This window comes from Osmerus mordax, chromosome 14 (genome assembly GCF_038355195.1).
Source record: "Osmerus mordax isolate fOsmMor3 chromosome 14, fOsmMor3.pri, whole genome shotgun sequence".
Lineage (NCBI taxonomy): Eukaryota > Metazoa > Chordata > Actinopteri > Osmeriformes > Osmeridae > Osmerus > Osmerus mordax.
This window is the reverse complement of record NC_090063.1, coordinates 140,026-284,204: the sequence shown is the minus strand read 5'-3', so window position 1 is coordinate 284,204 and position 144,179 is coordinate 140,026. Positions and strand designations below refer to the sequence as shown.

Here is a 144,179-nt window from a genome sequence, read left to right as displayed (position 1 = left end):
CCTGCTGGGTAACTATGTGGACCTGGCTGACCTTCTCCTCCCCTCGCAGGTTTCCGCCCCCCGTACCATTGACGGGGCCTGCGGCCCCGTCTTGCTTCGTCACCCCGACCCCGCCCGGCGCCGGGAGCTCACTCCTGCGGAGTTCGCCTACGCCTTCTCCCTGTACCGGGACGTCATCTGCTCCTCCTTTCCCGGGCGCCGTGCGGAGCTGGACGACTACCTCACCTTGGTCCTGCAGCTCGCCCTGCGGTTTGGGGGCTCCGGCTTCTACACCTACCACGTCCGGTTTGCCTCCGAGGCCGCAGGGCGGCTGCAGCAGTTTAATGAGTCCACCTACTGGGGCGTGCTGGACAGCGAGGCCTACTGCCGGGTCTTCGCCGCCCGGTCCGCCCTGCCCTGTTCCCTGTGCGGCGCCCCCTCTCATCCGTCGCTGGAGTGCACGGTTGCGGCCCCCCCGGCTCCTGCCCGCGGCCCCCCGCCCGGCCTGCCTTCTCCTCCTCTGCCCCTCCCCACCCCCTCACCCCGCGGCCCCTCATGTCCGGCCCTGCGGGCACCGACCGCCGGGGCCGCCCCATCCTGATGCAAAAGGGGCGCATGATCTGCAACAACTTCAACGCCGGGTCTTGCTCCTTGTCATCCTGCCGGAGCCTCCACGTCTGCTCCTTCTGCGGTGGGGCCCACTCCCGCTCCTCCTGCTCCCTTGACCCCCCCGGCCGGCCGGCCCCCTGACTGTCTGCCCATTTGTCCACCCCCATCGTCGTCCCTGCCCTGGCTGCGGCCCTCCGCCGCCACCCCGACCCCGCTGCTGTGCGGTTCCTCCTGGACGGCTTGGTCCTTGGCTTCTCCCCCGGCCTGGTGTCCTTGCCCGCTTGCTCTTTTGCCTGCCCAAACCTCCGCTCGGCGCTCGAGGCCCCCGCCGTGGTCTCTGCCCTGTTGGCCAAGGAGGTGTCTCAGGGCTTCATGATTGGCCCGTTCGCCTCTCCCTTGTTCCCTGTCTACCGGGTGAGCCCCATCGGCGTCGCCACCCGGAAGTACTCGGGCAAGCAGAGGCTCATGATCGACCTCTCTGCTCCCCGTCGCGGACCCGTCCCCAGCATTAACAGCTTGATCCCCAGCCCGGACTACTCCCTGGCTTACACCACCATCGACCACGCCATCTCCCTCATCCGCCTGGCCGGCCGCGGCGCCTGGCTGGCGAAGGCCGACATCACGACCGCCTTCAAGGTCCTTCCCATCCACCCAGACTACTGGGCTTTCTTTGGGGTCTGCTGGGAGGATTCCTACTACTTTGCCGTCCGACTGGCATTCGGCTGCAAAAGCAGCCCACGCTTATTCGACTGCCTCTCCGAAGCACTCTGCTGGATCCTCCTCAACGAGTCCAAGGTTCCCTTCTTAGTCCATCTCCTGGACGACTTCCTCACCATCGCCCCCCCTTCATCCCCACCGGCGCAAGGCCTCCATGCTCTCACCACGGTGTTCTCACAACTGGGTGTCCCCCTCTCCCTGGAAAAGACAGAAGGGCCAGCTACAACACTGGAGTTCCTCGGTATCACACTGGACTCCGTGGCTTTCAAAGCTTCACTCCCCACCGACAAACTGGACCGCATCACCCTCCTTTCCAATTACCTGATCACCCCCACCTGCATAAGCGCCAACTCCTCTCCCTTCTCGGCCATCTGAACTACGCCCTCCGCATCATCCCCCAAGGCCGCTCCTTCATTTCCCACCTCCTCCTCCTGGCTTCATCCGTACAGTCGCTCCACCACACCATCACACTGGACGCTTCCTGTCTCATGGAGTTGGAGCTCTAGCATCATCTCCTTTCCCACTAGAACGGCATCACTTTCTTTTATAACGATCTCGTATCCAACCCCAACGACATGCAGCTCTTCTCCGACGCCGCCCCCTCTTCTGGTTTCGGCTGCTATTATAACGGCCGCTGGTTCTCCTCCCCATGGCCTTCCGAGTTCCCTTCCTGCCCTTCTCCCTCACTGGCCCCCTCATCTGCACTTCACGAGGTCTACCCCATCATCATCGCCGCCCTCCTCTGGGGCCATGAATGGTCACGCCAATCCATCCTCATCCACTCCGACAACACTGCCGTCGTCTCCTGGATCAACAAAGGCCGATCAGACTCCATCACCGCCATGCCCTTCATCCGTCGCCTCACCTGGCTTTCAGTCACACATCAGTTCATAATCAGAGCCGCTCACATCCCCGGTCACCACAACACCATTGCCGACTCTCTCTCTCGTCTCTCCCTGCAGAAATTCAGGCGCTTGGCCCCAGAGGCGAACCCCCTTCCCACTCCGGTCCCTCCGTATTCCTCTACGATCTTCCCGTAACGGCACCCCTCCACGACCTCCACCTCCATACCCAGGAAGTCATCCTCCAAGGTCTGTCACCCCGTACACTCTCCACCTACTGGACAGCCTGGAAAAGCTTCAGGTCCTTCCACAACATTCACCACCTCACATTCCCCTCATTCAACCTACTTTCCATCACCAGCTTCATCTCATACGCTCACGCGCACCTCTCTATCCGCACTTCCACCATCCACACATACCTCATAGTGGTGGGGGGAAAAATCGATTCTGTTCAGTATCGCGATATTTTGCGCACGCAATTATATCGATACAGTAGCGCAAAGTATTGCAATATTTAATTATATAATTATGTGTTTTACTTTCGGGTTTTCTCCATTGGTTTTCTCGGAGTTTACTCTGATAATATTACATTTGCATATTAAATCCACAACGTGGCGCTTGTTGCGGTGCTTTGTTGACGTGCATTCAACAGCAATTCAATTGAAAATGGCTTCATCATCTCAACCGGTTGTTTACGACGCTCCGTCTTCTTTTAAATCGAAAGTGTGGGTACATTTCGGTTTTTATAAAACATGTAATAGCAAAGACCTTGACATGCAGTATGCCATCTGCAAAGAATGCCAAATGAAAGTTAAGTACAGTGGGAATACAACCAATTTGAGAGCCCATCTCACAAGGTACCATTTGGCGTTAGCGACCCCTGAGGAGGTGAAACGACCCAAAGTTGTTGTCCTACCCCCAAATCAACGAACCTTGGAACAAACACAAATGATTAAGTTACCTCCAAACTCCGAAAGAGCTAAAAAAATAACTGAGGCAATAGCCTACTTCATCCCCAAAGATTTACAGCCGTACAGTGTGGTGGAGAATGAAGGTTTCCAGAATCTTCTTAGCATACTGGAGCCCAGGTATGTGATCCCGTCACGTAAATATTTTACCGACACTGCCATCCCCAAACTCTACAGCGAAGTGAAAGAGGAGGTAAAGGAAACTCTGAGTTTAGCCGAAGGGGTAACTATAACATGTGACGGTTGGTCTTCAAGAGCTACGGAGTCCTACATGACCATAACTGCGCATCACATCACAGATGAATGGCAGCTTTTAGCTCATGTTTTACAAACTAGGGCGATGCATGAGAGTCATACCGGGGCCAATGTGGCTGAGGTGCTGAAAACGGCAACCGAAGAGTGGGGCATCGCTAAGAAACATATTGTTTTGGTTACGGACAATGCGTCCAACATGGTTGTGGCTGCTCAGGTGGGGGGCTACCTTCACGTGAAATGTTTTGCCCATACCCTCAACCTCGCCTCACAGCGCGCACTTAAAGTGCCTGCTGTCGCTAGGTTACTAGGAAGAGTCCGGCGCATAACCACTTTTTTCCACCGCAGTACAATCGCCAACTCCATTTTGGAGCAAAAACAAAAGCTTCTGGACCTCCCCACTCACAAGCTCAAGACCGATGTTGTGACCCGTTGGAACAGTGGCTACGAAATGCTTGAACGTTTCTTGGAACAACAACCAGCGATCTGTGCTGCTCTGTTGTCCTCTGAGGTCAGGCGGTCAGGCAGTGATATCTGCACCCTCAACGAAAATGACATTACAGACGCAGAGGACATAATGCAGGCACTTCGTCCGATGTTTGTAGCCACAAAAATTGTTTCAGAGGAGAAGAATCCCACTTTGTCTATCATTGCTCCAGTGCAGGCAAAGCTGCTAAATGACACAAATGAGGCAATGGGGGACAAACCGATTGTGAGGGACATCAAACAGGCAATAAGTCAAGATCTGCAGAAGAGATATAGCACTGTTGAAGAAAAGAACACCCTCCACACAGCATCGGCCCTGGATCCACGATTTAAGTCACTGCCTTTCCTGACCACAGATGACATCAGTGACACTTTTTCCAGACTGGTTGTGGAGGCAGCTAGCCTTCAGGTAGGCTTTATTGAACTAGTTTATTACATTGTTTAAATAGTTATTATTTTAAAATGTCAGAAAGTATTTTACAAATGCTATATTATTTATAAGATTTATTTAAACCAAGCCTATGTTCATCTGGTTAGCATTATTTTATTATATCTGTTTAAATTGCATTGTGCATTCCACAGCTATTTCAAACCTGAGATATGTTTTTTTCTTTTAACATCTATCTAATGTTTCTCTACAGCCCACTATTAGGCAAGAGGAGACCAGCAGTGCCTCTGGAGTAGAAATGGATGGACAGGATATTGAGGTCCTTGAAGAGCCACAACCAAAAAGAAGATCTGGGCTAGCTGATTTACTGGGAGAAACATTTTCTACCACAGCCCCACACAAGTCAGCATTTTCCCAAGCTGAAGAGGAAGTGAAGAGATACCAGGAGGCTTCTCCACTGCCACTAGAAGAAAACCCCCTCAACTGGTGGAAAGATCATGAGGCAGTGTATCCTTTCCTAGCCAAACTGGCTAAAAGATACCTAAGCATCCCAGGCACTAGTGTGTCTGCAGAAAGGGTGTTCTCCACTGCAGGGGATATAGTTACGGCCCAGAGGAGCACTCTAACATCTGAGCATGTGGACCAACTGCTTTTTCTGAGCAAAAATGCCAACATTCCAAAATGAATGTAACATTTTTGTTCATGACCATGCAGCCGACTGGACAGTACACATTTTTGTTTATTTTCTCAATTTGATTGAAGCTCTAAGTTACTTATTTATATGATTATTCTCAGGTTTATGTTACTTTATTATGTCTGCTTTATGTTACTCTATTGCATTTTAATAGTTTTAAGTTATGTGCTGGGAGCTCAGCGTTCTCCTTTTCAGAAAATAATTACAAAGGTCCTGTTTTCTGAATGTTCAGGACAAAGTTTTTGCACTACTCTCCTAAGTTCTTGCACTGTTGTTCACAGAATTAAATGTGACATTTGAAGTGAGTTGAGCAGTCTGATTTTCCTTATTTTTTGTAATGTCTTTAAATAATATGGAGGACATTAATCGCCATATATATCGCAGAATCGAATCGCAATACTTGCTGTATCGCAATATGTTAAGAATCGCAATAATATTGAATCGTGGCACCAAATATCGCAATACTATCGAATCGTCAAATTTTTGCCAATTCCCACCCCTAATACCTCAGCGGCATCAACTTCTTCTGCAAGTTGCTCTCCGGTTCCCCCTGCACAGCCATCTCCAACAGCCAGACCTCCCTTCTCATGAAGGGTCTGAAGCGCCTTGAACCCCGCTCTCCCTCTGCACGACTCCCCCTCACCGCCGACCTACTAGCCGCCTGCATCACCACACTGCGGTCTGGCTACTCCTCCCCTTCCACTGACTCCACCCTGGAGGCTATGTTCCTCCTGGCTTTCTGAGGTGCTCCGAATTCACGTCCACCTCCTCCACTTTCGACCCTTCTGCTCACCCATGCGTCTCTGACATCACCCTACACTCCCCCGACACACTCATTTTCTCTCTGAAACGCAGCAAGACCAATCAGAGCGGGCCCGCAGTCCCCATCTTCCTATTCCGCCTCAATTCTCCTCTCAGCCCCTTCGAGTCTCTACAGAAACTCATTCACTCCAAATCCGGCAGCCACGCCCTCCCATCCAGCCCACTATTCATCACGGAATCAGGACTCGTTGCCTCCCGGTTCTGGTTCCACCATCATCTCCGCCTCATCCTCACCAAATCAGGCATAGACCCCACACACTATTCCGCACATTCCTTCAGAATCGGCGCCGCCTCCTCTGCTTCTAGCCAGGGCGTCGCTGACCACACTATCCAGCTTCTGGGTCGCTGGTCCTCTCAGGCATACCGCCTATACGTCAGGACCAACCTCCCCGATCTCCACCAAACTCAAGCGCTCATCAGCCTCGCAGCAGCCCGTAGGTGAGTGTTCCTTTGGGGATCCGGTTGAGCCGCTGCTCGGCCGTGACCCATAAGGACTCTCCGCCACACCCCGAGTCCATACCCGGTACCTATTCACGAACCATCCACATCACCTCCCTGGTAACTATACATGCACCATCCACATCACTTCCACCATCTCTGCATCCCCTAATCACACTCTCATCCTCCCAGGAACCCAGGCCCGGCTCTGCTACCGGCCTCCATCAGCACCAGGCTCGGCCCTGCTACCAGCCTCCACCAACCGCCTCAGGCTCGGCTCTGCTACCAGCCTCCACCAACCACTCAAGGCTCGGCTTGGCTACCAGGCTCGGCTCTGCTACCAGCCTGCGACACCCTGCATTAGGCTTGGCTCTGCTACCAGCCTCAGGCTTGGCTCTGCTACTAGCCTGTACCACAACGCATTAGGCTTGGCTTTGCTACCAGCCCAAGTTCAATAAAAGCTATCTATTCAATCGATGGTGTGATTACTGAACTCGTGAACTGGATGTTGTAAGTGTTCAAGCTTCCCACAGTCAAAGTGATAATAAATACGGTTCTTTCTCCAATAATCGCCTGTGCACTTGTAATGCGCTAACATTTCTTGTCGATCACTTTGAGAATGAGCATCTGCAAGGACCGGACCTTGATGATATATTAAAGAAAGGTGACGCCATGTACAGAGAGGTTAAGAAAAAGCTGATGAAAGAGGGAAAACTTGTATCTAATTATTTGGCATTTGATGAACTTCCATGCAGAGTAACGACTGATAGACATCGGTACATTGTATTAAAATCACCTGTTATGAATGGTTACATGAGAGCTTCTGCCCCGAGTAAAGAGATGGAGGAGTGGTACCTTAATCTTTCAACAAGACTTGAGTCTTTGGCATCAGGTGCTAACTATGCATTGCTCACACTGGCTTCAAACACCATTGCTCTGTTCAGAGACAGCTCTGGAAGGTATGGAATCTTTGATCCTCACTCAAGAACGCCAGAGGGGTTTGCATGTCTGAATGGTACGGCCATAATGCTCACTTTCAAACATTTAGGTGAAATGATCGATAGGATCCACACAATGTTTTCAGATGTGTCTGACTGTACATTCTTAACCGGTACAGAAAAGACACACATTTCAAACACAATCACGTTAAACGTTGCACACTTCGTTCAAATTACAGATATGTTAATGAACCATTTTATAGAATGTTGCACAAAATGAGGTGTGCGGTACACCTACGAAGAAAATACCAAAGGCACGTACACATCAACCCACAACTGACAAATGAAAATCAAACCCCAGTGGTTCAAGTGGAAGATTAAGGTTAATGCAACAAGCTATATCCTCCTTCAAGTTAAAGACACAAAATGGGCCCACTTATGTTTGCACAGTTTTTCACAGAGCCTTGTTTCCAGATCAAGTAAGGGTATGCAAACGTGAAAGCTATCAAAAGAATCCAGACATGGTATCAGTTTGCTTGACTGGTAAATATTTTCATGTTTGCACTGAAACATGCGCTGATCTTGAGCAATGTACTGTTCCTGAGAGGAGAGAAGAATGGGTCTGTCATAGCTGTCATTAAAATTTTAAGGTGGGAAACATGCCGGTCATAGCTGTGGTGAACAAGTTAGAGCTGTCACCCATTCCCTCTGAACTCTTTGATCTAAACATACTTGAGAGACACATTATAGCCAAGCACATCCCATTTGCTAAAATCATCACCCTTCCCAAAGGACAACAGAGAGCAATTCATGGTGCTGTGGTTTGTGTACCTTCAGAGGTGGAAACGACTGTAAACTGTTTACCAAGACCAAATAGCCAAAGTCAGCTGATGAAAGTGAAGTTAAAAAGACGCCTGAGCTATAAAGGTCATTATCAGTTCCAGACACTGAACATGAAGAAAGTTTTGACAGCCATTTTGAAGCTTAAAGACATTCATTCCGAGTACAAGGACATATCTGTTAGAGATGATGCCGCCTCTTGTGATCCAACCATTGACAGCATGGCACAAGGTAATTTTGTCAATGACACAAGCGATCTGATGGACACTCACAGCAGGGATGAAACAAGTAACACAGAAGAACATGGACAAGATGATCTGGAACTTAACTCAGACAAAGAAGGGAATAACCAGACAACTGGTGTTGTATTAGACACATGTTTGCAACCAGCTGACATTGGACAAGAGATATTAAGTTACGGTGACGGTGTATTTTGTGTTGCCCCTGCCGAAGGAAATAGCCCTGTAAGCTTTTTCAGAGTTCCAAAATTGGAGGTTATGGCTTTCCCAGTTCAGTTCCCTACTGGAGAGAACACATTAGATGAGCTCAACCGAATGAAAAAATTATCACCGAGCAGATATTTCAACTCTAGGCTCTTCTGTGTTGACAATCGTTTTGCCAGGGACACAAATTACATTTTCCTTGCACAGTTTGTGACAGAGATTCACATGGCTTCTTCCAGTATGAGCATACAGCTCCGCAAAGGGAAAGTAAGAACCAGAGATGGACGCAGAATATGCAACAGATTGCTGCAAGACAAACGTGAGGTTCAAAGATTGGTGCAAAACAAAGATGCAACCAGATTCATGATGCCACTGAGAGGGACTCCAGCCTATTGGGATAAAACCCTGAACGATCTTTTTGCTATGCTCAGGCAACTGGGAACTCCGACCTTTTTCTGTACGTTAAGTGCAGCAGAAATGAGATGGCCAGAAGTGATAACAGCAATAAAGGCACAGCAAGGTGAACAAGTTAACTTTTCAGAACTAGACTGGTCCACAAAATGCGACATACTGAGAAGCAACCCAGTGACAACCATACGCATTTTTGAAAAACGCGTTGAGGCTTTAATGAGAGACCTGCTCGTGTCACCTGCACAGCCCCTGGGACACTTGGTTGACTATTTTTACCGTATTGAGTACCAAGCAAGAGGGAGCCCTCATATTCATATATGTTGGTATGGATTCAAAATGCACCGGTATTCGAGGAGAACTCTGATCAGGAGGTTTGTGAATTTGTCGATAGGCACATAACATGTCAGCTGCCGAACCCCAACACTGATCCAGAACTTTACAGAATTGTAATGGAAGTACAGACTCACAGCAAAAATCACTCAAAGTCTTGTAAAAAATGTAATAAACACTGTAGGTTCGGATTTCCTAAACCTCCTGTGAAGAAAACCATGATCACCCGACCGTTGTTAGCGGATGTCAGAGAAGCAAGTGGCGAGGCTGAATCGAGTGCTGAATCGATCATGACCCCAGACAATGCCAAAATGAAGTTAAATCCAGTGTGGGATTTGCTGACTGACTCTAACCAATCCTTTGAAAACACTGCACAGCTGCTTGCACAGTGCAACTTGAGATATGACGAATACGAACAATGTGTAGAGTCTCTGACCAACTCCAGCGTGGTTGTCATGAAGCGTGATCCAAAGGACTGTTGGGTGAATGGATATAATCCACACTTGCTAAGAGCATGGAATGCCAACATGGACATCCAATATATATTGAATCCCTACTGCTGTGTCATGTACATTCTATCCTACATTTCAAAGGCTGAACATGAGATGAGTGAATACCTCAAAACAATAATGAAAGACACGAGTCAAGCCGACACAACTGACCGTGAAGAAATGAAACAGATCATGCAGGCATACTCTAAAAAAGATGTGTACACGAAGTGTTGTGTTCATACCGACGGATGACAATGCGCTAAAAATGAGTCTTCCGATGAGCAGTCTACATAACAAAACACCTGATTCTGAGGATGTGTGGATGTCGGGGTTGACAGATAAATACAAAGCCAGGCCAGAAGGCATTGAATTTGAAACCATGTGCATGGCAGAGTTTGCTTCAACCTACAGGATTATCTACTCAAGACAAAGGAACGGTAAAAATGTATTGTCCCTTCTAAATGACATGGGAGCCATTCAAAAACGAACACACGGGAAAACCGCAATCATCAGATATGCACGTTTTTCACAGCAAAAGCACCCAGAGAAGTTTTACGGCACGTTACTAAAACTGTACCTTCCCTATCGCTCAGACTTGCAGCTGAAAACGGAACGTTTCCCAACGTATGAATCATTTTTAACTGGCGCCTCTGTGCAGCTTCCAGGAACAGAGTACCTGCAGTCTGTGTTTGATATAGTCAACATGAACAGGGCCGAGTACGAAAGGCACAGCAAGGCAGTAGACAAGGCCATTGAGGAGTTTGAACAAAATGGACCCATTGAGGATGCGTGGACAACACTGGCTCCAGCAACAGAGTTGGTTCGGTTGGAAAGCATTGCAGAACGGGAGGAAGTACACCCTGACGAACATAACGAACAAGATGATGTTCCCGAATATAGCGCTAATGCCACAGATAGAGGAAGTAGTACCGCAGCAATGGAAGTTCCTTAAATAAACCCAGCAATAATGCGAAAGATGTACCAAAGCCTGAACCAGACACAAGCCAGTGTATTCTATACAGTCCGAGACTGTTGCACAAAACGCGTTTGTGGTCAAAATCCTGATCAGTTTTTCAACTTTGTAATGGGTGGCGCTGGCACTGGCAAATCACACCTTATCAAGTGCATCCACACAGAGGCATCAAAGATACTCTGCAAACTCCCCCGAGTCCATGAGGAAAGTGACATGTCTATGCCCACTGTTCTGTTGACTGCTTTTACTGGCACCTTCAACATTTCAGGCAAAACTCTGCATTCCATCCTTAAACTACCTCGATCTTTAAAGCCTCCATACCAAGGACTTTGCTTAGATGAAGTGAGGGCAACACTGTCAAATGCAGAGATAATCATCATTGATGAGGTGTCAATGGTTTCAAAACCTCTTTTTGCATATGTGAATTGGAGGCTACAGCAAATCAAAGGGAGCAAGAAGCCTTTTGGAGGTATTTCTGTACTAGCAGTGGGAGACTTCTATCAGCTGCCACCTCTTGGAAAGGCTAAACCTTTGTGTGTAAAATGACTAAATGACTAAATGTGTATTTGAGGAGCACATCCTTGACTTCTGGCAAGACCACTTTCAGATGATCACTCTTTCAGAAATTATGCGACAGAGAGAGGATGTTGCTTTTGCAGAACTGTTGAACAGAATCCGTACTAAACAAAAGAAGGATGCTTTATCAGTGACAGACAAAGAACTAATTTGCCAGGCTGTGATTGACTCAACAGATTTATCAAAGGATGTACTGCATATTTTTCCTACCAACAAGGAGGTGGGCCAACACAATTCAGCCATCCTTTCTGCTCTATATACTGAAATTGTAAACATTGACGCAGAGGATTACAAAAAGGATCCACAAACAGGCCAGATGCAGAGACAAGCTTCACCATTTAAAGGTCACAAAGGAGATCTCCCTGACACACTACAAACTGCAATTGGTGTTCGTGTAATGCTCACCAGAAACATAGATGTGGAGGATGGATTGGTGAACGGCTCATTTGGCAAGATATGTAGAATAGTTACCCGTGTCCAAGATGGCAAGACTGTTGTACAAATGATTGGTTTAGAACTTGACCATTCGGGCGCTGGGCAGAGACACCGCAATAAAATACCTGGGGAACCTGAGAACTTGGTGTACATTGAAAGAACAGAGGAAAGATTGAGAAGAAATGGTGTGGTTCGTCGTCAGTTCTCCATGAAACTAGCAGGTTCAAGGGATGACAACCATGTCTGCAGTTGTGTCATGTAAGCGTATTTTTGAACCTGGTATGGCATATGTAGCACTCAGCCGAACAACCTCACTTGGTGGATTGCGCATCACTCATTTTGATGAAAAGAAAATATATGCCGATCCTGACATCTCAACCACTTTGGAGAGCATGAGAAGAGCCAGATGGACAACGTTATGCCACTTTTAAAGGATGCAAAAAAAAACAGCCAGACACCAAAGCTAACCGTCATTCACCACAATACAGAGGGACTCCAATCTCATATCAATGATGTCAAGAGTCATCATGAACTGCTCCTTGCCGACGTTTTGTGTTTCACAGAAACTCACTTGTCAGGATCTGTTGTTGCTGAGAATCTCCAACTAGATGGCTATATGATGTTTAAGCGCAACAGGTATTTGTTTTACACAAACTATCAGCATTTGTCCAACAGAAATGGTGGCGGAGTAGCTATGTATGTTAAAAACCACCTCAAAGCACATGTCGTGCAATACATGCAGAGTGTAACCGACCTAGAGTTTCTTGTCCTTAAAGTGGAATCCCCTGTAAGGGCATTAATTGCAACCGTTTACAGACCCCCAGATTACAGCCTGACTCAATTCTTGCCAAACCTGCGTAACCTCTTGGACTCTATGGAGATTTTGGATCACCACCCAGTCATTGTCTGTGGAGACTTCAACGAGGACCTGTTGGCAAACACAAGCAAGCCCATCTCAGACTTGTTACATAGTAGAGGGTTCACACAGCTGATCCAATCTGCCACCACTGAGAAAAATACTCTGCTCGATCACATTTTTATTTCCAGACCACAGCATTTGGTCCATTCAGGTGTTTTGCAGACCTACTACAGTTATCACAACCCTGTCTACTGTGTCATGTCCTCTAACAGTTCATAAAGGTATCAGCTGAGTTTATAGAAAAATGTAAAGTACACTCTTGCACTTTTGAGGTTGATGTTGTTTAATTGTAATTGGTACAAAAGTACAAGATACAAATGTGTAAAGTAGTACAAATTACAATGTCTCTCATTCTGGTACACTAAAAGAATATCACTTGCCACAATCATGTTTTCTGTCTACATTCCTCCAACAGGTCTTAGAATTGTCAGGTAAGACCAACATCCACTGAGAATCATGTATTTTTGAACAATATCACATTGTTGTTAATCTGGGATCATGTAGCTGCTGATGTAAAGAAAACCTAATCATCTGGTTAAAATGCACTGTATCCATTTTTCAATATATATATTGTTGCACAATATCCATTTTCAATCCTTTTTTAGGGTCATTTTAAGAGTTCACAGTATTGGATAATATTATGGGTCATATAGTTTTCCAGGTAACCATGTTCTGTTTAGCAATATTTTAACACATTTTGGCCTGTGCATTTATCAGGGTGGGTTTGGGTCAGGGTTGATAAATGCACAGGCCAAAACTCTGTCAGCAGCTGTGTACATTGTACACAGCTGCTGACAGAGTTTTGGCAGCTGCAGACGTTTAGTGTAGCAGACATACATCAGAAAGTATGTGTTCTAGATGTCATACTTTCTGATGTACGGATATAACTACCAGCTGAAACCCCACACTTCCATCCCCATTCATTTCATTTTAATTCTCCTGTGTCCTCTGTAATGTTAAGTTTCCTTTCTGATGGACAGGAGACACAGTCCTCCTGTGTCCTCTAATGTTAAGTTTCCTTTCGGATGGACAGAAGACACAGTTCTCCTGTGAGTAATATGTAAGGACCCGTGCTGGTCTTGGCCTGGAGCACTATCTTAACTGTTCATCAACAGTGGACACATCACTGCTGGATCACAGAGACACATGTTCTCCTTGCCAGTGTCGAGGTTTCTTCACGACAGATAATAAGGTATTGTTTTCTTATTTCATTTTATATGTGATTCCCAATGTTTTGTTTTAATTATGTTTTCATTCATGTATTAATGTTGTATCAATGCAATCATTTTAATAACACTAATTGTACATCTAATATAACATTGTAATATTAACTTGTTCCTTCAGGTCTTCCTCCTCTGTGATCCCTCCACTTCACAGTGAAGACACTCAGGACTGCAGAGGGCTAAACACATAAAAGAAGCAGAACATCATGCAGCCGTATTCAGTTGTACTGGACATACATGTTGATCTGCCCTGCAGCAGAAAAGAAGGTATTTCATTATTGTGAATTATAAACCTTTTTAGCAAGTTTAGTTTCAGACTTTAGTTTATAACAATAACTTCCTGTTTTCTCTTGTCAGGACCAGCTCTGTCCTCCTACCCTCCATCTCCATTTGTGCATCCATTGCTGTGCACTGTTCAGTTCAGTAGAGACTAACTAAAGTTGGTTCTTAAGCGAGAGATCAGGGGGGTGTTCCATCAACGTCGATTAAGGAAAAGATAGACTTATCTCGCCAAGTCTCACTTACTTTAGCGAGAGTTCCGTTCCATTAAGGTGTCTTATTTTAGTTCTAGCTACGTAACCAAGGTTACTTATACTTCGGAACTAGCCTGATCCGTGTCAGGCTAAAAGTCAAGCTAAACTAAAATGTGTTGCAAATAATTTCAAACAGGCGGAAACAGAATCTCAAAAGACAGTTCCGTCGAGTAAATTCCTGCGCGCAAACCACTTTAGTCCGTGTTCGGAAACGTAAATTCAGACTTTTTGAAGTGCAGACATTAATCATTTAGCTACATGTTTACTTCATCTCCAAAAAATATATTAATTTAAATAAACAAGTTAAGAAATAATGTCACTTTTGTTTTCAAAAGCCATTGGTTAATTGACATAAAATAAGGACTTAGAAACTAAGCAGAGCGTCTAGACAAGTTACAATCAATTATGGCGTATCCGTTCTTTGACAACCCTGTGGTGGATGAAGGTGCTCAGATTATACAAAGAGCGTTTATCCCACCAGCCCCAAGGGTCTTCAGAGACAGAAGTAATGGTTCCCTGACCAGTATCTGTGGAAGAAGTATAGGTTCAGCAGGCCCAGCATAGTTTATCTAGATAAATGTAATTGTCATTCTTAAAAAAAATAAAATACATAAATATATATATATGAAATAACACTTTAGCAACTCTTAAGGATGGCAATGAACACATAAGAGCAGCCTACCATCCTTTGTAAAAAGTAATAGAAAGGAGAGTAGACTATAATAGTAGAAAGGAGGGTAGTAGACTGCAGTCTATGTAGGTAGGCCTAGACTATGTAGTCTGCTGGAATCACAAACAAGGAAGCAAACCCACTGTAGCCAAGCCTTGACACTGTTCAGTCTGTCTGCATCTGTCTATGTCTTTGCATGTGGGACATTCTTGAACGGGCAACTATGCCAGGAAATATGAAGGGTATACCTTGCTTCAAAGCAGTACCTGAATATTATCATCAGTTTTTCAGGTAATCTTGAAACACAAAGAATCAAGGAGGACTTTTTATTCAATTGTATAAAGTATTTTCATTGTTTAAAGTAGCCTATATGTTTACAAGCCTGTATATTACCTCTCCTCTGGCTTCCCCAATATTATAGGTGCAATATACTGTCCCCATGGGTATATCCAGGCCCATTGGAAGACTCAGGGGGTGACTGCCTGGTGCCCCCATGGTTGAAAGCGTTTCTAAAATTCCCAGAGTGGCAAAAATTAGACCAAGTGCCCTACTGTCTGCCATTAACATTGTGAAATATGCTTGAGTGCACAGGATGCCCCATGCAATAAATGACAGTGTGCCCTCTATAAATGTAAAAAGAGTTCCTTTATAGTATAGAAAATGTGATGCAGTACCCTATAAGGTGCCCTTACAATGGCCTAAATGGACTGTTCCCATGCCCTTACTTCCAATGGAAAAAGCTGCTGTTATGAAGTGCCCTTTATGCTGCCCCTACATGACAGTGTCCCAAATGTTGCCCTTTCCAAAGAAGACAATTAGATTCTGTGCCCAACAGTCTCCCCTAATGTTCCCAGTAGGGCATGCTTTCCCAAAGTGAGGCTGTGACAACACTTGGCACAGCCACAGTCTGTCACTGTCCAAGCCCCCTCTGGATCTGTGGAGGCAGACTATGTTAATTGGAAATACTCGTAATATAATAATGATAGTCATGCTGAGCAATTTTAAATGACTGTTCTGCCAAACAAAGTGTGCAGTTTGGGTCACCTTCTGATCTAAAAAGTCAGTGCTGGATCTGTGCAATACTAGTCATTTCAGTGAATCCCCATTTAAGTCTTGGTTATCTTTCCCTTTTATCTTAAAGCTCAGCATTTAGCCTATCAGTTAACAAATGTGTGTGGCAAAGTTATTTTGAAGTAATTTTTGATTTTGTTCAAGATGTGACGACAAAAACATTATTAGCCCACATCAAGTGCAATTAACCATGGCCTTCTTCAGTGTTTTGAATTTTATCCTACAATTTTCAATTGCTGCAACGTTCTTTTTTGGGCTATTATTCTCAATCTCCTGTTGAGAATATCGACCATAGGCTAGCCTGCCAGAACGGTTTCAGACAGCTCATCAAATTACGCTAATTATCAGTAGGCCTAAATGCATATATATATATATATATATGTTAAGTAGATTTGGTAGGTCTACAATTTACGCATTTTAACGGTCGTAATGGTTTGACAAGTTGTCTCCCTTGCCATGTTAATTGCGGCAACATTGCCCTTTTAGGGAACAAAAAAACTCAAAAAATCAATTTACGCTGCTGAAACAACACACCTCTGCTGCTTTACGCTATACTTTTTGCGACATAACTCCTCTTTTCAACGATCGCCTGATCTGGGCTGCACAGTCTAAGCTTATTGAGGTCTAGCTTGAATTAGCGTTGCCTGTTAGTGGAACGGAATGTTAGTGGAACGGCTTGAGGCTTAAGTCTAAGTTGACGTTTACCCAAGTGAGACTTATTCGTGTTAGCGCGACTTGCGTTAGCGACGTTGATGGAACACCCCCCAGGTGTACGACTGGAAGGAAACAAATTGCTGCAGATCAGTCATCAGTCAGTCATCACTGTCACAGTGACAGCCCCACCTTTGTGCAGCATCAAGCTCCTCCCTAAACCAGCTGTAAAGGTAACAATTGTTATCACGTCCTTTGTAAAATATCTCTCTTTGACCACAACAAAAACATCACTGTTGGTCTTACTACTTGTATTTATTATTCATGTCATCCTGCCCTTTTCAGTCAGTTTTTTTAACAGAAATATGAAAGATGAAGGATGGAAATGTGTTTTTGTTGTTGTTGTTGAAATGTGTTTTTGTTGTTGAAATGTGTTTTTGTTGTTTTTGTTTGTCAATTGTTTAATTGTTACATGCATATGAACTAATTAACCTTGAAGAAATTACATATTTGTATCATAATGAGTCATTAGTATGGGGTTTCAGGTGGTAGGTATATTCAAGGTTTTTCACATGTGTATACCTATTCTTGGGGTAACCCAAACTCTAATGAAAAGACAAATATTCAAGTGTTAAATTGTAAATTGACTGTGTAATCCAAGATAAATGTATTATCTTCAGATTGGCTAAAAAATGACTTGGTTCATAGAGCCTTGTCAAAAGATTTAATTTGAAAACAGATTCTCCCAAGCTCGTCTTCTAATCTTGAGTCAACTAGTGATTCTAACCCAATGTTCCATCAAAGTAAGGAAAACCCAGTGTTTCAGTGAGCCTCAGTAAACTGAGCTTAATGCTGGTATAGTTTATCAGAATCAGAATCAGAAAGGGATTTATTCGCCATGAAAGTTTGCACAGACAAGGAATTTGCTTTGGCAGGAAGGTGCATACAATAAACATATACCTAAAATTTAAATATGTGGACTAACTATACTAAGGGTACATAAACTAGCAGTACTAAGTGGGATAAATATAAGTTGCCGTAAATTACAATATAAAAATACAAAAATACAAATATTACAAAAAATACAAATGTACAAGATACCATGTTGTGGTGCAGTGCAAAAGCAGTGTGTTTTAAGCAATAAGTCATTTGAGTCAGTGTGGTCCCTTGGCCTTGTTGAAGAGGCCAACAGCGGAAGGGAAGAAACTGTTTTTGTGGCGTGAGGTATTGGTCCTGATAGACCGCAGCCTTCTGCCGGAGGGGAGTGACTGAAACAGGGAGTGTCCAGGGTGGGAGGAGTCGGCCACAATCTTCCTCGCTCGCCTCAGGGTCCTCGAGGTGTGCAGGTCCTCGAGGGTAGGCAGATTGCAGCCAATCACCTTCTCAGCAGTACGGATGATACACTGCAGTCTGCTCTTGTCCTTGGCAGTGGCAGCAGCGTACCAGACGGTGATGGAGGAGGTGAGGATGGACTCAATGATGGCTGAGTAGAAGTGCACCATCATTGTCTTTGGCAGGTTGAACTTCTTAAGCTGCCGAAGGAAGTACATCCTCTGTTGTGCTTTCTTGATGAGGGAGCTGATGTTCAGTTCCCACTTGAGGTCCTGGGAGAGGATAGTGCCCAGGAAGCGGAAGGACTCCACAGTGTTGACTGGGGAGTCACACAGGGTGATGGGGGTGAGTGGGGCTGTGTTCCTCCTGAAGTCCACAACCATCTCCACTGTCTTAAGAGCATTGAGCTCTAAGTTGTTCTGGCTGCACCAGGTCACCAGGTTGGCCGCTTCCCACCTATAATCAGACTCGTCTCCACCAGAGATGAGCCCAATAAGGGTGGTGTCGTCCGCAAACTTCAGGAGTTTGACGGACGGATGACTGGAGGTGCAGCTGTTGGTGTACAGGGAGAAGAGTAGAGGAGAAAGGACGCAGCCCTGAGGTGATCCGGTGCTGATGGACCGGGAGTCAGAGACTTGTGTTCCCAGCTTAACGCACTGCTTCCTGTCAGACAGGAAGTCTGTGATCCACCTGCAGGTGGAATCAGGCACGTTCAGCTGGGAGAGCTTGTCCTGAAGCAGGGCGGGGATGATGGTGTTGAAGGCAGAGCTGAAGTCCACAAACAGGATCCTGGCATAGGATGCTGGGGAGTCCAGGTGCTGTAGGGTGAAGTGGAGGGCCATGTTAACTGCATCGTCCACAGACCTGTTGGCTCTGTAGGCAAACTGCAGGGGGTCCAGTAGAGGGTCAGTGATGGATTTAAGGTGTGCCAGCACCAGGCGCTCGAAAGACTTCATTACCACAGAGGTCAGGGCGACGGGTCTGTAGTCATTATGTCCTGTTGGCCTTGGCTTTTTGGGCACAGGGATGATGGTGGAGGACTTGAGACAGGCTGGCACATGGCATGTCTCAAGGGAGGTGTTAAAGATGTGGGTAAACACCGGAGACAGCTGGTCAGCGCAGTGCTTGAGGGTGGCTGGAGAGACAGAGTCCGGCCCAGCTGCTTTGCGGGGGTTCTGCCTCTTGAAAAGTCTGTTAACTTCACCCTCCTGAATGGAGAGAGTCGTCACTGTAGAGGGGGGGAGGTGGGAGGCCTCCTGGGTGGGAAGGGGTAGTTCAAGACTGTCCAATTGTCTTTCAAATCTGCAGTAGAACTCATTCAGGTCGTTGGCCAGGCGGGAGTCGTTAGTGGAGTGGGGGGCTCTGGGCTTGTAGTTGATAATTTGCCTGAGCCCTCTCCAGACAGAAGCAGAGTCGTTTGCAGAGAATTGGTGTTTTAGCCTCTCTGAGTACAGTCGTTTAGCCTCCCTCACCGCCTTGCTAAACCTGTTCTTTGACTCCTTGAAACTGTCTTTGTCCCCACTCCTAAACGCGGCCTCTTTCTCTGACCTCAACCTTCTGAGTTTAGCTGTAAACCAGGGTTTGTCGTTGTTGTAGCTTACCCTGGTGCGTGTTGGTATACAGCAGTCCTCACAGAAGCTGATGTATGATGTCACAGCCTCTGTGAGCTCATCCAGACTATTGGTAGCAGTCGTGAACATGTCCCAGTCAGTGCAGTCCAAGCACGCCCGCAGATCCTCCATAGCTTCACTGGTCCACTGTTTTGATGTCCTCACAGCAGGCTTACAGCGCTTTAGCTTCTGCCTGTATGCAGGAATCAGGTGGACCATGGCGTGGTCAGAGTGACCCAGTGCTGCTCGGGGGACCGCATGGTATGCTTTGCTGATTGTAGAGTAGCAGTGATCCAGGGTGTTTCCTTCTCTGGTAGGGCATTTGATGAATTGTCTATATTTTGGGAGTTCTTGAGTGAGATTGCCTTTGTTAAAGTCGCCTAGCACAATAACCAAGGAATCCGGATTTTCATGCTCCACACTCAGTATCTGGCTGGCGAGCACACGTTGAGCCTCGTTAACGCTAGCCTGCGGAGGCATGTAGACGCCAACCAGAATGAATGATGCAAACTCTCGTGGCGAGTAAAAAGATCTACAGTTAATAAAAAATGATTCCAGATCAGGAGAACAGTGCTGCAGAATCACTGTCACATCTTCACACCAGCCACTGTTAATGTAAAAACAAATACCACCGCCTTTCGTTTTGCCAGAGAGCACAGGGTTACGATCCGCTCTCAGCAGTTTGAAACCTGCTAGCTGTAGCGCAGAGTCTGGGATCAGTTCACTCAGCCATGTCTCCGTAAAGCACAAAACGGAAGATGAATGAAAGTCTCTGTTTTTCCACACCAGTAGCTGAAGTTCATCCAGTTTGTTGCTCAGTGAACGCACGTTGGAGAGAAATATCCCCGGTAACGCTGTGCGTGCCCCACGCCGACGGAGTCGCACCAGAGCACCGGCTCGTTTGCCTCTCCTACGGCGCTTCGCTGCTAGGACAAAGCCGAGGGTGGCTTTGACTATAATTCCCACTAATTCCGCCGCTGGAAGCAGAAAAGTGGGAAATAAATCCACAGGAGTTGTAGTCCTGATGTTTAGAAGTACTTCTCTAGTTAGAGAACCCCGGAAATCTTGGCAGAACACTGAATTAACAGACAAAACAAGACAAAAAAGGGCGCACCTAACGACCGAGGCAGCCATCGTCGGCGCCATCTTGGATCTCTTTAAATGACAATGTTGATAAGACTGTAAGTCCAGGGCTACTGGTCCTTGAAGTCTTGAACTTCTGTGAGTATTAACCTAGGTCTGGAAACAATGTGAAAAGCCTTTGATTGTAGGAAATGAACAATATTGTAAACTATTGAAATTCACATATATTTATTCATAAATATCAAACAAAGGGCCCAATGTTCAGAAAACTCTGTGTTGATAAATTTGTCACTCTGGCAAAAATGAGTTTTTTAGCCACGAAATACATACAATTGTGTCATTTATTTACAAATATTTACTATTGTGTTTTCTCATGGAGAGATGGTGATGATTTTTTGTTTGTATGTGCAATATATGAGGCTTGTCTGCATGTTAGTTTTGACATGCTGATACTTACTACTGCTACTAATTATTTCAAAATTGTCGATTCACAAAATGTTTTCTAAATGTAAACAAATAAAACCTGTTTTTGATGAGGTCACCGTCTGCTTTATACTTTTAACATCACTATATTTGCTTGAATACTTTTAACGCTTTTAAACTGATGAAAGTAAATTAGATACTCTTTTCATCACTCCTTTTTCAACAGTAAGAAAATATTGAAATGCATATGTAAATATGTTTCTATCGTGATGGCATTAAATGTTTTTTCTCACCTATACTTTCACAACATACTCTCACATTGTTTATTGCACATACCTCTTTTAAAAACTTTTAAAAACCTTCTTCACTATTCAACTTTTCAACAGCAAACACACACATTTTCTTCAGGAAATGTACCTTTCTAGTAAGTGTGTTTGCTGCAGCAAAAACACTATTGTTATTCTGCATACTTATTGGGTGTGCTTTGCCTTCGGCAAGGGCCCAACCTTTGTTCTCTCACATATATATTATTATTATTATTCTTTTTGCCCCCCTAAAACTCAGTCAATATTTGGCCTACATAGACAAAGTACAAAAGTTTCGTCTTGGTAGCGATTGAGTTGCTTCTATTGGAATTTACGTTCCGTTGCATGGTTTAGGCTGAAGTTAAGTTTTTGTGGCGAAAAGTGAAGCTAACGGTGGCTAATTTGCTAGCCACAGTCACTGACGTTACTAACGTCACGAAAACGCGTGACTACCTTTGGCAGAACATTCGTTTCGCATCTGTTAACTTGGGGGATAGCTAGGCTAACTATAGCTTTACTGCAAGGCAGCTGCAGAAACGCCACAAGAAAAGAGGCCAGGGTGATAACTATTTACTCATTTTACTTTGTGATATGACACACAATTGTGATGTGTAATGTACAATATAAGCTGATATTATTAAGGAAGTACATCTACTTTCGGAAACAGTAGTCTACTATTTCACTGAAGTATTAGCATCATGACATTAGCCTGTGTTGCCCGGGCAACACATACTACAGTGGTCTATGATGTAGCGTTATCTGTTTTCAATCGTTAAAATAAACATTCCTCACATATACATTTTCGTTGTAGGATTTATTATGACATTAGTAAACGATTTGTTGGTGAAATTACCATTACCTGTGGTTTCAAACCAGGGTAGCTCACTACAACGCTGTAGCTTACGCGAGACACACTACAAAAACATCTACACTACACAGCTGTTTAGGAAGTCAAACAGCGACAGAACATGTTCGGCACTCTCCTTACTTAAATCAAAAGTCTATCTAACTACTAACCTGAACTTCATTGCCACAGCCTAAACGTCAATCTGTTCATGAAAATAATTAATTTCAGCCTAAACCGTACAACGGAACGTTAAATCCAATTCAACCAACGCAATCGCTACCAAGACGAACACAGCAGTAGTCTAGTACTGTACCGTAGTAGTACAATTTACCGGGGCAGCTTCTCCACACTGGGCTATATCGCATTTTGCGTTGTTACTGACAATGGTCGTTACCAGTGAGCTTTTTATGAATGAGCGATTTTCCACTAAATAAATGTCAAGCTTATTTACGTTTTGGGGGGCATATTTTCAGTTAGCAGATGGTACTGTTTGAATCGCGATTCAATCTTCTACTGCTGGTAACGTCGTAGGATAATCTTCAAAGGGGGTTCTTTATTCATGAATGAATGCAATATGAGTAGGCTAAATGCTTGAAAATATCACGAGAAGGGAAAAACTTAAAAGGACGTTTAAGTCATAGAGATTAGGTCAATTTTTACACCAGTCTGCCAAATTTATTCGTTTTGATTCAACGATGAGGCTGCCTCTTGCAGGGGAAATGAGAAGACATCTATTTCATTCTACACTTCACTCGTATTTTCAGTTGTAAATGAGCAGCAAAAAAAATATGCTTTTAAATCTATGTAATCTTTATAAATAATAAGTATGCATTTTTATATAACATATACAGAAATATCAGTTGTAAAAATGTCATTCAAAAACGGACCCCTGTGCAAACGACGCAAGCAAGCACACCCTACAATTTCCCCAGAAATTGTACCCTCTCTAGTTGGGTGTGCTTTGCCTTCGGCAAGGGCACAACCTTTGTTCTCTCACATATATATTATTATTGTTATTATTCTTTTTGCCCCCCTAAAACTCAGTCAATATTTGGCCTACATACACAACGTAGGTGTCAAAAGTTTCGTCTTGGTAGCGATTGAGTTGCTTCTATTGGAATTTACGTTCCGTTGCATGGTTTAGGCGTCAGTTAAGTTTTTGTGGCGAAAAGTGAAGCTAATGGTGGCTAATTTGCTAGCCACAGTCACTGACGTTACTAACGTCACTACGTCACGAAAACACGCGTGACTACCTTAGGCAGTACATTCGTTTCGCATCTGTTAACTTGGGGGATAGCTAGGCTAACTATAGCTTTACTGCAAGGCAGCTGCAGAAACGCCACAAGCAAAGAGGCCAGGGTGATAACTATTTACTCATTTTACTTTGTGATATGACACACAATTGTTATGTGTAATGTACAATATAAGCTGATATTATTAAGGAAGTACATCTACTTTCGGAAACAGTAGTCTACTATTTCACTGAAGTATTAGCATCATGACATTAGCCTGTTTTGCCCGGGCAACACATACTACAGTGGTCTATGATGTATCTGTTTTCAATCGTTAAAATAAACATTCCTCACATATACATTTTCGTTGTAGGATTTATTATGACATTAGTAAACGATTTGTTGGTGAAATTACCATTACCTGTGGTTTCAAACCAGGGTAGCTCACTACAACGCTGTAGCTTACGCGAGACACACTACAAAAACATCTACAGTACACAGCTGTTTAGGAAGTTAAACGGCGACAGAACATGTTCAACACTCCCCTTACTTAAATCAAAAGTCTATCTAACTACTAACCTGAACTTCATTGCCACAGCCTAAACGTTGTCAATCTGTTCATGAAAATAATTAATTTCAGCCTAAACCGTTGTACGGAACGTTGTACGGTTTAGGCAGGGCTATATCGCAAAATGCGATATAGCCCTGTGTGGAGAAGCTAAATTCTACTACTACAGACAGTACAGTACTAGACTACTGCTGTGTTCGTCTTGGTAGCGATTGCGTTGGTTGAATTGGATTTAACGTTCCGTTGTACGGTTTAGGCTGAAATTAATTATTTTCATGAACAGATTGAAAAAGTTTAGGCTGTGGCAATGAAGTTCAGGTTAGTAGTTAGATACACTTTTGATTTAAGTAAGGGGAGTGCCGAACATGTTGTGTCACCGTTTGACTTCCTAAACAGCTGTGTAGATGTTTTTGTAGTGTGTCTCGCGTAGGCTACAGCGTTGCAGTGAGCAACACTGGAGGAGTCAGGTGGCTGAGCGGTTAGGGAAGCGGGCTAGTAATCCGAAGGTTGCCAGTTCGATTCCCGGTCATGCCAACTGACGTTGTGTCCTTGGGCAAGGCACTTCACCCTACTTGCCTCGGGGAGAATGTCCCTGTACTTACTGTAAGTCGCTCTGGATAAGAGCGTGAGCTAAATGACTAAATGTAAATGTAACACTGGTTTGAAACCACAGGTAATGATAATTTCACCCACAAATCGTTTACTTGTAATGTAATGTCATAATAAATCCTACAACGAAAATGTATTTGTGAGGAATGTTTATTTTAAAGATTGAAAACAGATGCATCATAGACCACTGTGGTATGTGTTGCCCGGGCAACAGAGGCTAATGTCATGCTAATGCTTCAGTGAAATAGTAGACTACCGTTTCCGAAAGTAGATGTGGGCCTACTTCCTTAATAATATCAGCTAATATTGTACATTACATTTCATAATTGTGTTTCACATCACAAAGTAAAATGAGTAAATAGTTATCACCCTGGCCTCTTTGCTTGTGGCGTTCCTGCAGCTGCCTTGCAGTAAAGCTATAGTTAGCCTAGCTATCCCCCAAGTTAACAGATGTGAAACGAATGTTCTGCTACAGGTAGTCACGCGTGTTTTCGTGACGTAGTGACGTTAGTAACGTCAGTGACTGTGGCTAGCAAATTAGCCACCGTTAGCTTCACTCTTCACCACAAAAACGCAATTTCTACTTAAACCATGCAACGGAACGTAAATAAAAATACAACCAACGCAATCGCTACCAAGACAAACCTTTTGACACCGCCGTTGTGTATGTAGTCCAAATATTGACTGATCCTTAGGGGGGCGAAAATAAATAATAATAAATAAATAAACTAGAGAGGGTACAATTTCTGGGGAAATTGTAGGGTGTGCTTGCTTGCGTCGGTTGCACAGGGGTCCGTTTTTGGATGACATTTTTACAACTGATATTTCTGTATATTTTATATAAAAATGCATACTTGTTATTTATAAAGATTACATAGATTTAAAAGATTTTTTTTGCTGCTCATTTACAACTGAAAATACGAGTGAAGTGTAGAATGAAATAGATGTCTTCTCATTTCCCCTGCAAGAGGCAGCCTCATCGTTGAATCAAAACGAATAAATTTGGCAGACCGGTGTAAAATTGACCTAATCTCTATGACTTAAACGTCCTTTTAAGTTTTTCCCTTCTCGTGATATTTTAAGGCATTTAGCCTACTCATATTTCATTCATTCATGAATAAAGAACCCCCTTTGAAGATTATTCTACGACGTTACCGGCAATAGAATATGGAATCGCGATTCAAAAAGTACCATCTGCTAACTGAAAATATGCCCCCAAAAACGTAAATAAGCTTGACATTTATTTAGTGGAAAATCGCTAATTCATAAAAAGCTCACTGGTAGCGATCATTGTCAGTAACAACGCAAAATGCGATATAGCCCTGTGTGGAGAAGCTGCCCCGGTAAATTGTACTACTACGGTACAGTAGTAGACTACTGCTGTGTTCGTCTTGGTAGCGATTGCGTTGGTTGAATTGGATTTAACGTTCCGTTGTACGGTTTAGGCTGAAATTAATTATTTTCATGAACAGATTGGCAACGTTTAGGCTGTGGCAATGAAGTTCAAGTTAGTAGTTAGATAGACTTTTGATTAAGTAAGGGGAGTGCCGAACATGTTCTGTCGCCGTTTGACTTCCTACAGCTGTGTAGATGTTTTTGTAGTGTCTCGCGTAGGCTACAGCATTGCAGTGAGCAACACTGGTTTGAAACCACAGGTAATGATAATTTCACCCACAAATCGTTTACTTGTAATGTAATGTCATAATAAATCCTACAACGAAAATGTATTTGTGAGGAATGTTTATTTTAAAGATTGAAAACAGATGCATCATAGACAACTGTAGTATGTGTTGACCAGGCAACAGAGGCTAATGTCATGATGCTAATGCTTCAGTGAAATAGTAGACTACCGTTTCCAAAAGTAGATGTGGGCCTACTTCCTTAATAATATCAGCTAATATTGTACATTACATTTCATAATTGTGTTTCACATCACAAAGTAAAATGAGTAAATAGTTATCACCCTGGCCTCTTTGCTTGTGGCGTTTCTGCAGCTGCCTTGCAGTAAAGCTATAGTTAGCCTAGCTATCCCCCAAGTTAACAGATGTGAAACGAATGTTCTGCTACAGGTAGTCACGCGTGTTTTCGTGACGTTAGTGACGCAGTGACGTTAGTAACGTCAGTGACTGTGGCTAGCAAATTAGCCACCGTTAGCTTCACTTTTCGCCACAAAAACTTAACTGAAGCCTAAACCATGCAACGGAACGTAAATTCCAATAGAAGCAACTCAATCGCTACCAAGACGAAACTTTTGACACCGCCGTTGTGTATGTAGTCCAAATATTGACTGAGTTTTAGGGGGGCGAAAATAAATAATAAATAAATAAATATATATGTGAGAGAACAAAGGTTGTGCTCTCGCCGAAGGCTTGAGCACACCCAATAAATAAATATATATGTGAGAGAACAAAGGTTGTGCTCTCACCGAAGGCTTGAGCACACCCAATAATATATATGTGAGAGAACAAAGGTTGTGCCCTTGCCAAAGCACACCCAATAAAACTAACAATAAGAATAGGTTTCCTCCTTACGGAGGAATCCTAATAATAAACATAGCTGCAAGCAGCAATGAAGGGGCCAAGCAGCATTCGATATGGAAATTCAGTAGCTAAAGAAGCACAGCAAAACTTTTAATAAAAATTATTCGCTTTTTTTAAATCGCATATATTTACTTTTCGGCAACGCGGTGGCGCTACCCCGAAACTTTTGATTACCTTCACGGCGTTGCACAAAAGACGTATACCGAGTTTTGTAACGATAAGCCGATGCGTTAGGTAAATATGTCATTTTGAGACAAAATGCGCTGGCTAGATGTAGCAGCGTTATATCTACAAAGCACAATGAATCCGCTTCTTCTTGACTATAAATCCCCTGACAATGAAATGTTATCGTTACCTTTGTGATTATACTGCTAGACAGCTACTGTGGTGTACATGGCTTCGCTAAACAGATGATCCTGTATCAAGACTTGCTTGATGACTGTGGCTGGATTCGATTCTACGACCTTGCGTTTCAAAGGAACCCATATTATCCCAGTGAGCTATTCTCGCTGCTGGGAAATGCTGTGTTCGGTTACTTTATAAAAAAAAGGAAGCCGTTTCTCCCGTGGCGAGCTTTGTCAGATTTGACCCAAGTATAAACAGCTGTAATTCAGTCATATTTTGACATGTCAAGGTGATTGTGGTAGGAAGATGATTAAACTTTATCGTTACCATTATACTGCCAGACAGCTACTGTGGTGTACCTGGGGCCTGTATTACGAAGATTTGCCGTTAGCGAGGTAACTTCAGGTTCAACCCAGGGTTTTCTGTACTACGACGGTGGATCACTTGTTACCGGGGTAGGTCGCCATGGTAACACATGCTGAACTGCTAACCTGGTCGGCAGCAGGTTAAGTTGGAGATCAGAGATCAACCGGTATAGAAGTCCCGCCCACTAACTCATTCTTGAGGATAATGCCGTCACTGTTCATAGAAGATCCTGTGGAGCTTGGTGCGCGGATAGTGAGAGGTGCGCTCAGAAGAGCAAGAACATTTAGAGACCAACAAAACCCTTTCGCATTCCCTCATGAGTATCTTTATGAAAGATATAGATTCTCAGCAGAGGGAATTACATTTAGTCATTTAGCAGACGCTCTTATCCAGAGCGACTTACAGTAAGTACAGGGACATTCTCCCCGAGGCAAGTAGGGTGAAGTGCCTTGCCCAAGGACACAACGTCATTTTTTCACAGCCAGGAATCGAACTGGCAACCTTCATATTACTAGCCCGATTTCCTAACCGCTCAGCCACCTGATTCCCCCGAATTACGTATCTTTGCCAGCTTCTTGAGCCCTATGTTGCCAATGCGACACATCGAAGCCGTGCGCTCACAGTCCCACTATATATAGCGTTTCGTTATTTCGCTACCTACTTTTATAGTGTGGGTGATGCGGAGAACCTGAGCAAGAACACGGTCTGCCGCGCAATTTGCAAAGGATTTTCTTCAATGGCTGTTGCCACCATATTCTGATTAATGGAGTGATGAAAAAGAGATATCCAAAGTGCCCTTTGTAAAAACTTTGGACTCTAATATCTTGACAAAATGAAACAAGGATTTTCATTCTGTCTTCATGCAATGTTCTGATTTCCGTTCTGGAAATGTATGCAAATATATATTTTACAACTTAATGCATCATTTGCTCATTTAAACATACATTTACAGTTAACTAGTAATGAAAACAATATTTGACCTAATATTAGTTATCAACTGGGGAGGTTTCATGTTGATATGTTATCCCTATTCACTGGGGTGTCTCACCTTAACCCATTCTGTTGTCCTTGGGTTGCTTTGACCCATTTTCTAATCATTTCCATATCAGAAATGTGTGTTTCTTTCAACCAAAACATTTCAAACCAAAAAGAACAATGTGTATGGTACCATACAATGCTCTTCAGAAGTTAAATAAATGATAATTTCACTACTTTCATTGAATTTGGATGTTTCATTCACTTTTATAGCATTTTTCAAAAAGAATAAATAGGACATTGAAAGAAAGAAATGGTGAAAACCCCCACAAAAGACTCAAAATGCACAACAAAAAGGTATAAAAAGACCAAAACGTAGAACAAAGTTTAACAAATACATCATTATGTGTTCTCCCTTCCCTAGGAACACAGAAACGCCAGCCTTGTTTTTTTTATTTATTAAAAGCCTCTTATACTCTATATCGAGCTCCAGGGTTCTTTTATACAGGGCCCTCACATTGTCTGCTCCAACCTGAAACAAAGAACATTGTCCCTTTGCAAGGCACACTTGGAGAAAGTTGAAGGTGTCCATTTGACTACTGTGTTTCAAGGTTTATTAATATAATTTGTGTCTTTGTCTTGACCTTAAAGTGGAGGCCTATAGGCTCAGGGGGAGGAAGACGTTCCTTTAACACCGCAATTTAATCAATTGAGTCATATTTGAAATGAGCACTGTAAGGACTTGTGTCTCATGTTCAGACCACCACCATTAGCAAGTCATTACAGACACTTCAATCACAGCCACACGTTCACACACTTTCACCATCTGTGTTGCAAGTGGTAAATAAAACTCAAAAGTGTACCCCCAAAATGCTCTCTGAGCAGGCAGACACAGTTTCCTGATCATCTAGGACCTCCACTTGAGAAAGTAAATGGCATATTTGATCAATATTCAGCAACCACATATGGCATACATACTGGCGTATGACTATTAGTTTCACTGTTACCTCTGTATGGCACAGTGGGACAACAATGGGTGGTGGCAGCAACACCACTGTATTTCCCGTCACTGCAGAGAACAGTAATACATTTCACTCCTACAATATTCATAAATAATTGTTGAATGAACATGGTCACATAGACCACATAGATAGTCACATACTTGAAACATACATATGCTTGGGATTCCGAGCTGCTGCCACCAGGGTCTGAAGAAATGCCCCCTTCCACTCCTTCCATCATGGGGCGACCCTGATAGCTAGAGAGGGCCAGCTCCTCAGCAGGAGTGAAGTACTGTGGAGGAGGGCCCCCCCAGTTTTCATGCCTTATTTTTCTTCCTGTTGGCTGCAAGCAATTTCATTGTTCTATAGGCCCTTTGTAGCTATACCAATATCCTACAAAAGGGACTGACTCAGGCAATTCAGCCTTGTACTTGTTAGCCTTAAAATATATGCAAGTAGGTATTGCCTACTGCTACTTACCGTTTTGAATTATGGTTTTATATTTATTTTTCATTTGCTCCCACGATCGTTTGCCACTGCCAGGGTTGCAACTAAAATAATACAGAAACAAAAGTTTAACGTTATGGAATGCACACGTGTAATTATGGTCACATCTTGTGCCTGGGGCACAAGATATCAATAAGTCATGTAGCTTACGCATTTACAGCGTCTGCTATTTTCTGCCAGCTTGGCAGCAGCGACTTTGTTGATTTTTGTCTGTATTATATGTCTGTATTCCTGATATGTTTGTATTACAATATTTCACGCAGGAGGAGTAGACAAAGTTAGAAAGATTATTGTCGGCTCCTCCTGCGTGAAATGTGCTGCTCTTGTTTTGTCCATGTTTGCGATTGGACATACGGTGCAAACACCGCCCCTTTATGTGAACGCGCACGTCTCTAGATTGGAAAGATCTGGGTTGAGTTAGAGAGTTGATAACCGCCTTCGTGATACCCCTTATCGTGATTGCGATTGTTACGCTTCGCGTAGCCGGGTAACTGAAAGTGATCCAGAGCATCTTGATCTTGATTCGTAGTACAGGTTCCCAGGTCTGCGTTTGGGTTCAATCACTGGGAACTGTGACACATACACTTATAAACTGGTTGGCTATTGAATGTTTGTTGGTATTGACCATCAAAACTCTAAATCGTATCACCTTTGGTTGTTTTTTGACTGATTGTGAATGAAGTAATGCCATGTGTCCCAAGTTTCTGATCAACCCTTTAAAATAATCTGCAAAATTAAATATTGACTATGGTCTTCTTTGCAATAAAGTGAGGGATGACCTAGGCTTAAAATGTAAAAAACGACAATATCCATGTATAGTTTCCCATTAAATATTTAATTGGTGAGTTGATTTAGTCACAAATTCAGCAGTCCAAGTATAGTACCAAAAAGTACTTTGGATTTTGAGCTCCACATCATGGCCAACACATATAATTGTGTGTAGTCTAGCCTTCAAGACATGGACAATACACATCATTGGGTGTAGGCTAGCTTTTTGGATTTAAAAACGAAAACTGCTTTAGAACCAACAATTTTATGTTGCTGTTGCAGGAAGGGAAACAAGGTAGGCCTGAACTATGAGACCTGGCTTTATTTAAGTTGTTGTTTCAGAGGACAGTAAGAATCTAGAGGAGCTCATTGCTTTCGGAAGAGGTCCTTGATCTTTTCGTCAGCGGCTGACTGCTCAGCCATCATGCCCATTGGTTTGTTCTTCAGCGCCGCATCTCTCATGGTCTGGTACATATACTCATTCTGCTTGAACATCCTCAGCTCCATCTCCGTCTGTCTACGCATAGACTAAAGAAAAACGATAAGAGTCAGGAGTTAGAACAGGTCTAAGTTTAAGTTTGTCTTTGCACACCGGACATTTTGAAAGAGATACACGATGGTTTTAAATACTGTTGTAAGCAATACTGTAAAGTTAATGTGCATGATTGTATTATTACTGTTTATACTTGTATATCACTGTTTATACTTTTATCATTACTGTGCAATCTTTCTATGTATACTTGTATTATTTTGTGTATACTTATTTTTACTCTTTTTACATTAATCATTTTGCTGTACATTTTATTGGGCCTGATGTGACATCTGGATTTTCCTTTGGGGATGGACAAATCTCAATTTAATCTACTCTTCTAAATCAACCCCTGAAGTGATTCCTGATATGCATTAGGGAGATCTAATGGAAGGACACAGTTATTTAACACTAGTCCATGAATGAAGTTACAACCAGAGACCATGAACAGCCTTATATTCTGAATTACAATGCCATACTGTAGATTGTCATACAAAATGAACCACCAAACAGGGTCCTTTCAAGCAGCACACTTTCTTTTTCTATGATCCTAGTGGGACTATAACAGTTCATGACAGTCTTAAAGTAGATTACAGACTGACAACACATATCCAATATCCTATTCTGATAGCACTTTAGGTAGCAAATGTATTTTGTCAATTCAAGCAACCAATTAAAAGCTAAATCAACCTCATGCAGGCTGTGCAGACTACTGTAGGGTACCTCCAGGTCTTTGGTGATGGGGTGGCTGGGCCCATGGGTCACCATGAGGATAGCATAAGCCTTGCAGATCATGCCATGGCCCACCTCGATGAGCCCTGCATGCCAGTGGGTCACCCCAGCCCGCATGGTGGCCATGCCCAGGTGGGCATTGTTGGGATGGTATAACTTCCTAAAGAGAGAGAAGGAATTAAGGAGGTGGAGGAAAAAGAACAGAGAGAAATTATAAAAGAGACCAAGTAGGGCAACAGAATAAAAAATGCAATTCAACTTTCTCTAATATAAATAAGTCAGTATACAGTAAATCAAATTAGGAAACCACCTTTAAACCATTTGTCAACAACTTTCCACTAAGGCAGGGTGGAAGAGGCTTCCTGAGGCATAGTGATAGGGATGAGAAATTGGGTTTTAAAGATCCTGTAAAGCAAATTCCATGATTTGCTTCTCAGTACATTATATACGTGTGAAATGAGTTTGTGCAAAGCGCGAAAACTTTGATATGAACTGAAATATGGAGTTAGACCAGTTTCTATTTCGTTTTCAGATCAGGTTTTAATGGGCGGAGCCAAAAAATGACCGATCTACGTCACTTTGACCGATGTACGTCAGATCACTGAATGGGTCCTCCTGCTGTACTGTTATTGTAGCCTACATCAGCTAGCTAGCTAGCTTCAGGATGTCTCCCTCCACCCGCAACTGCATCTTCCCTGGATGCAAGAACTTCAGCTGCGCTGCAACGCTATTTAATTTCCCTATTGATGAGGAAAGGACAAATAGGTGGATTGATTTTGTGAAGAGCCACGCTCATGGAAAGCTTCGGATAAACTCCAGAAGCCGCCTCTGCAGTGACCATTTCACGGCGGATAGTTTTAACATGGACCAGAGAGACGGGGTTCACGGACACACGGCTTCTCTTGCAGCGCGGAGCCGTACCGAGCATCGCCCTCCCGGCCGTTCCTCCTCCGGTCGCACCTGGACCCTCCACTGCCGTCAACTCAGTTCTGTGTGCTTGTTATAATTATAATAGATAACTTTTCCAGAGGTATCTCTGCTATGAGTTAGTGCAAACCGCTAACTTGATATTAGGCTACTCGGTGTAGAATGATGGTATTTTGGTGAAATGGTAGCTAATGTACTAGAAGTAGTTGGAGAGCTCACTGACTGCTGTCTCTGGTGTCCATTTTTACTCCTGTGTTACAGCTCAGGGGAACCAGCTTCATTTATATGCATCTGTATGTTTCACTCATTGAACAAATACATTCTAATCCTATACTGTTTTGTTCGGCTTGACGTAGCGTCCATTATCTGGGTCGTAGGTACTAGAGGCGGTGCCTTCCAGCGACACGCCCCCCCCAGTCTCAAGCAGAGAAGACCGCTGATTTTCTCACGATATCAAAGCCTAATTTAACATACCTGTCTGGTTTTTTTGGATGGGTAGTTAATAACACATTCTTCTGTGGTGTGGTGAACTTAAAACTTGTTTTTAATTCCACGTTACAGGATCTTTAAGGAATTGCATATTGGCACGTTCTAAATGTGCTTATACTGTATCCCTCGACCACCCACCTAGTTGGTCCTGATCACTACTCACATGTATCCCTCCACCATCCTGCGGGCAAAGTCTGCTGCCTCAGTGAAATACTGCAGGTAGGAGAGAACCTCACTGGCTGTGCTTAGCATACGTAGGTGGAAGAGGTGTGTGTCAGCTAGCACATTCACCTGCTTCTCCAAACACTCACGACACAGCTTCACAACCTGTGGGACAGATAGAGGAACATAGAGAGATGCAGGAGAGATGTAAGGAGTGAGAGTTGAAAGAGAGAAAAGGACAGGGAGCAATGAAGAGAACGAGGAGAAAAGAGTGAGGAGAGCAGGGAGGAGAAAGCAGAAGACCAGATAAAAAGGCAGAAGAGCAATGAAAGGGAGAAGTGGAAGTAGATGGCATGGGTACTTATTTTTAAGGACAGTAATTATCCATAATGAAAATCTTGTTGCTTAAATCTAAAGCTGCAACATTCATCGTAACAAATTTAAGATGGCAGCTTTTTTGGTGTTGCTTTGGTGTTGCTTTTGTTGCACAATAGCCTACCTCATGGTAGTCACCGTTGGTTCGAGCCATCTCAATCTTTACAAGACACTCTTTACTGAAGTCGGTCACCTCCTTTACTTTTTCAGCAGAGGGCTTAGAGAGAAAGTAGAGGGTGAACCGTCATGTTCATTCATAGTCACGTTTTATCTATACTGAATTGTATTTAGCAAAAAAAAAGACCAATTGGACAGAGGAGTCAGATGGCTGAGCGGTGAGGGAGTCGGGCTAGTAATCTGAAGGTTGCCAGTTCGATTCCCGGTCATGCCAACTGACATTGTGTCCTTGGGCAAGGCACTTAACCCTACTTGCCTCGGGGGAATGTCCCTGTACTTACTGTAAGTCGCTCTGGATAAGAGCGTCTGCTAAATGACTAAATGTAAATGTAGGAATCAGTAGCATTAGTGTGCCCATCCATCCTCATGCATCGTCACACTGTATGCATTACCTTAGACAACCATAAGGGGAGAGAGGTGGGACACCAATGCAAAGTAATTTACTCATACATTACGCATTCCTCAAAAAAAGGGGTGTAATTGTTGATGACTTGCAGAAACAAGGCCCACGTATGAACAAACCATCCAAGCAAATGTTCAATTTCATACAAGTTTAACATCCAGAGATTGATAAAATGATTATTAAGCCATGACATAACCGTGTCAAAATGTTAACTCATGCTATTAGTGTTGTACTGCTTGTACTTTCAAGTTATAATTTATAGAATACTATCCCGTAACAAGTGAAAACAATGTCATACTAATATAAAACATATTTTAGTGGTAAGGGCAGGAAACACAGCATGTCTAATTTGGAGAAATTAGAGGGAAGATCGGATCTTCCCTGCTATGTCAGAGAATGGATGCCCACACAATCAAATCCTATTCAATGTTTCTCAAATTTGTATGGAACAGGGATAGAATCCTGGATTTCATTTGTCATGGGGCCTACAGTCAAAATTCTCACCTTTTTCTCTTCCGTCTCCTTGGCCGCCATCATCAGGTCATCCTTGATGTGTCCGGTGCAGTGCTGGCAGGTGCAGTCAAAGTGGTACTGCTGCTTTAGAATGTGCTGGCGGTCGGCAGACAACTGGAGGAAGTCCTCGTAGCTCACCGTCAGCTCCTCACCCTCAGCAATCTTACCCAACGCACGCAGCTCAATCCTGGATGAGAGAGAGGCTGTGTTGGGCAATGGAGGGCATTGTGTTTTTAGCGGTGGTTTGAATATTGTTTGTGGGGCATTGGTTTAGTTCATGGTATTTCATAATTGCTGTTCACACACACATTAGATCAGATGAGGGAAAAGACAAAAACAACAGTTCAACCCTGAAGGGTAAAGTAGGTCATGCAGTACAGATTCACACACTTTATCATGTCAGTCACAAAGCTACAGGGAGCAACCAGAGCATACAAAACTAGCAAAAACAATTAATGTAGACATTAGTTTGAGGTCAATGTTATAACAAGTCCACATTGTTATGATCAATTGTACAAGCCAAATAGAAAACCATAACCCTGAACCACAGATAATGCTCTGAACACTGATAAGTCTTCTAATTTTATAATAAACATTGTATTAGAAATACGACAAAGGACTGATAGAGAATAATAATAAAATTGCTAGGATCTGGTTTTCATTTTGAGGGGTAATATGGGCAGGCTGTTTATAGTATTCTCAATAGTATATATACTAACAGCTGAGCCTGAGGGTTTTGTTTAGTAAAAATGACTTCCCTCAACATGTAACTGCTAAAATACATTAGTGCAGGGGCAGGAAAAATTGAAGATATGTTGGCTTGACAAATGCCTTACCATTACTGTCATGTAGTACTACTTCAAACTGGACAGTAATTATTTGATGACAACAGTAATTGTGCCCGTAAAGTGGATGAATGTGGATAGGCTGTACAAGGGTTAAATGTTATGGATCCCTCTTCACTCCAGGCATACCCACCTCCTCATAGAGTGGAAGGTCGAGTTCAGAGCTGACTGACTGGAAAAGAAATTAGATTTTAAAACCAGTACAGTGCAATTGTGGTTGCCAAACTCCAACACAAATAGAAGTACACACACACCTATCTCATCTTCTTTCTTGTTGAATGTTTTTTCTCTTTCTCTCACTCTTTATCTATAAATCCACAACTCAAAGTGTGAATACACAATATAGTATTTTATATTTACATTTAGTCATTTAGCAGACGCTCTTATCCCGAGCGACTTATAGCAAAACACTAAGGGTACGTACTTGCCGTGGTTGAGGATGACGGTGCAGTTAGGCCAGCAGTCGTGGTTAACCAGACACAGGTTGGGGAATAGACCTACTCCCACTGCCTGAAGACCCCTCTGGTCACTCAGAGTAAAACCATTACAGTTGATCTACAGGGAGGAGGGAGAGAGAGAGAAAACCACAGACTAAACAAGGATAGAGAATATAGGGATAGGCAAGAGAGAGAGAGAGTTACTTCACTGGCCCATAAAGCTGCACTAGGTAACATCATACAATAAATTACAATTAGAAACTGCACCAGCAATTCTTGTCTGACCTCTCTTGCTTTCCTCCAGCTTGAGTTTGATTGACAAAAAATAAGCCAAAGAGGAAGGTAAGCCTACGCCTTGCCGAAGATAAAGGGCTGGAACAGAATTTCTGCAACAGAATTGGATGGAAAGTAGGAAATAAAACCGCGGCTTGTACCCCGATTTTACAGTTTTCTTGTGGTTTTACGGCTTATATATTTGAATACGGCTTATACATTATTGATTCGGTTTTAGAACAAAAAAGTGTCTTAATCCCAAGATCTCTAGAGACCGTGCAGCTAATTTAATGCTCAACACTGGAACGGGGGCTTATTGAAAGAGGAATTGAATTATTGGGTGTGCTTTGCCTTCGGCAAGGGCACAACCTTTGTTCTCTCACATATATATTATTATAATTTATTTTCCCACCCCTAAATCTTCGTCAATATTTGTAGTAGAATTTACCGGGGCAGCTTCTCCGCACAGGGCTATATCGCATTTTGCGTTGTTACTGACAATTATCGCTACCAGTGAGCTTTTTATGAATGAGCGATTTTCCACTTAATAAATGTCAAGCTTATTTACGTTTTTGGGGGCATATTTTCAGTTAGCAGATGGTACTGTTTGAATCGCGATTCCATCTTCTACTGCCGTTAACGTCGTAGAATAATCTTCAAAGCGGGTTCTTTATTAATGAATGAATGCTATGAGTAGGCTAAATGCCTGAAAATATCACGAGAAGGGAAAAACTTAAAAGGACGTTTAAGTCATAGAGATTAGGTCGATTTTTACACTGTTCAGCCAAATGTATTCGTTTTGATTCAACGATGAGGCTGCCTCTTGCAGGGGAAATGAGAAGACATCTATTTCATTCTACACTTCACTCGTATTTTCAGTTGTAAATGAGCAGCAAAAAAAAAAAGCTTTTAAATCTATGTAATCTTTATAAATAATAAGTATGCATTTTTATATAAAATATACAGAAATATCAGTTGTAAAAATGTCATTCAAAAACGGACCCCTGTGCAACCGACGCAAGCAAGCACACCCTACAATTTCCCCAGAAATTGTACCCTCTCTAGTTGGGTGTGCTCAATCCTTCGGCGAGAGCACAACCTTTGTTCTCTCACATATATATTTATAAGTTTTATTTATTTTTGCCCCCCTACGCCTCAGTCAATATTTGGACTACATAGACAACCTAGGTGTCAAAAGTTTCGTCTTGGTAGCGATTGAGTTGCTTGTATTTTAATTTACACTCCGTTGCACAGTTTAGGAGGTTACGTTTTTGTGGCAAAAAGTGTCTTCTGTCAACGAAGGGTACTGAGTGCTAGCCTACGTCACTACGTCAGCACACGTTAGCAATGACGCATGGATTCAACGTGATAGAGACGTTCTAGCACGAAAAATTGGAGCTTGGATTATGAGTGAAAAATGCCAACCCCCAAAATTACCAACCATTGGGCTTTGTTGAGAAAGCAATTTCGAGTGGAACTGCCATCTCGGATTTTTGATTTAGGTCGTGAAAGTCTTTGTAATTTGAGCGAGTGCGGGTCGCCCGTGAGACTGCCTAGGCGGCAGCCATGCAAGCATCATAGTAGTCTAGTATTTTTGTAATTTTATAGTTCGGTCAATTCTACACCAAAAAAAAGGAGGGCAATGTTATGACGATATGACTATTGTGAAGACAGCCAGATGGTGAGATTTTAATGTAGGTTGATGTAAAAACTTTGATTGGTTTGTTACGTGAGAGCCCCGTCAGCCTCCGTTGACGATTGCGTCAGCTGTTGTCGATCTCTGATGAGTATTTTCTTACTTTCGTACCAGGGTCAATTCTACATCAAAAATCAGAAGGAGGGCAGTGTTTTAAAGATATGGCGATTGCGAAGACAGACAGCGGGTTAGCATATTTTTGTGATTTGTTTAAAACTTGGAATTTGAGTGACACGGCGGCTTGTTTTGACTTTAGCCTCAGTCAGACTCGGCTCGCCCACTGGCAGTGTGTAGTAATGTCTTCAATGCCACAGCTAAACTTTGTCAAAAGAAACATTCTCATTTACGGCACTTTCAAACAATCAGTGAAATGTGGAGCAACAGCAGCTAGCTTGCCTCTAGCAAACTTATTTTGAATTAGCCATTTCCCCCTACGTTTATGTCAAACTTATTTATGTTTTGGGGGACATATTTTCAGTTAGCAGACGGTACTGTTTGAATCGCGATTCCATCTGAAATATACTGCCAGTGACAACGTTGTTACAGTAGCTTGTTTCAAAGGGGGTTTGCAGCTGTTTCAAAGGGTGTTCTTAATGAAATATGCAATATGAGTAGGCTAAATGCTTGAAAATATCACTGGAAGGGAAAAACTTAGAGGACAGACCCACCTGCAACCGACGCAAGCAAGCACACCCTACAATTTCCCCCAAAATTGTACCCTCTCTAGTTGCTGCTTGCAGCTATATTTATAATTCTTTTTGCCCCTCTAAAACTCAGTCAACATTTGGCCGACATAGACAACAAAGGTGTCAAAAGTTTTGTCTTGGTAGCGATTGAGTTGCTTGTATTTTTATTTACGTTCCGTTGCACGGTTTAAGTAGAAATTGGGTTTTTGTGGCGAAAAGTGAAGCTAATGGTGGCTAACTTGCTAGCCACAGTCAATGACGCTACTTACGTCACTAACGTCACGAAAACCCGCGTGACTACCTCTAGCAGAACATTAGTTTAGCAGCTCGTTAACTTCTTGGAGATAGCTAGGCTAACTGCTTTACTGCAAGGCAGCTGCAGAAACACCACAAGCAAAGAGGCCAGGGTGATAACTACTAATATTTACTTATTTTACTTTGAGATATGAAACACAATTGTGAAGTATAATGTACAATATAAGCTGATATTATTAAGGAAGTACATCTACTTTCGGAAACACTAGTCTACTATTTCACTGAAGCATTAGCATCATGACATTAGCCTCTGTTGCCCGGGCAACACATACAGCGGTCTATGATGCATCTGTTTTCAATCGTTAAAATAAACATTCCTCACAAATACATTTTCGTTGTAAGATTTATTATGACATTACATTACAAGTAAACGATTTGTTGGTGAAATAACATTACCTGTGGTTTCAAACCAGTGTTGCTCACTGCAACGCTGTAGCCTACGCGAGACACACTACAAAACATCTACACAGCTGTTTAGGAAGTCAAACGGCGACAGAACATGTTCCTCCCCTTACTTAAATCAAAAGTCTATCTGACTACTAACCTGAATTTCATTGCCACAGCCTAAACTTTGTCAATCTGTTCATGGAAGTAATTAATTTCAGCCTAAACTGTACAACGGAAGCCCCCCCCCCTGTTTTAAAATGACACCAAATTTATTTCGGATTATTCCAACGGCAGAATACGAGGCGCAGGGAATTTATGTGCGTAAACGTGCATAAACGCTATTTAGTGGTGGATAAACGCAATTTCTGCAATTTAGAGGTGGATAAACGCTATTTCCAAATTTCGGGAGGTGAGTAAACGGCGTTTACATGCGTTTAGCCCCCACTACATCCCTGGCTATATCGCATTTTGCATTGTTACTGACATTGATCGCTACCAGTGAGCTTTTTATGAATGAGCGATTTTCCACTAAATAAATGTCAAGCTTATTTACGTTTTTGGGGGAATATTTTCAGTTAGCAGATGGTACTGTTTGAATCGCGATTCCATCTTCTACTGCCGGTAACGTCATATAATAATCTTCAAAGGGGGTTCCTTATTAATAAATTAATGCAATATGAGTAGGCTCAATGCCTGAAAATATCACGAGAAGGGAAAAACTTGAAAGGACGTTAAAGTCATAGAGATTAGGTACATTTTTACACCGCTCTGCCAAATGTCAATGACATTTATTTCATTCTACACTTCACTCGTATTTTCAGTTGTAAATGAGCAGCACAAAAAAAAATGCTTTTAAATCTATGGAATCTATATAAATAATAAGTACGCATTTTTATATAAAATATACAGAAATATCAGTTGTGAAAATGTCATTCAAAAACGGACCCCTGTGCAACCGACGCAAGAAAGCACACCCTACAATTTCCCCAGAAATTTTACCCTCTCTAGTTTCCTATGATATTTCATGTATGGCTGAGTGTTTCTTAGCCATATCTTTTGAAATCAACTCATTTCATAATTTAATATTCCAAGTGTTCATTCAATATCTTGTTTTTGATTGCCACAAATACTTATTTTTCTTTTCTTACTTTATAAACAACCATTGTTTTTTTGTTACTACCTTCAGTTTACAGACAAGGGTCAAAAATGACCCATATGTATTCCTATGGAGTTTTATAGAAATCTTTGATATTAGTTAATTTTTGCAACTTGGAACATATTTACTGTGGATAACTATTCACCTGTCACACATTTCACAACTCAACACAACTGCTTCTAGGCTTGGAGATCTTCACAAGTGACATCTTTGATGGGGTCCTAAAATGCAACAACTTTGAGACTAAGAGCTGCAGCAGCTAAAGTGGAAAAGCATCAAACAGGAATTCATGGCCGCTATCAGTTTGACCCTCCTTGCAGGGGAGGACAAGAGCCTAGATGTGGCCATTTTGGAGCGTTTTTGTATCCAATTGCAAAATCCAATGTATAAAGCCACCATGGGGCTAAAGAGATATGATGATATCCAAGCTTGACTTTTGATGACAAGAGGAACAGGGCTTTGTAACAAGAAACACATCACATAGCAGCATTCAGGTATGTGTGTGACAGTTTCCTGGCTAATTGCAGACAACGTTTCATTCCCAGTAACTTTGTCACCAGAGATGAGCAGTGTTCGCAATACATGCCCAGCAAGCCTGCAAAATGTGGAATTATTCTGGATGTGCGATGTGAGGGTCCCATATGTGGTAGGCTGAGTGTTCTACCCTTCCAGTGTCCCTCTGACTGGAAAGCTTATTGAGAAAAACCTGAACATTGCGGGGACTCTTCACCAGAACAAACCGAACATACGAGTCACAAAGACATCCAAATGAAGGGACATGCCAAGTTCCAAATTTTTTCATGGTCATGTTGCCATTCAATTTGGATTCAATGGCAACATGACTATGGTCAGCTATGTGCTGAAGAAGGGAAAGGCTGTTGTCCTTCTGAGCACCATGCATGATGGCAAAGCAGTGGATGACAACAATGTTGTGATCCAGTACTGTAATAAAAGAAAAGCAGGAGTGGACACAATGGATCAGATAGTTTGCACTACTATTACTCATGTAAGTGGAGAACACAGAGGTGTCTGGCACAATGTGCTGGATGTTGCCACCCTCAATGCCTACACTAAGTTCTGCACCAACACCCTGATTACATAGGTGGTGTGACCAAGTGGCAGTTCATCAAGTAGCTAGGCAAGGACCTTGTCATGTGAGGCGCATGAAGGCCAAGTCACAGCTCCAAAAGTATATTAAAGAGGTAATGGAAAGATGTGGGGTAAAAACTAAATGCAACTACCACCCAGCCACAAGAAGAGCTCTTATCATCAAACTTTATGAAGCTGAGGATATCCTCAAATCTATTTAGCCCCATGGTGGCTTTAAACATTGGATTTAGCAATTGGATCCCAAAACTCTCCCGCAAAGGCCACATTTAGGCTCTTGTACTCCCATGCAAGGAGAGTCAAACTGATAGAGGCCATAAATTCCTGTTTGTCGATGCTTCACCAGTCTTTCCCTTTGTTGCTGCAGCTCTTCATCTCTAACAGTGCGTTCACACTGCAGCGACGCAAATCGCTTGCCATCGCTCGCCTTCCCACAGTTCACCACGCTCGGGGCGTTTCAAACAGATTAATGTAGAATGCAGTTCTCTAAAGTCACTGTTGTAGTTGTCATGGCCAAGTGTGCAGACTTGGGTTTATGTCCTCGCAACATCGATCAAAATAGAAATTGTATACAAAATACAAAACTGTTTAATAGACATACACGTTGACATGTGTAAAAAACGTTTTATTATATTACTCAAAGTCTCTGCTAATCTGTCGATACGATAGGGAGTTCAAGCCGGGCTAGCTAGCTAGTTACCACAGAACAAAGTTACGTAATGTGACTAGACTGAATTTGAAAGTACAAGCACCAACAACTTCGGCAACCTTGCGCCATGCATCGTTTTTTTAAATTAACATCTCTGTACGAATATAGCTATGTATCCTACAGGACTGGGTAAACAGCCACACAAACGATTAGTTTCTCCTCCACCTTGAAACCTAGAAATGTTCACCATGGTTGCTACGTTACGACAAACAAGAAAACACTCCGATTGGCCATCGCTAGCGAAAATCGCTCCTCATTTGCATAAAGTTGAGAAAATCTCAACTTGGTCGCGTCGCGTCCCACAATGCACCACGCAAGCAATTCGCCTGGCTCCATTGAAAATGAATGGAAAACATGTTGTCGCTCGCATCGCGTCGCTGCAGTGTGAATGCACTGTTAGTTGTTGCATTTCAGAACCTCCTCAATGATGTTGTCACTGATGAACCTCTCCCAACCTGAAAGCAGCCGTGTTGAGCTGTAAAATGTGTTTCTATCAAATTCCATAGTGAATACATATTGGTCATTTTAGACCCATGTCTGTACATTTGATGTAATACCACAAAGTTTTTTTGCTCAGAGAAAAAAGAAAGACAAACATTTAAATAATGATTTATGGTACTCAAAAACAAGATACTTAATGAATAATTTGAATAAATGAAATTAATTGATTTAAAAATATATACCAAACAAACACTCAGCCATACATGAAATGTCATAGGAAATTAATGCGGGTCATTTTAGACCCATGTTGTGCATAAGAGGGGGTAAGCATAGCTTGTGTATCAAAGGGTTAAAATCAGATTTACAAACACAAAGCTCCCATTCTGGTGGGGTGCGGGTTATAGAAAATGCGTCTTGTTTTCCAAAAAATACGGTACATATCACAAACCTTGCTAAGTTATTCAGACCCCCTTTTTCCATTTGGTTGTGTTATTTACATGATTGTTTAAGGTAGTTAGGTAGTAGGTACTTTATTTATGTATGTGGAGAAATTGAGATGATATAGCAGGCAAGATAAAATTGAAACGAAAATAAACCCATTTAGCCCATCTCTGAGGTCTATGGAGAGTTTATTAGACTTTATGGCTTGTTTTTTTGCCCTGACTTGCATGGTGAACAGTGGGACTGTAGGTATGTGCCTTTCTAAATAATTTCTTCACTTAACTATCATTACATCCAATATCACGAACGATCAAAGAATATATAGGACATAGCTGAGTTCAATGTGGTGTATTATAGCAAAGTATCAAAATGTAAGTTGTTTTATTCAATTAAAAAAAACTTTCAATGTGTTTTCAATTCGTAACCATGTTGTTTTTGGATGAAAGCTGATTGCAAACATCTCATCACTTTTAAATTAAGTGTATAACCCAACAAAATACTGAGAAAGAGAAGGCCCTGAACACTTTCTGAAGGCACTGTACATAAGTATGATGTAAGGTGTTACATACAATGCCAAAGATGTGTGCAATGTACTCAGCAGTGTACTGCTTGCTGTTGTGCGGCCAGTAGTCCAGAAAGTTGTGCACGTCAATCTTGAGCTCCTTGAGGTCGTCGACGGGTAAGTCGGCCACATGGTCCTCCAGCTGATCCACGGAGGTCAGCTGGCCATCTGACACAATACCTGTGTGCTTCTTCATGCGCCACAGCATGCGGGCTGCAAGACTAAAAGTGATTTATTATAATGTAAAGTAATGCATTGATTCAGAAATTGCCAATTAATGTACATCACAGTCTCTTAAGGACATGCTCAATACATTAGATATGATTGCCCTCTTAACCCGTTAAGGAGTAGCGTCACACATATGTGATCGTTCGAAAGCGGGCCCCACAGAGTACCGTCACACGTGTGATTCTGAACATTCCAACCGACTATTTTCCGATAGACAAAAACTATATGACAAACGCTATAGTATGGCTTCAAAATGTACAACAAGTAACACTAGCAGGTACAAGTAACACTAGCAGGTAGTAGCATTGCTACGAGTATTATGCTAGGTTGCTAGGTAACGGAAGCTAACTAAAACTAGCTAGCTTCTGTTTTGGAAAAATAACTCACTCTGGTGGAAGCGTCGGTAACATTTAGAACTCACTCCTTAAAAGGTTAATTTCTTCCCTCTTTCTTTTATAATTTTTTTCCAGTCTATACTCTTATTTTCCCTTGTTACTCTTTCTCTGCCTCTCCCTGTTCCTTCCTAACTTCTCGTCTACCACTTCCCATGGGATGGTTCAAGAGGGTCTGCAGCTTAACATCTTTAAGACAAAGGTAATGGAGGTGAATTTCCAGAGTACTAAGGCCCCCTCAACAACTGTTCTTACCCAGGGGACTGACATTGTAATAGGGGGTCCTATTATACAAGCACCTGGGAATCCACTTGAACAGGCTTGAATGGGCTGATAACACCACGGCCCTCACAAAAAGGGACGCTCTACTTCTTGAGGTGACTATGGTGCTTTGACGTGTGCAGCTCACATTCTACCAGTCTGTGGTCACCGGTGCCATCTTCTATGCCAGGCAGGGGATGCCAACATAATTTACAAACTGTTCAGGAAAGCAGGCTCTGTTCCACAGACTAACCTTGGCACCCTAGAGGAAGTGGAGGAGCTGTGGGTCATTGTGGACAGTGTAGCCTACCCCCTCAATGACATGGTTGTGGTGAAACGAACCACTTTTAGAGCAAGACTGATCACCCCCCTGGTGTCACAAGGAACGCAATCGGTAGTCCTTCTTGCCACTTGTACTTTCTACACCTTTCTCTATGTTTGAACTTTTGTATTAAAAGTAACCGTAATGCTGCAATTTTCCATTGTGATCAATAAATTACCAACCTACCTACGCACACATGCATACACCAACACCCACACTGTTTGTATGGCTATTCTTGAGTGGACTTAAAATTCAGTTAGATTGAAAATCCTTTATTTCCTACCCCTAACTTTAACTCTAACCCTAGCACTAATCCTACCCCTAAACTCCCTAAAACCACCCGAAGCACTTGAAATTGGGAGGACCAAGACAATGTCCCCACAAGTTCAAATTGTCCTTGTTTTACTATTCCTGAGGGGACTTCTGGTCCCCACAAGAATAGTTAAAGAAGGTAACATTTACATTTAGTCATTTCACAGGTCACACACGGGTGTGTGTGACTTGTGTCAGGTCACACACAAACACATTGACACACGTGCACACTTAAATTGTCTTTTTCTCCTTACCGGATGTTCTCATTGGGTGCCTTCCCTATCTTCTTGATGGCAGCACATTCCTGCTTGTGCTCCTCCCAGCATGCTGTCTGGCAGGTGCGGTCACAGTAGTGGGCAAACTTACACTGAGCGCAGCGGTGCAGGTTGGTCTGATGACGGAAACAGTTGTGGCAAACCTGGTGATACAGACTGGGGGTAAGACGATAAGAGAAGGTTTCAGTGAGAGAAAGGTCTATGGCCTCCTTGAAGAAGGCCCTGATGTAATTCATATAAATATATATAGACAGACATTTACGGTTCTAAATATAACCTATATAAAAGATCTTTAATGTGAATACATTTGCTTTTAGATTAGTGATTTTTCAAATTAAAACAGGGCCCATAACTTATTCCATAATTTATGTTCCATGTATGTTCTGCAGTCATTTCTATGGGTGTAAATCATAAAAAATAATATTTCTCTAGGTTGATTAGTAAGAACAAACACAACACTAAGTTCCTATTTGATACTGTTGCAAATCTCACTAAGAAAAGTACACTGTGTTAGTTCAGATCTCTCTCCCAATGATTTCTTAGATTTCTTAGACCAAAAAAAACGTTCCCCTATACCAAGCATGCTGCATGTTGAGGCTCTCACTCACTTTAACCCTATTTCTATGTAAGCGTTCATCGAGCTGATAGACTCCTCGAAACCCACTAGCTGCCTTCTCGATCCCCTCCCTGCCAAACTCTGTAGGGAACTTCTCCCTATTATTGGACCACCCATGCTTAGTATTATTAATGAATCTATTGTAATTGGCCAAGTCCCCAATGATTTCAAACAAGCTATTATTAAGCCCCTTCTTAAAAAAACAAACCTGGATCCAGGTTGTCTTAGCAACTACAGGCCAATTTCAAATTTGCCATTTCTCTCCAAAATTTTAGAAAAGGCTGTGGCACAACAGCTCACTGAGCACCTCTCCTCAAATCAGCTTTATGAACCTCTCCAGTCTGGATTTCGTCTCCACCACAGCACTGAAACTGCATTAGCCAAGGTAGTCAATGATCTACTGTTAGCCTCTGACGCGGGTCCTGGTTCTTCTACACCTAAGTGCATCTTTTGACACGGTGGATCATGAGATTCTCTTGGAACGTATGGAGAACTATGTTGGGATTTCTGGTACGTCACTTCAGTGGTTTAGATCGTATCTATCTGATAGATCACAATATGTCCACTATGATGGCTGTTCATCCAGGAGCTCCACTGTAAAATACGGAGTACCACAGGGTTCAGTTCTAGGCCCTCTGTTATTTTCACTCTATATGCTGCCTTTAGGAAACATAATTAGAAGCTATGGGGTAAATTTTCACAGTTATGCAGATGATACTCAGCTATATATGTCTATAAAGTCTGGAGAATTTCCACATGGTATGGAAAAATGTGTTTCTAGGTTGAGAGCTTGGATGACTGCAAATTTCCTTCCTCTAAATTCGGATAAAACCGAGGTTCAAATTTTCGGTCCTAAAAAATATAGAAATAATTTTTCCAATCTGACCTTAGACCTAGACGGCGTCAAAGTCTCTCAAAGCCAGCTGGTAAAAAATGTAGGAGTCACAATGGACCCAGACCTTTCGCTTGAGTACTATATTAAGGAAATTAACAGAACTGCATTTTTCCATCTACGTAATATTGCCAAAATACGAAAATGATGATCTCAAAGGATGATGCCGAAAAAATAAAACATGCATTTGTTACGTCCCGATTGGACTATTGCAATGTGTTGTTCTCTGGCCTCCCAATTACCCACCTAAAAAATTTACACCGGGGGGAGTCAGGTGGCTGAGGGAGTCAGGTGGCTGAGCGGTGAGGGAATCGGGCTAGTAATCCGAAGGTTGCCAGTTCGATTCCCGGTCATGCCAACTGACGTTGTGTCCTTGGGCAAGGCAGCCAGCTGGCTTTGAGAGACTTTGACGCCGTCTAGGTCTAAGGTCTAAGGTCAGATGCTTGCCTCGGGGGAATGTCCCTGTATTTACTGTAAGTCGCTCTGGATAAGAGCGTCTGCTAAATGTAAATGTAAAATGCTGCTGCTAGACTATTGACCACAACAAGAAAGTTTGATCACATAACATCTACTCTTGTCTCTCTACACAGGCTCCCTATCCAAGCCAGAGCTGACTTCAAAGTTCTACTACTAACCTACAAATCTCTGCATGGATTGGCACCACTGTACCTCTCCAGTCTCCTTGCACCCTATTGCCCCGCAAGGACACTTAGATCTCAAGATGCCGGCTATCTGGTGGTTCCCAAAATTAAGAAAAAAACTGCTGGAGGTAGGGCATTCTCATATAGAGCACCTCTTCTCTGGAACAAATTACCTGTCTCAATTAAGGAGTCTGATACTGTTTCGACATTTAAAATTAGGTTAAAAACTTTATTGTTTAGTCAATTCTACGACTGTTAAAGGTAAGTATGTTACTAGTTGGAGGCAACGGGGGACGGGTTGTTTCCATCCTTATTCTATAAGTATAACTTATTTTAGAGTTCTCTTCCCCTGGAACAGATTTCATGTTCCAAACGAGGGGGGCTGTCGCTGTCTTGGTGTGTGGGGTTGCATCAAATTCCCCTTTTTTGCTCTGTTAAATTGCTGCACGAGTCCACACTTGACCGGTGGGGATCTCATTCTATTATGACTGTAACTGTTAGCTGCTCCTGGCATTCTCTAATCCCTGCTCTCCTCTTTCTGTCCCCCCCCACACACATCCCTTGTGGTGTGGGGGGTTTGAGTTGTCAGCACCTGCCTGGTCGTCGGTCGGCCAACGCTGGACCTGGTCGCGAGTCTCCCGGTCCTGTCCTACATCTATAAAGTTGAATAATGGATTTTGGTGTTTCAAAACCCATAGACACTGTATGACTATGTTTAGCCTGTGTTCTGCTCCTCTCTCACCAACCGTCTCTGGAGGAGGGGATCCCTCTCTGAATTGCTCCTCCCAAGGTTTCTTCCATTTTTTCTCCTGTTGAGCGTTTTTGGGGAGTTTTTCCTTGTCTTCCTTGAGGGTTTAGGTTGGTTGAGGGGCAGTTCTATGGGCATATGTGAAGCCCTCTGTGACATGCTTGCGTGTAAAAAGGGCTATACAAATACATTTGATTTGATTTGATAAAAGGACCACCAAGGAGACATTTAATTGTATATTAATTACAGCAGTTTTATAACTAAAACCTGTTTTGCTGCATAGAGAGAATACAGTATGTAGAGTGAGATTACTTACTTATTTTATCCCGTTTATTGTTCCAAATACATTTCTATAGTTTTGGTTTTAGAATGAGTCATTTGGAGTGTCAAACATAAAAGAAAAAACTGATATGACGGAAGAGTGCATTTTATGGGTATTTGCCTGTCTTTGGTCTACTTATTACAATATATATATATATATATATTATTATAAAGACAACTTTTCTTTTTTAACTTGAACCCTTTTGGAATAACATGATATTTACTATTGCATCTAAGTATTTTGAATAAACCATAAAACTAATTTCATGACAAGCTATTTTCCTAATCTCAAGTTATATTTCTGATTCTGTACAAACTATATTTCTATACATTCTTGCGAACAGTGATGGAGGTTTACTCAAGCATTTGCTTGACCGCAACACAATATACACAATACAGCTGCTGTCTACAGTAAGAAAATCAGGAAAGGACAATGAGTGAATTGTGGTCGAGCTGCTCATTAAAAGGATACGATGTTTGTAAGTATTGAACAACTTTGGCAGCGATTTAAGTAGCTAGCTTACACTCTTAAGGTGACTAACTAAACTACTAACCAAGCTAACAGCTATCAACAACACATACATCTAAATAAACACAACCTCAACAATACAGATTTAAATAATGCTTTTTCGAACTACCCAACAGAGTCTGTTTTGTCCTGCTTCAAGGCATGCTGGGAACCGAGAGTGTCTCCGCTAAAATACTGTAGTGTTCTTTAAGACATTGGGTCAACAAACTAAATTAAGGCAACACTTTTTACTTATGCTTCTGCGTTATGCCAACTCCTGAAACAACATGTTTTAAGTTTGGTGAATTAGCTTTTCGGACACAATAAAATACATTTCTAAGTACCAGTACACAACGTCACTTGGCACGGCCAGGAAACGAACTGGCAACCTTCTGATTGGTAGCCCGATTCCCTAACCGCTCAGCCATCTACCCTCAACATCATCTATTCTAGTCACTTACACACATCATAAAAGCAATTTCTCCTTATCATAAACAAATTGCCCAAACTGTAATACATCAGGGAGTCAGGTGGCTGAGCGGTTAGGGAAGCGGGCTTGTAATCAGAAGGTTGCCAGTTCGATTCCCGGCCGTGCCAGATGACGTTGTGTCCTTGGGCAAGGCACTTCACCCTACTTGCCTCGGGGGAATGTCCCTGTACTTACTGTAAGTTGCTCTGGATGAGAGCGTCTGCTAAATGACTAAATGTAAATGTAATACATTCATGCAAATGATTATGTAGCCTTCATTTGTCTGCTGTTTCCTACATTATCAATTGCTCATGTTCTGTTGCTAAAAATGTATCATATTGATTCTCTGTTAAATTGTCTTACCACCACAAACATCTAGACATTTAGTTAATAACAGAAGTCATTACATGCACAATGGTTGAGCCAGTTGTCATAATTGTATGCCTAATTCACTATACAGTGCTTGCATGTACAGTTCTGCCTGAGGGATGTTTGCTATGTTTACATTCAAGTTATATTTTTTTCATTTGTGCCATGCAATGCTGTGAAGTTGTATATTGTATTCAATATATATGTATGCTTTTGTATTTTGTGCACTTTGCAAATGTGCACAAAACTCTGAACACCAAATCAACTACAACATTACAATTACCAGCTGACATTAGCACTATTCCTACCACTCTAGCCTCCTTGGTTGGTTTCTTGAGGCATGGATATAGTAACAGGAACAATCTTAATACAAATTTAGTCTCCTCAAGTATTTTCTATATCGAGAACACGATACAGAAAATACAAGACTATTTTAAATCGCTGCATAGCACAAAGGAAAAAATACAAACATTAATATAAAAATATCAAACACCCCTTAGGCTACATAATCATTTGCATGAATGTCCCAGAGCATTGGCAATTTCTTAAAAATACTGAGAAATTGCTTGTGTCTGAGTGTAAATGTAATTTAATTCAGTAAACAGAACTTGAATTTAGTTATTGATGAAGTAAAGATTTTAAGTTTGGGTTAATCATTATGCTGAAACGATAGTTATACTTTCTCACAACAATACAAATATTTTAGTTGTCAAAGGTAATCTGAACTCGTTTTTAGAAAACTGTGATCAAGTCAATAATGTTAACGTGGCAAAGTTTAACACAGTGACCTGATGTGATGACAAACCTCTGGTGTCAAGCAAAAATACTATTTCACTAAAATTAGGAAATGTTTACATTTTGTCTAAGGGGCGTATTATGTGCTTTTATCCAAAATGAACAAAACAGGTTTGATTTGGAATAGACCAATTTAAAAATGCACAAATGACACGGTCGTTTCACTTTTTTCAGAACAAAGTAATTTGTGTAAAATTTTGTTTTATTAGCTTTTAGCCAAACTGAACAAAACGGGTTTGAACCGGAAACCATGATTTTGGAATAGACCAATTTAAAAATGCACAAATGACACGGTCGTTTCACTTTTTTCAGTACAAAATTATTTGTGTAAAATTTTGTTTTATTAGCTTTTAGCCAAACTGAACAGAACAGGTTTGAACCGGAAACCATGATTTTGGATTACACCTATGTAAAAATGTACTTGAGAACATATCAAAAGTCGTTTAACTTTTTTCAGTGCAGGCACCTATATAAGGTTAAGGATTTGGTGGGTGGAAGAACCATTCATCCTAACAAGGTCAAGGGGGTAGCCATACTTACATAACTTATCAGTGAGCTCTGTTCTATGTCTGTAGATGCCTTCCAAGTCTTCTTTTTCCATTTCAATCCGTTTTAATCAACCCTTTTTTTTTTTCTATCAGTTCTTTTCTCTCCGACACTATCTCCTTTTCCCGTTTCCAAGCTCCTAAGAAATATTGGCTCCTATTTTATATGTATAACACATTTACACAATGGGCTATTTTGAGATGACTTTAGAGAAACATGATGATACTCTCAATGAGTCCTCTCTCCCTCTTTTTGTTTCCGTGGTGCCCTATATAGGATTTTTGTTCCCCTGCACGTCACTTCTTTAATAAGATAAAGCATGAAATGGATTCTCCGTTATACCGTATGTCATCTCTCCGGAATGTCATACCCGAACAAGAACACAGGCTATTTATGGATGCAGAAGTTGGAGCTAGAACCATGAGAGACATACATGTCTGTTTTCATGATGAATTAACTCTCAAAATTAAAATGCAGATACTGGATATACTACATATAAAATAGATATCAATTCATCAAGGACGTTTCTCAAAAGTCAATACAACTCTGAACAGTATTGACATGGATAGAGCAGGTTATTCATTTTAAAATAACACTGTACACATACTATTTTGTATTTCCCCCAAGGGAGACACAACAAAGAGACCTTATCCAAAAAACATTCTGAAATCAGGTAGACTTCAGGGAACAGAAAAACAACAGAGAATACTAACTAACTCTGTGCCTCAAAAGCTGTGTGTGTTTATGTATGTATGCACGTGTATTCTGTGTATGTATGTGTGTCTAGCATTAAAAGATACCTGACTGATTCAACTGTCAGGCCTCCTGCCATGTGCTGCTAAAACGGCCTCCATGTTTAAACTAACCAAATCTACAAACATGCACTTATCTCCCACACTGAACAGGCATCTCACAAACACATACTTTTTACACAAACACATGTCTACCTGGGAAACTACTAAAGCATGTCTGTAGCTTTTGACAAATACAAAACCTAAAGTATAAGTTCAATTGACCTAAAAACATTTTCTAAATGTTCAAAATTTGTAAAAGGTTAAAATATTCAGTGCCTATTACTGCAAAAAGAGTCCACCACACCACACCTAACAGACACATATGTATCTTTTTGTGTACATACAGTGTATCCAGAGGTGTCTGGGAGTGGGTCTAAAATGAAATAGAACAAGATGGTTCATGCTTGTAGTCATTGTTGGCATACAGTAAAGCCCTGTGAAGCCTCTGTATAAGTTGCCAGGAACTGGACACACACACACACATTTTCAACTTTCTCTCTCATCATCATACACACAGACACCAAACACACAAGAAAACACTCAAGATTTCTTTTTTCTGTTGTCCTCACTGTTTCTCTTTCAAACACAGTCTTTTTCCTTCCTGGTTTTGGAAAACACCAACCCTCGTCCCTCCGAATGGTATGGTCCTCTCAGCACATACCTGCTGTGTCTGCTGTCTTTGCTGTACTAGTTCTTATATGGTCCCACACTGGCATCATAAACTACAGTGACCACTATAACCGATGATTTAGATATCCCTACAACACTCATAATTTGAGTCAAGTGAATCAAAACCAAACAAATAAAATGAATCAGAACCACTGAAATATTTTACTAGTTTGATAGTTAGTTGTTCTTTTTCATTGTTTTAAACTATGCCAAAATATCTGCTCTTTGCTTTCAAAGTGTAAAGTCTAATACCGTAACTGTTCTGTACCAGAAGGTAATGACTAGATAGTGGTAATGACCTGTCACTTCAAATGGATGGATATTTCCCCCTCTCCTCAGCCACCTGTTATCACAAACTTCTCAGGTAACCTCTCAATGGAAATGGTGTTCAGCAGTTCCACGTTATTGCTGTTTTATGAAAGCAAATATTATATTATATAAAACATGCCCTTTTCAATGTCCTTTTCACAACTGAAATCTTCAATATCAATTCGTTAACCATATTTAATACATTATAATACCAAAATGGTTGTTCACCATGCCTGGTAGCTGAGATGAGGTTACTTTGGAATGTGGCTAGTTGTAAATATAGACCATACCATATCTTCTACTGTACATTCTACATGCACTATTTGTACATCACTTTGGATAAAAGTTAATTAATACAATGTAAAAGTTTAATTTGTTAGGGTTTCCATGTAGGCTGTTTTATTAAAGTTTCTAATTTCCAATGGCTATGTAATGTATCAATACTAAATACTAATCAATACTAGCTAGGACTTACACATGAAACATTTCTGTGTAATGGACAGCTTTAACCTTATTGTTGAAAATTATGTAGAAGTGCATCAATGTGACCACTGCATACACAAGACCAGCTCAACTGATGACCAGTACAGTAGATATGACTGAAAAGATAAGTAGAATAAGCCTTGAGCCAATTTAAGCATAGTCATTTTAAAATGGCAAAGTGAGATACATTTGTCTGTCACTTTTTGAATTAGACTTGTTCTTCACCCCTTGTTCTTGGCAATGGTCATCAGAACACTATTTTGAGAAGCCTCAGTTAGACGATAGATGCATGGCTATTGAAACTCAAACCTATACCAGGGCCCTACCTGTCGAACACCACTGCAGCAAAGCTGGCCTCAGCAAACACTATATCCCCTGCCCACAGCTCCTTGGTGGTCTTCAGGCCTCTTCCCTTCTCCCCAGCATCAAACACCTCCACGTTTTCCATATTCTCCAAAGTCATATCCAAGAAAGCTAGAGATTGGAGAGCAAAAAAGTGGACGAAATACAGAGGGAAAGAAAGACTAGCTACTGCAACATGAGAGACCTGTGCTCTAACTTATGCCCGCAATCTTCCCATAACTCTTGGCACCTGCCCCTCTCCTCAGTCCGACCCACACATGGCCAAAAATAGACTCGCCTTTCTGAGACTGTACCACCTCCAGAGTCAGGGATGTGAGGGGAGGGCAGTAAGTCTGGGGATACATTCCATTGTAGAAAGTAATTCCCTTCCATGTTCCCTTGTTCATTTCTTTGTACCTCATATGGTTACCAAGTGTTAGGATGCTATAAACCAACATCAGTCAGTGAAGAGGAGGACACAGAGACACAATAAAGTGATAAACGCGATGGACTGGTCTCTATGGGCTTTAAAGTCTGCAGGGTGCTAGTCCATGGGGTGGGGGTGCAGGGTGGATTCGAATTGATCCTCCTGGGTGTTCTTCACTTCTTTGGGCTTGGTTCAGCGCTCAGGGGTATTTTGGTCTGGGCAGCTGTGTCTGTCTGTCACGGGAGGAAGGGGGCAAAATACTGTGAACAGACATGATCAAACACTTAACAATAATTTAAACCTTTAATCCCATTCATGTAATTTGTATCCCGATAGAAGAAGTGAATAAGTGAAAAAAACTAACATTATAGTGTTTTGTTGAGAACCAACATAATATCCTCAATATCTCCTTACATCACAGAGGACAAACATGTCTGTGCCCAAACAGCTAAACAATTGAAATGGAAGTTAAAGCTCAAAGCCAAGCTATAAACTCATCTACAAAAATAAGATGGAGGTGACTTTCACCAGGGGAGATGCGAGGAAAGGCATAACAGACCCCACCTCCTTCGCAGAATAGTTGAACACCTTCTACACATGTTCAAAAGGACCGACCCAATGGACAACTGGACCGCAACCAACACCAGCCATGACCTTGTCCTAATCAGTGTGAAAGAGTGGAAGGTTGTCTCCATCCTTTCAAGCAATCCCCGAAGAAAGCTCTTGGACCGGACAGGCTCTTTTAGAACTCAACTCAGCTGGGCGGTGTGGTTCCACAGCAGTTCCTGAGCATTTCCTGAATGTCGGCTTTGTCACCAGAGCATGGAAGGAGACAAACATCATCCCTGTTACCAAAAAGCCCCATCTCAAAGCCATGATCGATTTCAGGTCTGTGGCACTCACCTCCATCTTCTGTAAATAAATGAGAGGGTGTTCACTGGGGAGCTTACCACCATGGTGGATGAGAGTCTGAACCCGCTCCAATTTTCCTAAAAGGTCAAACAGGGAGTTGAGGGTACCAGCCAAAATGTTCTGGATACAGTGGCCAGGCATTGACTCACCACACTTGTATGTCAGGATTTTATTAATGGACTTGGTTTTAATACAGTAAACACAAAAACACTTCTGCACAATCTCAAAGGACTACAAGTCAACACAACACTGGTTTCATGGATTAAAGATTTTTTAAAGGATGGACCCCAACGTCAGAGAGAATGGTCTTAAATCCAGCGACATATAATAGTGCCAGGAATCTGTGTTTGTGCGTGTGTCTTAATAATGGGATTATGGGGCAATGAGTTTCCCACAATTATCTTGAGAACCAGGCACTGTGCAAAGTTCAAATCTTGCAGGTGTCCAATTTCAGAGGACGTGCAGTGCCACGTTTGACGTTGTTTTGAAAAGTGCCCTCATAAAAATATCCCCCCCAAAAAATTGCAATGGAACTCTTTCAGCCATATTGAGGTGACACGTTAGCGTGGAGCTGCACTGTAGGATACAAGTGCTTGAACAACTGATCTCACGCGACACTGTGTGAAGTTTAAATGTAGCTCTATGAGTAGTTCGTGAAAACTAAAAAGTCCTATAAAGTGCATCGCTTTCTATGACAAACTAATTAAAGACAAGCAGACTACGCGGAAGATTGCGAGCGCCAATAATATGCCAGGTGAGCAGGTTTTTTTTATGGATGAAATGCTGGCTAGCTAACAAAAAGACGATACACCGTGCACTAGTTATTTTAAATACTGGTGTCCCACAGGCAGGGATGGGCAGTATATATGATATATGTATTTAAAATACAAAATAGCATTTTTATATTTGTATTTGACAGGGTTGATAAAAATAGCTTATACTATACTTCAGTGTTTCTTTCATTCTGTAGTTAAAAAATACTGTAAAATACTTTGTGAGAAGTCTGTATGATGACAGCATAAAAATGCTGCCTCTAATTGGTGATACTCTGATTTGCCCAGCCTTGTTGAAATCAGGACAGAAAATGTACCCATAGCCTACCAGAAGAAGGCCACACGGTGAGAAACATGTAGGTTGCTTTCAATCGAAGCCACCTCCCGGAAATGAGTCTCTGCAGGTTGGGATGTCTGAAAACGTGCTATTGTGAGGGAATGATATCTCTAGTGCTAATCCAATGCTGCTTCATCAATCACCACCTCAATCATAAAGATGTGTAATAACAGTACTAAACATATATTTCATATTCCAAATGTGATCAATGTATTCATTTAAGAACAGATGAGCTTGACTTCTTTCAAGACTGTTCTCATGAAGGCCTTCGTTTTCTGTTTAACTATTCTAGACTGAAGACATTGTAGCGGGGTTTGCTCGTTTAAAGATAGAAATACTTAATGTATCATAAAGTCTCGGGGCACCACCCTAATATTGGTTTAGGACAGTGGTCGGCAACCCAAAATGTTGAAAGAGCCATAATGGACCAAAAAAACTAATCTGTCTGGAGCCGCAAAAAATTAAAAGCCTTATATAAGCCTTATAATGAAGGCAACACATGCTGTAAGTGTCTATAGACTAATTATTTGTTTGTAAACATTCAGGATGCGCGCGCAATGTGGCTGCAGAAAACCGGGAAAGCCTTTATAATGGCTAGAGAAGTACACGGATTATACAAATAGTTCAATTTAAAAAGACCAAAAAGGTCGAGAAGGACAGCCTTTAAGAGAAAAGTTGATTCCCCATTGATCTGTCACATCAGAATTTTGATTTGGGTTACAAAAGTCTTGAAATTTGAGTGAGATTGTCGCCCGGTAGACCGCATTTTATGCGGCAGCTATGTCTTCACGTCATGTCACAAAGTTCATAATTTTACAGTTTTACAGTCAATTATACACCTTAAAAGTCAAGCAGGGCAGCTTTAAAGAGCTTGACAAAGGCATAAAACTACAGAAAAACTATAGAAAGTCATTTGCTCAGGTTTCAAAAGGTCTGAAATGTATTTTAGAGAGGTCCTGGAGCTAACTCTGATTAAAATGCTGCTGCAAAAAAGCTGAACTATTGTGGGTAGTAAATACGATCATGCTTCATCTAACCAGCGGATCATCTTGCAAGTGTGTCAAAGTGGTATTTTTACACTGTATTAACACCGTAGGCGTGAATAATGCATGCATCGTCATTGTCGTCCATCTGTAGCCGAAGCGAAGCTAGAGAGAGGATGCAATGGGAGACTTTCTACAGTAAGCTATATCTACTGCTTCAAATTGAAAACAGAGACCATCTTTTGATTAAAGACAAGTTCCTTAACCTCTGTTGTCAATATCGCCAATAAAAAGTAAATATTCTTCAGTTACGAAGAATTTATTTGTAGCTAGGTAACGAATATTATGTCACGAGAATGGCCATAACAAAAGATCATATTTCAAATCTGTCTGCTGTTCTACATTGCCCACACAATTATGTATATATATATTCTAACATGGCCTGTATCTTGTATTGAAAGTGCTCGAAAATTAGCTCGTCTAATGTATGGTGGACTGAGAAAACATATTTGTTAGTCAAAGCGGAGCGAGGGGATGTCAGGGGAGAATTCCTGCTGTGTTAGATTTACTGCTTCAAATTGAAAACGGAGAAGATATTTAGAGTAAAGACCCCCAATAAACAAACACATCAATTACACATTACTAAAGCCGGCAATGTTATAAATCAATAAATGTCCCTACTCGGTACCGAGTGCTAATAAAGGTCTCTGGCAATGTTATAAATCAATAAATGTCCCTACTCGGTACTGAGTGCTAATAAAGGTCTCTGACGGTGCAGGCCTGATGTGGAGAGTCGAAGCAGCCCAAGCTGCTGTACGATGGCGGCTACTGTTACACGCCCAAGAGCGTGTACTCACCAACCCCGAAGGTTGTAATGGCCCCCCCGAAACTACAGCTCCGGGTGCGGGAAGAAAGTGGCGCAAAACCACAACTCCGGGGAACAAAGCTCTGCCAAACTTCCAGCGTTGACCTCGCCGGGTGGATTTAGCAGGCTGGAGCAAACAATCCAGCGCGGTCCTCACAGGTGCTAGGGCACATGGGTCCAGCGTTGTCCCCAGGGTGTAGGAGATCTTATGCTCTAGGCTAAACCGAGTATAACACCAGCCACAGTCACAGCTACAGCGGGAGTATGGCTAGGCAGGAACACGGTACCCACTGAACAGTTCTCGTAACTAACAGTCCGTTAACCGCTTCCCATAGAGGCTGGCTATACACAAAGATAAAAGCTAGGTTTAGCTAGCTTATACACTAGGCATCGAAGCTACGTTTAGCTAGCTTATACACTAGGCATCGAAGCTACGTTTAGCTATCTTATACACAAGGCCCAACGTCGACGCGCCACAAGAGCTTGGAGTCCAGCTTCTCCCGTGAGCGGTCGCGTCGCAAGACAGAAAAGAAAACGTAACATCTAGACAGTGAAAGTAGACCAGGGCGTAACTTCCGCCCTAAAAATCAACAGAAAACCAATTAAAACAGTGGAATTTTGCTATTGCCCTTGATTGACAAGTTCGTTGACCAAACACATAATACAAATTTACAGGTAGTGGTAAATAATAGGTGTTTTAGAATAACAAAAAGGATGCTAATACAGATTGTAGAACATGTAAGGAATGTAGATATGACTCACTAAAGGTGAACATATGTTTAACAGTAAATGTTAAGGGTTATTAATATTTGTGCACACATAAAATAACCCAGGGGGTTACACAAGTTACTTAACATCTGTGTTCAATATCGTCAATTAAAAGTAAAAACTTTACAGTTATGAAGCATTTGTTCGTAGGATTAACGCCAGCTGCAGCCAACACTTATGCGACCCCGGTTTGGCTGTTCGTGACGGTCAGCTATGACAGTCTTGAGCCTCAATTTTTGCAGATTTTTGTGAAACTTGCTAAAAGAAAAACGATCAAGCTAGATTACACTTTAAGCTCAATGTACATACCTTGTTTGGCCAATTTGGTCGATTGTGTAAAAAAAGTCGAACCGTTTTTAGTTATGGAGAGCCATCGCGCTACAGTACTGTAGCTCTATTATAAGAGAGAATAACAGAAATGTAGCTAGAATCCACACCTCAAACAAGTTAACCTAGACGCAAAACTGTACGTCCAATCCAAAAAATAAGGATATCTTCCGAGACCCAAGACTGACGAAACCAGTGATAACCTTTATATGTCTGTGCGGTCAGAAATACAACTCTACCGGCAGTTTCAAAAACGTGTACCCAATTCTGCTTTCATGGTGCCTGTCTGTTTGGTTGGCACAGTGATGGCGCAGCTGTGATCGCTAACGAGCTGGGCAGAGAGAATAACCGAAATTTACCTAGCATCCACACCTCAAACAAGTTAATCTAGATGCAAAACTATACGACCAATCCAAAAAAATAGGATATTTTCCGAGACCCAAGACTCTGCCGAAACCAGAGATGTCCTTTATATGTCTGTGCGGTAAGAAATACGACTCAGTACGACCGGCAGTTTCAAAATCTTGTTCCTTCTGCTTTCTCTGACGAATTTTACCCACCTCTCCATTGAAGTTAGTGAGAGAATTTGAAAGGCTGCTCTCGCTTCAAGGCTCATAGCTGAAAATCTGTAAACTCTTTAGTAGTTACATTGGCTGAAAGAGGACAATGTTTCCTACATTTTAAGGTATAACTTGTTTCTGTAAGTTAAACTATATGAAAGTTTTTGTTGTTGAAAATATTTGTTGACAATTTAGTTGAATATCAGAAAAAGAACAGCTGCTCATTTTTATGAATGAGCAGCTGCTGGCAGCTCATTCATAAAAATCAAGAAGGAGCAAAAATGTTCATGTATTTGAAACTGTCATTCAAAATTGGCTGAATATTTGAAAAAGCTGAATCATTTGGGAATAGCAGAATGTCTTGTGAACATTTTAAAGGTTGAATGGTGTCTCTAACTGAAAGTATGCTGAAGTAGTTAAGTTTGAAAGAGGAGGAAGGTTTTTTAATGATTTGAAAGGATTTACCATTACTTTTAAAGGGAGAATAGTTTGCACAAAAACCTTAATATTTTAAGGTATAAGTATAAAAGTGAGAAATGGGTCAATGACATGACATGTATATTTTGGTGTCCGAATGCATTATTTCAATTTTTTTTAAATGTAATCAATTCATGACATGTATCAATTTACTCTTTAAAACCTAATTAGTTGTAATACATTTCAGTACATCCAAATAATAAATATAATTTTATGCTTTGGCATCTCAAACCTCCAAAATGTCAGGTGGCGCAACTGTCCATGCAAATAAGGGGACTAAGAAAACTATTAAAAAAATATTTTAATGATAACAAATTCAAAATAAAATACTTTGGCATGATTTTATGTTTGAAACCTTTTTAATTAACCTCATTTTAAAAATACCAATAGTTTTAAAGGCCGGTGGAAAGATAACTGAAGAACTTTTGTCCGGTCATTTATATGTTCTCAAATGTCAGAGTGGCACAACCGTAAACATGGGACCTTTATTGTGAAGTAAACAGGTTAAACAGTAAACAGGATATTGCATCACCTAGAGGACCTCAAATGACCCGAGTTACTGAGTGAAAAGGTTTGTAGAGCTCTCTCAAATATTGATGAAAATAGCTACTTTCACCTCATAGGTAGGCTGGTACACTTTCCATGTCAGGTGGTACAACCAATGTATAACAAGGAAAAATGTTTTACCATAAAACTCTTTATTCTATTTAAAGATCCTGTAAAGTGGACCTGGAAACGAGTTTTAAGTTCTCCACACCACAGAATAATGTGTTATTAACTACCCATCCAAATTCGAATGAAAAAATAACACCGACAAGTATGTTAAATTAGGCTTTGAAATCGTGAAAAAATCTGCAGTCTTCTCTGCTTGGGACTGGGGGGCGTGTTGCCTGAAGGAGCTGAAGCTCCGCCCCTCGCTGCCTAGTGCCTACCTCCGACCCAGATAATGGACGCTGTGTCAAGCCGAACAAAACTGAATTAGAATTTATTTGTTCAATGAGTGAAACATACAGATGCATATAAATGAAATGTTCCCCTGAGCTGTAACAGTAAAAATGGACACCAGAGACAGCAGACAGTGAGCTCTCCAAATAGGCTACTTCTAACACATTAGCTACCATTTCACCAAAATACCATCATTCTACACCGAGTAGCCTAATATCAATTTAGCGGTTTGCACTAACTCATAGCAGAGATACCTCTGGAAAAGTTATCTAGTATAATTATAACAAGCACACAGAACTGAGTGATGAACTGCTGGCGGCGGTGGATGGTCCAGGTGCGACCGGAGGATGAACGGCCGGAGGGGCGATGCTCGGTACGGCTCCGCGCTGCAAGAGAAGCCGTGTGTTGGTGAACCCCGTCTGTCTTTGGTCCATGTTAAAACTGTCTGCCGTGAAATGGTCAGTGCAGAGGCGGCTGTTAAAGTTTATCCGAAGCTTTCCATGAAATCTATCCACCTATTTTTCCTTTCATTATCAATAGGGAACTTGGCGGCGCAGCTGGAGTTCTTACATCCAGGGAAGATGCAGTTGCGGGTGGTGGGAGACATCCTGAAGCTAGCTAGCTAGCTGATGTAGGCTACAATAACAGTACAGCAGGAGGAGCCATTCAGTGATCTGACGTAGATAGGGCGAAATGACGTAGACAGGGCATTTTTTGGCTCCGCCCATTAAAACCTGATCTGAAAACGGAAGAGAAACTGTTCTTCGGTTTAACTCCACATTTCAGTGTGACAAAGTTTTAGCGCTTTGCACATGATTTCAGGAACTCATTTCACACGTGTATAATGTACTTAGAAGCAAAACATGGAATTTACTTTACAGGATCTTTAAAAGTGATGTGTGTTAATTTGCTAGCAATGGTGAAAGCTAAAACAGGCGTCCAGGTAGAAGCCTGTTTAATTTGAAATTAGTTGCAAAAGTCAGGTGGCGCAATCAGCGTCAGGTGGCAAAACTGCTGCTTTGTTTACTGTATATTGGTACACATGCAATATGGGCAATTCCATGCAAAGGTCACCCTTACCATAGATAGACCACAAATATAACTGTTGTTAAAATGTTCACTTAGGTCTATATTTTGTTGCATGGAACCAGTCTGATCGAAATGTATAGACAATTGCACTCTCTTACATAATATACAAGTTGTGCACTCATGCAAAAAAAAACATTTTTAAATGGCCGTTTTGTACCGTTTCAAGAATGGGGTAAATGGACTCCAGTTTTCAATAAAATGTTACCATTTGGCATTTTCCTGATTGACAAGGGAATGATAGAGCATTTTGTATGCTCAGCTTGAGTTAAAAGCACAACTCCTTAAATGCATAAGCCTTTATGAGTCAGTGAGTTACATGGCCAAGTCACGTCCGTAACGTTTTGTAGAATAAGTTTATGCCATTCAAACAGTGCCGATGCTACAACATCCAAAGTTTCTGTGCAAAGCTTATTTATACCAATGGTTAGTTTAATTGACAAATCTTGCCCCTTTTTTGCTTTTAAAAACTCTAATGATGTGTTATATGGATGTGACGTTACGGATGCTACACAATGTTAATTTTCACAATACACTGTTCACAACACAATGTAAATGTTCTCAAATGAAAAGCTGACAATCGTGTTTTTCGGCATGTTATAACCCCTTTCACCGACGTGTTTCAGTAAAACGGACATTCCAGTGATGATTATAGTCGCAATCATGGGTAAACCAAACATGATATAAACATATCATCAACGATCGACATCTTCTCGAGTGATACTGAAATTTTGAGTAGCCTAATTATCTTGCCGTAATTCATTTTGGTCTTTTGTCACGCCCTCCCGCCACACGTTGTATTTCTCACGCAGAATTGTTTTTTAATAATATATTTAATATGCCTATTAGTCGAGCCTGACACTTATCAGCCAATCAAAAAAAGAAAGGGTCTATACAATAGCCAATCGGAAAATATCACCATTGTATCTGGGTAAGATTTAAGGCAACAACCAATGGAAAAAAAGCATATCCTGTAATTTTTCATGATTCTGCTACAACGTCTTCTGAAAGTTTTGTTCACCTACAAAGCAAACTACTCGAGCTCGAGCATCACTTTGAGCACAGTCATGATCTCCTGTTTTACTGTTACAACATATTCACAACTTGTTTGACACAAACAATGACAACTTGACTGCTGTTAGAAAATGTTTACCAGATAATTAGCATCAGTTTTTCATGAGTTTCTTAACCAACAGTTTTACAGCCTGTTCACTGACAACACCTGCTCAGAACAAGTAGTTCATAGATGTAGCCAGTGTGTATCGGTGAAACTCACTCCTCAGGTATGTAACAGCTCTGGATAAGAGCTGCCTAAGACGATAAGAGCGTCTGCTAAATAAAATGACTAAATGTAAATGTAACAGGCCACCCGCATCAATGGAGTGCCAGCTTTTCGTTGGCGTAGATGGTAGTGGTGGCGCTGAGGATGTCAGAGGTGGCAGGTTCGAACCCAGTGCGGGACGAACATAGGCCCGATACCTCTGACGGAGCTTGACGAAGCTGTTATATATAATTGGCCTAGTCTTATTTTCGTTATCACACGATGACTGACATATTGTCACATTATAAACATCTCTTTCCAAATAGGCGTAATATTTTTATTAGCACTAAATACATTTAAGTGTTTTGCATAGTCGATTTTATAGGTCACTTTTAAAATAATGTCATATTTTATAATTATATCTTGGCCATGGATGCATTAATCATTGCTGCCTTTCAAAGATGTCAGGTAAAAAGCAATTAATTAATAAATTAATTTTGACCCCCTGACGACGACGATGACGGGGGTGGGGGGGGGAGAGAATGTCACTCTTGCCTGTCTTCAAAACTTGAGAGCCTTGCCGCTCTATGTTTATAATATTTACTTCCTACTAGAGAGGCAACTCGAAAGTACGCGACGGACTCGATTGGTTTAGGCATTTAAGGCGGCACTCTCTAATTTGCTCGTGCTACCTGTCGATCAAGCTGAGGTAGAGTTGACAGCTTTGTCGAAGTTGTCTTAAAGCTGAACGCCAACTACGAAGACCAATGGTTAAAACGGTAAGATATTATTAAAAACAGCACACAATCTGAAAAACATTTGTTAAGTGGAATTGAATACTGTTATATTAATGTAATATCAAGCACCCTGGCCGGACAGTAACAGTTGAACAGTTGAAATTAGCATCTGAGACAATTCTATTCCTTTCTCAGATAACCCATGGGTCAAAGCAATTTTATATTGGGCCCTACATGACATTATGAGTTAAAGGCCTACTTTTAGAACTTCTAATTACCCTATGAATTATGGCTATTTAATAGGATTTTCCCTAAGAATTATGGCTATTCAATAGGATTCATTTTAATGTATTGTTGGAAAGCTAAGATTCTATTGATGTAAATGATTTAAGTCTATTAGATTTCTCAAATGTTTATTTGTTTTAAGTTACATTTTAATTTTTCATAATTTTAGATGCCGCTATCAAGTAAACAAAAATCAGCACGACACAGGGAGCGCATAAAAAATGATCCAACCGCAAGAGAAGCCTATCTTGCAAAAAGAAAAGAGAGGTAATGCACATTGATAAACTAAAATGCAAGTGTAGAAAGCAGTGCAGAGAAAGCACAGGGAAAGGAAAAGGGCTTCGGAGGAAATCTTAAATTTCACACCTGAGTCAATGGATACAACTCCCATAGAACATGAGGCAGAGCTTCAACCTCCCAACATAGACAATATTGTCAGTGTAGATGTACAGCAACCCAGAGCAGCCTCAACACCAAAGAGAGTAGCAAGCAGTAACATGAAATGGCAAAGAGAGAAAGCAAAGTTACGTAGTAAAATGCACAAAATGAAAAGAGAAATGGAAGCTGGCAAAAGAGAATCAGAAAAACTGCGAAAGCGCATAGATTGAGGAAAAAAAAGACGGAGAAGCATAAGGCAAAGTCTACCACTGAAGGGAACAGATCTGCAAAGAAATTGGCTATCCAGAGAAAAGAGAGAGTTGTTGACTTCCTCTGTCGAGATGAGAACAGTCGCTTACTGCCAGGGAGAAAGGATACAGTCACAAAAAACAAAAACAAACAACAGAGGCGTGTCTTACTTAAACCCTTGACTGAACACCATCATCAGTATAATTCTGAAATGCAAAAGCCCCACAGGCTGTCTTACCGACAAAATGTCCGATATTGTCCTTTCTTTGTAACACAGGCAAAAGTGTCAGACAGGAACACTTGTGCCTGCTTGCACCATGAGAATGTCAAACTCTTGAGTGAAAAACTGCAACAGAAAGGTCTTCTGAAAACAGCAAGCACTTCTCAGTTGTTGTCCTCAATTGTGTGCAGTCCAGACAACAAGTCATGCATGTATCGAGGATGTGCAAAATGTTTCTACAATGAGGTTGAGGTTGAAGTTGCAACATCCCAAGGGAAGGAGACTGTGACGTGGCATCAATGGATGAGAAAGCCTGTGACAGAGGGGCATAAGACCTACATTAAGTTTGTAAAAGAAGCACAAAATGGAACATGTGCTGAACTGTTGAACCTTTTTAATCAGAAGCTTGACAGCCTCGCCAAACACCACTACAATTGGTTGCACCAAGCCAAAGAGTGCAGGGCTTTGAAAGAAAGCCTGAGAGAAGATGAAGTTGCCCATGTGGATTTTTCAGAGAACTTCTCCTGCAAACTTCATAATGAGGTGAAATCTTTTCACTTTTCAGTCGGAAGCAGGCCACAGTCCACACGTGCGGCTTATACAGCAGCTGGCTCACAGTCCTATGCCACCATCTCTGCATCCCTTCGGCACGATGAGAGAGCTGTGTGGGCTCATGTGGAACCAGTGCTAAGGGATGTGATGGAGAATTGCAATCTGTCTCCCACAACTTTACATGTGATGAGTGACGGTCCAGTCACTCAGTACCGTAATAAAAATAATTTCTATTTGCTCAGCACCATCCCCTTCCTCTCAGGCTTTCAGCAAGTCACCTGGAACTTCTCTGAGAAGTCCCACGGAAAAGGCGCCCCCGATGGAGTTGGTGGGGCAGTTAAGCGCACTGCTGATTCTGCTGTCCAAAGGGGTGCAGATGTACAGACCCCAGAAGAATTGTACAGCCTCCTAACAGAGAAAAAATCTGACGTCAAGTTCTTCTGGGTGAGTGAGGAGGACATCCAAAGATTTGATGAAGCAGTTCCTGAGGTTGTGCCTCCTGTAAAGGGAACTTTGGCGATGCACCAGGTCATCTCCACTGAACCTGGGAAAATCATGCACAGGGAGATCTCCTGCTTCTGCAGCAGGCCGCATATCTGCCATTGCCACAATACCACTATGGTCAACTTGCAAACAGCCAGTACCCAGGCCAGTGCCCAAGATGATGATCTGAATGGGAAGTTCATCCTTGTGAAGTATGAAGGTCAGCCGTTCGTGGGACAGGTTCTTCAGTTCATTGGTGATGAAATTGAGGTTAGCTGCATGCAGCAGTTGGGAGGAAAAAATAAGTTCACTTGGCTCCATCCGGTTGACATACTTTTTTACTACACAGCTGATGTGCTCAAAGTAATCTCTGAGCCAGGCCTCTTAGTTCACGGCACACCCAGGAAACTCATGCAGACTGGGACTGCTTTTGTAAGCACACATAAAATGGGATATTAGCTCTCTACCAGTGTTTAACAAACAGTTAAAAAAATGTTGAAAAAAAATGCCACGAACTGGCAACCTTCGGATTACTAGCCCGATTCCCTCACCGCTCAGCCATCTGACTCCCTTGAAATGAGTAGTCAAACATGACTACATTGTTGTTAAATCACAATTGCAAAAAATAGTATGTAGTTATTACATAGTATTGCATTCCATTTGCCATGAATTTAATATAAAAAAAATCTAGGAATACTTTTTATGATGCTTATTTCAAATTAATGTTATGATTAAACTGAAGCTCCATCCATCATCTTCCGCTTGTCCGGGGGTCGGGTTGCGGGGGCAGCAACCCAAGCAGGGAGGCCCAGACTTTCCTCTCCCCGGCCACTTCCACCAGCTCTTCCTGGGGGACCCCGAGGCGTTCCCAGGCCAGCCGAGAGACATAGTCCCTCCAGCGTGTCCTGGGTCTTCCCCGGGGCCTCTTCCCAGTGGGACGTGCCCAGAACACCTCACCAGGGAGGCGTCCAGGAGGCATCCTTATCAGATGCCCGAGCCACCTCAACTGGCCCCTGTCGACGCGGAGGAGCAGCGGTTCTACTCTGAGCCCCTCCCGGATGACCGAGCTTCTCACCCTATCTCTAAGGGAGAGCCCGGACACCTTGCGGAGAAAACTCATTTTGGCCGCTTGTATTCGCGATCTCGTTCTTTCGGTCACTACCCACAGTTCGTGACCCTAGGTGAGGGTAGGAACGTAGATCGACTGGTAAATAGAGAGCTTCGCCTTTCGACTCAGCTCCTTCTTCACCACGACGGACCGATGCAGAGCCCGCATCACTGCGGACGCCGCACCGATCCGCCTGTCGATCTCACGCTCCATCCTTCCCTCACTCGTGAACAAGACCCCGAGATACTTGAACTCCTCCGCTTGGGACAAGATCTCCTCCCCGACCCGGAGATTGCACTCCACCTTTTTCCGGTCGATAACCATGGCCTCAGATTTGGAGGTGCTGATTCCCATCCCAGCCGCTTCGCATTCGGTTGCGAACAGCTCCAGTGAGAGCTGGAGGTCACGGCCCGATGAAGCCAACAGGACCACATCATCCGCAAAAAGCAGCGACCCGATCCTGAGGTCACCAAACCGAACCCCCTCAACGCCCTGGCTGCGCCTAGAAATTCTGTCCATATAAGTTATGAACAGAATCGGTGACAAAGGGCAGCCCTGGCGGAGTCCAACCCTCACCAGGAACAAGTTCGACTTACTACCGGCAATGCGGACCAAACTCTGGCACCGGTCGTACAGGGACCGAACAGCCCCGATCAGGGAGTCCGGTACCCCGTACTCCCGGAGCACCCCCCACATGAGCCCCCGAGGGACACGGTCGAACGCCTTTTCCAAATCCACAAAACATGTGTAGACTGGTTGGGCGAACTCCCATGCACCCTCCAGAACCCTGCCAAGGGTATAGAGCTGGTCCACAGTTCCACGGCCAGGACGAAAACCACATTGCTCCTCCTGAATCCGAGGTTCGACAATCCGACGGACCCTCCTCTCCAGCACCCCTGAATAGACTTTCCCAGGGAGGCTGAGGAGTGTGATCTCCCTAAAGTTGGAGCACACCCTCCAGTCCCCCTTTTTAAAGAGGGGAACCACCACCCCGGTCTGCCAGTCCAGAGGCACCGTCCCCGATGTCCACGCAATGTTGCAGAGTCGTGTCAACCAAGACAGCCCTACAACATCCAGAGCCTTGAGGAACTCTGGGCGGACCTCATCCACCCCAGGGGCCTTGCCTCCGCGGAGCTTTTCAACCACCTCGGCGACCTCAGCCCCAGAGATAGAAGGGCCCCCCCCCAATGTCCCCAGACTCTGCCTCCACGTCGGAACGCGTGTTGGTGGGATTAAGAAGGTCTTCAAAGTATTCCTTCCACCGATCCAGGACGTCCCCCATCGAGGTCAGCAGCGCACCATCCCCACCATATACAGCGTTGACAGTACACTGCTTCCCCCTCCTGAGTCGCTGGATGGTGGTCCAGAACCTTTTTGAAGCCGTTCGGAAGTCATTCTCCATGACCTCGCCGAACTCCTCCCACGCCCGGGTTTTTGCCTCCGCGACCGCCAAAGCCGCATTCCGCTTGGCCTGCCGGTACACATCAGCTGCCTCTGTAGTCCTACCGGCCAACAAAGTCTGATAGGCCTCCTCCTTCAGTTTGACGGCTTCCCTCACCTCCGGTGTCCACCACCGGGTCCGAGGGTTGCCGCCGCGACATGCACCGACTGCCTTGCGTCCGCAGCTCCGTCAGCCGCCTCAACAATGGAGGCCCGGAACATTTGGACTCAATGTCCCCGGCCTCCCCCGAGACATGATCGAAGCTCTCCCGGAGGTGTGAGTTGAAGCTCCTTCTGACAGGGGATTCTGCCAGCCGTTCCCAGCAGACCCTCACATTACGTTTGGGCCTGCCAGGCCTGACCGGCGTCTTCCCCCACCATCGTAGCCAACTCACCACCAGGTGGTGATCAGTTGACAGCTCCGCCCCTCTCCTCACCCGAGTGTCCAAGACATTCGGCCTCAGATCCGACGACACGACTGCAAAGTCTATCATAGAACTGAGACCTCGGGTGTCCTGGTGCCAAGTGCACATATGGACAACCTTATGCTTGAACATGGTGTTCGTTATGGACAAGCCGTGTCTAGCACAGAAGTCCAACAACAAAACACCGCTCTGGTTCAGATTGGGGGGGCCGTTCCTCCCAATCACGCCCCTCCAGGTCTCACTGTCTTTGCCCACATGAGCATTGAAGTCCCCCAGGAGGACGAGGGAATCTCTGGGAGGAGCGCTTTCCAGCACCCCTCCCAGAAACTCCAAAAAGGGTGGGTACTCTGCACTGCCATTTGGTGCATAAGCACAAACAACAGTGAGGACCCGTCCCCCCACCCGAAGGCGGAGGGAGGCTACCCTCTCGTCCACCGGGGTGAACCCCAACGTACAGGCGCCGAACCGAGGGGAAACAAGTATTCCCACCCCAGCTCAACGCCTCTCACCGAGGGCAACTCCAGAGTGGAAGAGAGTACAGCCCCTCTCAAGGAGACTGGTTCCGGAGCTGATGCTGTGCGTCGAGGTGAGGCCGACTATATCTAGCCGGAACTTCTCTACCTCGCGCACCAGCTCCGGCTCCTTTCCCGCCAGCGAGGTGACGTTCCACGTCCCTAGAGCTAGCTTCTGCAGCCGAGGATCGGACCTCCAAGGCCCCCGCCTTCGGCCGCCGCCCGTCTCGCACTGCACCCAACCCCCATGACCCCTCCTGCGGATGGTGAGCCCACTGGAAAAAAACTGAAGCTGATGTTTATTTTCCAGTGAATCAAACTAAAACATGAATTTGTTGTTCAATCCATTACAATGTATCAATTTAATCTATTGCATCTATTGTATAGTGATGTATCCTGTTTTTGATCAATTTACTACTTTTACTTTACAGTTTTTCACAATTGTTAACACGCAAAAAGCAAAAATTGGGCACAATTTTCACAACCTTAACTTCATGTACCAATTGCTCGACCCAATTTGGCACTACTTCACACTCCCTTATCTGCATTAGACTGACTTTCCTTGTTTACACACTGATGTCAATTACACATCACCTTGTTGTCAAAACACTACACTCAATGTTCAGCTGTTGCACACACTTCTCAAGTAAAGTCTCAAAGCATCAATGTACAACACACAAATATTCAAATTTTTAAACACTCAGGGGGGTGTTCCATCAACGTCGATTAAGGAAAAGCTAGACTTATCTCGCCAAGTCTCACTTACTTTAGCGAGAGTTCCGTTCCATTAAGGTGGCTTATTTTAGTTCTAGCTACGTAACCAAGGTAACTTATACTTCGGAACTAGCCTGATCTGTGTCAGGCTAAAAGTCAAGCTAAACTAAAATGTGTTGCAAATAATTTCTAACAGGCGGAAACAGAATCTCAAAAGACAGTTCCGTCGAGTAAATTCCTGCGCGCAAACCACTTTAGTCCGTGTTCAGAAACGTAATTTCAGACTTTTTTAAGTGCAGACATTAATGATTTAGCTACATGTTTACTTCATCTCCAAAAAATATATTAATTTAAATAAACAAGTTAAGAAATAATGTCACTTTTGTTTTCAAAAGCCATTGGTTAATTGACATAAAATAAGGACTTAGAAACTAAGCAGAGCGTCTAGACAAGTTACAATCAATTATGGCGTATCCGTTCTTTGACAACCCTGTGGTGGATGAAGGTGCTCAGATTATACAAAGAGCGTTTATCCCACCAGCCCCAAGGGTCTTCAGAGACAGAAGTAATGGTTCCCTGACCAGTATCTGTGGAAGAAGTATAGGTTCAGCAGGCCCAGCATAGTTTATCTAGATAAATGTAATTGTCATTCTTAAAAAAAAAAATAACATAAATATATATATATGAAATAACACTTTAGCAACTCTTAAGGATGGCAATGAACACATAAGAACAGCCTACCATCCTTTGTAAAAAGTAATAGAAAGGAGAGTAGACTATAATAGTAGAAAGGAGGGTAGTAGACTGCAGTCTATGTAGGTAGGCCTAGACTATGTAGTCTACTGGAATCACACACAAGGAAGCAAACCCACTGTAGCCAAGCCTTGACACTGTTCAGTCTGTCTGCATCTGTCTATGTATTTGCATGTGGGACATTCTTGAACGGGCAACTATGCCAGGAAATATGAAGGGTATACCTTGCTCCAAAGCAGTACCTGAATATTATCATCAGTTTTTCAGGTAATCTTGAAACACAAAGAATCAAGGAGGACTTTTTATTCAATTGTATAAAGTATTTTCATTGTTTAAAGTAGCCTATATGTTGACAAGCCTGTATATTACCTCTCCTCTGGCTTCCCCAATATTATAGGTGCAATATACTGTCCCCTTGGGTGTATCCAGGCCCATTGGAAGACTCAGGGGGTGACTGCCTGGTGCCCCCATGGTTGAAAGCGTTTCTAAAATGCCCAGAGTGGCAAAAATTAGACCAGGTGCCCTACTGTCTGCCATTCACATTGTGAAATATGCTTGAGTGCACAGGATGCCCCATGCAATAAATGACAGTGTGCCCTCTATAAAATGTGATGCAGTACCCTATAAGGTGCCCTTACAATGGCCTAAATTGGACTGTTCCCATGCCCTTACTTCCAATGGAAAAAGGTGCTGTTATGAAGTGCCCTTTATGCTGCCCCTACATGACAGTGTCCCAAATGTTGCCCTTTCCAAAGAAGACAATTAGATTCTGTGCCCAACAGTCTCCCCTAATGTTCCCAGTAGGGCATGCTTTCCCAAAGTGAGGCTGTGACAACACTTGGCACAGCCACAGTCTGTCACTGTCCAAGCCCCCTCTGGATCTGTGGAGGCAGACTATGTTAATTGGAAATACTCGTAATATAATAATGATAGTCATGCTGAGCAATTTTAAATGACTGTTCTGCCAAACAAAGTGTGCAGTTTGGGTCACCTTCTGATCTAAAAAGTCAGTGCTGGATCTGTGCAATACTAGTCATTTCAGTGAATCCCCATTTAAGTCTTGGTTATCTTTCCCTTTTATCTTAAAGCTCAGCATTTAGCCTATCAGTTAACAAATGTGTGTGGCAAAGTTATTTTGAAGTAATTTTTGATTTTGTTCAAGATGTGACGACAAAAACATTATTAGCCCACATCAAGTGCAATTAACCATGGCCTTCTTCAGTGTTTTGAATTTTATCCTACAATTTTCAATTGCTGCAACGTTCTTTTTTGGGCTATTATTCTCAATCTCCTGTTGAGAATATCGACCATAGGCTAGCCTGCCAGAACGGTTTCAGACAGCTCATCAAATTACGCTAATTATCAGTAGGCCTAAATGCATATATATATATATATATATGTTAAGTAGATTTGGTAGGTCTACAATTTACGCATTTTAACGGTCGTAATGGTTTGACAAGTTGTCTCCCTTGCCATGTTAATTGCGGCAACATTGCCCTTTTAGGGAACAAAAAAACCTCAAAAAATCAATTTACGCTGCTGAAACAACACACCTCTGCTGCTTTACGCTATACTTTTTGCGACATAACTCCTCTTTTCGACGATCGCCTGATCTGGGCTGCACAGTCTAAGCTTATTGAGGTCTAGCTTGAATTAGCGTTGCCTGTTAGTGGAACGGAACGTTAGTGGAACGGCTTGAGGCTTAAGTCTAAGTTGACGTTTACCCAAGTGAGACTTATTCATGTTAGCGTGACTCGCGTTAGCGACGTTGATGGAACACCCCCCTGGTCTGGTGAGCAATTTGCGATCAGGACTGCAGCATAAAAAGGGCCTTGAGCCTCTGTTTTGTTTAGTGAACAAAGGAGAACTTACAACATATCAACAACCAGAGAAGGAGAGGGGTAAGAGTGAGAGGAGGAAGAGGAGGACAAGGAAGAGGACAAGGAAGAAGACAAGGAAGAGGACAAGGAAGAGGAGGGAGAGGATGACAAGGAGGGTAAGGAGGAGGAGGAAGAGGAGGATGACAAGAAGGAGGATGAGGAGGAGGAAGAGGAGAAGAAGAAGGAGGAGGAGGAGAAAGAAGAAGGAGAACGGTGATCTCTAATGAGATTCAGGGCACCATGGTTGACCATGTGCTCAACCATGGTTTGAGCATGAGTGAGGCTGGCCAGAGGGTCCACCCAAATCTCAGCCGCTTCACAGTTGCTGCCCTCATTAGAACCTTTAGAATGGAGAACAGGTATGAATTATGTTTGCCTTGTGTACTGAAATACTGCATATCAATAGAATACAGTGTGCTCACTGTATTTGTATTTTACAAGACTGAAAGAGAACCACACCGTGGAGGAAGAACATGCACTTTCACAGCCGAACAGGAGACTGACATTGTGAAAATGGTTCGTGAAAACTATACTATCACACTCCGGCAGATACAAACCAGAATTCTGGCTGACCATGCCACATTCAGAAACATCCAGACCATCAGCCTCTCTACACTGGACCGTGTTCTCCGCAGGAATGCCATGCGGATGAAACAAGTGTACAGGGTCCTATTTGACCGGAACACAGACCACATCAAGGAGTTACGGCAAGAGTTTGTGCTTGTAAGTCCCATACATTCAGCACTGACACATTCATGTATTGTACCTGTAATCCAATATTGTTCCTTTTCTACACTGTGTCACTGTAGCCCACTGTGTTGACCCATCTGTGTCCATACTATAACTTGCATTATCATGCTGTCTGTTCCAGCGGATCCAGGAGCATGACACAGCTAATGAGATATATGAATACATATTCATTGATGAGGTTGGATTCAACCTGGTGAAGAGGGTGCGCCGGGGGAGAAATGTCATTGGCCAGCGCGCCATTGTTGAGGTCTCCGGCCAGCATGATGGGAACATCACTTTGTGTGCTGCAATGGGTTGAGCAGGCCCGTTGACAGTACTTTACTGTTCAGAAATAAAACTTTTTTTACCACGTGTGCTGTTTTATGTTTGACTATGAAAAAATTAGGCCTACACTGAGAAATTTTACAAAAGTTCAAATTGTCATTCATATGGTGTGTTCCATTTCTAGAATTGTGTTTTCATTTTGCACTACTGTGTGCTGTGAATGCTTGGTAGTGTGCAGCAAATTCCTATTGTGTGTACTGTTATGAATGGTATGTGTGTGTGTCATTTGAAAATATGGCTGTGTGTACCAAATGAGAACACAAGTTGCATTTTGTGAACAGGTAAGAGATTTGATGGCAAAGAGTCATCTAGCAAAGGGAGTGTCAGGTTTAGCATTTTGTGTGTAAGGTTTTCAGTTTTGTGTGTGCAGTTTTGAGAAAGCCGTTATTGTTTTGAGAAACGTGTGTTAACAATTGTGAAAAACTGTAATAGAAACTGTTGACTTAAACACTTATTGTGTATTTGAAATAAAAAATAATAACAATAAAATAATAAAAAAATATATTATTCAGCATATTTTCTGTCATTACTAATGTTGTCAGGTGGCACAACTGATAATCGTCAGGTGGTGCGACCATGTAAAATATTAAATTCAACCAATTAATAATAGGTCAAAGTGAACAAATGGTTGATATATATGATGTGAATAGGTATTGTACTGAATGCATTCATTTGTAGAATAATTTTTTGGTCTTTAAATGTGAATATCGGATGCTAAAGATACTAAATACCGGGCCACTAGAATGCAATGATCTTAAATTGTTATAAATACAAAACACCAACTCAAAATTATAGTGTGTTAGGGACTATAGACATTCTAATGGATACTTGTGAAAAAAAATAACTTAAAATAAATAGTCGGAAAATAAATATATATTAACAAATATTTCGTTGCGCCACCTGACATATTTTGGGTAGTGAAGTAAAAAATACAGGAAAAAAAGGAATTTAACCACTTTGAAATGTTATTTAAATAACAAAAGTTGCTTAAACACACTGCACACTGCTAGGGAGTCAGGTGGCTGAGCGGTAAGGGAGTCTGACGGTTACCGGTTCGATTCCCGGCCATGACAAAGACTAAAAACAATATTTTGTGATAATGTTCGCCATACGTAACGCTAGCCGCAATGCTAATTTCCGCTTTGTTAAACACTATTGATTTATGCTAAAACCGAAGTTCAATGTGAGTTAGCCTATAAATAGCCTACAGCAGGGGTACTCAATTAGAAACCCAAAAGGTCCACTAACCAAATTTCCATTCAGTCCAGGGTCCGGAACAATTATGGTTTATTTTTCTGGCCCTTACCTCAGAGTTCTGGGGGTAATTTTGTTCAAAGTGTCCATGCTTTGTGTCATAGTGACCATAGCCGCGGGAACATAGGATATTTTATCAGGGGGGTGCTGCTGGGGGGGGGGGTTCTTAATGTTGCGGGGCGTAGGGATGGACTGGGAGTAAAAATAGGTCATGCACATTCTGTTTGATGTGATGCTAGTTCGTGAGAATGCTAGGATACTTAATGCGAGCGCGCGTAGCACGCAAGATCATTTTTTTGCCTTTGTTTGAGCACAAAATAGTTTTTTGAGCTTTATGTAAAATGAACATAGCCGTTTTTCAATTGGTAAAACCTTGTCTAGTGAAGGTGATGTCTTTTTGTCTCTTGATTTTTCAGCCCCACCCTTACGTTTCTTAGCCTGGTTTTCCATTGTTATTCTTCTCCCGGTGCTCCTGATGGCCAGTCCGCTACTGCGGGACTGGGCTGTGCCGCGGTGGTGAATTTTCAAGTCATATCATTGGAAATTCTCGTGCTGTCAGGGGGTACTACAGCACTCCTAGTTCCCACGGCCATGATATTGACGTTTCACATTAGCTACCACTATTGACAAGGGCAACCGTCTCATTAACCACATTGGTTTTGTGCGCCCCACCGGCAGCACAAATGCATACTTGTCTGAAATTAGGTATTTTGGGAATCAACTTTTCGCCGGGTTTAGACCACGCCATGTTTTTCGCTAAGGAAGAAACAGGTACTGTTAGCAAATCGATTAGCCTGCGTTGTTGCGAATGACACACAACCTGACCCACAGAGGTAGCAACCAACTTTCAGTGAGTGAGTTGTCATGGTGATTACAGTTATTAAAGCTCCTGATTGGACCTTTGTATTGGACAAGTAAGATAGAAACCACATTTAGTTGGAACAAAAAGATGTGCCGGTTAAAATGGAAACGTTCCGTCAAAATGAATTAATTCCATAATAATATATCGGTTATAGGTCCGGGTCCGGATAGGGAACCGCCTGGGTCCGGACTCGGACCGCGGTCCGCCAATTAGTGACCCCTGGCCTACAGTATCCTCCGACCACCGGTGGTGCTAATACCTCGGATACACATGAAAAGAGGGGCCTGAGGAGAGAGTTCCGGCTTCAGGGGCCTGAGGAAAGAGTTCCGGTTTAGAGGGGCCTGAGGAGGGAGCGCTGCAGTTGGACCCTATTGGAACATTTCGGCGTGGTCTTTGAAACATAAGCACTCAATCTCAAACTTACTCTCTCACCCACATTCACACAAGTTAGATTTTTGGGGTAGAACTTTTGAACTGTTTTGAAATACCGGATTCTCTATTGGAGCAAATGTAACGTAAAAAGTTAATGTTACTATTATAAACACTATTAATGTGTATGTGGCCTCTATACATTTAGTCATTTAGCAGACGCTCTTGTCCAGAGCTACTTACATACATTCCATTCCCCCGAGGCAAGTAGGGTGAAGTGCCTTGCCCAAAGACACGTCATTGAGCATGGCTGGGAATCAAACCGGCAACCTTTTGATTAACAGCCCGATTCCCTAAACGCTCAGCCATCTGACTCCCTCTTATATCTATGGTCGAAGGCTCTTGATTCAGTGGTTGGAGTTTGCATGAATAACTGCCTAATACATAATTTTGTATAGCATTTAGGATTAACAATCAAATGATTGATTACTTAGAAAATAGTTGCTTTAACCCTTGTGTTATCTTCGGGTCATTCTGACCCATCAGTGACCCACCATCGTATTGCGACAACTTTACCGCATACAAAAACAAAGTGAAGCATTTTCTTTTAACCGTTGGGCTGTCTCAGACCCCCCACATTGCGAAGGTTTAAAGAAAATTATTAGTTGTTGTTATTATTAATTGTTATTGTTAGTTTTATTATTATTAGGAAAAAATAATGAGGTACCATTGGATTCCCTGGATCAAGACAAGTTCAACGCACCCTATGACGTCAATTTCCGGTTATATAGATTTTCCGGCATTTCTGGTTGTATCAAAAACCTTTGAAAGCCTACTCCTCCTACAATTGTTGTCATATCTTCTTCAAAATGACCAGAGATGATCTTCAGACCAAGCCTCACAAAAGTTATCCCGTGGCGTTTTGATTTTCTAAACCGTTTGTCCGGCACAGCCAATCAAAATCAGCAAAAACGCAACCAAACAGGAAGTTGGGTCAAATCTCAGCAAATTTTTTAGATATCAACACGTAACTTGGTATGTCACAAGGAAGACACTACAACATGTTACCATGTGCAAAGGCTCTTTCATATCTCCAAAAATGATATAAAGCAAATCGAATTTATCGCTAACGCTAAAATAATGCTTTACACATCCGCCAGTCAAAAACTGATACTTTGATTCAATCACAAGTTCATATGAAGACTCTTGAGAATGTTTAGTACACAAATCTGAGGAAAAGTTGACTGTAACATGAAAAGTCGATTTGTGGTGAATATTTGAAACATGCATGCTTGGCTAATTGCTAACGAAATTTCCAATGTAATGTCTCCATCTGCTCCTCAGCGCGCGCGCTCCACATTCTCACACACTCAGCCTTTCCGTTGACACACGCGCAAGCTTGGCGAGACGCATACACAACATTTCAGGCAATTGTGGGCTGACCAATATGGAAGCAAATCGTTACCAAAATTCTAATGCAAATGCATTTCCAGAAATGCATTTGCTTTTTAAGAATGTGGCTGCATTATTTGACTCATAAATGAAATTAGTAATCAATCATCCTATTTGCATTTTAATTTTCTTCTTCAAGAGTGCTCAATCTTTCACTTAATTAAGAACGTGGCTGCAAAATCGTGACCACAATTCAAATTCAAATGCATTTCCAGAAATGCATTTTCATTTTAAGAACGTGGCTGCAAAATCGTGACCACACTCTGCGCAGCAGAGTGACGTCAATAGCCGCTCTTCTTCAGCTCCCTGCTGACCGAGCTACCCATCTTGTTCGGTAGGGGGCGGTGTGCACATCTGCATTGCATTACATTGCAAATGTGCCGGGAAATTGATTGAATTGCCGGGTCTTTAGAGCAGCGTTCCCCAACCGGTGCCCACCAGTCCGCGGTGGGTCATTTCGTACCGGGCCGCACAAAAAAGAATTAATAACAGTATTTCCTTTTAATTGATTTTCAGAGTCTGAAAGACGTTTTATTCTGAAAAATGACCTGATTCTCTCCTTCTCCGGGGGCCTTTTCCCCTGAGCAAAAAATTTGGGGCGCTCCCTCAAATTGTGCAAACACTGTTAGAATTAGCTGAGCAGGTAGAATCTAATAATACATCTGAGTCTGATGCCCTTGACCGAGTAGAACAAGTCATAGAGAGCTTGTCTGCATACTCTGCCGTCACAGATTTACACATTAATAGTAGCTCTGCCACTGTTTTAGTCATTGTTTGACATCAAGTTGCTCAGTCTGTGATGCGTCCTCTAAAGACCCGGCAATCAATTTCCCGGCACATTTGCAATGTAATGCAATGCAGATGTGCACACCGCCCCCTACCGAACAAGATGGGTAGCTCGGTCAGGAGGGAGCTGAAGAAGAGCGGCTACTGATGTCACTCTGCTGCGCCGCTCAGAATGCTTTTTCGTTCATTTTGCATTTCTGCGAATGCATTTGAATTTGAATTGTGGTCACGATTTTGCAGCCACATTCTTAAAATGAAAATGCATTTCTGGAAATGCATTTGAATTTGAATTGTGGTCACGATTTTGCAGCCACGTTCTTGAAAATGAAAATGCATTTCTGGAAATGCATTTGAATTTGAATTGTGGTCCCGATTTTGCATCCACGTTCTTAAAATGAAAATGCATTTCTGGAAATGCATTTTAATTTTCAAATTTTACATTTCAAATTGAATTTTGGTATCTATTTGCTGGGGAATGTTTTGAAAATGAAATCTCAAATGTCCATTTCTTTTTCATTTTAATTAAGTGAAAGATTGAGCACTCTTGAAGAAGAAAATTAAAATGCAAATAGGATGATTGATTACTAATTTAATTTATGAGTCAAATAATGCAGCCACATTCTTAAAATGCAAATGCATTTCTGGAAATGTATTTTCATTTGAATTTTGGTAACGATTTGCTTCCATAGACCAAGCCCCCACTCATTCCTTGGCTTGAAGTGAAGGCCCTTGTGGATCTTGATGGTAATGCATTTTAGAAAAAGTTCTCCAAATCCTGAAACATTGATAGTATAGGCCATGAGTAACTACCACACCACAAATGACCCAGCATTACCCATACGTGGCGCTACGGCCACGCCCCAATTGTCCATTTTCAAAGTGATGGCATTTCCACCCCATCAGTCTAAAACGTCGGAAACTATACATGCCTTATTTATAATGGGAAACTATACAGTGGTGACCCATACAGTCCACCATGTACGGTGAACATTTTGAAAACTTACAAATATCTTCTTATGAACCATGACTCCAATTGACTAAAAATGTGGTTTGATGTGTAGGCCACATGTAGTTATGCTTGTTTGCGACCACAATAGCTATAGGATGACTATGTGACTAAATGACTAAATGTAAATGACTAAATGTATAGGAATAAGAGTGCTCTGAGTTGGTGCATGTCAGTTTAGGCAGAGGTAGCCTTTTAAACCTCTACAGCCATGCCCCAATTTGCCTATATTCAAAGTGATGCCATTTGCATCCCATTTGTCCCAAATTCTGAAATTCATTAGATATGCCTTATTTCTCATGAGGAACAAAAAAGCCTCAAGAACCAATAACGGCCGCCATATTGGATTTGTCTGTATAATAAAGTTTTTTTGCTACTCCTCATTCAATTCTGGTCCAAACTTCCCCAGAAATGGCCCACATCATCGTCAGAGCAACCCTCACTCATGTATTCAACAGATTTTCGATTTTCACAACCGTTTGTCTGGTACAGCTCCTCAGCGCGCGCGCGCTCCACATTCTGACACACTCAGCCTTTCCCTTGACACACGCGCAAGCTTGACGAGACGCAAACACAACATTTCAGGAGAGTGTGGGAATAGTGTGGGGCTGACCAAGCCCCCACTCATTGCTTGGTCTTTAGCAAAGGCCCATGTGGATCTTGATGGTATTGCATTTCCGATTTTGTATGCAATGGTAAAAACTTCTCAAAACCCTAAAACATTGATAGTATAGGCCAAGAGTAACTACCACACCACAAATGGCCCAATATCACCCATAGTTGACGCTACAGGCCACGCCCTGATGCACAAAGATACAAGGCTTTCTGGAATGGGTAGGCTCACCATAGACCCTGAAGCCGACGCCAAGTGCCGCCAAGCGGTGCCATTTGAGTTTCAGCCAAAGCCAGATAATATTTTGAGCCACCATCTGATATTTTTTGGCTGAGCCAGCTGAAATTATTTGCATCAGACAATAATTATATCTATCACATAGAGACATACACACACGAAAAATAAATTATAAACTAAATCATTTTTGCACACCGGATTTGCCACAGTCTCGTGCTCATTGCTATGATACACAGGATTCACAGTGAATTGATGACCAATTAAAATTGCGCGTTTTCCGATAGTGATGATCATAGACATAGACACTATGCATTTTTCTCTCACGCTGAAGGCCGATATATGCTTCTGCGTTTTTCGAAAAACAGACACATGGGAACGCCCTCGTCTCCGTGGAACACCCTCTACGAGCTCTCCGTCGGCCCTCGGACAGCCTCGGAAACCTTGACGTGCACCTCCTGAATTTTCTAACTGTCCGTTGTAATTTCGGAGAGCTACGGAGACCCCCTTGGCTGTGATTGGTCAGTATTAAGAACCGCTTGCGTCAGGGGCAGGGGCGGGGTTGCCGTGATAAACAGGACAAACAGAATCCTTTGACCGCCATTGCCAAGTTTTTAGAATTCATATTTCAGCGAAACAGTAAATCAGCATCTGAATTAAAATGTGACGAGAAATGGGCAGTGTAGTTGCTGAAAATGTGCATATTTTATTGATGAAACGGCTAATTTGTAAATTTGCTCCGACTTCTCGATAACCTAGGTAAATAAACACTCGACGACGACTTACAAAAAAGTTGCGCCACCTACTCTTCTGGCGGTGAATTGTTTTCAGCACCCACAGCCTACGGAGAACCACAAACGAAGTCTATCCGTCCGTATCCGTGCGCCCGCCCATCCGTAAACGGAGACGCAGAAGCATATTTCGGCCTTGAGCTGAAATGTCGGAAACAACTAGAAAAGGTAATTGTGTTGTTTTCACATACTTTCCTAATTTCTACATTGGATACTCAGACTTTTGTTAGATCTTCAGTTTTTGGAAGTAAGAATGCCGTTTTGTCAGGACTAGAATGCCGTTTGTCGTTGTGTCAGGACTAGTGTTTTATTGATATTTTTGTACTATTTTAGAACTTGGAAATATTGAGATCTAGTAAATCAATATAACATACACATCTGTAGACATGAAGTGGCAGCTACAGCCATTTGTAGCTATTAACATTTTGGCGGCTGCAGCAGCCATTTAGGTTTTGGCTGAGCTGGCTAGCCAGCCAATAACTTCATCAGCCAGCCATTACTCTCAAAACAAATGGCTTTGGTGTTTAGCTCACCAAGCCACCTCCCTTCACTCCTTGGCTTGAAATAAAAGCCCTTGTGGATCCTGATGGTATTGCATTTCAGATTTGGTATCCCATTGGTAAGTCTACAGCATGGAGTTTTCTATACAGTGACAATTTGTGAAGAATATACATTTTTCAATGGTTCGCAATGTTAGGAGGAATCCGCCATTGCTGCTTGCAGCTATATTTTTTTTGTTTTTGTATTGGGTAAAATTGGGTACACAACAATGGTTCATTATGAACCTTTGGGTCATGTGACCCGAAGGCAGCACAAGGGTTAAATAAGTCAGTATCTTCTTATGAATGACTTCTCATTGAGTCAGTGTTGCTGATGTAGGCCCTTCATTATCAAACACCAAGGAACTAAATTAGATTACAATTATGAGTCAATAACAAAATGCTAGTTAAACATTAAACTGTTTGTTACTTTAAAACTAACCTTCATCTGGGTGATCACAGGGATATTTGATTGGTCAACTGATTGCATATGACAGATTCACTGCATGACTTGTAAGCAGAGAAACGTTGTTGCTATCAAACATTGTTTACTTAATCAACTGAATTAGTGTACTGGTGAAGCAATAGATACGTAGGTTTGTCAAGGGATTTAATACTTGTACAAGTATTTGTAGTATTTTAAAATACTAAAATACAGTAGTTCATTTTGATACATGTTGTGGCTGCTGTATTTTGTAGTTTATTTTGATACACTTACAATTAAGGTATTTGGTATTTTGTTTTAAAATACATGTTGATGTATCTTTGCCCATCCCTGCCCACAGGGCTGTGTCCTGTTATCCATCCTCTTCTCCATACACAGAAACGGAATGACTTGCAATAGCAACAGATCGAGATCTTAAAAATACTTTGACACTGAGATTGACCACCACCTGTCTTTCACACAACACAGAGATGGGGTCTACAAGAAGGCCCAACAGTGCATGATTCTACTGCGAAAGCTGAAATGTTTTAATTTGAGAAGACATTTTAACAGCAGTACACCTGGCACTCATCGAATCAGTTTTCACATTCAGCATCCTGGTAGAACTTCCCCAGAAAAAAACTCAATCAAGCAGGTAACCAAAAATCCCCAGTACCACTCAAACCCAATTCTCAAACCTTTACAGTCACGTAGTAAAACGAAAGGCAGACTCCATCACTTAAAGATCCTTCACACCCCCTTCACCACTCCTTTGAGCTACTCCCAGAATGTGACGCAATATTTTTTTATTGGAATTTTGTGATTGAACTTTATGGGTCATCACATCACACTGTGATTAGAAAAAAAAAAGCAAGCTATTGAAACAAAAGTATTTTGAGCAATATACTGCATGAGATAAACAAGCTGTTTATAGTTAGCATGTGTGTGCGACGGAGTGGCTGTGGTTGCAGGGTTAGAATTGGTCATGAGTATAATTGCATTACAATTTGGTATGTTTTGGTACAGCTTCATCCTTTTCAGTCAGTGGATTAATCTGGGTTATTTTTCTATCATAATTCAGTCCTGCTAAACTACAAAGATACATCTGTATCCAACTGTTTCATACACTGCTCAGTAGAACTTGTTTGGAAAAAGCCGTTGACTTCTAGTTCTTGATTTACAATACTGCCTTATGCTGTATACACACACACACACACACACACACACTGTACACCACTTTGGATAAAAGCAGTGTGAACCTTTGTATTACTTAATATTGCCAATTGTGAAATTGTGTAAGACGTGTTCCATGACCAAGTTATGGCTGGGTAGTTTTGGATTCAGTGAAAAACAAACCAAAAAGTGCACATTAAGCAAACCAAATGTATGTGTAATGTGTTACTCAAATGATGTATATATAATTATACATAACACATAACAGAAAATCATTACATTTTGTTAGCATAATTTGAAAGATATTTCACACTGGCTTGGATCTGAGAAGGTATCAGACACATGCCATGTACGGTCTAAACCCACTTTAGCAGTGTTAGGATGTTAAGAGATATAATGTAATAACAAACCTTGGTTGAAGAATTAGGTTTTACAAGCTAATGTCTAGTTAAATTCAGTATTATCAAAATCAAAGGACGATATTAAAAACTATTCTAGGATAAAGGCACAATCATCATCATCATCATCATCATCATCATCATCATCATCATCATATGACGGGCAATAACTAATCATTGTTAAACCAATGAGAACAGACGGTACTTGATTTCAAACTTGCCAGTGTATACAGTGTATCTTGGCAGAGATCATTAAGTCACAAATTTGGTAAAAGCAGGACATTGTAATTGGCTAAACAAAAGCTCTAATTTTGCAAAGCTGACCTAAAACAAATTTCAGTTGGTGAAAAAATATAGTTTTTTAGCCAACCCACTGTGGGTGAACCCTCTGCCAGGAATGTAGGGCTCCCATTGGGACAATTAAAGAATTTCCAAAGCTATTAGATGGATCAACATTATATCAAACAAATGGTAAATACATTTGAAAACTGACCACTACAAGACCCTCATTTGATTTATATCAAACAAAGCAGCATCCCCCTTCAAATGAGGGTCTTGCTTCCTGTTTATAAGTCGTAGTAGTCCAGGTGAGCTCCGGAAGGGAAGTTGTCCTCCAGGAGCACCTTCATGAGCTTGGCGCAGGACTCTTCACAAGTCAGGAGTTGACCTTGAGAGTGCATGACTGCAAAGGACTGCCTCACATTGGAGTCGGCTGTGTTGGCTCTGGCCTCCACCTGCATATCTGTGTCCAGGGGACCTGATGAGCCGGGTGACAGGACATAATTGATCATTCACAATTAGGCATGGGCCGGTATCAGATTTTGACGGTATGATAACCTTGAGAAAAAATACCACGGTTTCACGGTATTGCGATTACAGCTCTGAAATATTTTTGTTGAACACAATATATTTTATTTTTAAGCAACATATGATATAGTTTGAACAGCAGTAAACAAGTCAAGTTGAATAGTTAAATTCTTAGTTTTAGTTTTTTACAATGCATAAATATAGCTGCAAGCAGCAATTAAGGTAGCCTGGCTCTGCCCTCCTACGTACTTTTCAATTTTGCTTCTGTACTAGGTCTGGGAATTTGGCACATAAGTCGATTTCTCAAATCAACTTTTTGTAGGGACAATCAGCGAACAGCGGGCGTGGTTGAGAACGATGGGAACCCTAGCGATTGGTTATGGCAGATCAGAGTGGCTCTAAACCCTCTGTACAAATGAAATGTACGAGGGTCTGGTTAGGACCAGGCTACAATTAAGGGGCCAATTGAGGGAAATTGAATAGCTAAGGGATGATTTGATTACATGTTCATGAAAATAGGAGCAACGGCGAACGAGGAGTTCAAAAAAGTAGGTTTTTATTAACTGTTCAGAAGATATAAGCAAAAAAAAGTATTTATTCGCATTACATGACCAGTAGGTGGCGCTGTGCCGAAACTGTGCAACGACCAGCACATCATGCTTTGGCGTGCTATTTGTCAAAATCGTTTGCGCGTTATTCTTTAACGGTTTGACTTATCAATAAAATGTTTACAATAAAATGTTTACACTGTTGGTGACAGTATCTCATATGGAATCGCGATTCAAACAGTACCATCTGCTTAAAAATATGCCCCCAAAAACGTAAATAAGCTTGACATTTATTTACAGGGGTCTTGCAGGTTTCATCAAGTCAAATTTAAGACCTTTTTAAGACATTTTAAGAACATAAAGATTGAAATTTAAGACCTACACGACGCATTACCCCCAAAAATATTCAAATCAAAGACATTCTGAAAAAAACATTTTATTTCAATGAATACAGTCATTGAAAATGCATAAATGTAATTTACAGATAAAACGATCACATTAGTAATTTTTGAATATTTTTTTGGAAAAGTTTGCAGCGAGCCTTGTACCTGGAGCTGGGTATACCGCTTGTATCCAACAGCGGAAATCGCTGTGATCTAGCCATGTCTCGTTGAAAGTACACTGTCCCATTTTCCACACGTAGCCGAACTTTAACAAACTCTGAGGAAGCGCAGACGTATTTCGCGTGCAGGTATTGCATTTATAACAGGATTTGTAGTTTTATCACCGTGTACATACCAACACCAATATCCCCCAGAAAGAACTACAACACAGCGAACCAACGTTCTGAGGGCAGCGTTCTGCTGGTTTCGTTTTGTAGAGCTCCGCTTTGTAGGCTGCGACTCAATACTTTTTTGCTACTTTGTCATAACTTTCTGCGGCCAGCGGTTCTGGAAATGAACGAGGGTAAAACCTTTTTTAGACCTGACTAAATGAAATTTAAGACCTCGGATGAAAATATGGCAGTTTTAAGGCCTTAAATTTCAAGTTCCGAATTTTAGACTTTTTAAGACCCCGCGGGAACCCTGTATTTAGGGAGAAATCGCTCATTCAAAAAAAGTTAACTGGTAGCGATCATTGTCAGTAACAACGTAAAATGCGACTGGTCAGCTCCTGCGATTCCCACACAGAAGTGTAGTAGTTAGCTAGCTCTACTATTTACCGGGGCTAGGTCTGAATCTATGAGCTAAACGGAACACAGCTGCCAGTTGATGGTATATGCAGGTAGTCAGCTAGTCAGCTAGTGCTAAATAGCCTAAGTATTTAGCTGGTCGGCTCGATGACGCTGGGTGAGTAGGGCTCGTGAGACTGCTCACCAAAGAACGAAGGTGAACCAAGTAGCCTCAACTTTCCTAGACTTTTAGTTACGGTACTAATGCTGAGGGCTCGCTGATATCGCTGTCTTACTAGAACCCGTATCTTTGCATCGTTGCTAACATGTGATGACGTTAAACTGTGAAACGGAACATTCGCGTGAATACAAGCAACTCAACTGGGACCAAGTCTTTTAAGGGGTGGGAAAATTAATAATAACAAAGAGAGGGTACAATTTCTGGGGAAATTGTAGGGTGTGCTTGCGTCGGTTGCAGATGGGTCAGTCCCCTTAAAGGTGACATGACATGCTGTTTTTGGATGCTTTAATATAGGCCTTAGTGGTCCCCTAATACTGTATCAGAAGTCTCTTTCCTGAAACTCAGCCTTGGTGCAGAATTACAGCCACTACTAGCAGTCCCACAAGGAGCTTTCCTCAGAACGCGCTGTTTTGGTGTCTGTAGCTTTAAATGCTAATGAGGAGCGGAGGGGCGGCACCATGCGCTAATGTTTACAATGGATGTATCGCAATGGCTGTAGCCCCGTTGCTGTAAGATGCCTCGAATTTGCCCATTCTCATCTGATAACCCTGGTTTGCAGAGGTACACACTCAGTCATTTCAATGAGGGGAAAGGCAGATATCGCGCGCGCCATAACACCAACAGCAGAACGGTTATCCAAATAACAAAGAAGTGTACAACACTCACGTTACAGCATGTGTATTCACACACATACTTGATGCTATCTACCTTTACATTAGCGACAGTAACTCAGCTGTTAGCTGCCTAGCTAATGTTACAGCCACATTCTAAGGGTAGCAAGCTAGGTAACCATATAAGTTACAGTAAAGCTACAAAATGATATAGCGTTAGTTGACTTACTTGTCCGAGGTTAGTAGCTGGATGAAGGAGAGTTAGTACTGATCCAGAATTAAATTTCAGCAAGGCCAGTTTTTATTAGCTCAAGTTGAGGAAACAGTTGTGGCTGAAGTGTTTGGCAGAAGTTGTGTAGGCGCATTTCCAGAGAAAATAAAATTAAGACACTGGGTCTTCATAATATTGTTTTCCTTTGTACATCCAAACTGAGCAAATGTAATGCTTCGTTCGTTTGCAAGCCATGATGTCTCTCGAGGATAAAAACACTTGCACGGTCGTAGCTCAGTTTCTTATGGGCGGGCCAGATTCTCTGGGCGGGTAAAGCAGAGAGAGGGGAGGTAACCTTCCTCCTTGTGACGTAACAAAGAAGATATTTTCAAACAGAGCAATTGAGCTTTCATTTTCTGAAAGGCGGAGAAGAACACCCAGGGCTTGGTTTACACCGATCGAAAATTCTAGCCACTGGGGGACCAAAGGCAGGCTAGGGGAACTCATATTAATGTTGAATAACATCATAAAGTGAAGTTTTCATGTCATATCACCTTTACATTTTTCCCTTCTAGTGATATTTTCAAGCATTTAGCCTACTCATATTGCATAATTCATTAAGAACCCCATTTGAAACAAGCTATCGTAACAACGTTGTCACCGGCAGTATTTCAGATGGAATCGCTATTAAAACGGTACAATCTGCGAACTGAAAATATGCCCGCAAAAACGTAAATAATCTTGACGTTTATTTAGGGGGAAATGGCTAAAGCGCCGGAAATGAGAATGTTTCTTTTGACATAAAGTTTGGCATTGAAGACAGTGATGCACCACACAAGCTTGAGTTTAAATACATTATTTAATGTGACATTACTTACTGTACATGCAAGTCTTGATTTGCGTAAGTGCTACACCGCGATACAATACGATACTCACTGTGCAACAGCACTAGCCTGGTCCTAACCAGACTCTCGTACATTGCATTTGTACATCGAGTCTGGGCTCAATCCATTGACAAGCGTTAACTTCCTTCAAGTTTAAACTATTGGATCTGCCCAGAGCCAGTCTGGATCTGCCATAACCAGCCAACTCCTTCACGACAAACGGAGCTAGCTGGAAAATCAAACGAACCCCGTGGGGATAAAAGATTGTTCTTGCTCCGGCTTTAACTTCTGGATATTTGGAAGCGTTGCCACAATGGACCGAAGGGCTTCGCTCGCATCTTTGTCCGCCGCCATTACGGAACTACAACACAAACTAGCGCTCGACATCAAGTCATCGTTGTACATTTGTATTTTTTGTAATATCTGTATTTTTGTATTTTTATATTGTAATTTACGGCAACTTATATTTTATCTTATTGTATATTTAATTATATTCTAATCCAACTTAGTACTGCTAGTTTATGTACCCTTAGTATAGATAGTCCACATATTTAAATTTTAGGTATATGTTTATTGTATGAACCTTCCTGCCAAAGCAAATTCCTTGTCTGTGCAAACTTTCATGGCGAATAAATCCCATTCTGATTCTGATTGTTCTCAGCCACTCCCTCTGTTCGCTGATTGGACAGGTAAAAAGTTAACCGGAGAAATCTGACTTAGGTACCTCAAGCCTAGACGCAGTACAGAAGAAAAATCTAAATTGAGCGTAAGTACGTAGGAGGGCAGAGCCAGGCTAAGGCTAATCTGCTCTTCCCCAGAAAATATTTTTCTATGGCTCTGGTGTAACATAGGCTAACGTGAACCTAGCTGATGCTAGCTTGTTAAATATCCATGTTATCTGCCTCAGTCGATAGCATGCCAATAGTACTATTAAACGTTTATTTCACCCCAAGATAGCCACATACGTCTTGCCGACGTATACAACATACGTCGGGCCGACACCGTATGGACATCGTTTGCTAATTGGCAAAACGTCACCGAGACGTCGGCATCTGATCGAAACTGACCTCCAGACGATGTCTGGACATGAATCAAAACTGCACCAACCGGCCGTTCTACAGATATTTCCTCTTAACTATAGCTCTACATTTATTTATTTAGTTTGGATCTCTCAGACAGCAAATACTTCACTATCCATAACCAATCTGAAATGTCACTTAGCAAATGAACATATAGCCTAGAACATCAACTTTGATAAGAATATGTGAGACAATGTAAAACAATATGCTTGACCACAAAAAAAGGGCTATTAGCAGTAGCTAGCTACTTGATTCAACCTGGATTGTCTGTGTGTGGGTATTATAATGAAGAGACACAATTCAAGTTAATGATCTTTTATTATCAGACTGGATGTTGATGCCATCAAGCTCTTAAAAAAACTCCAACACAGAAAAGAGAGAACAACGTAACAGAGAAACATACAGCTTTGCCTACAGTTCCGCGTCTTCCATTGGTCTCCGCCACCCTCTGACTCTGTCTTGACTCCTTGGTTACAGTAGCTAACTGCCGAAATTAGAAGAAAAAAAATCCGACATAGGCTAATACATTCTGGTTTAACACTGATAGTTTATGTGTATGTAGGCCTAGGTTACTTATTACAATACAACGCTTTGACATAACATGTATATGTTTATTTTGCTCTATTAGCTACATTTTTGTAAAATATCTGACCAGTGTGTCGAGAGCTAGCCTAGCCGGTTGGGTTCCCTTTGCGCTAGCTCTGTAGCTTAGAGTTCACTCAAACCTAGCTCATTAACTTTACACATTGTTGTAGGCAGTGGTGTAGTGGTAAAATTAGAGGTGGGTAAACTATGAATTTTATTATTTATTTATTATTATGTTTCATTAGGCCTATTTAGATGGAACTGGTAAGGTTGGCTTGTACCTGTATCATCGTATTTGAAAGCACATTATTAATAGTAGGCTATCCGATAGCGTTTGTCCCTGTCTTAATGCGATGTTGTGCGAACCAAAACAACGTTTACAAACGTGAATTGATCTTTGCGGGCATCTGTGGGAGTGGGAGTACTCGATGGTCTCTTCAAAAAACCGGTTGATATCCATGTTTTATTAATCCATTCCGAACAGGGCCCCGTTCGTCGTAAGGGTTGAAGCTAAGTTAATCAATTGTCCCTTTAGCCCGTTAACATTAGCGAGATGAGTGAGAATAGCAAATATCGGTTCGTCAACGGCTGATCCGCATCCAAATCATGTGGTTAATTTCAATCAGGCTAAACTTATCAGGGAAATTGCACGTGCACGTCCTACTTCAAAAGGCAGGAAAGGTCGATCACCAAAACCGTGATTTTCTAACGGTATGATGGCGGAAAATACGAAAGAGAGAGCGGTGATAGGCTATTCTCGCCATCCGAGCAAACTATTATAATGAGTCTCTATAAAACAATAAGCGTATATTATCATGGCTAAGTCAAACACCGCCACCGCTGCCAGAGCAAGACAAGCAGCTTGGCAAAAAATTGCCAATAAGCTAAATGCAAAGGTTTTGGGGAAATGTATAGGCTCATTTTAAGTGCCTCATTACCCCAATCAATCAGATCACATTTCTTTAAATGTGCCTGCTGGTATAGGCTTAATGGAAATTAATAATCGAATGAGATCTTGCTAGCGAAAATAATGATCTCAACTCTTCTCAGAATAAGTAGGCTAGATAAAAACAAGGCCAAAGAGTATCTAATTGATACGAATTCATAGACAATTATGAGGATATACTGCGCTTATATCATGTAGGCCTACTATATATGTGCATGTAGGCCTATGTGTAAATCCCTCTTTGATTTAATTGACTGGGACATGGCCAGGGAATATGATGAATTGATTCATCAGCTGGTTAAGCGCCAAGTACACTTTTCTTACAGCAACGCATGCTGCGGCTTTGCCAATGTTTTCTGCATCGCCTATACTGTATAAAAATGTAGCCTATAGCCTACCTGACGCAAAAAACCTCAAGGCTATGCAGTCTGAAGAACAGTTAAAGTTTCAAGTAGCTTTATTGTCAATTTCTTCACATGTCATGACATAAAAAGGAATCGATATGACGTTTCCCACTCTCCCACAGTGAAACATATAAAAAGCACAGGCACAACAGATAAGACAAGACATTTCGTAAAACATAGCGTTACATATTCACATACAGCAGCATAACCTCATAATAAAGCATAAAGCTTGCTGCGGCGTGTGATATTTGCAATGTACGGCCCGAGAAGGTCTTGCAAATAAATGAGTCCTTGTCGGCTGAATCGATATCGCTCAAACAAGAACTCATCCGTGTGAAATAAAGGATCTTGGCAATCGCGAAGAACTCTTGGTATGGAAAGCTAATCGAACTAAAATATAACTCCTTGGTCAACTGGGTCTCTCAAAAAGGGAGCTGCCATGTTATTTTTCGGGGGTGTGGCAAGCTTATCCAGCTACACTTACGTTAGCCTGCTCTGGAGCACGTTAGTGCTAATTGATATGTTACTATGGTGATTTATCGAAAGTTGCTTCCACGAACCAAAAAGAGGGGCGTTTTTTATCTTAGCCTGAAAATTAGCTCGCTAAACTGCTTAGCGAGCTACGACTAATACCCCCCAGGTAGGCTAATCCACAACGTGTATGTGTTTACATAGTTCGTGGATCCTGATTGGTGTCGCCGCCGCAATGCATTGATTGGAGGGTCACCGACCATATACAGCGCAGATGAAATTATTCAGACTACAGCGTTTATATGTTCAACAATATGAAATGTAGTCTTTGGTGTTTTAAAATTACACCAAATTTATTTTGGATTATTCCAAAGGCAGAATACGAGGCGCAGGGAACTTAGATGTGCTTAAACTCGGATAAACGCTATTTCCGAATTTCGGGAGGTGCGTAAACGGCGTTTACGTGCGTTTAGCCTCCACTACATCCCTGGTTGTAGGCATAGGCAACAAGCGAACATACTTATCGCAAAACGTTTTGATATTTTTTGAGATAAATGACGGTTTAAAAAGTGAGCGCCTCTGACTCGCGAGTCTCTGGCTCGAGATATGCTTGCAATACAACACGGAATGAGCATAATGGCCCATGCCTATTCACAATTGAATTCCAACTCTACAGTACTTATCCAGATTAACCTGATACTGGATATAATCACTTCATGGTCAACTATGTTTTTAAATAATAATTAAAGAGTAAATGAGTTAACATTGATAATTGCAATCTCTGAGGCTTAAAGCCTGCTGTACATCACGTATATCTCTCAGCTAAATATGACAGAAGCCTACCTGGGGCGTAGTTGAGCACCCTCAGATCCGGCTCCTCCTCCGCCAGCACTCGAAACATCATGTCTCTGGCAGCCTTGCCCGTGCAGTAGAGCACCCACGAGGGGATGGGCTGCAGGGCGCACAGGGAGCTGATGTTGACAACGCTACGTCGCAGGCTCGGGCTTTTTGGAAACGCCTGCAGCACCCCAGCTGTGAGGCTCAGGGCAGAGCTGATGTTGAAGGACAGATAGGAGTCCACTTCTGCTATGTTGGTGAAGGTCTGGGCATAGCGAGATACATTACCTAAAGAGGCTGGGGTGGGAAAAAGAGACGAAAGAAGATGTAGTAGATATGGAATGAAATAGAGGAGAGGTTTATGGCATCAGATTTAAGTCAAAAGCACACAGAAAATGTGGCAGATATGAAGTTTTCGCTCACAAAATACAAGTACTCACGCACAAATTCAACAACCGAAAGTTGTACAGACAGCTGGGAGTGAGCGCCTGACACGCTCTCATAGGTTAATCATAAGAGGGTCAGTGCCTCCATAGGTTTCTACCCAAAATTGACAAAAAGTGTCTTAGACTTCATGCATTGAAGCAGTGCATGCCGGCTCAGCAAGCACATCTTATCAAGAGCAACTGCAAAGCCGCCACCCCTCGCTCCTCGGCTTGAGGCAAAGGCCCCTGTGGATGTTGGTGGTATTGCATTTCCGATTAGGTACCCGGCTCGTCCGGTCGATTTTAGTCTATTAACTCAAGTTAACATATCCAAGACTATCTCCCCCAATCATTTTTTTCTCTATTCTAGAACCTGACTCATACTACTAGCCTTTTCATAGAATCATTTTATGCTCGCGGGTATGAACAAGGAACGAGCACAAAAGGGAACATTAGCCGATCGCTGATTTCCTGCAGCTGACTGAGCACAGGGAGAAAGGTCTTGATAATCTACAGTGGCCCTGCTGTGGTAACACTATTTTGATGGTCCATCTGTTGACACACTATAGGTTATCAGTAACTTTATCAGTAACTACTCAGTAGCATGTCAACAATGTATCCGTTTACATTCAACAAAACTGTTTCAACAGATATGTAGTTATGCAATCAACAAACTGTCTGTAGACTGTCAGGTGCATTTCAAGTGTTGATCTACAGATTTTGCTGAAAGTGTCTGTTGACTTTCCAGGTTTTTTAACCAATATTCAATTAATTGTCAGTTAACTGATACGTTTACCATCTGTTGATAATGTATTGATTCTCAACTAATGATAATGTGCTTCTCTTCTTGATTATTTACAAACTATTGATAGGCATTCTCCACTAAATGTTTGTAGATGTGTTTTAGGACCATCCAAATAAAGTGAAAAAACGTTGGGTGCAGTCAAATACCTATTAACCATCAACAGAACACATTAACCATTTGTACATAAAGAGGAAAGTTTAGCAAACTGATCACTAACACTGGTTAGTGATCAGTTTTAGTTAGTTATTAGTTTTAGTTAGTCACAATTTGATACCAGGCTATAAAGTACAGTACAACAAATTATAGGCAGTAGGGGTGGAACGGTACACGTATTCGTACCGAACCGTACGGTACGGGCGTCACGGTTCGGTGCATGAAATTACACAGAGAATACACGGTATAAAAATAAATAAAACTTGCGTGCAATTTAATTAATGTAATGCGGAAATACTGTTAGATATTCGTGTTCTTTAGGGACATCTAATCTGTAGCTCCCTGGTTGTAGGCATAGGCAATAAGCAACTTACTTATCGCAAAACGTTTTGATATTTTTCTACTTCCATTTACTTACCTAACAACGAATAATACTGCTCCTTTTACGTGAAGATAAATGACGGTTTAAAAAGTGAGCGCCTCTGACTCGCGAGTCTCTGGCTCGAGATATGCTTGCAATACAAAACGGAATGAGCATAATGGAACATTCTTCCTGAAACAGTCAGTGATGAGCCGACGTATCTGCGATGCTTGAAATAGAGCACAGAGATGAGAAGAAATCCCATCATTTGCCGATGCTTATCCGACGTTATGAATAGAACACAACGTTTCGATCTTAAGCCGACGTCGGCAAGATGTATGTGTGCTATCTGGGCCAGTGCTAAACACGCTATCTCTCTTAACTTGTAGCAACGGAAGGGTTACTTTCTCCACTGTGTAAAACCTGAGGGATTCCTGCACTTTCCATCTTTGACGAGACATAAACAGCTAATACCTCAGCAACAGTATAACGGAAAATTAGAGAGAGGTATTGAAACCGTTACTTTTTCAAACCGCGGCATACCTTGAAACCGGTAACCGGCCCATGCCTATTCACAATTGTAGAATAAGCAGTGCTTTTACTGTCCGTTCACTGCGGACGACAAGTGAAAAACTCACTTGCGCACTTCAATCCTGTATCCTTCAACAATTTGAAATATTACTGGACATTTGCGCAGCTAACGTCATCACATCAGCTACATTGTAAGTGTAATCCCGCAAAATTCAAGTCAAAATGAAAGCAGCGGTGTCTGCCGATATCAAAGTTAAGGAATTTCACCAAGCTCGATTTTATTCAAAAAATTGTCATTAGGTAATCTGGCTTTCATAACTCAGTGACTAGCCTCTTACTGACATCACCGCACGTCACTGGTTGTGGGGTGAGTGGAAATACATCTAACATGCAAAAAAATAACTGACGCAATCAGAATTTACATGTCATGTTCAATGCGCACGTATTCACTCAGAGGAACCTGGTTTGTTTTGCTTTTCCCTCCGTTGTACCGAACTCGTACCGAACCGTGATGTCTGGATGTTGCGGTATGAACCGAACCGTGACTTCAGTGTACTGTTCCACCCCTAACAGGCAGCAAATGAAAGAAATTTTTATTTTTACAACTTTTGGTCAGGTTGTCAATACCTGACCAAAAATAAAACATAAATACAATCACCACACTGGAAACGTTTCTTTTTTGTACAGTTACAGTAACAATTTACAGAAGAACAGAACATACTACCCTATACTGAGGCTAACATCAACTGTTAGAATCACCCCCGAAGTTCATGAACTTGAAGCTTGTTACAAGCATTTTGTCATTTAGCAGACGCTCTTATCCAGAGCGACTTACAGTAAGTACAGGGACATTCCCCCGAGGCAATTAGGGTGAAGTGGAATCAAACAGGCAATCTTCTGATTACTAGCCAGATTCCCTAGCCGCTCAGCCACCTGACTCCTTGACATCCCATTTTACAGTAAAGGGGATGATCTATTTGTTGCTTTTCATCTTGATTACTTTTTCTGCTAATTCATCAACTATTTACAACTTTTGTGTCATAAATATCGTATCCCCCCTCCGTGCTTTTGCTCGGGTGAAATGAGTGGTTCCCTGCACACTGCCACCCTTGCTAGGCGAGGAGCGTTGTGTCGAATGGAACACGCATACCTGCTCAAATATATTTTGTTGATACTGAAAAAAGAGTTAGGTAGAAATATTGGTTCACATGCAAGTAACAAGGACTGCTTAAAAAAAAAATTACGCTTACCATCTCGCGCGATGAGGTTTTACAAATCAAACTGTAGTGCTTGTTGAATTTGTAATTTAGTCACGTGTCAACTATGCTCGGGGGATGTGAACCATAGTGCTCCAGAGTCATCTCTGTGACTTGTGATATCGTCATACAATAAAATAAAAGTGCGCGCGATTTCAATTTTTGGGTTGTCCGGTAGGCTATAGCCTAAGTAGGACCAACGGTTGCTGCTAGGTTGGTCTGCCTGGTCTATGGCTTCACTGGAGAGAAAACTGTTGAGAAAGGTAAATGTTAAAGAAACCAAAAATCAATTCAAAGCTGTTGTTTAACTACAGTATTTGACATTACTGTATGTATGAATTTAATAAATATTCATCCAAAGTCAAAAGCATTTTTAAGTCAATGGTCAAAGTCTTTGTCAGACATCTAGCATGACAGAAAGCAAAGAAGAAAATGAGACAACTAATCTATAAAAGTTTATAATCCAATAATCCATAAGAAAAATTGTCAAGATGATATAGGGTCAAGATATTATTTTGTAGTTGTAGTGAGGTCAGCCAGACCACACAAAGCCAACATCTTGTCACACCTGTAGAGTCTGATTCGACCCCATCAGACAAACCTAATCAGCCCTCTTGACATCCTCAATATGTTGATTACCCACCAAATGCCGATGCAAAGGAACCATGGAGTTGGGAGGGGACCTCCCCAATCTTCATGTGAGGCCCTCCTGCTGGCTTTCAAGCTTCAAAGGGCCTGCTTGAGATGACAAGTCTCCAGCAACCATGTGTGCTCTTAGCTGTGGCGGCAATTTGAACAAAGAACATACCTTGATCAGAACGTTTGAGGAAAGTTCTTCAAGACTTCAATTTTACCACAAGAGTAGAAGGTGGAGAATTATAAGAGGGATATTTGTGTAATGTTTGTTACTTTGTTTTAATGTTGTGTTTACTGAAATCTTGGTTCTAGTAACTACTCCTTCTTCCTGAAAGATAACCAAGTCATTCTTGGTATCTACACAAAGCTAACGTAATAAAACAATCATTCAACTATATTTTGTAACTGTACCAAGATGTCCAGAACAATATTTGACCAGCCTATGAACCAACCAGAGACCAGTTCACACCTTTGGTAGGTGTGAAGGAAGGAGGGGGAGTTGAGAACCCAGCTTCATCCAATCAACTTCTGACTCTAGACAGGTCCTCCTAACTCTGAACTGTATAAAACTCTGAGATGACAATCGATCTCTGACTCCAGCGAAACCAACCATGGAGTGAACGCCATCAGGATTGGCGTTCAAAAGGACGTCGCCAAGCTTCTCCTGGGATTCAACATTATAGTGATTGCAACATTACCTGAAAGATTCAACAGAATAACCAAAAACACAATTCTAATTGCGACCTGACTGAGATCCCGCAGACTCAGTCTCATGATACTGCAGCGCAGCCGCGCTTTGACCTCAGATTCTTCCAATGGGCCTTGAACGCGAACCGCCCTCAACCTCATTGATCAACTCTGATCAAACGTAACTGCACCACCTCCAGCTGAACCTCACCAAAACAGAACTCCTCATCATCCCGGCCAAACCCTCCATCTCCCACGATCTCTCAATCACCCTGGGATCGGCGACGGTGACCCCTTCATCCTCTGCCAGGAACCTCGGGGTGACCATGGATGACGAGCTCTCCCTCACGGCCCACATTGCTGTGGTCTCCCAGTCGTGTAGATTCACCCTCTACAACATCCGGAAGATCAGGAGATACCTGTCTGAGCATTCCACCCAGCTGCTAGTCCAAGCACTTGTCCTCTCAAAGTTGGACTACTGCAACTCGCTGCTTGCCGGTCTCCCAGCATGCGCAACCCGCCTTCTCCAAAGGATTCAGAACGCGGCGGCCCGTCTGGTCTTCAATCTACCCAGACGCTCCCATGTTACCCCGCTCCTCATCTCCCTCCACTGGCTTCCCATCACAGCCCGTATCAGATTCAAGACACTGGTACTGACCTTCCGAGCGGTGAACGGGACAGCACCCGACTACATCAAGTCTCTCCTCCAGCCTTACACCCCCACCCGCCACCTACGGTCTTCTTCTGACAACCGTCTGGTGGTCCCACCGCTCAAGAGCGCCCGGTCCCAACACAAGCTCTTCTCCTGTCTGGCCCCCCAATGGTGGAATCAACTCCCCACCTCCATCAAAAACACTGACTGTCTCCCCACCTTCAAGAAAAGGCTCAAGAGGTACTTGTTCCGGAAGTACAACAGCACTTAGGAATGCTTGGCTGGACCTGATGTTAGTTTCCTCCAGGATCACAATGACTCGTATTGAGAGACTTGTTGCTCTTGTTGGTTAGTTGTAACGTTTTCAAATTCTTGTACTCGCTGTGAAATATTTTACTGTTGATTGTTTTTTCTACAGGTACACTCTTGCGGGGAGTTTCATGTTGTTCAATTGTAACTTGTTTAACTGCATGCTCTTATGGTTCTTCCCTTTGGCACTTATTTGGTTTTCCACCCTTTATTAGGGATGCGTATTGATAAGATTTTAACGATTCCGACTCCTTATCAATTTTCCTGCTTATCGATTCGATTCCTTATCGATTCTCTTATCGATGTTCCCCTCTACAGCCATAGGTCTGTGCGTCCTGCACCCCCACACACACACACGTTCTAAACGAATTTCTCAAACTGGCTTTGACTGGCTCTGAAATGAGCTAATACCTACCACCTCTAGGCCTCTTCAGGCTTCTGTTTTCAAAAAAAAAATCTAGTCGGAGATAGAAAATTTCAGTTTCCTTGTGTTCAAGCTTCTATTACTCAACACCAGTAGGACTTACAGGGGTCCTAACAACAGGGTAAATAACTTCAGTGTCACCTTTCAAAAGAGACTATTTACATGTACTCCAAATGGTTCAACAACAGCTTTCAATGTACTATGGGTATGTTGTTTAGGCGTTTTCAGGCACATTTAACAGGACTATTAAAAGGTTAAACAATTAAAATGCTAAGTTTAATAATGGATAAAAAATCGAGATGCTCAGTTTAATAATGCGACACGCGAACGTTTGCTGATAACACACGCCGCCCCGATAACGTGAAATGTTCGATAAGATCAATACTAATGGGAGACGAATGCTGGAGCTAAAATGTATGCTTCAAACAACGGGACAGAAGATAACTAGATCGACTACACACAATAAAGGCAAATTGGGAGTCAGGTGGCTGAGCGGTTAGAGAATCGGGCTAGTAATCAGAAGGTCGCTGGTTCGATTCCCGGCCGTGTCAAATGACGTTGTGTCCTTGGGCAAGGCACTTCACCCTACTTGCCTCGAGGGGGAATGTCCCTGTACTTACTGTCAGTCGCTCTGGATAAGTGCGTCTGCTAAATGACTAAATGTAAATGTAAATTGCTTCACACAGTAACAAGTGGTTGTGATCACTTTTGAGCAGTTTAGCTCTACCTTAGATAGTTAGAGATGAAGCACGAACGTTAGCTGCGCTGCTGCATGCATCGAACACATGACGTTCCAGTAACTTCATTCCATGCTGTGTGTCCAAATGCTTCTTCATATTTGTAGTATTTCCTCCCTTTGACAAAATAGACTTTTTACACACGTTACAAGTGGCGTTGTTGTCATTTTGTCGTGTGAAATACAACCAAACTTTAGAACGCTTCTTCCTAGTTGCCATGTTTGCTGCAGTCTGTCAATGCACAAACTTTTATAGTTTATTCAGACATGTCCCATTATTAAACTGAGTATATCGATTTTTAATCCATTATTAAACTTAGCATTTTAATTGTTTAACGGCACAGAGAATCGTTAACAGAATTGTTAAGGAATTTTGCTAACGATTCCAAGGAATCGATTCACTGGAACCGGTTCTCGATACCCATCCCTACCGTTTATGTTTCATGTTTTGGCTGCTCGCAATGTTTGGGGCTATCTCGTTGTTATGATCAGTGACCTATGCTCTTTTGTAAAGCTCTCTCTTGGAAGTCGCTTTGGATAAAAGCGTCTGCTAAATGCATAAATGTAAATGTAAACTATGGCTAACTCTCTTTCCTCCCCGACATGGCATTGGCGTGAGCTCTGTTTATGATTTGTAAGGATGTCAATCATTGACTGTACAATTTCTGTCTAAGTTAGACCATTTCATTCTGTTCATTAAAACCAATCTCTCATATCAAATTCATAACCTAACTTGTTCATACGATCCATGTTTACCTTACTTGAATAAATTCATTGTAAAGATATTTTGACGTGTGCGTGTTCACTAATGTTACGATTGGCTCTACACAACAAAAAATTCATTCCTAAAGATGAGACTAATTACTACATATTAAACATGGTGTCCTAAAACCAATATTAAAGTGGTGCCCCAAAACTAGATACTTCATTACAAATAAAGTAGTGCTTTCAGTTAAACACGTTATTAACGGCGTTAACGCAAACCCATTTTAACTGCGTTAATTTTTTTTGCGCAAGATTAACGTTCTTTTCAGCTTGGCAAACTTTGTAGTTTTTTTTCACATGCTGTTGCAACAAATACTGACGTTAGAAAAACTACAACACCACACCGGATCTAGCTAGACCGGAAACAAAACAACAGGCACGCCGCACACACTTTTTTGGGCTTGCGAGCCAGCTAAAGAGTAGGCTAATGTTATGTTTTGAGTGGATAGCGAGCGCGGTACGCCGCAATGGATGCCAATAAGATCCTGAATGGAAAGGTTACTTTAAAAAAGTTACCAAATGGTTCCATTGACAAGACCAAATTGATCTGTGTGTTTTGTCGTTGTGAACTGAGCTATCATCGCAGCACGTCCAGTCTGAAATACCACTTGATGGCCAAGCACACAGCTGATGCGAATTCTCCACCCTCTCGTCAAAGCCAGGCAATGTTGCAATGTTGTTTTCAATAAAAAATTAAAACATTTTCACTAACTAAGCAATCCAATCCACTTGTCCATGTTTTAAGAGCATTTAAATGAGAGAAAAAAATGGGACAAAAAGAAATCAAGGGACATTTAGTATAGATAAAAATGTGCGATTAATCGTGAGTTAACTATGACATTAATGCGATTAATCGTGATTAAATATTTTAATCGTTTGACAGCACTAAAATAAAGTGTTTCTATCTTAAACGAGCAAACCCCTCTACATAGTATTGTTTTCATACTTTTTGCAAGAGGCCGTTTTGGTAACACCTGGGGCCCGTTCTCCGTACGTCGCTTATTACATCCGAGATCAAATGAAACATCCAAGATGACATCATCTTGCTCATCATGATCTGGCTAATTCGGTTCTTCGAACACACTTGTTGTTTATGATTAGTATAGTTGGATTGAGTTACGTTGGTCTAAAAGGGGGTATGTATCGATAGTAGAAACCTTGATCAGCAACGCTGCTATTGGCTGTTCACATAAGTCTATGGCTGCTCACCGTGGCCAAAATGAGTGCCCTGTTTTTTCCGCAACAGAGCCAACAGAGCAACAGCTTGCTTGAAGGTTACTCCGAATTTGAAGATTTTATTTGAACGCCAGGGAACACCTCAAAGTCTGCAAAATCCAAGAAAGAGGGCTGGCAAAAAGTAGCAGACCAAATTAAATGTGGAGGAGTGACGCGTTTTATCGCTTATTACAGTAAGCTAGGCCTATGTTTTTTTTTATTTTCATACTTTCATATTTTCATTTATCATCTTTAATGTCATATGAAAAAAACGATAGGCTATCCTCTCAAAAAGTATAGGCTAGCATATCGCGCTGTGCTTAAGGAGCCTATCTATCACGCAATGAGCAATTAATTCGGTTTCATGTTAAATTCTGCTAATTATTCTTGCACCTTCTGCAACAGGTTCATGTACATTTTACATTTAGTCATTTAGCAGACGCTCTTATCCAGAGCGACTTACAGTAAGTACAGGGACATTCCCCCGAGGCAAGTAGGGTGAAGTGCCTTGCCCAAGGACACAACGTCAGTTGGCACGGCCGGGAATCGAACTGGCAACCTTCGGATTACTAGCCCAATTCCCTCACCGCTCAGCCACCTGACTCCCGGCCGATGTAATAAAAACGGACAAGACATGACTTCCTGTATCACCTCTGCTTGTAAAGCCTCAATCTAATCGTATTTACATAAAATAAACCTGCTCCCAAGCAGGTTTAAGCTTACGGACCTGTTGCTATGACAGCAAGTCCAGGATGAGCTTCGAAGAACCGAACAATCCAAGATAATGACAAATCGTCAATCAAATCCAGCTAACTGAGTTAGCGACGTACGGAGAACGGGCCCCTGGAGAAGAAAGAGATCATGGGTGTTTGGTATTGTGGAGATCAAAGCTGCAAGCAGACATCCCATTATTCACCTTGTGAACAGAAGAAACAAGGAAACCCTTGTTCCCATCATCAAGAAACATGTCAAATGTCAAAGTCTAGTTGCAGGGCTAGACAATAACGATGGCCCGGGGCCAGTAAAAAGTAATGTCGGGACAGTTAAACTACAACTCACTGGCCCGATCGGGCCACTGCAAATTATTGATTGAAAAAAAAATTGCATTGTAAAAGTTCACATCCTTCATATGTTTTGCTATCTGCTAAATGCTTAAATAACTTTGCAGCTCATGGGGTGCACAGTTGGCAAATCAAGAGTTGAGTAGTGAGTGACGAGTGGTTGTCAAATTGTAATTCTCTAATCTCTATACATTTTTTAACAACTGGCGCGAGACTGGCGCGAGACAAAGTGAAGATGGCAGCAAAGTAGAGCTACGAGCTCAAACGGAAGCAACTTTTTTTATGGAACGAAGATGCACTGTGTCGTCTGTCGTATGTTCCCGTCTAAAGCAGACAAAAGTGGATCTTTTTACACAGGCACCGACAATTTTCTAAAACAATCCCTGACCAGCCATGCTAGCAGACAGCACCTGGTTTGCATGACAGGTAAGCGGATGGTTGACAATCCATCTTCCAGGCCGTTGACCATGCTGGTCAGGAACTTAAATGTAGATGCCCATCGTGTTATTGCACGACTTTTAACAACGGCATATCACGTAATTAAGACGGGCCAGCCGTTTGCCTCGTTCCCCCAGGCTATTGAACTGCAGCAGAAGAATGGTGTTGACTTGGGTACTTAGCATCATACTGATGAAATGCTATGGAAGCTTTTATATATTAGCATTGACTCTCAGTTTCAGCCAGACAGAGTTGTGCAGTGATGGCTGTCAGCAGGGAAGAGAGCACGTCATGTTTGAGGTTAAAAGTCAATTGTTTTGCTGACTATTACCTTTTTATTTTTTATCACTAAAAATGTGATTTAATTTTAGTTCTTTTTATATCCAGGATGTGTTTAATAAATGGTTAAACATGTTAACAGAATAACACAACTTCTAAGGCTTTGGTTTTGTTGTAACAATGAAATTACAACTTTTGGAGGGGGGGCCAGTAACAATTGTCTTGGGGCCAGTAAGTTTCAAACCCACTGGCCCGGTGGGGCCAGTGCCAAAAAAAATTCAACTCATGTTGAGCCCTGAGTTGTGAGTGATGAGTGGAGGGCATGTGCCAGGCTTTCCCAGGAGGGCTATAATCATGCCAGGATCAACCACAGCCAGAATTATGTAGATCCACATACAGGACTACATTCTCAACACATTGAAAGAGCATGGCACACATACAAGAGGGAATCGTTCTGAGAAGGCCTTAAAAACAACTCTGAGTGGACCTACGGAGCAGAAGATTTCCAAGAACACAGAGGACATTCTTAACATATCTGAGGGGTTAAAAGGTGTGCAGATTGAAGTCAATTATAACTCGGAAATTGTTAAGAAAACGACACGTGGTCTTACAGAGCTGCAGGAGAGAAGTGAAGAGGCTGAAAGATACAGTAGGAGTTGGAACTTACGGCTCTGCAATCTCCGTGAACAAAGTAATGAAGACATCAGAAAAGAGGTACTTGGAATTTTGGCCAAAATTGCTTCGCAAGACAAGGAAAAACTGGTAGATACAGTGGATTGGGTTGGATATCCCCAGGATGACAAGACAATGCGGCCTGTCTGTTCAGTTTACCATGCGCACTTTCAGAAACAAGATATGGATAACGTCCAGCGATGAAACCTGTCTTGAAAGAGGGACAGCTTCGCTTGACAGAAGATCTGACTCGTCAGGAGAGGCATCTTTCGAGAGAAATTGTGGCCTCTGGTTAACAACGCATGCAAGGAAGGGAAAAAGCTGGATACAAGGGATCAAATGCATACATTGAAGGAAAGAATATTACAATTTAACAGACTAAGTAGAAACATGCAGGTAGGGCTGCAACAAACGATTATTTTGATAATCGACTAATGATTATTAGAACGATTAGTCGACTAATCATCTATTTCACTGATTAATCAGTAGGCTTTGAATGATTATTCAGCTTTTGCAATTTGTTAAAACATTGAGTTATACTTATTCTAACTAATAAATAAAACCAGGAAATCACTTCAGCTTTTGAAATTGCACTTTGAGCCAACTGAACAGGCCAATCTCTTTTTGTCCAATTACTCACCGTTTTCATTGAACATAACCCTGTTGTCTTACCAATGAAGCTCTTAATGCTGCTGCCTAATTTAAGAGATTTGTTTACATTCCTAGCTTTATGTCTGTAATGCATGTCTAACTGCTGTCTGTGGACATGCTGCTATGGTGTTAGTATGCGTGAAATACTGCGTAATGCGTTTTTATCCACTGGTGTCGCTAACTGGCCATCTTGCCTAGTTCCAGCTGGAGCACACACACTTCTCACCGTTTCCATATCCTCTCGTGCCGGGATGTTTCCTTTTTAAATGTTCCGCCTTGCACGCATTACAGATGACAGTATTTTTACGCGACTTGTTCTGCTCCGTTTGCACGCTGACATTTTAGCGCTGTTTTCTTCTATTGGATAGCATACGGGAGGGCTGCATTAGTCTAGCGCTACAGCGCCGCACTGGTCAGGCACTTAAAATAGGTCATATGAGATCAAACGATATGTCGACAACAGAAATTTGTCGACAATTTTTTTATTGTCGACGTTGTTGATAATGTCGACTAATCGTTGCAGCCCTACATGCAGGCAAGACAATTACAACATTTGACTGTTTAGCTGATTTTATTCCACACGTTTGTTATGTGGGGCTTGACATTGTTCAGTATTTTGGTTTATATACCAAGGTTCATACTCAGGTAAATATCTCAGTGCTCACGCCTTCGGTGAGCACAACCATTGTCCTTTCACATATATATTATTATTATTATTCTTTTACCACCCCTAAGGATCCCTCAATATTTGCGCTACATAGACAACGGCGGTGTCAAAAGGTTCGTATTGTTTGTGATTGCATTGCTTGTATATTTATTTAGGCTCCATTGCACGGTTTAGCCTTGAATTAAGTTTTTGTGGCAAAAAGTGCCTTTTGTCGCACAAGGGAACTCAGTGATGGCCTACGTCACAACGTCAGCACACGTGAGCAACGATGCATAGACACGACTTGCTAGTGTAGGCTACTAGCAGCATTATATATTTTGGCAATTCAAGACTTGCATGTACAGTAAGTAATGTCAAATTAAATAATGTATTTAAACTCAAGATTGTGTGGTGTGTCGCTGTGTTCAATGACACAGCCTACACTATGTCAAAAGAAACGTTTTTCATTCCCCTCAGTGAAGTTTGGCTAGCTTGCTCGTAGCACAATTCAGCTTCTCCACGCAGGGCTCTAGACTGAGACCAAAAAGTCGCTTTTGGCTTTGTTACTGACAATGATCGCTTCCAGCAAACTTCTTTTGAATTAGCCATTTCCCGCTAAATAAATATCAAGCTGTACGTGTTAGGGGGCATATTTTCAGTTAGCAGATTATACTGTTTGAATGGCAATTCCATCTGAAAAATACTGCAGGTATTTTCCGTTTGTAAGTAGCACATTAGGCTATCCAGACAGTATTGTGTGCCTTCAGTGGAATGTATTGCCTGAATAGGATTAATTTGCATTAGAATTAGTTATACTTGAACATTCTCTAACTATTATTTCCATTTCAGAATGACATCAGCCAGGAGAGCTTTCTTCAGTGTCCACAATGTCATTGAGGCTGTCCAAAATGGAGAGAGCGATGTTGACATGGAGTCAGACACCAGTGATTCGAGTGATGAGGAGGTGATTCAAGATCTGGAGGAAGTGGAAAAAGAGAATAAGAGACCCACTGATTTTCCAACTGAGGATGATGACAATGACATTGAGCGAACCAACACAAGCCAACCAACTAAACTGACTATGCCCCGGGACCGGTATCGCTGGCTGAAAAAGGATTTCATCAGTCCTAATACTGATTTCTCTGGTCCAGACTTGACCAGTGAAGACGTTTTCCTCCACACACCACTGGAGTACTTCCAGATGTTTGTGTCCGAAGACATGATTCAGGCTCTGACAGAACACACTAATCAGTACAGCTTTCAAAAGACTGGAACAAATATAAACACAAACACCAAGGAAATTGAACAGATGATTGGCATGTACCTGAAGATGGGCCTGGTGCAAATGTCTGGGGTCCGTCAGGAGTCAGACACACGCTACACCCCGGTTTCTGATGTGATGTCACGCCACAGGTTCCAATCCCTGCTGACATCATTACATTTTGTCAACAACCTGACAATGCCAGAGACCATGAAGAAAGACAAACTGTGGAAACTCAGACCGTGGCTTGACTCATTCCGAGAGAAGTGCCTGCAGGTGGTACCCGAAGAGCACAACTCAGTGGATGAGATGATGATTCCATTCAAGGGGAAATTCAGCAGCATAAAACAATATATGCGAGGCAAACCTAACCCATGGGGATTTAAATTGTGGGTCAGAACTGGAATCTCAGGCATGATCGTGAGTCAGGTGGCTGAGCGGTAAGGGAGTCGAGCTAGTAATCTGAAGGTTACCGGTTCGATTCACGGCTGTGCCAAATGACGTTGTGTCCTTGGGCAAGGCACTTCACCCTACTTGCCTCGGGGGGAATGTCCCTGTACTTACTGTAAGTCGCTCTGGATAAGACCGTCTGCTAAATTACTAAATGTAAATGATCTGTGACTTTGATGTGTACCAAGGCAGTGTAGATGGAAAACAAGCCAAATCCGAACTTGGAATGTCAGGTGACGTTGTGATGAAGCTCGCCTCCACGCTTCCAGGAGGTCAGAACTACAAGGTCTATGCAGACAACTTCATGTGTCCCATTAGTAGTTCGGCTTCTCAATCGTGGAATTCATTATGTGGGAACAGCCAGGCAAGTGCGATTACCAAACTGTAACCTTGAAGATGAGAAGATCTTGAAGAAAAAGGGCAGAGGACGCTTTGACAACAGAGTGGAGGCAAACCACAACATATGCGCTGTCAAATGGTATGACAACAGGGCGGTCACACTTGTGTCATCCTTTGCTGGCACTGACCCTGTACAAAAGATTCAACGCTGGAACAAAGCCACCAAATCTACATTGAAGTTGAGAGACCTCATATTGTGGGAGTATACAACCAATACATGGGTGGTGTGGATTTGCTGAACTCTTTTGCAGCCAAATAAGTTCCCCATGAAATCACGCCGCTGGTACAGTTACATCTTCTGGCACACCATCATCCTTGCCGTGATCAACGCCTGGCTCCTCTACAAACGGGACTGCAAAGCTCTCAATGTTCCAATGAAAAACATGTTGAACAGGAGACTGTTTCAGGCACAACTAGCTTCTTCTCTCATCCTGACAAACACAGCTGTCACACCAAGGAGAGGGCGGCCATCTTCAGCCAGTAGGAGCCCTTTGACATCGATAAGAGTGACACCTCAGAGACCTGTGACTGCTCAGAGAAGACCATCCCTTGGAAATGGGAGTCCACCAAATAGGGTCCTAGACAAGAGGGTGTGTGAACCACCAACCGATGTGCGCAGGGACATGGTCGCACATCTCTCGGTGAAGACAACAAGAGGACGCTGCAGACACTGCGTGAAAGGATATTCCAGTATGCTTTGCAGAAAGTGCAATGTCCGTCTGCTTTTCGGAGGAAAGGAACTGTTTTTGGGACTACCATTGCAAGTAAACACTTTTTTGCAAAGGACTTGAAATTCAAGGACACTGATTCTTTGAAGTTTTCATTCTGTTTTGTATAACATTTTATCCAGTTTATAGATTTTTTATAAATTATGATTCATAAAAATATGACTGTTGGGTGATGTACTGTTATAGTGCCAGTAAGCAATACACACTCCAAATTAACCAGCAGTTGTTTTGTGTATTTGTTCTGACAGTTTGAGAGCAAATGCTGAAATTCTGCTCCCAACTAGGCCCAACGTTGCAATATTACAACGTTGCCCTAAAAACGTTTTTTGTTTTTGTATAAAAAAAAAAATACTCTTTCATTATCTTCATCAGAAGACTCTTACAACATCATCTCACTTAAAAAAATTTTTAGATATTATTTTCATGTTTGGGTCTTACAGAGTTAAAGAGCTATTATAATTTCTCCTCTGCAATCATTTGGGTGTGACCATGCACCTGGTCTTGTGTAATAAAACTATCATCAGATGAGTAGCACTCCAATTATTTGATAATTTGTCATGTCATGTGCAATTGCACAGATATTGGAAAGTTTGATACGGTCTGGGTGTCCCAGAACATGCAACGGAGCGGGGGCCCCCCCCCCCGCGGCGGCCCCTTCCGCGGCCCCCTCCGCCGGCCTTCCTGCCGGGATCGCTCCAGGTGTCCCTCCCGGTCTCGGCGGCTGCCTGCGCCAGCCCTGTTTTCTCCTCCTCGCCCTCTCCTCAGCCTCGCCTCTCGCGACCACGGGGGGCCCCGCTTCTCCTCCTCCGCCGGCTCTTCGCGCCGCTCCTCGTCTCCTGCTCCGCAGTGCCTGGCTCCGCCCGCCCCGCAGTCCCTCGCCCCGCGGTCCCTCGCCCCGGGCCTCCCGGCGTTGCCCTCCGATTGGACCTTCGCCGGCCTGCAGCGCCTCCTCCGGGCTCGGGGGCTGCGTTTCAGCCGGTCCGATCCGAAGGCCAGGCTGTTCGCCCTCTGTTTCGGGGAGTCCGTGGGCCGGCGCGCCTCCCCGCTCCGCCCCTCTCCCGCTGCCGGGCGCTGGTCCGAGCCCCGCAGCTCCCTGCCTACTGCCTCGCCCGCCTCCCTGCACCGGTCCTCTCCCGCTGCTGGGCGTGGGGTCGCGGCCGGCGTCTTCCTGCCCCCTGCCTTGCCCGCATCCCTCTTCCCCCTGCCCCCCCTCCCCGCCTCCTCTTCCCCGGCTCCAGCTCCCGCCCTCGCCGACCTTCCTGGGCTGTTTGCGGCGTTCCTCGCCTCCATGGCACCCCCCTGCCCCGTGCCTGCCCCTGCGTGCCCAGTCCTGGCCGCGCCTGCTCCGGGCCCTGCTCCCCTGACTGTGTGTTCTGTTCTTTCCTCTGCAGATGGCTCCGCTCCGACCGCCCCCCCCCGCCCTGGCTGCTGCCCTTCCTGCCGGTCCCCTGCCCGCCCCTCCATTCACGCTGGCCACGGCGCCTCTCCCGGTCCGCCCCGCCGCCCCCTCTGCCTCCCGGCCTTCCCCGTGTCTTCTGCCCTCCGGGCCGCCATCCTGCTGGGTAACTATGTGGACCTGGCTGACCTTCTCCTCCCCTCCCAGGTTTCCGCCCCCCGTACCATTGACGGGTCCTGCGGCCCCGTCTTGCTCCGTCACCCCGACGCCGGGAGCTCACACCTGCGGAGTTCGCCTACGCCTTCTCCCTTTACCGGGACGTCGTCTGCTCCTCCTTCCCCGGGCGCCGTGCGGAGTTGGACGACTACCTCACCTTGGTCCTGCAGCTCGCCCTGCGGTTCGGGGGCTCCGGCTTCTACACCTACCACGTCCGGTTTGCCTCCGAGGCTGTAGGGCGGCTGCAGCAGTTTAATGAGTCAACCTTCTGGGGCGTGCTGGACAGCGAAGCCTACTGCCGGGTCTTCGCCGCCCGGTCCGCCCTGCCCTGTTCCCTGTGCGGCGCCCCCTCTCATCCGTCTCTGGAGTGCACGCGTCATGCCTTCAAGGTCCTTCCAATCCACCCAGACTACTGGTCTTTCTTTGGGGTCTGCTGGGAAGATTCCTACTACTTTGCCGTCCGACTGGCATTCGGCTGCAAAAGCAGCCCACGCTTATTCGACTGCCTCTCCGAAGCACTCTGCTGGATCCTCCTCAACGAGTCCAAGGTTCCCTTCTTAGTCCATCTCCTGGACGACTTCCTCACCATCGGCCCCCCTTCATCCCCACCGGCGCAAGGCCTCCACGCTCTCACCACGGTGTTCTCACAACTGGGTGTCCCCCTCTCCCTGGAAAAGACAGAAGGGCCAGCTACAACACTGGAGTTCCTCGGTATCACACTGGACTCCGTGGCTTTCAAAGCTTCACTCCCCACCGACAAACTGGACCGCATCACGCTCCTTCTTTCCAATTACCTGATCACCCCCACCTGCAACAAGCGCCAACTCCTCTCCCTTCTCGGCCATCTGAACTACGCCGCTCCTTCATTTCCCACCTCCTCCTCCTGGCTTCATCCGTACAGTCGCTCCACCACACCATCACACTGGACGCTTCCTGTCTCATGGAGTTGGAGCTCTGGCATCATCTCCTTTCCCACTGGAACGGCATCACTTTCTTTTATAACGATCTTGTATCCAACCCCAACGGCATGCAGCTCTTCACCGACGCCGCCCCCTCTTCTGGTTTCGGCTGCTATTATAACGGCCGCTGGTTCTCCTCCCCATTGCCTTCCGAGTTCCATTCCTGCCCTTCTCCCTCACTGGCCCCCTCATCTGCACTTCACGAGGTCTACCCCATCATCATCGCCGCCCTCCTCTGGGGCCATGAATGGTCACGCCAATCCATCCTCATCCACTCCGACAACACTGCCGTCGTCTCCTGGATCAACAAAGGCCGATCAGACTCCGTCACCGCCATGCCCTTCATCCGTCGCCTCACCTGGCTTTCAGTCACACATCAATTCATAATCAGAGCCGCTCACATCCCCGGTCACCACAACACCATTGCCGACTCTCTCTCTCGTCTCTCCCTGCAGAAATTCAGGCGCTTGGCCCAGAGGCGGACCCCCTTCCCACTCCGGTCCCTCCGTATTCCTATACGATCTTCCCGTAACGGCACCCCTCCACGAACCTCCACCTCCGTTCCCAGGACATCATCCTCCAAGGTCTGTCCCCCCGTACACTCTCCACCTACTGGACAGCCTGGAAAAGCTTCAGGTCCTTCCACACCTTTCACCACCTCACATTCCCCTCATTCAACCTCCTTTCCATCACCAGCTTCATCTCATACGCTCACGCGCACCTCTCTATCCGCACTTCCACCATCCACACATACCTCAGCGGCATCAACTTCTTCTGCAAGTTGCTCTCCGGTTCCCCCTGCACAGCCATCTCCAACAGCCAGACCTCCCTTCTCATGAAGGGTCTGAAGCGCCTGGAACCCCGCTCTCCCTCTGCACGACTCCCCCTCACTGCCGACCTACTAGCCGCCTGCATCACCACACTGCGGTCTGGCTACTCCTCCCCTTCCACTGACTCCACCCTGGAGGCTATGTTCCTCCTGGCTTTCTGAGGTGCTCCGAATTCACGTCCACCTCCTCCACTTTCGACCCTTCTGCTCACCCATGCGTCTCGGACATCACCCTACACTCCCCCGACACATTTTCTCTCTGAAACGCAGCAAGACCAATCAGAGCAGGCCCGCAGTTCCCATCTTCCTATTCCGCCTCAATTCTACTCTCAGCCCCTTCCGAGTCTCTACAGAAACCCATTCACTCCAAATCCGGAAGCCACACCCTCCCATTCAGCCCACTATTCATCACGGAATCAGGACTCGTCGCCTCCCGGTTCTGGTTCCACTATCATCTCCGCCTCATCCTCACCAAATCAGGCATAGACCCCACACACTATTCCGCACATTCCTTCAGAATCGGCGCCGCTTCCTCTGCTTCCAGCCAGGGCGTCGCTGACCACACTATCCAGCTTCTGGGTCGCTGGTCCTTTCAGGCATAACGCCTATACGTCAGGACCAACCTCCCCGATCTCCACCACACTCAAGCTCTCATCAGCCTCGCAGCAGCCCGTAGGTGAGTGTTCCTTTGGGAATCCGGTTGAGCCGCTGCTCGGCCGTGACCCATAAGGACTCTCCGCCACACCCCGAGTCCATACCCGGTAACTATTCATGAACCATCCACATCACCTCCCCGGTAACTATACATGCACCATCCACATCACTTCCACCATCTCTGCATCCCCTAATCACACTCTCATCCTCCCAGGAACCCAGGCCCGGCTCTGCTACCGGCCTCCACCAACCGCCTCAGGCTCGGCTCTGCTACCAGCCTACACCAACCACTCAAGGCTTGGCTCTGCTACCAGCCTCAGGCTTGGCTCTGCTACCAGCCTGTACCACAATGCATTAGGCTTGGCTTTGCTACCAGCCCAGCTTCAATAAAAGCTATCTATTCAATCGATGGCGTGATTACTGAACTCGTGAACGGACTGAATGGCTTAGTTCGCATGTTTCTCCGCCGCCATTACGGAACTACAACACAAACTAGCGCACAACATCAACGTCATTGTTCTCAGCCACTCCCTCTGTTCACTGATTGGACAGGTAGAAAATTAACCGGAGACATCTGACTTACATAGGGTGAGTTCAGGTAATGTGGGACATCAGGTAAAATGGGACAGTTATAAATTTTTATGATTTAATATGTGCAAAACCGACATCCAATCACCAGAGCTGATCTTGACTCGTAAATACAACACTACAGTCACAATGCAGTGGTTTTTATTTGTCTGACATCATCTGAGTATGCGTGATCTGGCTTGACAGGAGGTCCGTACAGAAAAAACGCATTGATAACGCAAACGATAAGGCTGGCAAAGGAATTTAAATTAAGTTACAATGAGTACTATTGCAGCATAATGAAGGGGTTTAACCACTGATTGAAACACACACAAAAGTGTAAAATAATGCTTTGTTAGCAAAATAAAAAAACTTTTATGTGACTGTCCCACATTACCTGATCATGTCAGGTAATGTGGGACAGCATTCTTCAGGTAAAGTGGGACATCTAGTAATGCTTTGTTTATGCTATAAAAGTAATTTAATTCAACAGTTCTCACATTTTTAATACCAATGCATCACACTGCACTTAAGTTCCCAACTAAATAACAACTTTCACTGTCATCGAACCAGCGCTTTCAGACTAAAAAGCGTGACTACTAACGCTAGTCCAACGAAATGCTAACGCATCGTGACTAGCTAACTGGCACAGACTGCAGACCACTAAGGTTTACATCAGTTACACTTTATGCTTATTGTATAAGTCAAACCCCAGAACCAAATGAATCTTGCCACATTCTTGCACATATAATTGTTTTATATAAACTAGTGGTGGGCATAGATATTTTTTTTTTATCTAGATTAATCTCACTGTAATCTTGGCGTTAATCTATATTAAAATGGCTCATTTGAATTCCGAAGGCATTCAGAATATGTGTGCTACCCAAATAATGACTAAAAGTAAGTCTTTGAGAACGGGTTTCTCAAGCCAGGTGGCACATTAGACCAGGAGCTCATCTCCTGTTTCCAAAATGCATCACAAACTGCTTGAGAAAGCTGTTCTACTATGATAATTGGTGATGAAAATAAATTATGTTCAATAAGATGTACTTGTGTTTATTAAATTAATTAGCTTGGCTGATAGAGCTGTGCTGACGGGCTTGCCTCGGTTGCACTCAAACATCGTAGTTTGACGACGACTCTTCCCCTGCGCTACATCAGTGCTTGGCCCGGCATCTTCCGCATTAGCTAAGGGACGCTTTGCGTTTAGGTGGTATTTGAGACTGGAAGAACTCCTACAATAAACTAATTCCGCATAGCACAAGGTGCAAACAACCTTAGTCTTTGAGGTTTCCATTGGGAAGCTTCTTAAAAATACATTTTCCCTGAAGCAAACCAGGCGGCTTCATAGCTGCATCCATGTTAGCACGTCACGTTTGATGTGATAATTTCATACACAAGGCATTCACACAGGTTCGAAGACTCGTTCTCGCCCCCTACAGTGCAATTCGGCTATGTATACATCCGCGCTAAAATATCAAGGTGAAAGTCATCACAGCTTGCGTAGTATAGACCCAGCTCCCAACCCAACTTTGAGAATAGATGAACGGCGATATTTTTTTTATCGCCGATAAGAGTTGCAGCGCGTTAATGCGCGTTAACGCCGATAACGGCCCACCACTAATATAAACTAATTATTATTAATATTAGCAGACTAGGCTGACAGACACGACTGTCCCACTTTACCACACAAGCTGTCCCACATTACCTTACAATGCTGCCTGAGTGAAAGAGGGGGTCATGTTATGTTTGAAAGTGTGTAGCTCCCAAAATACTGTGTATTCCCATTTCATTCCAACATGAAAATTTTCCTAAACCCCAAAACCATTTACAGAAACACCACTGGGGTGAGTTAAGTTTTTTTGTAAGTCTACTGGAGCCTCTACCAAAAAGTGTCCCACATTACCTGAAATCACCCTACCTCAAGCCCAGACCTAGTACAGAAGCAAAATCTAAATTGAGCGGAATTACATAGGACAGAGCCAGGCTAGCCCAGCCCTAGTGTGAGATAAAAATCAACAAAGTAAAGACAAAATGTATGCAGTCAGTGAACACTCAAATGGATTTGAGGTAGCCTATATAGGCCACATGACGAAAAAGCTATTTAAGTTTGAAGATTTATTTAAAATAAAAACGTAATTGTTAATAACCTGAGATGAAAATGAACAAAATAAAGGCTGTGCAGAATGAATGCATAAATCTTCCACTGTTTAACATTATTTTGACGCACCTAGTTCATGTTGTTGAAAAGGTATTGACTTTTGAAATCTGTAATTTGTTGATGGTCCCTATGCGTTGTTTAGGCAGGTCGCATTGGCTAAGCGGCCGGAGGTAGCGGTTTTAAACACAGGTTAAAATAACACAATACTGGGCGTCCGAATATCTGTTGAATATCGAACTTCAAACCAACTTTACGACGGTGGGAAAATGATTGCCGACTTAGTCACACGTCAAACCAAATAACATTTGAATTTGAATAGGTAGCCTAGACATACTGCCCACACAGACACACTTTTAACATGCATTAAGACAACCAACAACAGGTATTCTTACCAGCATTATTCACTAAAATCAGATGATCCATATCTTCCGAAGAGACCTTCTTCGCCGCACTAATGACACTTTCGACGCCTTCTTTCATCGCAAGGTCCGCAACCACACACCTTGTCACCAGACCGAATTTGTTTGCCTCCGATGCGGCTAATTCAGCTTGAACGTCCCTCAGATGGTCGGCAGACCGTGCAGCCAGCACAAGCACCGACCTCTGTTTGAGGAACCTGGGTATCTCCTTCGCTATGGTTCGGCCAAATCCTTTCGACGCTCCGGTGATGATGCAGAGCGCCCTGCCCAAGTCTTTACCGTTTAATTCAATCATGTCGGACATAACATTGGTTTGCATCTTGATGAAATGTGGCGTAGCCTATGTCTGAACGTACAAAAGGGCGCCTATTTAAGCACAGAACAATTTTGCTCCGTTCAAGATGATGCGCTTTACCAATCGATTTGTCAAGGGTTTAATAAGAAGGAGAAAGTCTCACGCGTTGCACACCAAGGCCATAGGCTACTGGAATTGGCCCCGCCCAACTTTTATTGGTTGAATGTTTTAGATTTTTTCTACTTACTACGTCCTTCGTTCAGCTTTTTGTTTGTATTATGGCCTAAATGCTTCGTCATAACATTGCGCCTTGAACTTTGATTCTTGTTCTTACATCCGGCTCAGTTCATAGCGCAAAATTGGAATATTGAAGATAGATTTTTTGTTTTGCTTGATTTTACCATAAAACGCCATTCACCGAGCTAGCATGGTGGACGCGCATACTGTTGGAGGGCAACCGTAGGGTTACCACCTCCAATGTGGTCAAATAAGGGACCACATTGGCAGTGACTCCATGTCGGGGGGAAATAATGAAGTGGGGGTCTGGGGGTTGTCCCCCAGGAGATTTTGAAAGTTAAATACTTCATTTCCTTCATTCTGGAATCTTGTTTTACCAATTTGTGCATCAATTTAAATTCCAATTTAAATGCAATGTCAACATAAGAGTAAAGCAGAGCTGCATCAATTATATAAAAAATGCCCTAAAGCAAAACATTTGTTTTTCTTATATTTATGTGTCATAAAATGATTGACCTTGACTAAACATAACTAAACTGGCATCTGTGCGAAGTTTTTTCAATCCTATACTGAAATTGGAAGTCTACTGTTAAACAAAATATGAATCACAGCCAAGTATTTTATATAAGATTTACCGTAGGGGCTTTAAGAATCAGATCCTGGACAAAATGTGGTTTACCTTTAGAGTTCTACAGCGATCCTGGCGTAATTATTTAACCCAGTGTTAACAGTGCGGATGAAAAGAAACACTCAGCACACATCTTTACTGAACTAGCTCTCATGGGGGAGAGAAACAAGATAACTTTATTTAACCTGAACACATCAATTTAAATGCTCAGGTCACGTGCCAATCTTATTGCCGTTCATTTCCTAACATGTATTTTCACAATTGAGAGCATATTATACACACATGTTAACACCCCCACTTGATCTCACATTGTAACTTTATTTACTCTAAATATACCCTGAGGTCCTCTACCTCTCATCCCATTAACTTTACACACATGGCTGTTTTCCAAACACATACTTTGCAAACTTACTGAAGATACATTTTGATGCAGGTTTTGTCGTCATATCTGCTACCATTTGATCTGTCGGGCAGTATTCCAAAACTATCTTTCCTTCATTTACGGTAGATCTTACAAAATTATACTTTATGTCTATATGCTTGTATCTCTGTCTAGTAACAGGATTCTTTGCTAACGCTATTGTGCCTTGGTTATCCTCATAAACCCTAGGTAGTTCGTATTGATGTCTGTCCATACCTGCTAACAATTGTATGAGGTACATACACTCTTGTGTAGTTGCTGCTAACGCCATATACGCTGCCTCGCAAGTAGTGGGCTGCTTTTTGGATTTCCATGAAATCAAAGGACCATTTTCATTTAGGCTTACACAGTAACCAGTTGTACTACGTCTATCTGTTGCATCAGCCGCCCAATCTGCATCACTGTATGCATGTAGTCCCAGTTTGTCTTTGTCACACTTTCTGTAGTACAACTCTTTCTCCATTGTGCCTTTCAGATATCTCAATATATGTTTCACTGTAGCCCATTGTTCTTCTGTTGGCTCAGTGAAGTACTGTGACAGTTTGCTTACTACAAAACTCAAATCAGGTCTTGTACATGTAGTCAGATAAATCAGGCTGCCGACTACCTGTCTTTATTTTCTGACATCACTCATCATCTCTGCATAATCTGTGTAGTTCAGTTTTTTTTCAAAAGGCGTTGCTCTAGGTTTACTATCTTGAAGGCCAAACCTTTCAAGTAATTTTTCAACTTATCTTTTCTGTGACATTTTCACACACTCATCATTTTGGTCTAAATCAATACCAAGAAAATGTTTCAGTTTGTCTAAGTCTTTCATCTTAAATTTTGCTGCAAGCATTCTCTTCACAACCTTCAGTGCATTTTTATCACTAGAAGCAATGATCAAATTATCTACCCATATTATCATGATCACTTTCTCATTGTCTCTCTCCCTTGTGTAAACACAATGATCAGCTGGGTTTTGCACAAACTCATTTTTCCTCAGGTACTCGTGTAGCATTCTGTTAAAATTCCTGCCTGATTGTTTTAACCCGTATAGTGACTTTTGTAGTTTGCAAACAAACTTTTCATTTGTGCTAGATTCCACCTTGTATCCTTCAGGTTGCTCCATATTACATTTAGTCATTTAGCAGACGCTCTTATCCAGAGCGACTTACAGTAAGTACAGGGACATTTCCCCAGGACAAGTAAAGTGAAGTGCCTTGCCCAAGGACACAACGTCATTTGGCACAGCCGGGAATCGAACTGGCAACCTTCAGATTTCTAGCCCGATTCCTTAACCGCTCAGCCACCTGACTCCACTATACATCTTGCAATCTATTGGTGCATGTAAGTAGGCAGTTTTGACATCTGATGTAAAATCAGGTTTTCCTGGGCAGCTTTTTGCATCAATACTCTGATACTGGTCAGGTTGGCAGTGGGAGAGAAGGTCTCCTCATAATCTACACCCATCTTTTGACTGTATCCTCTTGCGATATACAGTGCCTTATATTTGTAAGACCCATCAACATCACTTTTGATTGCATATACTCATCTCCCCCCCACTACTTTCTTAACCTCAGGCAAGGTGGTTAAGGTAAATGTGTCATTTTCTCTTAGTGAGTGCATCTCATCATCCATTGCCTGAACCCATTTCTTTGAGTTAGTTGAGGTCACAGCTTCCCTGAATGTAATGTAACGTTACATGCCACTCTGTAACAGTAATCACAGTAAGGCTTACAGTTTTTCTCGATTGGTTACACACATTTTCTGAATGCATACCTCATACTCTCAGAACTCTATACACAAATCAAAAAAACACACACACAATGGGCAAAACCCCTCACTTCTCCTGCAAAATTAAACTTAACATTCAAAACAATGTTATTTAATCTCAAAATGGTATTTTGTTTTCAAATGACAAACACAAACCATCATATGAATAGACATTTATAAGAACCATTTGAACACTAATGTGCTCAATGTAAAACACTATGATGAATGGAAAACACTTCTTCTTCATTCATCATAGTGAGTTAGGCCTTTTTTTGTTCAGTGTTACACTTACTACAGACAGTACATATACATAAGTGCGTTGTAAAATATTTGAAAATATTATTTTTATACTCAGAACACAGAAATACACGGTAACAAATATGTTTTACGTATTTTTCCCAGAAAAACAATGTACACAGCGTACATCCCAACCAACACATAGTTGCACATACAGTGGTCTACATACAAAACAATAGAATCATTTACTGTATAGTGTATACAGTTACATTATTATTATTTTTCTTTGTATTTGCCGTAATGTTATGCCGTTATTTTTTAGGACCGTGTTCATGATTTCAGTTTCCTGTTCAGGAGACAGAAGACATTCCCGACCACCTTGTGTTGGTAATCTTTCAGTTCTGCCAAACAAATAGTAAAATACTGTAAATACTGTGTAGGAATACAAAGTAGGAATACATTTTCCAAATACTTGAAACATACTTTATTTTTACAGTCATACAGAACAGTCCACAGGCAATACTGTACTACTGTACTCATTGAGTACTGTATTGATATGCAGTAGGCCTACTTCAATTTTGTAGTGAGAGTAGATTTCTTACCTATTCTCATTTCGGAAAGTCCGGATGATGGATGCTACAGTGTACCTGCTCAAATTTGGCTGTACTCTTTGCCCAGCCTCTCTCATTGTTAGACCATGGTTGACCACATGGTCAACCAAAGCGGCTCGGATCTCATCAGAGATTATGGTCCTTGGCCTTCCTCATCCTCGTCCTCCCCGTCCTCCTCCTCTTACTCTCACTCCTCTGCCTCTGTTTCCAATGTTGGCATCCATTGCTCAAAAACAGAAGAGGTCACCTGTTGCCCTTTTATGCTAAAGCTCTGATTGCTAATTGTAAAACTGTGTGACAGGTGTTTGTCCATGCGATGAGTCAGTGTGCGTATTTGAATGGCAGTGTGTTCCTTGTGAAAACAAAAGATTTTCTTCATGAAAATTGTGCCAAATGCAGAGAATTGTGTGTAGTGTTTTGAAAAAAGTGTGTTTTAGAACTGCAATTTGAGTGTAAAGCAGGAATTGTGCTTGTAGTTTAACAGAATTGGTTCATGGGGTTGGTGCATGAGTTACATGTTGTGGTCATTGTGTCTCAAGTACCAGTATTTGTGTGTAAACAATTGAGAAAAACTGTAAGACACACTCGTTCCAGGTGTACAACGGTACTTAGGAATGATTTGCTGGACCTGATGTTAGCTTCCTTCAGGAACACAATGACTCTTACTGAGGGACTTGTTGCTGTTGTTGGTTAGTTGTAACTGATTTAACTTCTTGTACTCGCTGTGAATTATATTATATTATTGTTGCTTGCTTTTTTCTACAGGTACACTCTTGCACTTTTGAGGTTCATGTTGTTTAATTTGTAACTTGTTTTAACTACATGCTCTTATGGTTCTCCCCATTGGCACTTATTTGCTTTTCACAATGTATGCTTTATGTTTGGCTACTCGCAAAGTTTTGGGCTATCTCGTTGTTATGATCAGTGACCTATGCTCTTTTGTAAAGCTCTCTCTTGGAAGTCGCTTTGGATAAAAGCGTCTGCTAAATGAATAAATGTAAATGTAATCTATGTTCATCATTATCTAATTGTCAATTTCTTCGTCTGATATGTATTCATTATATATCCTGGTTTCTGCCTTACTCTGGAAGGGTATCATTTAGGCTCACTATCTGTTTCACCTGTCTGCACTTGACTATTATCCTTAGGCATATTGACTGGAACTTGGTCCTGGGTACGTCCTGGGCTTGCATCAGTATTTAGCCTGGTCCTGCTGGCTCTATTCTGCCTCTCCATGTCACTATCATCAGGTGCCATGTCAGTTTGTGTTTGTTACTCTAGGATAGTTTTGGTCACAAACTTCACGAGTCTGTGCTTCTGCACTTTTCCATTATTAGGATCATAGACCATGTAGAATGGACTATTCTTGTCGTACCCGACAAAAACTCCCTTCTTACACCTTGAGTCTAGCTTTTTCTTTTCCTGTTTTTAGGCATAACACTCTGACCCAAACTTCTGCATTATAGATAGGTTTGGTCTCCTTCCTTTCAACATTTGGTAAGGTGTCTGTTTTGTGCGGTTGTTAAAGCATCTGTTCCTTACTACAGCGGCTGTTTGCACTGCATGGGTCCATAACTCTTTTGGTAACTTGCTCTCCTTAAGCATCCATCTAGCCATGTCAAATAAGGTATGCCAATTTAGTTCAGCTGTACCATTTTGGTGTGATGAGTATGGCGCTGAGGTCTCATGTCTAATTCTATTTCTGCTGAGTAGTGCCTGGTAATACTTTCCTGTGAATTCTGTACCATTGTCAGATCTGATACATTTAATCTTCCCATATGGGGATGTGTCAGCAAGAAACGTCCCTGTTGCTCGTACTGTATCACTCTTATTCTTTAGGAAGTATATGATCACTGCACTGGAATAATCATCAGTGAATGATAGTGTAAATCTATACCTGTCTCTGGACTCTGGGTCTATTGGTCCTGCTAGATCTGTGTGTACCAACCCTAGAGCTGATTTGGCCCTTACATCAGGGTTCCTGTTCCTAGTTTGGATAACATTTCCCTGGGTACACACATCGCAATTTGGGGTAGGGTTGTCTATTTTACCCTTAATTGTCATACCTTCAACGACGCTCTCTAATTTTTGAATATCATCGTAATTGCAGTGTCCTAGAATCTCATGCCATGTTTGCATATCATAACACCCCTTACACTGGTCATCACATTCATAATTTACTGTATGCAAGTAGTATAGTCTGTTATACTCATGAATGTGGAATTTTGTACCGTCTCTGCATTGTAGGACGTCGCCCTCGTCCTTGAAGATTATAGTCGCTCCGAAAATATGTCCTGCGGGTATGATGGAATGTACAACGCCTGTCTCAGCTTCGCCTTGCAATGTCGCCCTCTGCTGTCGACCAAACAAAACTCTGCGTCTCGGCCTGAAACTTGTCGTCAAACGTCTTGAACTTTGATATATCCGTGAGGATATGCGAAGTTGCCCCCGTGTCCACCATCAGACCTTTCTTTTTGACATGATGCCCTGGCTGGATCTCCGTGTCTTCGTTGCTTACCCGTAATGCATACTCCATGTTTCCTCTGAGACTTTGCACGTGTCGTCCTGCCGCTGTCTTTGTCTGCAGGTTGCATCCTGATGTGTTCCAATTCTACAGTGACTACACCATTGCTTGCATTGACATTCTCTGGCTTTATGTCCCTTTAGTCCACATTTGAAGCACATTATGCTCGCGCTTTCGGCTCCCCGGTAACTTGCACTTGCCGTGGCGGGTCTCTCACTCTGGTGCTCTTGTGCCTTCATGACGTTGTTGTTGTATATAATTGCACACATCTTCTCCGTGTCTTCATAGCTCCGTAGTTTAGTTTTAAATTAAGCGAAGGGTATCGACGCCTCACTTTGCATGACATGGATAGCGAATGGTTTGAATATTTCTGGAAGTCCCTTCAAAACCATTGCTACCAAGAGCTCAATGTCTCCTCAGCGTTTCTCAATGCTGTTATGGCTATCTCTGCACGTATGACATATTAGGTCACACTCGCTGCTTGACTTTTGAAGTGAAGTCAATTCGGTATACAGACTAATTATACGTGGCTTTCCTTTACCTGCATAATAGTCTCTCAAAATGTGTAACGTTTTCCGGCCATTGTCTGCTAGTGATGGGTCGTTCGCGAACGATCCGGCTCTAAGAGCCGGCTCTTGAAGGTGAACGTCGGGAGCTGGCTCGCATATCTGAAGAGCCGACTCTATTTTTAATAGATTAATACAGCCTATAAAAACTAAATGATTATGAAATAATGAATTTTAATTGTATTTAAAATAATTGACTAATTCAAAGAACAACAAAAAAATACTTGTAGGCTTAAAGGCGCACACGATCATCCTCACATTCTGTTCCTGTCAATCCTGCATGAGAGAGGGCCAAGCCAACTCACACACAGTCAGAGAGTAGTTAAAACTCGGAGGAGAGCCATGACAAATCAATGCATTTTTAAAGATATGTGGTTACGGTCGAGTATGATTTCATTTAATAATTTAATTCAAATTGTTTTCACACCCATCATAGTCAAATTCCTAGTTAAAACATGTATTTTTTAAAGAGCCGTTCGGGAGCCAAAAGAGCCGGCTCTTTTTAGTGAGCTGAGCCATACGAGCCGGCTCACGAAAAAGAGCCGGAATGCCCATCACTATTGTCTGCTGCTTCTCTCATTACCAGCGACACATTTTTCTCGTCCACAAACTGGATTAGCTCTGCATTTGCCTTGGCATTTTTCTCGCCGTCTCCTTCTTCATCGGCATTAGGCTCACTCAAAGTGATGTCCTTTAGCCCTTGCAACCGAAGATGGCCCAAAAATGGCCCAAGAACAGCTCATAGTTCTTTTCATCTCCGTCAAAAGTAACCAACGGCTATTCGACTCGGTCCGTCAACTCATGGTGTTAGCATAGCCAGCTAAACCTCACCAAGATATCCACGGTACGTTGGGACATGTCTCACAGTGGTAAATCACTGAATAACTGCCTCTGGTAAAAACTGGGCCCATAACCTGTTAACAGAGTAGAGTTCTACAGCGACCCTGGCGTAATTATTTAACCCAGTGTTAACACTGCAGATGACAAGAAACTCACCACACATCTTTACTGAACTTTAGTTCAGAAGTTAAGGCTTAGTCTTGAGTTGAACAGTACAGTAGCCTATACTATAATGAGAGTGGGATACACAATAGGTCTGTGCGATATATCGAATATTAACAATAAAATCGCAATAATTTTGACGACTGTGTAAAATTTGAAAATATCATTAATATTGAATATAAAAAAATGCTGGTCCTTGTGTTGCTTGTGTTTTAATATCACCGTCTGGCTCCTCTGTGTTCACACACACAGACACCGTTTGTGCACATGCTCACAAAGAGCCTGTGTTGTGATCCCAGCTGCCAGGGGAGTGACAAGTGAACCCAAATGCAACACTCAGATGCTGATGTGATATGAACCAGGTTTATTTTAGCCACACAGAGGGTAATAATGGTGAGGTCCGTGGATTCCAGGCAGGAGGGAGCGAAGATGGAGCCGTGGGTTGTGGATGGTGGTGTCTGTAGCACACAGGGACGGAGGCAGGTTAGTAATCAGCAAGGCAAGGCACGACCAACTACCGTCAAAGTAGCAACGTTAAACTGGCAACGAGTTTGTGGGAAGCCAGGGTAGATGAACTGTGCAGGTAACGATAGATGGGTAACAGGTGTGTCTGGTTGGGAGGTGAACTGGAAGATGTGGACCGTATGTGACCTTGAACATAGACTGGACAGACACACACAAAACCAGGACTGGACAAGACAGAACATAACAGCATGTGCACAAATTGAAAATTGCACTCGCACAGGCACTCTCTTTTGCTCTCTTTTTGTCCTGTCACATAAGGACCTCTGCATGAATTGTTCCATGTGAGGTCCATTTTGTCAAGTTGCAAGTACCATGTTATGGCAACTGCTTACATTTGCGCTACACATTTTGTACTTTGTTTCAATAGCTGTTCTATCTAAATTGTTTTTTGTTGTTTTCTAATGGAGGCAAAAGAAAATTATGTTGTTTATTATTTAAATGCAAATGCCAACATATCATGATATACATCGAATATTGTAAACATTTTGACAATATCGAGATATTTTTTTTTAAATATATTGCCCAGCCCTAATACACAATGGCTATGTGGAGAGCGCGTGGGGATGGGGAAGGGAGAGAAAGAGAGAGAGAGATAGGCCTCATTGGAACAATAGTGAACAATCTTAGCAGTAACGAATCCTAATGAGAGAAAGGGGTTTCCCCCTTTTATTATCTTCAGGAGAAGCTTCAAAGCTTCTGGCCCAGCATGGGGTCAGAAGGTAGACCACATTATCCTACAGAATTCAGACAATGGAGTCTGACAAAACAAACTTTTCCTGGATTTATAAGAAATGAATAATAAGCTAAATGAATAAATGTAACATTCCCCAAGGACTACATGGCTCATGGACACTATTTCAATGACAGTAGTTGATGTGTTATGATTTGTTTAGAATGTTGTTTTAATTGATGTTTGATTACAACTTCCCTTCAGGTAGAGTTATGTTAGTCAATTTTAGATCCAAATAATTGTACCATACTAACAAAACCATTTATGAATGCTGTATTGTTATATTTTGAAGTATAAGCAATACATTTGAAAAACTGAATATAAAAATAAAAAAATGACTTAGCTTGTTCTGCTTCAAGCTGTCACAAGCTAGCACTTTAAGACAGACAACACACTGCGGCCTCTCCTCATTACCAGGCCCAAACATATTATGCAGGCGCAGAATTCCAACGAAAACCCGCAGATTTTCAAATAGAATGCATTGGTCTGAGGCAAAATATAAATAAACTTCTCAACTCATATTACATCTCTATTATTAAAACGGAAACACTTATCGACCAAAATTACAGCAAGAGACAGGCCCAGAGATTTTTTCAGGTGATCTTTATGAGGATAAAAAACTTCTGCTACATCATTTCTTTTTGGGTGACATTTTCCTATCTACAAAGCACAAAAGGGTCAAAAATATCAATTCTGAGACCAAACGAAATACTAATATGAGGCTTTATTATTTCCTGGCGTATTTAGTAGTTTACAGTGTCAGACTACTGACAGCTCTCTTTCTGCAAGTCAAGATTCACGAAGTGTTTCTGACTGCCACTTCAGCCAATTAAATTACATAATTTTGTCTCGCAGGCTCGAGGGCGCATTGGATAACTTGAAATGTTTTTTTTTTCACTTTTCTGGGCAACAAACAATAATACTAATGAGTTTTGCAAATATATTGTGCAAAATATTTTTGCGGAATCGATCCAAATTACAGCACAAAGGAGTTCGCAAAAATATTGGTGGGGACAATTTTGTCATCTTAAAATATTGGTGGGGACTAGTACCTAGCGTCCCCCCCTTAATCTACGCCCATGCATAGACCTTTAGCCTAGAGCAGTGGTTCCCAAAGTGGGGGGCGTGCCCCCTAGGGGGGCGCAGAACCATTGCAGGGGATGCTTGGCGGCCATAGTAGGTCTTCCTACTTTCTGCACTCTTATCCAGTTGGCATCATGTGACTTCTTTTGGACCTGTGATGCTTCTCGTTGCAGGTGGGTTTCCGATGGCACCTGACGGCCATGGCGTTGTGCTGATTCTGTTCGAACCTTGTGTCTCGATGGGTGAGTGGCGTAGCTCTGTGGCGGTCTGGACCGGCCATCTAACCCATGGATCGGGTCCTCTTCTGATAGATGTGGGTCAGACGTGGGATGTCCCCCCCCTTCCACTGTGAAGACTGTCTTCTGGACTTCATGGTGAGGTTGTGGGTAGGGATTCTTGACGTGGGTCCACATCTGGTTTTGTCTGAAGTCAATGAGGGGTTCCAGTAGTGTCTCTGTGACTGGAGCCTTGTTTTGGGTGTAGCTTGTGATGTTGAATTCACTATCTTCACTTTTAATACATTTTCGGTTTCTGACACATTGCATCCCGTATTGACTCAGTAAGGGACGGTGCATTTTATTTTTCGGGACGGGTGGCAATCCTAGGCAACCGAATGCTCTCCTGTTGTTACATTGTAATGCAGGTTATGTAGTTCAGGATGTATACCTTCTTCAGCTCAGAGTATTGTGGATCAGAAGAATAGCTATTTGCCAGGGGTGGACTTTTGACAATAATTTAGGCTGCGAACTTTACTCAATCCCAGGCCACTGAAATGTTGGGCTCCTCCCCAAACTTTTTGATATGCACCCTCAAAAACTCACCAAGAATACAACAGTTGTAGCACATACAAATGTAATTAGCCTACAACTTTTAGTTGTTTTATTGTGTAAGGGCTGTTGAGTCACGGCCATGCTGTGTATGTGTTCTAGCGTTTTTGATTGACCTGGTCCCTTTCTAACAATGAATGTGAATCCATATAGTAATATGAAGACAACAAAATAACAATATAAAGACAAGAATGGATTAATACGATAATACAATGAATAAGATTATATAATACCTGATCTAATTTTGAATAACAGGCCAGTTTTCTTTGTACAAATGGCAATTCCTTTACTTTCTTCCACAGCTCTATTGGAGTAAAAGTCATATCTCAGCTGAGTCATGCTTTAAAGTATATGTTACACTGCTGATGTGGATAATAAGTCATGTCAGTGGGTAAGCTCGGTTATGCTTTTAAGTATATGTTACACTGCTGATGTGGAAAACATCCACATAAATGTTAGGCATATGCTGCATAGATATAACATTTGCACATAATTGTAATTTGATATGGTCTGAACAGATAAGATGTGAAATATTTTTAGAAAATAGTAATAAAAATAGTTCCCCCTTTAAACTTGCTATGATGTAAATAACTGTCATTCCATCTGGGAAAACGGAATTGAAAGAAATAATGCATTAAGCATAGTCATACTATGGGAGATTAGCCCGCTTTTCCATCAACAATGTCAAGCCTTGTAATGGGCCAATAGCTATTACACCATGTCAATGTTACACTTAATACTTAATTAATTGGTACGGTGCTATATATAACCTGGCTAACTGTATTGGCTATAGGTGTACAATATGTGTCTTTTCTCAACAAAAGACAGAACATTAGTCGTTTGTTATAAACTCAAAAGTTAAAAATAATCAAGCACAGCCCCAGCTACTCTCAATTAGGCCTACCTGCAGAAATACGTGTTTATTATGTGGATGTGGTATTTAAGTATGTTTTGATTCCTTAAAGAAAGGAGGGGTTTGAAGCTCTCATCTAGGGTGCCAGAATGGCTGGAAACTCCACAGTGTAGGTTTTTACAGATGGATCAAACGACAGTGTGGGTGCTGGGGTGTGCTTTTCGGAATTAGGGGTGTGCATTCCGGTGGCAATTTACACAGCAGAGATGTTGATGACCTGGGAAATTATGGGGGTGGTGGTACAGTCTTTCTGGTGCCCGTTTACACAGGTGTGGTGGTGAATTAAGGGGCCGATGAGGTTGCTAAGGAAGTTACGGCAAGGGAGAGGGTGGATGTGAAGGTGCCATTGGGAAGGGTTGACGTCAAACCTTTGATTAAGGCGGTGGGGACTGGGGTCTGGCAAAGGTGATGGGATGGTAGTTGGAAAGGAAGGTGGATTTTATGAAGTGAACAGGTGTGTTAGCGCTGCTGTGTTTGTAATGGGGAGCAGGAGGAAGGAAGTGGTGGAGGTTGTAGAGTAAGTTGTAATGTAGGTAGCAGTGATATATGACTCAGGAGTAACGAGTAGGCCTAGTCTCAGAGAGTGATTTGTTCATTTTCGCGTGGCCGTGCATCAAGACTGTTGCATAGGCTCAGAATAGGAAACAGAAATGATTAGTTCACCTCTCTACTGTCTTCGGGTATGATTCTTTGGTTCCTGCCCTACTTATAATGCGGATAGCCAGTCAATTACCGCCCAGTCTTGAGACAACGTTGTTACACTTAACGATTGCTAGATATATGGCAGTTCTTGCATAAATAAATGGCAGGTCGGAAAATGAACTTGCGTTTGTGTTGGAGAAATTTAGGATGTAACGTTATATTGTGAAAATACTGGTGCTTGGCATTCCTTGTCAGTAGAGAACCCCCTCCCCACATGACCCATAGATGACACTAGGTTTAAGTAAACAAACTGACCTAGGTTGACCATTATCATACTAGAGGTGCAAAAAATGTGTTTAACTAAATCTGTGTTGAGTGAATCATATGGTCAAGCCTAGGGTCAGAGAACTCTGTAAGTTTCCACGTGCACGTGCACTCTACCTCTGGGATCGATCGCATTGACAGCTGATATTCAGGGGGGGGGGGACTTCTCACCAATATGTTTAAATGGTCTTACATCAAGACTTGAGAACCAGACAAACTCTGTATTGCGATCAGATTTTGTCTCCATGCCGGCAAGCAATAAACTACTGTACTTTCTTTGAATCCGACGACTGTGCATTACTTGATAAATAAATTATCCTAACAAATTGGTCCTTCTTGATCTCAACAGCCTTTTCCGACTTCCAGGGTCGGGACTGAATCCGTGCATGGCAGGGGTTTGTTAACTCCTGATAAAGCCCTTGCAGACGATTGCTGTTTCTTAAAGGCCGGTCCCACTGGAGGTTGGTAAAGGTGACGAGATTAAAGAATAGCCTGGGTCACAGTCTCGTTGGATTTCAAGGTAAGAACAAGTTTTGTTTTTTATTTTTACTAATATCTTCTAAATCGAGAAAAACTCACGCAGTGAGGTCGTTAAACTGGTTAATATATAGTCGATGAAAAACTCTGCTGTGAAGTTGTGCACTAAACTCACAATGGATCCTGCCTGTAAATGTATATTGGTTGTGTCAGGAATATTAATCTATCAAGCATTGCACAGTCAGTCGGTGAACAAGTTTAAGAAAGCTTTATTGCTTGCAGCCAGCCCACAAGGAGACAAAAACATCACACGCCATTGTGCTACAAAGTTTGTCTGGTTCACAAGTCTTCAGGTAAGACCATTTATTGGTGAGCAGCCTCCTCCCCTGCATATCAGCTGTCAATATGATCGATACCAGAGACAGAGTGCGCGTGCACGTAGAAACTTACAGTTCTCCGACCCTAGGCTTGACTATATGATCCACTCAACACAGATAAGGTGTATTGCACCTCTAGTATGATAATGGTCAACCTAGGTCAGTTTGTTTACGTAAGCCTAGTGTCATCTATAGATCATGTGGGGAGAGGGCTCTCTACTGACAAAGGAATGCTAGGACCAGTATTTTCAGAATATAACCTTACATTCTAAATTTCTCCGACAGTTGAAATTGACATAATAACTGATTGTTATTGCTGATGAATTGGGAATTGTAACTTACACATGTTAAAAGGGTTTTAATGCCATTAGAGGGTAGAGTTCTACATTAGTGCATTTATTGTTGCTGAGATGTGTTTGTTTTGATAGATCTGGGTATGGTGGTGGACACATGCCTTACAAACATGTGTTATTAAATCCTAGCCAAACGAACAGGTTGACAAAGGCTGACCAGGACTCAGATATATGCGTGAACATAAGATAGGACAGATTAATTCAGATCCAAGTTGTGAGATAGTAAAGACTAATCACCGAGTCATACCCGCATACCAGCTTGTGAGTAGGCTACAGGTAATAAATGACTCTGTGCGTACCTAAAAGGGAAAATAATACTAAATAGTCTGAATACTAATTGTATAATTGTATAAACCGCGGTCCTGTTATAAATTTAACCATGGGTAATTATTTTACAAGGCACGAACCAAGACGAGATCTAGAACCTAGACCTGAGGTTCCCCCATATTAGAGCCCGACCGATATATCGGCGGGCCGATATTATCGTCCGATATTGGGCATTTTCCAAACTATCGGTATCGGCATTTATAATGGCGGATAAATTAATATCAATTTTATTTTCTTCTTTTTTTTCAAAGGACTTTAAGTTTCATATCATGTACATGGTTAAAATAAACATAAAACAAGGACATCATATAAAATCACAGCATTAATTACACATTAAAAGCAGATCTAAAAAGGTGCGTTTTGACTAATGATTTAAAAGTTGACAGGTTGGTGCAGTCTCTGATGGGTTTGGGGAGTGAGTTCCAGAGGGAGGGAGCGACGATGGAGAAAGCTCTGTCACCCCAGGTTTGGTGCTTGGTCCTGAGTGGAATGGACAGGAGGGTGGCATCAGAGAAACGGAGGGAGCGGGAGGGAGTGTGGTGGTGGAGCAGGTCGGTGAGGTAGCGGGGGGCCTGGTTGTGAAGGGCTTTTTGAGTGAGAAGAAGGATTATAAAGTGAATGCGTTTAAAAATCCTTTATCGGTCGGGCTCTACCCCATATCAACTTCCAATCTATGATAATGGGAGCCACTTTGTGAACCTCAGTGACATACAGCATTTAGCAACTATGTTGAATGAAAGCCCTTATGAACAATCACTTGAAATTAGTAGTCAATCATCCTATTTGCATTTTAATATTCTTCTTCAAGAGTGCTCAATCTTTCACTTAATTAAAATGAAAAAGAAATAGACATTTGAGATTTAATTTTCAAAACATGCCCCAGCAAATAGATACCAAAATTCAATTTGAAATGTAAAATTTTAAAATTAAAATGCATTTTGAAGGATAAAAATTCTATGTGTCTATTCCAATATGTAATGATGGTATTCAATGACACAAATCTGTGTTCTAGAAAGAGTGGTCTGGAGTCGCAGAGGTCCGATAATATCAGCTTTAATGCAGCAGTTGGAAATCAACAAGTACAGAGCTCTGGGGTTGTCTACGTTTCCCTACCCACAACAGAGTTTGGTCTGGTTCACGAAGTCCAACTGGCTATCTGTCCCTCCCCAGCATATATTTATACAGTGCAATTGAAACACAAGTATTAAAAAAGGGTTGAGCTTGTTCTCTCGTGCATCAGGGAGTTGTTCTTGCCTACGCGTCCCACCTGCTCTGGTGCTGTCTCCACCCAGATTCAAGGTTGTTTCTGAAAATGAAGAGATAGAGACACAAAGAACAGCCTGCTTCCCACACTCAGTGTGAGACCCTATGTTTAAGCCTGAGCACACTTCTAAGTTCATAATTTTAATAAGCACAATGCATAACTTTAATAAGCACAATATATTCTTTAATCCCTCTTTTGATCTCTGAAAACACCAGAGATCAATCAACATAGCCCGGACCAACCACCGCCTCCTCGTCCTGGTCAGCCAGCCCCAGCAACGGCATTTGGAACCCCTTCGTCGGGTTCTCCTCAGCCGAGACAATGATCCTGTTACACAGGGACCTGATACATTGGATACTGCAACAGTCATGTTGATATTGATATAGCACACTCTTAAGTAAAATAGCGGAAACCTTCTTAGTCCAGTACAATTCTAGTGTGGTCAAGCAGTATCACTCTTGGCCTAGTCGTAACCCTCTTTTCCAGACTCTCACATTCGTAGCAATAGCAAACGGTTCACTGCCCCTCCTGGCCCTTCTCCACCAACTCCTGGAACGTATGACTGGATTCTGGAGCAGCAGAACACATGCTCCAGTGGTACCACGTACTTCCTTTCCCCAGCACCCTTAGGGCGTGCGAGGTTCTCTCGATGACCTTGAATGGTCCTGTCCATAAATGTACAACAGGCTTCCCCGAACATCTGATGATGTATTGGGGCAGGTGGGACAGGGTCTTCAAGGGGAAGGGGGGGCAGACCACTCATAGGTCTGATGAGGCATAGGGGCAGATGGGGCAGGGTCTCCAAGGGGAAGGGGTAGATCATCCAGTAAGAAAGGGGGGGGACATGGTCTCCAGGGGAATGGGGCCTTAGAACAGGGGTTAGGTAGTCAGACCCGCCGGTCTGACTCGTCCTGAAGCAGAAAAGAGTTAAAATCAAATCAAATTAAATTTATTTGTATAGCCCTTTTTACACGCAAGCATGTCACAGAGGGCTTCACATATGCCCATAGAACTGCCCCTCAACCAACCTAAACCCTCAAGGAAGACAAGTAAAAACTCCCAAAAAACTCTCAACAGGAGAAAAAAAATTGAAGAAACCTTGGGAGGAGCAATTCAGAGAGGGATCCCCTCCTCCAGAGATGGTTGGTGAGAGAGAGGAGCAGAACACAGGCTAAACATAGTCATACAGTGTCGGTGGGTTTTTAAAACACCAAAATCCATTGTTCAACTTTATAGATGTAGGACAGGACCGGGAGACTCGCGACCAGGTCCAGCGTTGGCTGACCAACGACCAGGCAGGTGCTGACAACTCAAACCCCCCCACACCACAAGGGATGTGTGTGGGGGGGGACAGAGAGAGGAGAGCAGGGATTAGAGAATGCCAGGAGCAGCTAACAGTTACAGTCATAATAGAATGAGATCCCCACCGGTCAAGTGTGGACTGGTGCAGCAATTTAACAGAGCAAAAAAGGGGAATTTGATGCAACCCCACACACCAAGACAGCGACAGCCCCCCCCATTTGGAACATGAAATCTGTTCCAGGGGAAGAGAACTCTAAAATAAGTTATACTTATAGAATAAGGATGGAAGCAACCCGTCCCCCGTTGCCTCCAACTAGTAACATACTTACCTTTAACAGTAGTAGAATTGACTAAACAATAACGTTTTTAATCTAATTTTAAATGTCCAAACAGTATCAGACTCCTTAATTGAGACGGGTAATTTGTTCCAGAGAAGAGGTGCTCTATATGAGAACTCCCTACCTCCAGCTGTTTTTTTCTTAACTTTGGGAACCACCAGATAGCCGGCATCTTGAGATCTAAGTGTCTTTGTGGGGCAATAGGGTGCAAGGAGACCGGAGAGGTACAGTGGTGCCAATCCATGCAGAGATTTGTAGGTTAGTAGTAGAACTTTGAAGTCAGCTCAATCTTGGATAGGGAGCCAGTGTAGAGAGACAAGAGTAGATGTTATGTGATCAAACTTTCTTGATCTGGTCAATAGTCTAGCAGCAGCATTTTGCACCCGCTGTAAATTTTTTAGGTGGGTAATTGTGAGGGCCAGAGAACAACACATTGCAATAGTCCAATCGGGACGTAACAAATGCATGTATTAGTTTTACGGCATCATCCTTTGAGAGAAATTTTCGTATTTTGGCAATATTACGTAGATGGAAAAATGCAGTTCTGGTAATTTGCTTAATATGGTACTCAAACGAAAGGTCTGGGTCCATTGTGACTCCAAATTGTTTTACTAGCTGGCTTTGAGAGACTTTGACGCCGTCTAGGTCTAAGGTCAGATTGGGAAAATTATTTCTATATTTTTTAGGACCGAAAATTTGAACCTCGGTTTTATCCGAATTTAGAAGAAGGAAATTTGCAGTCATCCAAGCTCTCAACCTAGAAACACATTTTTCCATAGCATGTGGAAATTCTCCAGACTTTATAGACATATATAGCTGAGTATCATCTGCATAACTGTGAAAATTTACCCCAGAGCTTCTAATTATGTTTCCTAAAGGCAGCATATAGAGAGAAAATAACAGAGGGCCTAGAACTGAACCCTGTGGTACTCCGTATTTTACAGTGGAGCTCCTGGATGAGCAGCCATCATAGTGGACATATTGTGATCTATCAGATAGATACGATATAAACCACTGAAGTGACGTACCAGAAATCCCAACATAGTTCTCCATACGTTCCAAGAGAATCTCATGATCCACCGTGTCAAAAGCTGCACTTAGGTCTAGAAGAACCAGGACAGAGATAGAACCCGCGTCAGAGGCTAACAGTAGATCATTGACTACCCTGGCTAATGCAGTTTCAGTGCTGTGGTGGAGACGAAATCCAGACTGGAGAGGTTCATAAAGCTGATTTGAGGAGAGGTGCTCAGTGAGCTGTTGTGCCACAGCCTTCTCTAAAATTTTGGAGAGAAATGGCAAATTTGAAATTGGCCTGTAGTTGCTAAGACAACCTGGATCCAGGTTTGTTTTTTTAAGAAGGGGCTTAATAATAGCTTGTTTGAAATCGTTGGGGACTTGGCCAATTACAATAGATTCAGTTACAGTCCCAGCATCACCTTATCTCCCATGATCAAGCAGTAACTGAGTGAAATGAGATGCGAACAGTCGAACACCAATGATTAAACACAGATATTGAAATCAAGAACCCATTTAAGGATTTAAAGTGGATATTTTTAAAGTTCAAATAAATCCCTCCTTTCACACCCTTTTAGGGTGTGACAACAAACACAAATTTAAAAATATCCCATTACTGATTACACAATGTTGGCATACAAATCAACAATAATGATGAGACTATGCAGCGTTATGGCCAAGTGGTGAGGACACACTGGACACAGTGGGAAAACCCTAATGATGTTATAGGGGAAAACCCACCGTCACTCCACAGAGTGGACATTCGACATCCATGTATCCACGGCAGACCTGGACATGCTCACAGGCCCCCTTTACCACATACAACTTTAGCCAAGCTTTTAGAATTGTAATAAAATAAACTAAATTCGAAACAAATAGAAAAACCAGAAATTAGACAGGATATTTTAAAGTTTTCATAAGATCCCTCCTTTCATTGATAACTTTAATCAATACCCAATCTCCTCGTTTGACTCCTCCACTCTTTGGTTTACTGCTTCACCTGGAACAGAATTTAGCAGAAGACATCTCTTTTCTAGTTAGCATTTTTTATAAAATTGGTTAACCATTTGATTCGCCTCTTCATCATGCTATGTGAAAGGTTTAAGTTGTGGTATTACATATGATCTCCAATAAATCAATTCAAATGGTGTTATGCATCTGGTATAGGACTGGGAAAGACTTCAATTCACATAGTAAACATACTGTATCTATAATTACCAGGCAGTATTGACCCTTCAGTTTTCTTATTGAGCAACCACATGTAACAGCATCTAATAAGACCATACATCATCATTTGATATTCAACTCCTATTAGTCATGCCTAGAAATGACAATCTGTTTCTTTGTTCCCTTCTTTAGAAAATCAACTGTTAGTCTAATTTCTTTCACTACAAAAAACATTTACATTTATTCATTTAGCAGACGCTTTTATCCAAAGCGACTTCCAAGAGAGAGCTTTACAAAGTGCATAGGTCACTGATCATAACAACAAGATAGCCAAAAAAGTAGCCAAAACATGAAGCACACATTGTGAACAACCAAAGTAAGTGCCAAAGGGAAGAACCATAAGAGCCTGTAGTTAAACGAGCATGTAGTTAAACAAGTCACAACCAAACAACATGAACAGCTATAAAAAACCTTTTCTGTCTTTTAAAACAGTTAAGTTTAAGACCAATATTGTTTTAGATTCTCTATTTTACCAAATCACAGCTCTTTTTATCAAAGATATGATCAAAGCAATTTTCATTATGCCAAACCAGAATCCGTATGCTTCTTAAATGAAATATAAACCAAATCATGTTATTAATGTAGGTATTAACCAAACATTTTCCCAACTATATTTTCTATAAAGGTCAGATAGGTAGAACTTCCTAACTCGTTTTGCTGCAGTTCAAAACGAGCCAATTAGCTCAAACCATCATAACCAAAATTTATCAGACTTGATGAGTCTTCCCAAATTATTTCAGAAATGAATGTTATAATAACCCTCTTCATAATACAACATTATCACAGCCTAACTGTTTATCCCAAACAGTATGCCAGGCTCTGATAAAACTCTCAAATAAAACTTAAAACCAAATTATAATTAAACTCCAAATAAAAGTACATTTAGTTATTTTCTCTTTCTCATTTTTAACCAAATTATATCTAATACCTTTATCAAAACTCTTAAAAACCCTAGATTTTACTATTTTGACTTAAAATGTTATCCCATATACCATCAAAGTATATTCATAGTTTCCTCTTCAAAACATCAGTGTTTAAACCAATCATCTCTTCACATCCACAAAACGTTCTTATTTTATTTCATAACCTTCCATGATCCTCTCTAAACCAATCCTTTATGTAACTTTCCAATTGCTTCCTCATAATTTTTCACATACATTTCCTCAAACCATTCTTTGACCAACACAGCTGGTTTGCTCTAGTATAACTCTTCCAATTGTATTAGGACCAAGTTATTAACCACAGGTTCAATTTCTGCATTTTTACTGAATACCATCACACATCACAGATTTTCCGCCTATAAATCCACGTTCTGATCGGAAAGGCTTCAAAAAACCTCCCTGTTTGGCTAGGAATTATAACAAATGTTGATCACGCATTTGTTAACCACCAAACTTGGGATTCATCTAAACGAACACATCTATCAGCATTAATACTCACATAATTATGCAGAACTATACCCTCTGGGATCACCTTTGTAAGATCTCAAGTGACAGGACTCTTTTAGCCCCCACCTTTCTCCAACTCTCCTCGGGATTTCTGTAACTTCTTGGTCAAAGAAAAAAAGCACGAGATTGATAAAAGTGAGTGATCTCACAACTTGACAACTTGTTAGATTTTGCACTGAAGGCAATTATGGTCCTTGGAGGACACCTAGTGGATCTTTTTATTTTTTATTTTATTTTTTAAAGAACGACAGATCTGTTTAAAATACCGTTCAACTCAACCCGACTCCACACAAATATTACTTTTTCACATCAATTCAATTCTGTAACCCTCTTGTACCGGAGAGGACAAAGAAAAGACACACCACACTCCTCTCTATTTTTATTAAACTCAATCTGACTCCACACAAATAGACAGTGTTCAGGGATTCTAACCCTTGGAGAGGACTCTAACCTCCCTCTGGACAAAGACAACAAGTTCAGGGACTCTAACCCTTGGAGAGGACTCTAACCTCCCCTTGGACAAATACAACGAGTTTAGGGACTCTAACCCCTGGAGAGGACTCTAACCTCCCCTTGGACAAAGACAACGAGTTTAGGGACTCTAACCCCTGGAGAGGACTCTAACCTCCCCTTGGACAAAGACAACAAGTTTAGGGACTCTAACCCCTGGAGAGGACTCTAACCTCCCCTTGGACAAAGACAAAACACAAAAACGGTTGATTTCCCACCACTGTTGGTTTGACTAGGTACGATGAAACATAGTAATCGTCTAGATTTGGTTCTCAGTTCCGAATAGCAGTACTTTGAATTAACAGGTGTCTGCTTACCTTTTTTTATGTTGAGGCACCTCTGACGATTACGTCTGCCTCCTCGTACCGGTGTATGGGTCTCTCTCCCGATCTGTCGGTCGGGCCGGAACCCTCTGGACTCCCTCTTTTCAGCGTCGGGGTCACCATTTGAAGGATAACAATTCTATGTGTTTATTCCAATATGTAATGATGGTATTCAATGACACAAATCTGTGTTCTAGAAAGAGTGGTCTGGAGTCGCAGAGGTCCGATAATATCAGCTTTAATGCAGCAGTTGGAAATCAACAAGTACAGAGCTCTGGGGTTGTCTACGTTTCCCTACCCGCAACAGAGTTTGGGCTGGTTCACAAAGTCCAACTGGCTATCTGTCCCTCCCCAGCATATATTTATACAGTGCAATTGAAACACAAGTATTAAAAAAGGGTTGAGCTTGTTCTCTCGTGCATCAGGGAGTTGTTCTTGCCTACGCGTCCCACCTGCTCTGGTGCCGTCTCCACCCAGATTCAAGGTTGTTTCTGAAAATGAAGAGATAGAGACACAAAGAACAGCCTGCTTCCCACACTCAGTGTGAGACCCTATGTTTAAGCCTGAGCACACTTCTAAGTTCATAATTTTAATAAGCACAATGCATAACTTTAATAAGCACAATATATTCTTTAATTTCCAGAAATGCATTTTCATTTTAAGAACGTGGCTGCAAAATCGTGACCACAATTCAAATGCATTTCCAGAAATGCATTTTCATTTTCAAGAACGTGGCTGCAAAATCGTGACCACAATTCAAATTCAAATGCATTTCCAGAAATGCATTTTCATTTTCAAGGACGTGACTGCAAAATCGTGACCACAATTCAAATTCAAATGCATTTCCAGAAATGCATTTTCATTTTAAGAACGTGGCTGCAAAATCGTGACCACAATTCAAATTCAAATGCATTTCCAGAAATGCAAAATGAACGAAAAAGCATTCTGAGCGGCGCAGCAGAGTGACATCAGTAGCCGCTCTTCTTCAGCTCCCTGCTGACCGAGCTACCCATCTTGTTCGGTAGGGGGCGGTGTGTACATTGCATTACATGGCAAATGTGCTGGGAAATTGATTGAATTGCCGGGTCTTTAGAGGACGCATCAGAGTGAGCAACTTGATGTAAAAAAAATGACTAAAACAGTGCCAGAGCTACTGAGGGAGGCCGCTGCTGCTTTGGAACATCACCAAGTTCCTTCTTCCAACACATCAGTGGCAACACCTAATGCTCCTGAGCGCCTCCTCGAGGTAAGATTTTAGCAAGAAAAGCTAGGGCCTAGCAAAATAACATGCATTTGTCAGATCGATTTATTATGATGTAATTACAACTAGATACACTGTTGTTGAGTGTTAGAGCCCGCCAGACAAGCATCAGTGATTTTTTTTTTGTTAGCTGAAATTAAAGTTACAGTAGATAAGAAAGTTCACAGTATTCCATTTATCAACTAACTTAAATGTCAACAACAGCAAGTCTGACATCAGTGTGTAATAAGCCTGGAGGCCATTACTAACAAGCTGCAGTCAACATTTAGTCATTCAAAGACCCTTTCATAGGTATATTTACACTACTATTAATTCATCATGATCTTGACCATGATAGAAATTAAATTACATCATGCCATCTTGCTGTTCTGCATTAAAATGTTAACCCTATCATGCCGGCCCATTCAAATATGGGTCTAAAATGACCCATAAGACCCGCCTTAATATCTTTGCCGTCCAATCACCGATTTTATTTCTGAAAACTGCCAGATACTCATGACAAGTTAAGCTCAAAGTACATATCATTGGTTAAGGGGTTACTGGGAGGGGAAAATAAATGTATCGTCTGCAACGGCAGCCATTGTTTTTCGAGGCGGAGCCAGAGCGGAGACCATGGGAGATTGCCTACAGTGTTAGATTTACAGCTTCGAATTGAAATCTGAGACGATATTCTGAGTAAAGACAAGTTTATTAATATGTGTTGTCAATATTGTCAATTAAAAGTCTAAACTTTTTACTTATGAAGAATTTGTTTGTGGGAGTGACGCGAGTTTTTTCCTGGACAGGCAGTAATGACGTTAGTAGCACTGTTTAGCCTCGATTTGAGCAGATTAAAAAAAAACTTTGAAAAACAACATTAACTAGCTAGATTATATACACTGTAAGCTAAATGTACATGCCTTGTTTGGCCAATTCGGTCGATTGTGGAAGAAACGTTTTTTAGTTATCGAGAGGAGTATCCAGCCATAGCGCTAGCTACTTTTGGGGCAGAGAAATTTCGGTTTCCCCCATGTTTCCACTAGTCACTAGAATGGTCATAACTTTTAATCAAAATATGATATTTCTAATCTGTCTTCTGTTCTACATTGCCCACATATCTGTGGATATTCCACCTGCTCAAAGTTTTCCTCCATCTTGTAATTAAAGTGGTTAAAAATGAAGTTGTCTGATGAGGTATGGTGGATGGAGAAGTTTTTGTAAAAAATGGCTGCCTGAAATCACCTTGATAAATTATGATTTGCCTTAAGTAATCATATATTTATTCATATCATAAAAATCCCCTAGTTCTTTTCTTCAATATGGTATCAACAGTTAAGGTGTATAATTTAATATGAAAATTCATAAAATTTGAAAATGTTTGGAATGTTGGCTTAGGCAGGATGGGGATGTTGGAGGATGGCAAAAAAATATCCATTGATCAAAGTAATTGTTGGACTGTATGTTTATCTCACCATTTATGTTTGTATGTTTATGTATAACTACACTTTATCCTTATTTTATTTTTTCATTCTGTTTCTTCTTTTTAACATATTCAAAATAAAGTTCAATTCAGTTCAATTTATCTTCTGCTTTTCCCCCCATATTTCTTCCAGCTGAGGTTTTGAGGTTGTTCAGTCCTTACCCTGCACGAGGTGTACAACGGAAGTCAACCTCACCAGCCACCATGACCCAAAAATTAAAAAAGACCACATACACTCACATTTTCTTCTGCCTGGCTAAAAGAAAGGGCAGTGATGCCCCAACCCCAGCAGCAAAAAGAGCACTTGAAAGGGCAGGTTTAGGGGAAAGGAAAATCACATTCGCAGGTAGGTCTACAAGTATGTATTGCATAATATCTGACTGAAAAAAGGGGTTTTATTTACCCAAAAAATGCAAAAGAAAAATGTTTTACAAAGATATAATAAAGCTTTGGGCACATAAAAGAGGTCAACAGAACATAACGCAAGAAATACAAACTCAATATAAAGTGAGTTAACTGAACAAACTAACGATGTAACTTCCCCACAAAAGACAAAACAGACCTACTAAACTGGACACAAAAGGACATAAAACAAAACCCATGTGTATTGCCTTCTGTCTGTAATGTGCCATGTGCTTGAAACAAAGTAAACTAAATTAAGACAAAATGAACTAAATGTAGAAAGAAATTAAAGTGTAAGTGCAGAGGGTTATTGACATTTAGACCAGTTGTGAGGCCACAGGTGTGGCCATCAGTCAGTAAGACCAATGCCTCAGCTGTGATACTTAAAATGTCAAAGATTGGTCAGCTAGCTAATTCTAAGGCACCATGATGTTGTAATAAAGCTCAAATGTTTACATTTGACCCCCAAACTGGTTATAATACTTTTTTTTTTTCTCAGATAAATACTGTGGTGCAGCTGACTTTTCCGATCACCTAGAGTTGAACTTTCCACAACTAAAGCACTGTGGTGGGTTTCAACTCCTTCGGAGCCGGGGATCTACAAGGTCCAAGGTCTTAGAAATCATTCCTTGCCCACAGAATGGGTATACTCCAGAGGGCCTGTGCAACAAAGAACTTGGAGCGGGACAAGCTGCGATTTACATAAGGCCACTCCAAAAAGATATTGACCTGCAGGTAATATTATGTATTTTTAGTAGTATGTAGTATTTGATTCTCTGGAGTATGATAGAATATTGGCAAGGAAATCCCCAGCCAGTAACCCTCACAACTGAAATACAGTCATTTCAGCCTAAACTGTACAACGGAACGTTAAATCCAATTCAACCAACGCAATCGCTACCAAGACAAACACAGCAGTAGTATAGTACTGTACTGTAGTAGTACAATTTACCGGGGCAGCTTCTCCACACAGGGCTATATCGCATTTTGCATTGTTACTGACAATGATCGCTACCAGTGAGCTTTTTATGAATGAGCGATTTTCCACTAAATAAATGTCAAGCTTATTTACGTTTTTGGGGGCATATTTTCAGTTAGCAGATGGTACTGTTTGAATCGCGATTCCATCTTCTACTGCCGGTTACGTCGTATAATAATCTTCAAAGGGGGTTCCTTATTAATGAATGATTGCAATATGAGTAGGCTAAATGTCTGAAAATATCACGAGAAGGGAAAAACTTGAAAGGACGTTTAAGTCATAGAGATTAGGTACATTTTTACACCGCTCTGCCAAATGTATTTGTTTTGATTCAACTATGAGGCTGCCTCTTGCAGGGGAAATGAGAAGACATCTACTTCATTCTACACTTCACTCGTATTTTCAGTTGTAAATGAGCAGGAAAAAAATAAATGCTTTTAAATCTATGTAATCTTTATAAATAATAAGTATGCATTTTTATATAAAATATACAGAAATATCAGTTGTAAAAATGTCATTCAAAAACGGACCCCTGTGCAACAGACGCAAGCAAGCACACCCTACAATTTCCCCAGAAATTGTACCCTCTCTAGTTAATAAAATATAATAATTAGCTAAAAAGGACCGTCTCAGTAATTTACTTTGAGCACTCGAAAAGTGCTTTGTTACTTTTATTCCGCGTTACTTTCGCCCCGGTTCTCCCTTATGCACGGACAACTTTCTCAATTCAAAATATACGGACCCATAGCCCCAAATGAAAATATTTAATTAGAATATTTTATAGTTTGTATATGGTTTAATGTAACACTCTTCTCACTTTCTCAAATTCTCGTAGTTTTTACTCAAACATTTTACTCAGCGCGCGTTCAGACTCAAATCAAACAGCAGTGAGCTGGGACCAAGCTTTAAACTCAAAATAAAACAATCTATCCTTTTCTCTCTTTTTTTAACAACACAGCTGGTTGGCGTTTACCTTTTATTCACAAAATTTCACTCAAGTATAACTTTTCCAATTGTATTAGAGCC

At 42.3% G+C, this 144,179-nt stretch overlaps 2 protein-coding genes across 3 annotated transcripts; both read right to left on the bottom strand.

Moving 5' to 3' along the window:
- Positions 1 to 31,258: 31,258 nt before the first annotated feature.
- On the bottom strand, positions 31,259 to 55,090 carry LOC136956026 (histone-lysine N-methyltransferase Smyd1-like). Its single transcript, XM_067249834.1, has 10 exons — positions 54,849 to 55,090; positions 46,342 to 46,518; positions 44,580 to 44,793; positions 36,787 to 36,917; positions 36,496 to 36,534; positions 35,509 to 35,704; positions 34,549 to 34,641; positions 34,051 to 34,214; positions 32,463 to 32,631; positions 31,259 to 31,738 (listed from the first exon to the last, which is right to left on the bottom strand). The coding sequence occupies exons 1-10, from the start codon at positions 54,983 to 54,985 to the stop codon at positions 31,577 to 31,579; spliced, it is 1,482 nt and encodes a 493-aa protein (XP_067105935.1). The 5' UTR covers positions 54,986 to 55,090; the 3' UTR covers positions 31,259 to 31,576.
- A 719-nt stretch (positions 55,091 to 55,809) lies between these two features.
- On the bottom strand, positions 55,810 to 117,430 carry LOC136956031 (sepiapterin reductase-like). 2 transcript variants are annotated; one of them, XM_067249843.1, is made up of 4 exons: positions 116,746 to 117,430; positions 94,038 to 94,328; positions 56,195 to 56,280; positions 55,810 to 56,098 (listed from the first exon to the last, which is right to left on the bottom strand). In XM_067249843.1, exons 1-4 carry the CDS (start codon positions 117,089 to 117,091, stop codon positions 55,991 to 55,993), a joined length of 831 nt encoding a protein of 276 aa, XP_067105944.1. In that variant the 5' UTR covers positions 117,092 to 117,430; the 3' UTR covers positions 55,810 to 55,990. The 2 variants fall into 2 exon arrangements, with proteins under 2 accessions (XP_067105944.1, XP_067105945.1); XM_067249844.1 differs by lacking the exons at positions 55,810 to 56,098; positions 56,195 to 56,280 and adding an exon at positions 84,143 to 86,053 and having other exon boundaries at positions 116,746 to 117,426.
- Positions 117,431 to 144,179: the final 26,749 nt, after the last annotated feature.

Coding starts and splice junctions, on each gene's coding strand:
- LOC136956026 (XM_067249834.1), bottom strand. CDS start 54,985: ATGACTTTGGAGAATATGGAAAACGTGGAGGTGTTTGATGCTGGGGAG. Junction 46,519..54,848: donor GCTGCAGTGGTGTTCGACAG/GTAGGGCCCTGG, acceptor TCTTACCCCCAG/TCTGTATCACCAGGTTTGCC. Junction 34,215..34,548: donor CCAACGGTGACTACCATGAG/GTAGGCTATTGT, acceptor TCTGTCCCACAG/GTTGTGAAGCTGTGTCGTGA.
- LOC136956031 (XM_067249843.1), bottom strand. CDS start 117,091: ATGCAAACCAATGTTATGTCCGACATGATTGAATTAAACGGTAAAGAC. Junction 94,329..116,745: donor GATTTTAGTGAATAATGCTG/GTAAGAATACCT, acceptor TTCCCACCCCAG/CCTCTTTAGGTAATGTATCT. Junction 56,099..56,194: donor TTTATTTACAGAAGATGGAG/GTGAGTGCCACA, acceptor CTGGTGACAAAG/CCGACATTCAGGAAATGCTC.